This window comes from Nuphar pumila, chromosome 2, assembly GCF_984573655.1.
Source record: "Nuphar pumila chromosome 2, dmNupPumi1.hap1.1, whole genome shotgun sequence".
Taxonomy (NCBI): domain Eukaryota; kingdom Viridiplantae; phylum Streptophyta; class Magnoliopsida; order Nymphaeales; family Nymphaeaceae; genus Nuphar; species Nuphar pumila.
This window is the reverse complement of record NC_143250.1, coordinates 55,202,698-55,346,876: the sequence shown is the minus strand read 5'-3', so window position 1 is coordinate 55,346,876 and position 144,179 is coordinate 55,202,698. Positions and strand designations below refer to the sequence as shown.

The following is a 144,179-nucleotide window of genomic DNA, read 5'->3' as shown; positions in this document are numbered from 1 at the left end:
AATAAATTTTTTTGACAGCCTTAGAACATATACATGAATGATTAAATCACTATAAATTTTTTTTGAGTAACTTAGAACACATATCTGTATGATTGAATCACTATAAAAAAAATTTGACAGCCTTAAAACACATATATGCATGATTGAATCACTATGAAATTTTTTGGACAATCTTAGAGCACATATATGGATGAGTGAATCACTACAATTTTTTTTCACAGCATTATAACACAAATATGCATGATTGAATCACTATAAAAAAATTTTGGGTAACTTAGAACACATATCTGCATGATTGAATCACCATGAAATTTTTTAGAAAGCCATAGAACACATATATGCTTGATTGAATCACTATGAAATTTTTTTGACAGCCTTAGAACATATATATACATGATTGAATCACTATGAAATATTTTTGACAGCCTTAGAACACATATATGCATGATTGAATCACTATAAAAAAATTTTGACAACCTTAGAACACATATATGCATGACTAAATCACCATGAATTTTTTTTAACAACCCTAGAACGAGTATATGCAAGATTCAATCACCATGAATTTTTTTTGACATTCTTAGAACACATATATGGTCGATTGAATCACTATAATTTTTTTTTGACAATGTTAGAACACATATATACATGATTGAGTCACTATGATTTTTTTTATAGCCTTAGAATGAATATATGCTTGAGTGAATGACTATGAAATTTTTTTGATAGCCTTAGAACACATATTTGTACGATTGAATCACCATTAAATTTTTTTGACAATCTTAGAACATATGTGTATGACTGAATCACTACGGGTTTTTTTTACAACCTTAGGACACATATATGCATTATTGAATCACTATGAATTTTTTTTGACAAGCCTAGGACAAATAAATGCTTGATTGGATCATAATGATTTTTTTTGGACGGCCTTAGGAAACATATATGCATGATTTAATCACAATGAATTTTTTTTGACAACCTTAGAACACATATATGCATGATTGAATCACAATAAAAATTTTTTGACATCCTTAGAACATTTATATGCATGATTGAATCATATTCAAATTTTTTTACAGACTTAGAACATATATATGCACTATTGAATCAAAATGAAATTTTTTTGACAGCCTTACAACACATCTATACATGATTGAATCACTACAATTTTTTTTACATCATTAGAACATATATATGCATGATTGAATCGCTACAATTTTTTTTTGACAATATTAGAACACATATATACATGATTCAATCACTATGAATTTTTTTTTACATTCTTAGAACACTTATATGCAGGATTGAATCATTATGAAATTTGTTTGACTGCCTTAGAACACATATATGCCAGATTGAATTTTGTTTGATAGACTTAGAACACATATATGCATGATTGAATCACTATGAAATTTTTTTCACAACCTTACAAAACATATATGCATGATTGAAGTACTACCAAATTTTTTTGACAGCATTAGAACACATATATGCAAGATTTAATCACTATAATTTTTTTTTTGAGTAACTTTGAACACTTATCTGGATGACTGAATCACTATGAATTTTTTTTTGACAGCCTAAGAAAAGATATATGCATGATTGAGTCACTATGAAATTTGTTTGATAGCCATAGAACACATATATGCAAGATTGAAATTTTATGACAGCCTTAGTACACATATATGCTTGGTTGAGTCACTATGAAATTTGTTTGACAGCACTAGAACACATATATGCATGATTGAATCACAATGAAATTCTTTTGATAGCATTAGAACACATCTATACATGATTGAATGACAATAAATTTTTTTTGACAGCCTTGGAACATATACATCCATGATTGAATCACTATGAATTTTCTTTTATAACCTTAGAACACATATATGCATGATTGAATCACTACCAAATTTTTTTGATAGAATTAGAACATATATATGCATGATTGAATCAGTATAAATTTTTTTTTTTGTAACTTAGAACACATATCTGCATGATTGAATCAATGTAAAAAAAATTTGACAGCCTTAAAACACATATATGAATGAATGAATCACTATGAAATTTTTTGGACAACCTTAGAACACGTATTTGCATGACTGAATCACTATGAAAATTTTCGCACCACCTTAGAAAACATATATGTATGAGTGAATCACTATAATTTTTTTTCACTGAATTAGAACACATATATGCATGATTGAATCACTATAAATTTTTTTTGAGTAACTTAGAACACATATTTGCATGATTGAATCACTATGAAATTTTTTAGAAAGCCTTAGAACACAGATATGCATGATTGAATCACTATGAAAATTTTGACAGCCTTAGAACACATCTATTCAAGACTGAATCACTATTAAAAATTTTTGACAGCCTTAGAACACATATATGCATGATTGAATCACTATAAAAAGTTTTTGACAGCCTTAGAACACATATATGCATGATTGAATCACCATGAAATTTTTTTAACAACCTTAGAACACAAATATGTAAGATTGAATCACTAAGAAATTATTTTGATGTTCTTAGAACACAGATATGCTTGATTGAATCACTATGAAAGTTTTTTTACAACGTTTGAACACATATATCCATGATTGAATCACTATAAATTTTTTTTATAGCCTTAGAAAGAATATATACATGAGTAAATCACTATGAAATTTTTTTGACAGCCTTATATCACATATATGCTTGATTAAATAACTATGAAATTGTTTTTTCAGCCTTAAAACACATATATGCAAGATTGAATCACTATAAAAAAAAATTGATAGCCTTAGAACACATGCATAATTGAATTACTATGAAATTTTTTAAACAACCTTAGAACACATATATGTAAGATTGAATCACCATAAATTTTTTTTACAACGTTAGGACACATATTTGCATGATTGAGTCACTACAAAAATTTTTTGATAGCCTTAGAACGAATATATGCATGTGTGAATCACTATGTGATTTTTTTGACAGCCTTAGAACACATATATTTATGATTAAATCACTATGAAATTTTTTTGACAGCGTTAGAACACATATATGCTTGATTGAATCACTATGAAAATTTTTTGACAACCTTAGGACACATAAATGCTTGATTGAATCAATATGAATTTTTTTTTACAGGCTTAGGACACATATATGCATGATTGCATCACTGTGAATATTTTTTAACGGCCTTAGGACACACATATGCATGATTGAATCACAATGAAATTTTTTTGACAACCTTAGAAAATATATATGCATGATTGAATCACAATGAAACTTTTTTGACAACCTTAGAACACATATATGCATGATTGAATCACTATGCAATTTTTTTGACAGATATAAAACACATATATGCATGTTCAAATCACTACAAATTTATTTGAGTAACTTAGAAAACTTATCTTCAAGACTGAATCACTATGAAATTTTGTTGACAGCCTTAGAACACATATATGCATGATTGTATCACTATAAAAAAATTTTGATAGCTATAGAACACATGTGTGCAGGATTAAATTTTTTTTTACAGTCTTAAAACACATATATGCGTGATTGAATCACTATTAAATTTGTTTGACAACCTTGAAACACATATATGCGTGATTGAATCGCTAAGAAATTTTTTTGACAACCTTAAAACACGTATATGTATGATTGAATCATATTCACATTTTTTTGACAACCTTAGAACACATCTATACATGATAGACTCACAATAATTTTTTTTTACTGCCTTAGAACACAAATATGCGTGATTGAAGCACTATGAAATTTTTTTACAACCTTAGAACACATATATACATGATTGAATCACTATAAATTTTTTATAGCATTAGAACAAATATATGCATGATTGAATAACTATAAAATTTTTTTTAGTGACTTAGAACACATATCTGAATGAATCACTATGGAATTTTTTCGACAGCCTTATAACAAATATATGCATGATTGAATCACTATGAAATTTTGTTAAGAGCCTTAGAACATATATATGCGTGATTGAATCACAATGATTTTTTTTGACAGCCTTAGAACACTTATATGCATGACTGAATCATAATAAAGCCTTTTTGTGAGCCTTAGAACACTGATATGCATGATAGAATCATAATAAAACCTTTTTAATAGCCTTAGAAAACATATATGCTTGACTGAATCACTATGAAATTTTTCTGACTACCTTAGAACACATTTATGCATGATAGAATCACTATAATTTTTTTTTGACATTAGAACACATATATGCCTGATTGAATCACAATAATTTTTTTTTGAGTAACTTAGAACACTTTTGTGCATGATTGAATCACTACAAATCTTTTTTGATAGCCTTAGAACACATATATGCAAGATTGAATCACAATGAAATTTTTTTGACAGCCTTAAAACACATATATGCGTGATTGAATCACTATGAATTTTTTTTGAAAAACTTGAAACACATATATGCATGATTGCACCACAATGACATTTTTTGACAACCTTAGAACACATCTATAGTTGATTGAATCACAAAAAAAAAAAATCTTACAGCCTTTGAACACACATATGCATGATTGAATCACTATGAAATTTGTTTGACAACCTTAGAACACATATATGCAAGATTGAAATTTTTTTGACAGTCTTAGAACATATATATACAAGATTGAATCACAATGATTTTTTTTTATAGCCTTAAAACACATATATGCGTGATTGAATCACTATGATTTTTTTTTATAACCATAAAACACATATATGCATGATTGAATCACAATGACATTTTTTTGTCAACCTTAGAACACGTCTATACATGATTGAATCACAATAAAAAAAATTTGACAGCCCGAGAACACATATAGGCATGATTGAATCACTATGAAATTTTTTTGGAAGCCTTAGAAGACATCTATGCAAGATTCAATCTCCATAAAAAAAATTTGATAGCCTTAGAACATATATATATATATATATACATATGATTGAATCACTATAAAAATTTTTTGACAACCTTAAAACACATATATGCTTGATTGAATCACTATAAATTTTTTTTTACTGCACTAGAATACATATATCCATGATTGAATCACTATTAAATTTTTTTGAGTAACTTAGAACACTTATCTGCATGATTAAATCACTATATTGACATTTGTTTTTGATTGGAATTTGTTTAACAGCCTTAGAACACATATATGCAAGATTGAAATTTTTTTGATAGCCTTAGAACACATCTATGCATGATTAAATCACAATAAAAGTTTTTTGACCGCCTTAGAACACATATAAGCATGATTGAATCATATAATATTTTTTTGAGTAACTTAGAAAACATATCTGCATGATTGAATCATTATAAATTTTTTTTTACTGCCTTAAAACACTTACAAGCATGATTGAATCACTAAAAAAATTATTCACTTAGAAGACTTATCTGCATGACTAAATCTCTATAAAAAAATTTTGGCAGCCTTAGAACACATATATGCATGATTGAATCACTATGAAATTTGTTTGACAGCCTTGGAACACATATATGCAAGATTCAAATTTTTTGGACATCCTTAGTACACATATATGCATGATTGAATCACTATGAAATTTGTTTGACATCCTCAAAACACATGTATGAATGATTGAATCTCTATGAAATTTTTTTTACAACATTAGAACACATATATGCATCTTTGAATCAAAACAATTTTTTTTACAGCCTTAGAACACATCTATACATGATTGAATCACAATAAAAAATTTTTGACAGCCTTAGAACACATATATGCATGATTGAATCACTATGATTTCTTTTGACAACCTTAAAACATATACTTGCATGATTGAATCTCTGTGAAATTTTTTTAACAACCATAGAGTACATCGATGCATGATTGAATCACTATGAAATTTGTTTGACAACCTTAAAACACATATATGCATGATTGAATCACAATAATTTTTTTTGACAGCCTTAGAAAATATATATGCATGATTGAATCACAATGAAACTTTTTTGACAGCCTTAGAACATATATATGCATGTTTGAATCACTACAAATTTATTTGAGTAACTTAGAAAACTTATCTGCATGACTGAATCACTATGAAATTTTTTTGACAGCATTAGAACACATATATGCATGATTTAATCACTATAAAATTTGTTTGACAACCTTAGAACACATATGTGCAGGATTGAAATTTTTTTGAAAGCCTCAAAACACATATATGCGTGATTGAATCACTATTAAATTTTTTTGACAGCCTTAAAACACATATATGTGTGATTGAATCGCTATGAATTTTTTTTTGACAACCTTAAAACACATATATGTATTATTGAATCATAATGACATTTTTTTGACAACCTTAGAACACATCTATACATGATTGAATCACAATAAATGTTTTTTGACTGCCTTAGAACACAAATATGCATGATTGAATCACTATGAAATTTTTTGACAACCTTAGAACACATATATACATGATTGAATCAATATAAATTTTTTTATAGCATTAGAACAAATATATGCATGATTGACTAACTATAAATTTTTTTTTAGTGACTTAGAACACATATCTGAACGAATCACTCTGGAATTTTTTGACAGCCTTAGAACATATATATGCATGATTAAATCACTATGAAATTTTTTTGAGAGCCTTAGAACGTATATATGCATGATTGAATCACAACGAATTTTTTTTGACAGCCTTAGAACACTTATATGCATGATTGAATCATAATAAAGCCTTTTTGAGAGCCTTAGAACACATATATGCATGATAGAATCATAATAAAACCTTTTTGATAGCCTAAAAAAACATATGTGCTTGATTGAATCACTATGAAATTTTTTTAACTACCTTAGAACACATTTATGTATGATTGAATCACTATAAAATTTTTTTGACATTAGAACACATATATGCCTGATTGAATCACAATAATTTTTTTTTGAGTAACCTAGAACACTTATGTGCATGACTGGATCACTACAAATCTTTTTTGATATCCTTGGAACACATATATGCAAGATTGAATCATAATAAAAAAATTTAGACAGCCTTAAAACACATATATGCGTGATTGAATCACTATGAATTTTTTTTTAAAACCTAAAAACACATATATGCATGATTACATCACAATGACATTTTTTTGACAACCTTAGAACACATCTATACTTTATTGAATCACAATAAAAATTTTCTTACAGCTTTAGAACACATATATGCACGATTGAATCACTATGAAATTTGTCTGACAACCTTAGAACACATATATGCAAGATTGAAATTTTTTTCACAGCCTTAGAACACATATATGCAAGATTGAAATTTTTTTGACAGCCTTAGAACACATATATGCAAGATTGAGTCACAATGATTTTTTTTTGATAGCCTTAAAACACTTATATGCGTGATTGAATCACTATGATTTTTTTTTATAACCATAAAACACATATATGCATGATTTAATCTCAATGACATTTTTTTGACAACCTTAGAACATATCTATACATGATTGAATTACAATAAATTTTTTTTTACAGCCTTAGAACACATATATGCATGATTGAATCACTATAAATTTTTTTTGACAACCTTAGAACACATATATGCATGATTGAATCACTGGCAAAATTTTTTGACAGCATTAGAACATATATATGCATGATTGAAACACTATAAAAATTTTTTGAGTAATTTAGAACACATATCTACATGATTAAACCACTATAATATTTTTTTGACATCCTTAAAACACATATATGTGTGATTGAATCATTTTAAATTATTTTTGACAGCTGTAAAACATATATATACATGATTGAAATTTTTTTGACAACCTTAGAACACATATATGCATGATTGAATCACTATGAAATTTTTTGGACTACCTTAGAACACATATATGCATGATTGAATCACTATTAAAAATTTTGGACAAACTTAGAACACATATATGCATGATTGAATCACTATAAAAAAATTTTGACCGCCTTAGAACACTATATGTATGATTGAATCCCTATAATTTTTTTTTTAGTAACTTAGAACACATATCTGCATGATTGAATCACTATTAAATTTTTTTTAACAGTGTTAGAACACATATATGCATGAATAAATCACTATTAAATGTTTTTGACAGCCTTAGAAGACATTGACAGCCTTAGAACACATATATGCAAGATTGAATCACTATGAAACTTTTTTGACAACCTGTGAACACATATATACAAGATTGAATCACTATAAAAAAAATTTAACAAACTTAAAACACATATATTAAAAATTGAATCACTAAAAAATTTGTTTGACAACGTTAGAACAAATATACGCATGACAAAGTCACAATGAACTTTTTTTGACAGCCTTAGAACACATCTATGCAAGATTGAATCACTATAAAAAAAAATTGATAGCCTTAGAACACATATATATATATATATGTGATTGAATCACTATGAATTTTTTTTGACAACCTTAAAACACATATATGCATGATTGAATCACTATAAAAAAATTTTGAATGCATTAGAATACATATATTCATGATTGAATCACTATTAAATTTTTTTGAGTAACTTAGAACACTTATCTGCATGATTGAATCACTATATTGACATTTGTTTGAGATTGAAATTTGTTTAACAGCCTTAGAACACATATATGCAATATTGAAAATTTTTTGACAGCCTTAGAACACATATATGCAAGATTGAAACTTTTTTGACAACCTTAAAACACGTATATGCATGATTGAATTACCATGAAATTTTTTTGATAGCCTTAGAACACATCTATGCATGATTGAATCACAATAAAAGTTTTTTAACAGCCTTAGAACACATATATGCATGATTGAATCACTATGAATTTTTTTCCACAAGCTTAGAACATATATATGCATGATTGAATCACGATAATGTTTTTTTGAGTAACTTAGAACACATATCTGCATGATTGAATCACTATAATTTTTTTTTACTGCCTTAAAACACATAAATGCATGATTGAATCACTATAAAAAATTTTATTCACTTAGAACACATATCTGCATGACTAAATCTCTATAAAAATTTTTGACTGCCTTAGAACACATATATGCAAGATTGAATCACTATGAAATTTGTTTGACAGCCTTAGAACACATATATGCAAGATTGAAATTTTTTGAAGAGCCTTAGTACACATATATGCATGACTCAATCACTATGAAATTTGTTTGACATCCTTAAAATACATATATGCATGATTAAATCACTACAAATTTTTTTTGACAACCTTAGAACATATATATGCATCTTTGAATCACAACGAAATGTTTTGACAGCCTTAGAACACATCTATACATGATTGAATCATAATAAAAAAAAATTGACAACATTAGAACACATATATGCATGATTGTATCACTATGATTTTTTTTTTACAACCTTAAAACATATACATGCATGATTGAATCACTGTGAAATTTTTTTAACAACCTTAGAATGCATCGATGCATGATTGAATCACTATGAAATTTGTTTGATAGCCTTAGAACACATACATGCAAGATTGAATATTTTTTGACAGCCTTAGTACACATATATGCATGATTGAATCACTATGAAATTTGTTTGACAACCTTAAAATACATATATGCATGAATGAATCATTATGAAATTTTTTTCATAACCTTAGAACACATATATGCAAGATTGAATCACAATGAAATTTTTTGACAGCCTTAGAACACATCTATACAAAATTAAATCACAATAAATTTTTTTTGATACCCTTATAACACATATATGCACGATTGAATCACTATGATTTTTTTTTTACAACCTTAGAACACATGTAGATTGAATCACTACCAAAGTTTTTTGACACCACTAGAACATATACATGCATGATGGAATCACCATAAAATTTTTTTTGATTAACTTAGAACACATATCTGCAGGATTGAATCACTATAAAAAAAATTTGATAGACTTAAAACGACATATATACATGATTGAACCACTATGAAATTTTTTGCACACACTTAGAACAGATATTTGCATGACTCAATCACTGTAAAATTTGTTGGACTACCTTAGAACACATATATGGATGATGGATTCGCTGCAAAAAAATTTTCAAAGCATTAGTACACACATATGCATGATTGAAAAACTTTAATTTTTTTTTGAGTAACTTATAACACTTATATGCAAGATTGAATCACTATGAAATTTTTTTCACAACCTTAGAACACATATATGCCTGATTGAATTACTATAATTTTTTTTAATAGCCTTAGAACACATTCATGCATGATTGAATCAATATAATTTTTTTTAACAACCTTAGAACACATATATGCACATGATAAATAATGAATAAATTTAGAAAATAAACTTGAAAATTCGAAATTGGGGTCAAAATGATCGAAATGCCCTTGATCATCTTGAAATCAGGGTTTTCTCAAAGAAATTTTGTAAATTTTGGAATTTTGAAAATCAACTGAAATAAATCAAGTATAATATGATGAAATATGATGATATGCATGAAAATTTATGGAATTATAAATTGGAATTTCGAAATTTAGGTCAAAATGACCAAAATACCCCTGATAACAATACTATGGCCTTGAAACCAGGGTTTTCTGAAATAAATTTTGCAAAAATGAGAAACTAAAATGCAAATGAGATTTAAATTAACCCTAATATGATATGACATGCTTATTTACATGAATAAAACTCTAAAATGGCGAAAATATCATAAAATATCAAATTTGACTTGATTTTCGCTTCTGAATTTAAAGATAAACTAACATATAAAGCAAATGAACTTGGAATTGAGCCAAATTTGGCATGGACACCTAGACTAACCCTAAAAACAGAATGGAGCTCGAAAATCTAATTTTTTATATTTTCTTAATATAGAAAATAGCTAAAAATCCTAAAAAAATCAAAATTTTGCCTAAAATGTTGATTCTAAATGGGGTTTCGGATATCAAACTTTCATAAAAATTTCCCAAATTTTATGGGGTGACAAAGGATAGTTAGTAAAAGTTTTTTTTCATTTACACATTCTGCTTTTGACCTATGGTCGGAGCTTTACAGCTCCAGCAAGTCGGATCGGAATTCGGCGACTCTAGGATTTAGGGCAAACAGACAGGTTTGGGTAGAAAATGTGAAACAAATAGCAAACTAATGGGATAATGGCTGTAATTGTGGGAACATGTCACTGACAGATACAAGCAAATTTCATCTTTTCATATCATTGGGATTTAGGTTACGGTCTGGAAATGGGCACACTATTATCAGAGACCCGAATCTCTGGATATTCTGGATATTGGAATCTATCAGACAGAAAAGCAAATTTTAGGAAAAATATTTGGATAATCTCAAAAATTCACAAATTTTGGGAAATGACAGGAAAATGGGTTAGGAATAACTTTCATGTTGAAAATGTTCGCATTTGGGCTACGGGTTGAGCGGACACAGCACGTTAGGGTCTGTCTATACCCTGACAAGGAAAAATCAAGGTTTTCCTAGGGGTCTGGGATAATCAATTTTTAACAGAGGTCAAATATACTTGTAAAGATCTTAAAATTTTCAGACAATTAGTAGATTCCACCGTGAATCTACTGTAATTTTTAGGGGTAGATTTGGATCTTCCATCTAGGAGATCCCGAGCCGACAAGTCTGCTAAAAACACTTCTGGAATTTCCAGAGGGTTCAAAATTTGTTGTAACATCCGATTTATTTAATGAGGTTGCAAAACCCAAATTAGTTCCAACTTTTGACAGAGTATTATGGACAACTATAGGTACTTCACAACGAAATTTTCAGGATTTAAAAACACAAATACCTACATGAAATAACAAACAGACTTTATGTATGAATGAAAACTTATACATTAATAAGCAAAGTTGATGAGATTAAGAAAAAATACCTATAAAGCAGCAAACTAATTAAAACAAAATACCTAAAACATGCTACTTATACGAAATCCATACTTAAAACAAAGAAAATCATGTAGGGGTATCAATTTGATTGATGTTGGCCATTGACGAAAGGAACCTGATCCATCGGGCGGATTACTTCGTTTACTTGGCCTTAATATTAAAGACAACCTTTTTTCAGTAATGTAAACTCAATTCTAAACTGAATTTTACATTAGATTCACCATCTTAAAAAAAAAAGTCAATATAACATAAAGAGTATTGGCTTACCTTGAATCGGATGGAAGTGGTTGAAGGTGTTGGCGTCAATTGAAGGAGGATGCAACAGGTGGCTGTAGCAATGGGGCTGAAGTAGTGATGCTGGTGGGGATTGATTGTATTGGAGACTTGCAGTTGTAGCGTGGAGGGTGCTGGGCGTCCAAGGAGGTGACTGCTACAATGGCTGCAAAGCTTGAAGATGCTGGGGTTGGTGTAGCTTGGATCCTTGTTTGCAATGAGTGGAGAAGGTGCAGCCGGCTGGAGCAATGAAGCTAATGGGGTCACCTTGAAGATGTTGAAGTGGCTGCAACAAGGAAGTTGTTGTGCAAGAGATTTGGAGATGCTCCTTGGTGCTGCCAAGGATGGAGGAAGCCCAAGAAATGGGGGCTGCAGCCCAAAAGAGAGAGAGAGAGAGAGAGGCGTGAGATGGATAGGGAGGCAGCCGTGAGAGAGTCTTGTGTTTTTTCCCTTTTTTTCAAGAGAAAAACTTAGGTTTTAATTGGTCCTTACCTAGGGTTTAATGAATCAATTAGAAAGGGAGAGAAGACCCTTTACCTGAATGGTTGGAGAATAGGGAAAGGAAGGAAGGGAAGGGAAGAAAAGAAGGAAAGAAAGGGAAGAAGGAAAAAGGAAAGAGAAGGGAGAAAGAAAGAAAAGGAAGAAAGAATAGGGAAAGAAAAAGAAGGAAGGGGGGCTCTACGTGAGTGGGCTGGAGAAGAAAGAAAAGAAGGAAGGAAAGAAGAAAAAGAAAGAAAGAAAAGAAAGAAGAAGAAGAAAGGAAGAAAAGAAAGAAAAAGGAAGAAGAAGAAAGAGAAATGAAAAGAAAGAAGAAGAAGAAGAAAGAGAAGGGAGAAGGAAAAAGGAAAGAAAGAGGAAGGGAGAGGGTTGCTGGTCGATCCCCTTGTGGGTCCCACCTTAGATAAAAAGGAAGAAAATAAATAAATAAATAAAGAAGAAAATATAATAAACCAATTTTTTTCTTTTTATATGTAAATTAAAATGGAAAATGTGAATGGATGGGTCATCTCAGAGCGGGTCCAAATTCCACTTTTGAAATTCATTTTGATAATTAGAGGGGTAAAATAGTCTTTTTAGAAAATTTCTAGACGAAACGAGCTATTTTTGGCGTGTTTTTGAAACGAGCTCAAATTTTGAAGTTCAATACTCCGTTGTGAAGCAAATCCAGTATAGAATTTGAAAATTTGAGTTTGAAATAAATCTAGATTGTTTTTCTTGAGAAAATATTTCCAAATTTAGAATCCTGGGGGTAAAAATGTCAATTTTGGAAACCCGGGGTTTGAAATTGATTTCTGAAAACTTTTAAAACTCGATCTGGATTGAAATTTATAAAACTGGAGTTTTGGACTTCGAAAATGAAATGAAATATGATGAAATGTTATGAAATGCTGAGAAATGATATGAAATTATGAGAAATGACTGAAATGCTATGCGAAATGCAGACCCTGAATGAAGAATTTTGGATGTTAGACCCCGATTGGCAGCTGTACCAGTTTAAAAAGCATTAAAATTGATAAAATTTGCAAAATGGTTCAAGAAATGGTTTTTGGACTCTACCGAGCTAGAGTGACACTGAAAATTGGGGTGTGAGCTGGATTGAACTAAAATGAGTTGAATTTAGCTGGTTTTTAGAGTTTCAGAACTCAAATAAACTGACCAGACACTGACTCAACTGACCTTTCCCACTAAATTTTCAGGAAAAGCTACCATTTTTAGAGAAATGGTATGGAATGGTCACTAGAGTGAAGTAAATTACGAATTTGAGTTGGGTTTGAGCTGGGATAAAGATTGGTAGTACTGACATGAACTAAAATTGAAGCTCGAACCCTAGCTCAATCGATCAGACTCAGCTCAATTTCAGCTGAATGAGCTGAAATGGGCTAAAATGGGCTCCTGGACTCTTGGAAATGGTTTTGAACTGAAACTGGAGTGCTTGAACTCCTGATGAGCTCAAGCTAGACTCAAAGGAATATGGTTGACAGGGAATGACTGACTCAGAGTCAATTGGCTTAGATTTGAGTGAGAAATGAGCTCATTTATAAAGAAATGATCCTATTTTGGCAGAAATGGTCAGAAATGAAAATGGTCTGTTCATTGTGAGTTCGGGTGAGCTTGAGATGAGTGATATTCTAACTGTTCTGAACTGACCAATGAGCTTGGTTGACTCCGACTGACTGGGGTCCGGGATGACCTAGGGGTAAAATAGTAATTTTCCGAGTAAAAATGGGTAAAATGGTAATTTTCTGAAATTGACTCGGGTTTGACTCCTACACTGACCTAACAGGGTTGGTACTGCACGAGAAGGGTTGTTTGAGAATGGATGAGGAAAATTTGGGGTGTTTACATGCATATAGTTTAATTTCTGCAAATTTCAATATTTGATGTATCATTCATGCACATTTTTCCAAATCCACTATGGTTGACATGAATGGCACGTGCACAAGCTCTTAGGGAGTTCACAAACTCGGTGGAATTTGTATTTATGGTCATAGTCAGAATACTAATGAAACCCAGATTTGTGATCTTCGTATTAGTCACATTCAGCCTACACTCTTAGGCTAACTTCAAAAATACACTGCATTTCTCAAAATTTCAAAAGGATTTTCTCAATTCCTCAAAGAATTGTCTTTCAAATTCATATTCATTCATTCAATTTGCATCATTTTCAAACTCATTTCCCAATTCCATTTCAGAGAAATCAATTTTCTTAGAACTTTCTAAGTTTTTCTCAGGATTTGATTTTCTCAAAAACTCTGAGTTTTCAAATGGTATTTCAAAGTATTTCCCAAGTTCAAATCATGATTTCCCAAGGTTTCTACATTCTCAATTTCATTTTCAAATCCCACAATCGATTTTTCCAAAGTCCCTGAATTACTTATGAAATTGATTTTTCTCAGAATTCTCAAATCCATTTTAGACATCGATTTCCTCAGAAAAGCAATCCAAATCTCAAAATCGATTTTCTCAAAGTCCAGGTTTTCCTGAGAATCTATTTTCTAAGCAAAAGTCACTTTCCAATGAAATTCATGATTTTCCCAAGTATTTTTTAAGCATATTTCAACTTTCCAAGCAAACATCATATTTCTCAAACTTGCATCTTTTCAAAATTCCATAGCACATGCCTGATTCTCTGTGCATTCTAAGAAAATAGAGCATGATTTAGATAATTAAACTTAGTCAAAGCACACATTTGATCCTTAGTTCAATTACCCCTGGTAAAGGTGTCAGAAATGATTGAACCTCGTACCGACAGGCGGATAACATTCCACATAATTTTCCCGCAAATTTTCAAAAACGGAGGTGAGTAATTTTCAAAACCAATTTTCAAAACTTTGGCCGAGTTTGACTCGCAGAGGGAGGGGAAAAAATTTGCGATGATAACAGCTATAGACCCATTTTGTGAGTTGAGCTCACCTATGCCGAAAATGTGTGGTTACATATATCTTCTTTCGTAGTGTAACCTGTGTGCTTCAAATATATAATTGATGCAACATTCATCGTTGCCCTTGAATTCAAATGCTAATTCTATAATTCTGCTAATCATGTGATCACAATAATACCGCTTATTTTGGACCATGATGCTAAAAATTGTATCTTCTTTGCTTACTTGCTTAGATGCTTAATATTACTCTCTAAGTGTGTTAATGCTCGACATTGTCGCTTATCACTTAGCATTACCTCTACCGCACTGCTAGTGTTAGTATTGTTCTTGTACTTGTCTTGCTCTTGGTTCCTTAGTTGCTTGTTGTTCAACAATTGTTTGGCTCAGTTCCTTGTGCTTAGTTCCCTCATTTTGTTTTTCAATAGTTGCCTGGCTTATTTTCCTTGTTCAGTTCATAGTGGTTTGTTGTACTTGCTACTTTCACTGTTGCTTAGACTTGCATCACTTGCACCTACTTGACACACGCACATGTACCTTGGTTCAAATGTTTCTAACTATTCCATCATGTTAGCTATAGCCTGTTACTCGTAGTTTTTGAGTTATGTTATATTTGTATTATGCTTCATATTGTATGCTCTCCTTTAAAATGATAATGTATGGATGGTTTATCTCACTAGCTCGCAAGAGTACTGACCCCGTTTTGTGGGGATACAGGTGTTTGGCTTGTCATGGTGCGATGGAGCTCGATGTGCGGCGGAGGACTGAACCCACACTCTAGAACTTGAGATCTTGGCAGTGGTCTTTTGAGAAGGAAAATGATGTATATTTTTCATGTATCAAGTTGTAATAAATAAAATGTTTATTTTTATTGTTCACCCTGTGACCCACCCAGAATTTTCAACTATTTTTCCCTTGTGAGTTTTTTTGCTTGCGCAATGCTTTCAAAAAAAAATTACCCTAAAACCTTAAGGATTTTCCAAGTTGGGATTTTGTGGTGTTACATTCTGACTCGGGTTTTCTTTCAGGTTAATCTATTTTTCTTTGAAGATCCGGGTTCCGACTTGGGTTTTCCTTCAAATTAATTTTCTTTTAAAAATTCGGGTTCCGACTCGGGTTTTCCTTCAAGCTAATCAATCTTTCCTTCACATATCTGGGTTCTGACTCGGATTTTCTTTCAAAACAATTTATTTTTCCTTTGAAGATTTGGATTTCAACTCAGATTTTCTTTCAAAACAACCTATTTTTCCTTTGAAGATTTGGGTTCCGACTTTGGTTTTCTTTTAAAAAAATCTATTTCTCCTTCGAAGATCTGGGTTCCGGCTTGGGTTTTCTTTCAAAACCATCTATTTTTCCTTTGAAGATCTGGGTTCTGACTCGAGTTTTCTTTCAAGTTAATTTAATTCTCCTTGAAGATCCGAGTTCCGACTTGAACCTTCTTTTAAGTTAATCAAAATTCTTCTTGAAGATCCAAGTTCCGACTCGAACCTTCTTTCAAGTTAGTCTAATTCTCCTTGAAGATGCGAGTTCCAACTCGAACCTTCTTTTAAGTTAATCTAATTCTCTTTGAAGATTCGAGTTCTGACTCGGACCTTCTTTCAACTTGATCCAAGTTTCCTTCGAAAATTCGAGTTCTGACTCGGACTCTCTTTTAAAACGAGTTCTAACTCAGACTATCTTTTTCAAAAATGAGTTCTGACTCGGACGATCTCTTTCAACAATGAGTTCCGACTCAGACAATCTCTCTCAAAAATGAGTTCTGACTCAGACAATCTCTCTCAAAAATGAGTTCTGACTCGGGCAATCTCTCTTAAAAATAAGTTCCGACTCGGACGATTTCTTTTAAAAAACGTGTCCCGACTCGGACGATCTCTTTCAAAAATGAGTTCTGACTCAGACAATTTCTTTTAAAAACAAGTTCTGACTCAAACAATTTCTTTCAAAAAAATGAGTTTTGACTCAGACGATTTCTCGCAAAACCAAGTTCCGACTTAGACTTTCTTTCAAAAAATGAATTCTGACTCGGACGATTTCTTTAAAAAACTGAGATCTGACTCAGACTTACTTTCAAGATTAGACACTCTTCAAAATCCAGCTTTTGAGCAAGTCGAACTTTCCAAAATCCAGTTTTATACTGGTAGAACTTTATAAATCCAGTTTTATATTGGTCGAACTTCCTGAATCCAGTTCTACACTGGTCAAACTTCCTAAATCGAGTTTTCACACTGGTCGAACTTCCTGAATCCAGTTTTTACACTGGTCGAACTTCCTGAATCCAGTTTTATATTGGTCAAACTTCTCGAATCCAGTTTTTACACTGGTCAAACTTCCCGAATCCAGTTTTTACACTGGTCAAACTTCCCGAATCTAGTTTTCACACTGATCGAACTTCCTAAATCTAGTTTACACTGGTTGAACTTCCCAAATTCAATTTACACTGGTCGAACTTCCTGAATTCAATTTTATACTGGTCGAACTTCCCAAATCCAGTTTTATACTGGTCGAACTTCCCGAATCCAGTTTTATGCTGGTTGAACTTCCCAAATCCAGTTTACACTAGTCGAACTTCCCGAATCCAATTTTATACTGATCGAACTTCCCGAATCTAGTTTTTACACTGGTCGAACTTCCCGAATCCAGTTTTTACACTCGTCAAACTTCCCGAATCTAGTTTTATACTTGTCAAACTTTCTAAATCCAATTTTATACTAGTTGAACTTCCTAAATCCAGGTTGCACTGGTCGAACTTCCCGAATCCAGTTTTTGCATTGGTCGAACTTTCCGAATCCAGCTTTTAAACTGGTCAAACTTCACAAATTCATTTTTTACGTTGGTCAAACTTCCCGAATCCAGCTTTATACTGGACGATCTTCCTGAATCCAGTTTTTACACTAGTCAAACTTCCCGAATCCAGTTTTATACTGATCGAACTTCCTAAATCTAGTTTACGCTGGTCGAACTTCCTGAATCCAGTTTTACACTGATCGAACTTCCTAAATCCAGTTTTACACTCGTCGAACTTTTTAAATCCAGTTTATACTGGTTGAACTTCCTAAATCCAGTTTACACTAGTCGAACTTCCCGAATCCAGTTTTATACTGGTCGAACTTCCTAAATCCAGTTTTTACACTGGTCGAACTTCCCAAATCCAGGTTATGCTGGTCAAACTACCTAAATCCAGTTTTATACTGGTCAAACTTCCCAAACCCAGGTTATGCTGGTTGAACTTTCTAAATCCAGTTTACACTGGTTGAACTTCCCAAATCCAGTTTACACTGGTCAAACTTTCTGAATCCAATTTTCACACTGATCGAACTTTCTAAATTCAGGCTGCACTGGTCGAACTTCCCAAAATCCAGTTATTACACTGGTCGAACTTCCCGATTCCAGTTTTTACACTGGTCGAACTTCTTGAATCCAGTTTTTACACTGGTCGAACTTCTTGAATCCAGTTTTTATACTGGTTGAACTTCCCGAATCTAGTTTTTACACTGGTCGAACATCCCGAATCCAGTTTTATACTGGTCGAACTTCCGAATCCAGTTTTTATACTTGTCGAACTTCCCGAATCCAGTTTTTACACTGGTCAAACTTCTTGAATCCAGTTTTTACACTGGTCGAACTTCTCGAATCCAGTTTTTACACTGATCGAACTTCCTGAATCTAGCTTTTACATTGGTCGAACTTCCTGAATCCAGTTTTATACTGGTCAAACTTCCTGAATCCAATTTTATACTGGTCAAACTTCCTAAATCCAGTTTATACTGGTTGAACTTCTCAAATCCAGTTTACACTAGTCGAACTTCCTGAATCCGGTTTTCTACTGGTTGAACTTCTCGAATGCGGTTTTATACTGGTCGAACTTCTCGAATCCAGTTTTACGCTTGTTGAACTTTCCAATTTTTACACTGGTCAAACTTCTTGATTTTTACACTGGTCAAACTTCCCGAATCCAGTTTTATACTGGTTGAACTTTCTTAATCCAGTTTTTACACTCGGTGAACTCTCAAGGTCCAAACTTTAGCCACAAATTTATCAATCTGACATCAAGTGACTCACTTACAAAGGATTCCAAGACATATTGCTAGTTTGCTACCAAGAATATTTGTTGATTCCAAGATTTCATTACACAAAATTTTACCTCAAGCTACCTTCAATATTTTCTCTAAAAGGGCAAAGCTTTTGCGAGGGAAGAACAAAATTCAATACTTTTTCTATTGGTCGACCAAAAAAATGAAGAAAAAACTTTGATATGACCAGTAAAGGAAAATTCAACGATGTTGAAAAGCCATAAGTGATTTGATATTGATCATATCTGTGGCATATTTTTAAAGATGATCCTTTTGGCAATAAGGCGGCAGAATTATCCTGGGTGATAAAAAGAATCCACTAAATCTCAATATCTCTCGTTCAAAACTATAATTAACTATCTGCAAAAGGGATCTCTCGATCATTATCAAGTTGAAGACTGATGGATGAGTTAGACCCTCAGGGCCAAAGGAGACTCAGATCATCTCCAAGTTAAAGGAGTATGTGGCGTGCCCTTCAAGGGAAAGTTTAAATCATCGCCAAGTTGAAGGTTGATCTGATAAACCTTTCGACAATCCCTAAAAGATATTATTTACGTCATCATAAAGGGATTTTAATCAAAGAAACAACATCATTAATATAATTCCTGAGACCAAAATAAGATTTGTATCATCTCCAAGTTAAAGGAGTATGTAACGTGTTTTTCTATGAGAAATCAGAACATCACCAAGCTGAAGGTTGATGCGATGAAATTCTCGCCAAATCCCAAGATAGCTCAATTTTATGTCTCAAAGAGTGCAAAAAGATCATTATGGGTAAAACCCAGATATCAAGCTACCAAAACTGACAGAAATCGTCTTTATCCATGTAAAATTCTTTTATCAATATTTTTTCATCAAATTGCTTTTATGAAACTGAGAACATTTCCTCTCATTTCATATCAAGGAAATGGATAGCTTTCTTAAAGAAACTCAACATCAACAGATTTGAATTTGATTCTCGATTCTACGGAGTTAGCTCAATTGGAGAAAATGCTCTAGGTAGAAAAGGGGAACATTTTTTCACAAATGTGCATATTTTCAATCATTTTGAATCAACTACAATTTTTATCTCATTGGCAATATTTTCTGGTTATCCCAACATGAAGCAAGAACTTGATGTCCCTTTTGATATATCCTGACATTGTTTTATCCCTCATTAGGACTTGATAACCTGGGTTTTCAAAGTCCTTCCTTTTATTTGATTTGAGCGTCTGAGCTCTTAGATCTGCACATTTCCAAATTTATCTCCATTGTCCCACCATAGACAGTTCATTTTCAGGTCAAAGATTGAGCATGTTTTTCTCGCAAAAGGCCATTTTCAAAAGTTGTTCAGTCTCAGTCATGAGACGCCCCAATCAACTCCTTTTCAAAGCTTTAGGAACCCCTATTTTTATTACCTTTTGCAACCCCTTTCGAATTCTTTGTGCAAAATTTGAAAGTCCCATCATGGTTTCTTTATTCAGAGATTCCATATTTTCATATCCGTTCAGGTTAAGGATTATACATGTTCCTCATTTCACTAGGTATTTTTATATCCATTCAGGTTAAGGATTGTACCTGTGCCTCATTTCACAAGGTATTTTCATATTCGTTTAGGTTAAGGATTATACATGTACCTCATTTTATGAGGTATTTTCATATGTGTTCAGGTTAAGGATTGTACCTATGCCTTATTCCGATGAGGTATTTCATTCCCGTTTAGGTAAGGGTCACACCTGAGCCTCGTTCCACGAGGTATCTTTCATCCCATCCAGGTCAAGGGCTAAACCTGAATCTTTTCAAAAGCTTATTTTTATCTCAGTCATGAGACCTTCCTCTCATCAAAATCTTTTTCCTTTTCACAAATATGGGACCTTCATCCAAAAGTCCTATCATGATTTTCCTCATTCCTCTTCATGAAAATCATTCTTCATAATCAATTCTTTTATACCCAGTCAGATTTGACCTAACTGAGGCATTTTTATTTTTGAAATTTGGTGTGTTTTTCTTTGCTACTAAGCTCGGCTTTTAACCGGCTTAGCAGCAAAGAGGGGCATCTGTAAACACCCAAAATGTTCCAAATTCCAAAAATTATCCTTTCTAACCTTGGGTCCTACCTTTTGAGTCATTCAGAAGGGCAATTGGGTCAATTTCTATTCATTTATCTGATTCACTTGTTGAAGATCCGAAATCCAAATTTATTTTCTATACCAGACCCAACCTAGGATCCAAATCAGACATCAAAATCCAATTCTGAGCCCAATTCTTCCACTTTAAATCCAAATCTAAAAATCCAAAATCAATTTTCCGTATGGCTTAAGTATTTTCATTCATATCCAATCTCTATTTGGATCCATTCCACTTATTTTTCCTCAGTTTGAGATTCAAACTCGATTATTACTCAAAATCTCGGATTCAGATATGTTTTTAAATTCAATTTTTAAAATTAATTCTTCTATTTCAAAAGCTCTCCTTTGTAAAATCCTCAAACTTCAAATTCAATTTTTTTGCAAAAAACTTTTAAAACTCCATCTGGATCTCGCCTACTGAATCACTCGCATTTTCTTTCATATATTTTAGATTCTCTTCTAAAAAATAAAAAGGCAAAATTTCAGAAAGTGACTTTTGATTAAATAAGAAAGGGTTTTTGAAAATTTTTGCAACTAAAGCCTTCTTTTTAAAAAAATTTAAAATCTAGAAGGGGCATTTTTGAAAATTTTATAACTGCTCTCTTTTTTATAAACTCACGTAAAGGAGAGGGGGAGAGGATCAATCTTTAAGAAGGAGAAAAGAATGAGTTCCTCTCTCTCCCTTTCCGATTTTTCTTCTCCTTTTCCTTCTTCTCCCTCTTTCCTCTTTTCCCTCCTTCTTCCTCTTGCCTTCTACTTCCTTCTTCTTCACCAGAGGCTTTGGGTTTGTCCCTCTTCATCGGAGAGCGCTGAGAAGCCCAGCTCATTCCTCAACTGTGGTAAGTTTTATATTTTGCTTTTCCTATTCAATGTTATACTTTTGCAAATTTCAATCCATTCTGTTTATATAATCTTGTTTTCATCAATGTCACTGCATTGATTTCAACCCAACAATGTATATCATATTAATCTGCATCTCACAGCATTGCATCGTTCTTCCTTTGTTTCTTTTGTTCTTCACTGTTGATCAGAAGCATATTTTACAGCATCGATCTGCATATAGCAGCATTGATCTGCATATTGCGACATTGTTTTCTTTCTTTTCATTTCATCCTCATCTGCATATTGCGTATGCTCCAGCATTTCATTTCGTCATTAATCTACATATTACAATTCATTACTAAGTTTTTTTTTCATTGCTTATTTGATCTCTGCTTATGCCTTTGCGTATCATATTTAGCATTTTCATTTCATGAGCATTGTTGTTCAACCTGCAATATCCATTAGCATTGGATCCAGTCCAACATCACTTCTTCACTCTGCATTGTGTTCTTTATTTTTCTGTGCATTTGTTTCTTCTCTCAGCATTGCATAACATCCAACATCGGATTCAATCTCAGCATCCACGCATTTCATTTGTTGATTCTGCATTAATGTTCATCCCAACATTTGTTATCTTGCATTTCATTTTACCGCATCCAAGAATTTCGTCATATTCCCCCCTCCCCCCCGCCCCCCCCCCCCCCCCCCCGTAGATTTGTGTGTGTTCCATGTGTTTATTTCATCATTCTGCATTATCTGTCATTCGGTATCAGCAGTACCTCATGTGCATAGCATTTCATGTTTTCATAATCATTTGCATCAATTTCCTATTTCATTCACGTTGCATATTTCATCTTCATCACATTTTTTTTATTATTTTATTTGCTTCCTCATAGCATAAGCATCTTGTGATCTATAATTGCAGCAGATTCAATCCAGAATCTACCTCATACCATTGATCATTCATTCATCGCATCTCATTTGTTGTTTTGCAATGGTTGACATCATATTCCATTTTCTGTTTGAGCATTACCTGTTTAATTACATCATCTGTATTTTTTATTTATTTTTTTGTTGTATCTCATTAACAACATCGATCATTTGAGAACTGCTGAGCATTAGCATATTCACATCGTATGTCATCTCATGGAATCAATTCATCATCTCGTCATGGATTTCATGGATTCATTCCAGCATTCATATTTGATCTGTCGTAAAATCTCATCTGATTTCACTGTGAAATCCTCTGATTTCACTGTTAAATCCTCTGATTTCACTATGAAATCCTTTGATGCATTTTATTTTACTGCATCATCTTCATTCACTGCATTTGTGCACTTCGAGAATCATCATCCTTGGAGGCCAATTCTGGCCAATCCACGCATGCTCAAGGGCTAAATTTTGGTCCTCAGATACCTGAGTGTGTAGATAGGAATGAACAAAAGGTTTGTCGTTGGAAATTGCAAAGAATTGGCATAATTGGCCGATTTTTTGGTAAACCGCAGGTTATGACAAATTTTCGCAGTGGTGCATAGTGTTGATTTCTGGCCAAATTTTCATTCAAATATATTAGTGTTTGTTCAGGAATTTTGGACCACTTTTTGTGTGTTTATTTACTGATATACAATGAGTCTCTGTACCAGATTTCACTGTAAAACATTTTATAGTTTGGGAGATATGGCTCTGCAAAGTTGTGCGTAGAAATAGTGTATGCATTGTATATTCTGTATTTCCTATTTTGCAAGTGTTTGATCTTTGTCCTCCGAGTGCATATCGAGTTGTAACCCTACCATTTGCGCAGCTAGAGGAGATCAGAGGGTCTTTAATTGGGACAATTGTAAATGTTGGTGCTTAACAGCACTAAGGTGAACCTGAATCGAAGGAAGAATTGTGTGCAGGAGCTTGGGCTAATGGCCACCCTACCTAATCAACTAAGGTGGGGCTTGGACTCTACTATGGCTTGAAAGTTTAAGGATCCTACTGAGGATCTATCAGCTGGTATCACAACATCTTTGCATTGTATCACAATATATTTGCATTCCCTGTTTCACTGCATCTTTATTTTGCATTTTAACATATGCATATGCATTTCATCTTAGCATATGCATTGCATCTTAGCAAATGCATATGTATTTCATCTTCGCATACACATATGCATTGCACTTTAGCATATGCATATGCATTTCATCTTAGCGTATGCATTGTAGTTTAGCATAGACATATGCATTTCATTTTAGCATATACATATGTATTTCATCTTAGCATATGCATTGCATTTTAACATAGGCATATGCATTTCATCTTAGTATATGCATTGCATTTTTAGCATATACATATGCATTTCATTTTAGCATATGCATAGGCATTTCATCTTAGCATATGTATATGCATTGCATTTTAGCATATGCATATGCATTCCATTCTCAGCATAAGTGTGTGCATTTCATTATTAGCATGTCGCACATGCATATTCATTTCATCCTATGCATTCTGCATATTATCCATGTTATATGTCTTTCATTTATTCTGTAATTTTATTTGTTATATTCAGTCTTTTATTCCTTGCCATTTAGTAGTTCTTGATCATGATTTTCATAATTTTCATCTTCTTCCAATCTTTCATTTCTTATATTTCGTACCTCTGCTGCTTTGTGTTATTTCGTGTCTTGAAAAAAAGTGCGGAAGACACTGGGTTTTTTTTTAGATTAGGAAATTTCAATGTTTAGTTTAAATTTGAGATTGTAATAGTTTCATTTAATGAGATTTTTTATTTTCTATCTAGATTATAATGGATGAGCATGCAACTGTATTTTAATTTTTCGTAATTGACTATGACATTTTATTTTTATTTTCTTTCAAAAAGGACATAATGGGAAAACATGAATGGCACATGCACCCTTTAATAGAGGATAAATAAAACTAAGTAAAGTTTGTATTTACGGCCATAGTCAGAATATGAATAATGCTTAGGATTATTATTCTTTATTAAAATACAATTCATTTTCAAAATTATCATATTTTCCTCCTTTATTAGAATTCAAAGTAAAGATTAAATCAAAATATATTTGTGGTCATAGTCATGAATATGTAGAAATTTAATTTTGCTTTAATCCTATAAAGGCACAAAAATTTATTTTATTCTTTCTTGGAATTTAAATAAAGATTAAATTAAAATATGTTTGTGACCATACTCATGAATATATTAAAATTTAATCTTGTTTCAATTCTATTAAAGAATAAAATTTGCTTTTAATTCCAATTTTAAACACATTCTTTTAACACATTCATCATTTAAGATAGAATTGCATCATTATTTGTCATCTTTTTTAAACTATTTCAAGTTATTTTCAAAATTCCAAGTGATTTTCGAAATAAATTTTCAAAAAACAATTTTCATTTCTAAATTCAAAGTCATTCTCAAATTTTATTTACAAATTCAGATTTATCTTTTTCATTTTTCAATTTCATTTTCAATTTCACTCAATATTAAATCCTATTTCAAATTCCAATTTTTGATTCTTATTTCTAAACTTTTCATTTTCAAATTTCACATTTTAAACTTTGAATTTCACTTTAATTGCAAATATTAAGTTCAAATTCTTTACTTCTTTTCAAAAATTCCAAATTTTGAATTATATTTTCATTTCAAATTTAATTTTAAATTTTCAAAAATTCTAAATTTTATTTCCATTCTCAATTCAATTCTAAATCAAATTTTGAAATTCACTTTAAATCTCCAATTCAATTTCTAAATTCAATTCTGATTTCGAACATCAATTCAAATTTCAAAATCAATTCCAAATTTCAATTTCAAATTATGATTTTCATTTCAGAAACAAACTCAATTTTCAAATTCCAACTTATTAATTTCAAACTCTAAATTTTGTCTTTTATTTTCCAATTTCACTCTCTTCCAATTCCATTTTCGATTTGAAATTTCATCTTCAATTCAAATTTCAAATTCCAAATTTTAAAACTCTTAATCTCAAAATTCTATTTCAACTTTTGATTTCTGTTGCAATTTTAACTCTTGATTTTCAAAATTCCTAATTTCATTTTCAATCTCAAATTCACTTCAATTACCAGTTCAAAATTTAGATTCAAATTTCAATTTTCTAAATCAAGTTCAATTTCTAAACCACTTCCTAAAGAATATTTTCAAACTTATTTCAAAATCACTTGGAAAATCCAAATTTCTGAAATATTTTCAAAAGCATACATCATAGCACATGCATGATTCTATGTGCATTTAGGACTTAGAATAATCACTTAGATAAATTTTGGCAAAGCAAAGGCATAAATTCGATCATTGGTTCAATTACTCCTGGTAAAAGCATCAGGAACGGTCGAACCTCATACCGACGAGCGAATCCGGTCTCCCCATTTTCCCACAAATTTCAAAACGGAGGCGAGTTATTTCAAAATCAATTCATTTTCAAAAGGTCAAGTGGACCTTGCAAAGAGTTCTTCTTTCTTTTTTTCCCTCAAAAGGAGGGAAAAGGGGGAAATTTTTGCAACGATCACACACCTTTAAAATAATGTGTTGATATTGCCTTCACCGGTGAAGTGCTCCTTTTGGCCTAGTTATGCTAGAGCACGTGAATGGCGGGCTAACCTCGTCATGGTGTTTGTGTTGCCTTGAGGGAGCATAAGGCAAATGTGTATATGTACCTCGAAAGGCGGGTATGTTTACTAACCAAGCCTAAATAAGATAAATCGCCTGGTAGCTCATTCACAAACGGTTCACCTTGGAGAGGGTGGATGGTACAGTCGTGAGTGACTGGTTGACTTTTATGACACATTTTGAGAAGCAAAGGCTTCCTCTGGCCTCCAGTCACTTAGAGTTAGGGAGGTCAAGGGTACCTATTAAGGTATTCCTCAGCTACTGCAGTAGTATGGATTGCAATTCATTGCCTATGCAATGATCTCTTGATCACAAGTTGCTCACAAGAGGTTATTTACTCGGTCTGTAGGTACCCCGGTTATCACACTAATAGAATAACAAACGTCGGTGGTATTTTTCACAGATACAAGGTTTTTCTTCGCGTACCCAAAAGAGTAATCAAGACAAAACAAATAAACTAACTTGATAATTGTTGACTCTTGGTTACATGATTATTATTTTAGTTCGTTGTTTAATTGATTTAGTTGTACTTGATTATGGATTTGAAAGCATGCTTGTTACATGATAATGTTACTCACTGCTTAGTGTTAATCCTTCTATTAAATTGGTATTTATCCTGCTTATTGTCACTCTATCTGCTTATAGTTGCTTACTGTTAATTACTACAAAAGAATGGTGTTTATAATGGCAAATGCATGTCAGTTGCTCTTATTTTTCATTAATGGTAAGTTATGGATTTTATCTCACCAGCTTGCAAGAGTATTGACCCCATTTTATGAGGTGCAGGTGATTGACAGGTGGTGCGATGGGGGGCGATGTGTTTTGAGGATTGGACCCACACTTCTAAAACTTTTGTGATTCTGGCAGTCATTTTGGAGGAATGTCCGTATGTGAGAGACATTTTGTAAAAAGAAATTGTATATCATGTTGTCTCATTTTGTAATGGAGATATCATTTTGTATTTTTGCATTCGCTAAACTTCTTTGCCTGTACCTCGCTCAAAGATTTCCAACTAGTTTTCTCTTTCAATTTTTGCACTTTGTGCAACCTTTCAAAAAAAAATTAAAATCCAAGGATTTTTAAGTTGGTATTTTTGGAGCGTTACACTTGTCACACTCATCCATGATAATCTGATGCATGCAAAAGGAGGGGTCTATCCCCTTCAGATCTGCCACCGACCATCCAATCGCCTCCTTATGCTCATGCAGGACCTGCAGAATCTGACACTTCTGAGTGTCAGTTAGGTCTGCAGAAATAATGATGGGGAGAGTCTGATCCTTACCTAAAAAGGCATACTTAAGCGAAGTCGGTAAGGGCTTCAACCCAAGTTTGGGAGGATTCTCAATAGAAGGTCAGGCAGGCTTCTCTGTCAACTCATGGAGTGGTTCGAAGTGCCAGGTCCAATTTAGCTCATTTGATCGTCTATCAATCAATCTAAGGCAATCTTCCTCGAGTGATTCATCCTCCTCCTTCGGAGGTGGATCACTCAACATCCAAACGTGCTTCGCTTCTATGAGGTCCTGAATAAGATTGACTCGAAAGAAACATTATCACCTGCAGGGCCCATCGCGGCATAAAAAATGTTCAGCCTCATCTTCTTGTTGTCGAATGAAACATCCATTGCGCCTGTGCAGCAATTGATGCATGCATTGGCGGTGGCTAGGAAGGGGCAACCTAAAATGATGGGGGTCTGCCTCATATCATCCACGCCCTCCATATTCAAGATGATAAAGTCAACGGGAAAATAGAAGTCTTCCACCTTGACTAGAACATCTTCAAGAATCCCTCATGGGACCTTAATCGATCTGTCTGCCAGTTGCAGAGTCATAGGTGTCGGCTTCATCTCCTTTAGTCTGAACTTGTCATAAAAAAAACCTGGCAAGATATTCACACTTGCCCCAAGATCAAGCAAGGCACGCTTAACAGTGATGTCTCCTATGACACACAAAATAATAGGAGTCCTTGGGTCCTTAAGCTTAGGTGGAGTTTGGTGTTGTAGCACCGCACTCACCTGCTCAGTCAGATAAATCTTCTTCGACACATGGGACCTCAGCTTCTTCTTCTGCATACAAAGTTCTTTTAAGAACTTTGCGTATGCAGGAACTTGTTGTATGGCATCTAGCAAGTGAAGGTTTATCTAAACGTGCTTGAATATCTCAAGCATCTCCTGCATGTTCACTCTTTGCTTGTCAAATGACTTCGGTCTCTCTAATGCCTCAGGAAAGGGAGCTTTGGAGATATAGGACTTGAAAGGCTCATATGGGGGAGCCCTCTCGCTTTCCTAAGGTATGTCAGTAGGGACTTGTTGTTTTTCACTATTTCTCTCGCTTTCTTCTACAGCCTCCCTCGATTGGTACTGTTTCCCACTCCTAAGAGTTACAACTGCTTGAGCATGCTCTTGATGGGCATCTACCATGTTCAGGCCATTCATCGGCTCCTTACTCCTAGGGTTAACCAACGGCTGACTAAGTAATGCCCCCTCGCTTTGCCTGCTAAGCGCCTCGGTGAGCTATTTAATCTGCATCTCAAGTTTCGCAATAAAGTGTGTGTGGGAACTCAAATTCACCTTGAGGTCCAAGAAGGCCTGTAGCATTTTGTCCTCGAAGGACTGGCTAGAAGCAGGTGCCTGGAATAGAGGCTAACTATAGAAAGGCTGGGTTGGGGGTAGCTAGATCGATGAAAACTAGGCGCATAACCACCTTGCCTGGGTTGGTTTTGGGAAGGGATGGGGGGGTGGACTTGTGGATTTCTCCACAAGAAATTAGGATGGTTATGCCAATCCGAATTATAGGTGTTGGAAAATAGGTTGGGTGCAGGCTTGGCAAAACCTTGCGCCATCTGAGCTTGCTCCTGGACAAACTCAGGGTACTGTAGCACCACGGGGTAGTCAAAGACATGGTGTGCTGGGCTAGCACATAGCGCACACACCTGCATGGCTAAGAAGGGATTCGACAGCAGCTGGTCCAATTTTTGGGTCAGCAAGTCGACCTTGTTATACAACTCAAGGTTTGTCTCTAATTCAAGGATACCAGCCTTCTTGGCTCCAATAGGGGCAGGTGTAGCCCTCTCAAATCGTGAGGCTAAAGCATGGTGAATCAAATTCTCACTCAGGGTCTCAAATAGGGCCCACGCCTCATCCTCACTCTTCAGCATAAAAGTGCCCCCACAGGCAACATCAACCATTTGATGATTTTTCTCAGTCAACCCATCATAAAAATATTGCACCAATTGGCAACGGGGCACCTGGTGGTGGGGACACTTTTGAAGAAGATCTTTCATCCTCTCTCATGTCTCATGAAATATTTCTTCCTCAATTTGTGAAAAGTTGGTAATGACTTTTCGATATCGCTTCATCTTACCAATCGAGAAGTATTTCTTGAGAAACTCTCTTTGCATGTGTTCCTAAGTAGTAATCTGAATTGTATCTAAGACCTTCAGCCAGTGCTTGGCTTTGTCTTTGAGGAAGAAAGGGAACAACGTCAACCTCAATACGTCATCCCCAAAATTGTTGATCTGCACCATAGAGAAGATCTCGAGGAACTCATCAATATGACGGTAGGGGTCTTCATTGCTAAGGCCATAAAATGATGGTAACATTTGAATAACATTGGCCTTAATCTCAAAATAATTGGCTCCTACATCAGGTCTCGTGATGCAGGAGGCGGGAGTGTAAATATTGGGAATAAAGTACTCCCTGAGGGGACGGGTCAATTGTTGATCCTCAGCCATGAGGCCCGGTCTGTGGGCTCTCCTAACAAGGAACTCAGGGTCCTCTAAAGTCTCCACAAGCTTGGGGTCAAGCCAGTGTCGCCCTTGCATGCACCTGAGGGTAGACTGATACAGGAACCGTCCTAAGGAACTGGTTTTCTATCTTCCTAATATGTAGAGCGGCCAAACCATAGCAAACCACAAAGCAGGTAAAGAAAAAGAAAAGTAAAAAGCAGTAAACACGCACCACTCACTTGCACCCAAACTGATATTTTGCGGAAAAACAAACTATAAGCACAATACCAATCTTGCACAGTCACCTCCTAAGGGGAAACCTAATAGGTGGGTCGTGCAGGAAAAGTAAACTAGTCTCTACGGCTCACAAGCAGCGTGGTTCTAAAAATCCTACAAAAGCAAATTAGCAATCCTAGTTAAGGAATAAGGAAGATAAACTAGCAATCATAAATAGTATGGAGAAAAGAAACTACAATCCTAAGTAAAATGAGAACACACAAGAGGTAATAAAGTGAATACTCGGATTTCAATCGTCGTTCCCCAATAACTGTGCCAAAAATTTGGTGTAAGTTTTATGAAAATGATTTTTAAAACAATATTTTATGTAAAAACAATGTGAAAGCTAGACACCAAATAATAAAAACTGGCTCGCACGAGTGGTGAAGTCCGGGTCAAACTCATGGAACAAAAAAAATACTTTGTATTCCACAGAAAACTAAGCTACTCTTTATTGCCTTGAAAATAAAGATAATTAATTAAATAAATGAGAGTGTTGCCCTCTATGGAGGGCTTAAACAAACAAAAATAAAGTGCCTTATTACAAACCCAAATTAAATTGAATAAAATAAAATAAAAACTAAAGCTAAAAAGAAAAGAAACGGTCTTCAGTGCTCGAAGCTTCTAGTCCCTTGGTGTTTCTTCAGTTGCTTATTGTCCTTTCTCTATTCTGAGGGCTCCCTGAGGGGCTCTAAGGGGCCTGAAAGGACTTTTGAAGGGACCTCAGAGGGTTCTTTGAGAGTACTTTCGAGGGCTCGCCACACGTCAAAACGCTTTTCTGCAAAAATCAAAACACAAAGCAAAAACAGAAAAAAAAAAAAAACTAATTCTAAAACTAAGGTTAGTAGACTCAAAATAAGAAAAAGAAAAAAATCAAGTAACTACGCTAACAAACTTAAAATAAAATGTGTAACAAACTAATTACTTGTAACAATCTAAAACAATTAACTAATGAAAATAATAAAAAATGTGTCCAGCACTAACTAAATAAAACCTTCTTAAACATGCAACAACTAAAACAAATTAACCATTGTAATACAAGAACGTAAACTAAAATTAATTAAAGATCACGAAAAGGGTCAACAAAGTATTTAATTTAACTAAATGGCTTGCTAATATTCTGATTAATTCTAATTGACTATCAAACAAACCTTAACTACAACCTACAGCAGAACATGAACTATAAATAACTAATTGCAATAATCAATATAAGATTTAACGTCTAAACTCGCTAGCTGAAACAACTAATAGTCAAATGAATTTAACTAAATAAAAATAAAATATTGAAGTACTAATGGATATATTTATGTAACTAACTAAGTGTCTAGATGACTTGATGATCTGAATTAACTATAATGCATGCCTAAATGACTTGATAAAATAGAACCTACAAGTTGATCTAGCAATCGGTGGTTGCTAATCTGATTGGAATAGATTGACGGAACAACGATTGCATCTTGCGTGTATGGTTAGGTTCAGCAGCATGTCTGGCAGATCATGCTGGCCTGTCAACACTTTGGCCACGATTACGAAGATATAATTTTAACAGATACCACAGTGTCGATGTTGACAAACAAATGCACGCTAATCCGATCTATTGTTATGATGAATCAATCAAAGGCTAACGCAGATTGCAATGCAGATCGCTGATCAGATAGATTAAAACTGACAATAAGATCAATCAGCCGGTCCGATCAGGTTGGGTTTGACACACAGCAAATCAGTCAAATAATAGGAAGAATTCTTTACGAGACCGTGACCTGATCAGTGTATCAGTTGAAAATAACAAACCCACCAGGATAGCTCCCGAAAAGTGATATGCAAGATCTTGTATCTATATGTTTTTTTTTCTTTTCAATGGAAACTTGATTAAAATCTAACTATATGATGCATTAAACCTAAAACTAATTTAAATGCTGAAGTCACAGAAAACAAAAATCCATGTTTAGTCTACATAAAAAAAAATAATCTAACTACGTGCAAATCAAATAACAAAAAGGGGGAGAAGAAGCAAACCGTACAATCCGCTTCCTATGGAAGGGTTGAGAGGAAGAAGGTGGTCTTTTCCACAACAATTGAATGAACTCTGCTCTCCCTACAACAGAGAGGATACAAGGAAACAGTGATGATGGGGTTTAGAAGAATGATTAAAAAGCATAAGAAGCAAGAAGAAAGAGGTAGGCAACCAATCAATCGAAAAAGGGAAAGAAATGAAGAAGGGGAGGCAGAGAGGGGAATGTGGGCTACAGGAAGGGGAAAACATGTGATGTGAGAAAAATATTACTATTTATACTTAGGAAATTAGGTTTACGCATTTTTTTCAGAAAACTCTAATATATTTTTAAAAATTTCACAACAGTGTTTTTGAAAAACGTGTTTTACAAAAGTACCTTTTCTAAACCAAATAAAATATGATTTAAACACTTCTATGCTAATTAAAACACTAATTAAAATGTCCTAAACAAAATTAAACATTGAAAAATGCAAGAAAGTATTTAAAAATATGGTGTTTTCTTTATTTTTAATTTAAATATAGTTTCTCAAAAATACCAATAAGGCTGGGGTTTTAACACATATTTTCAATGGATCATGCGTAAAATTGAATGAATAAAATGCAAAATGTATGCATAATCATCTACGTTTTGAGGACTATCGAATCGACTATTTAAACATTGAATTTTGTTGAGTCTTTGGATTTGTAGGCATCCTGGAAGGTTACCATGTCACTGGAGCTCAAGCTAAGGAAGAAAGACCACACCTTTCTTCTCTAGCTTAGTTAATTTCAAAATTTAATAAGTTAAGACTCATGATTTATTTACTTATTTTATTAATAAAAGAAATTAATATATATTAACCTTTTATAATAGAGATGAGACTCTTGCATATGCCTGATCATGCATATAATTCAGGGTTTATTAACATTTAAATATGCATGATTTTATAAAATAATGTTTCAAAAACCCAATTTTATGTTAGTTTTCGAGTAAATGTGCTAAAATGATTTAAAAATAGAAAATGCATAAAAAATAGTTTTATTTTACATTTTTATACATATTTTAGTTTTTTGTTATATTCATAGTAGTTTTAGAAAAGAAAAAAAAATATAGTTAGATTAGTTTTTGAAGTTCCTTTATAAATAAATAGTTTTGTTTTTGAAAATGTTCATAATAAACCGATTTATACGGTTTTCTTTACTTTTGAAAAAAAATAAAAAAAATAATAATAAAAACAAACCATTATATGGTTTGTAATTTTTGAAAATTAATGGAAAACTGAAAAAAATAAATAATAATAATACAAACCAACATGAACCGGTTTTGTATTTCTAATAAGAAAATTAAAAAAATAATAAAAACCAAACCGGCTGGAACCGGTTTGGAATTTTTGAAAACTGAATAAATTTTGTTACAAACCGGTTCCAACCGGTTTGAACTTTTTAAAAACCCCAAAATCGAAAATTTCACGTGTCTCCCCTTTTACGCCAAACCCTCTCTTTCCCCCTCTGGTTCTTCTCTTTTCCCATTTCTCCATTGCCGGATTCCCCATTACCCCTTCTTCTTCCTCTATTTCTTCTTCCTCCTTATCTTCTTTTTCAATCCGGCGGTGGAGATACTCAGTCCGGTGGCGGCGTGAGTGGTGGAGGCCACTTCTTTAATCCTTCCTCTGTTCACGGTAAGTCATCCGTTCTTCTTCTTCTTCCCCTAATCTGTATCTTCTTCTTCTTCTTCTTCTTCTTCTTCTTCTTCTTCTTCTTTTTCTTCAGCCGATCTGTTTTTTTTTCTGATTTCATCTTCTTCCAATTCTTCATCTTCTTCTTATTATTATTCCTCTTCTTCTTCGTCTTCTTCTTTTTCCATTAATCCTGTGTAAAAACAAAAAGAAAAGAAAAAACAAAAACAAGAAAATAAAAAAAAAAACAGAAAAGCATTAGAGTAAATTCTGTAGATTTAGTATCGGATTCTTGTTTTCAACAAATTTAAAATTAGAGATTAGTTTTATAAGTCTGATCGTGCATTATATTTTTTTTCATTCTATGAATTTCTATTTTTACATCAGTCGAATGTTCCTTTGATTTTACAATTTTCTGTATTGATCTTCATTTGCTGTTTTGTTCATTCATCATTGCATTATATGTTTTGTGTGCATTTCATTAGTTTTCGTGAATTGTCTTCTTTCATTAAGTTTTAAATTTTTGCAATTTTCTGTTTGTTTTTTTTCTAAAATCAGTTTTACTATTTGCTGCACCTTCCGATTTCTTCATGTTTTCAATATTGTAATTTCATGTTTTTACATAATTCGGTTTAATCATTTCCTGTTTTGTTTAAATTTCTAATTCCCTGTTTAGCATTTGCATCTTTCCTATTTTTCCATTCTTTGATTTTTGTGTTTCTTCACTATATGAATTCTTTGTGTCATTTTCTAAATTTTTGTTTGTTTAATCTTTGTTTTCCCTATTTTTACATGCTGAGTTCTCTGTTTTACATTACAGCTAATCTTAGTTTTTCCTGTGTGTTTATATACTGAATTTCTTGTCTTTCTCATTCATTGATTCCTTGTTTTGAGTTCATATACTTTCATAAGTAGTTAGTTAGATTTAATTAGAATTTATGTTCATTTGAAATTGTCATTTAGAATTCTTGTCTAATTTCCTTTGTATTTCTAGCATTTAGTCAGTTTAGTATAGTTTTCCTTCTATATCTGGTACTGCTCGTGTTCATTTGAATTGTGCAGGATAGCACAGGACTGGAGCGGAAGTGATTACGTGACACGACGTATGAAGAATAAAGCTTCTTTTTGCTTTTATTTTTTAGAATTAGGAATTTTAATTGGGGTTGTAAATATTGCACTTTACGCCCTCTGCGAAGGGTATTCATTTGTTGTAATAGTTAGTTGTTTTTACCTTTTCTAAACATTTTACATTTCAATAATTCGGCAATAAAGGTTAGTTTAGATTTGTATACTTGAATACAAAATATTCCCGTTCCCTGAGTTCGACCCGGTCTCATTCACTAGTGAGAACCGGTTTTTATTATTTGATGTCTGGTTTTCACATGTTTTACATTTAAAAATCTTTTCAAAATTACAACGATTTAAAAGAAGACATCAATGCCCATCTATAAATAGAGGTCCTCATGAGAAGAGGATTAACAAGGTTAGTTCTCTCTCCCTCTCCCTATTGAAGTGCATCTCTTTCTTCTTCTTCCTTTAGGCCATTAAGGTAGTCCAGGACTCCATTAGAGACATGCAACTACCTTGGTGAAGGTCTAATACAGCCCGAAACAAGGTGCATGCAGAGGAAAAAGCAACGGTATCATTATGAAAAGCGCATTTTTGGTAGAAAAACTCTACTTTTATGATGTTCAATTTCAGGATGCATTAGCATACCCTCTTTTTTATCCAGGGCTTGGATCTACATGTAATCTAGGCCTAGAACATCTATAGCTATTAGATCTACATGAAAAAAAAATTAAAAACCCAAAACAGTATTTTGGAAGATTGATTTTGAGAAAATGATTTAGAAAAGACTAGATTCAAAACTGTCAAAAGCAAAAAATGTGTGAGTAGATAGATCTGTATTTTATTGGATTGTTTAACATGTATAATTAATGTAAAAACATATTTTTGAGTGTTTTTTCTTAGATCATGATACTATAAATATGTCTCTTACATAGATCTTGGTTAAAAATACTTGAAATTTGTTTTGAAGAAGGTTTTGCCAAAAATGTTTTAGGGTTTTGATATTTTATGATAAAAAAAGTTAATTTGGTCATATATGATAGATTAATACATGTATAGCATGATTAAACAATATGTTATTTCATAAATAATCCATGATTCCATGTTATTTTTATGTTTCTTGTGATTCTTGCATAGATAAAATTGTATTTGAGATATTCTATGAAGGTTTTGTGATTCTTGACTTATAGATGTTAATGTTTTAGCAAGATTAACATAAATATGGTCAAAGATGTGTTGCATGATGTTGTAAATGTGTTTAGAGCATCAAAAAATAGTGATTATATGAGTTTCACTATGATTCTTGTTCTTGCTTAATAGATCTTGCATGAGTTTGAATCTTGGTTATTCTGTTCTCATTTTTTGTTCCAACAAATTTCAGAAAAAAAAATTGATATGTCTATGAAAATGAGGTCAATAAATAAATAAAAATACTGGAGTGTTATGCACATCCAGGGTTTGAATTTAGAAACTTATTTAATCCCATTTGGTTCTGTTTTGAAGTTGAAACATTCATTGCAATATAGCATAGTTTTCTACCCTATCAGCAGGACTGTTCCAACCAAAGATTTTGAAAGCTCTAAAACCCTAATCAAAACTGACCTAAATAAATTGTGAAAAATCTGGGTGAAGTTAACATGTATAACAAGATTCTATAAATAGGATTTTGTCAAAAGATTTTTCTGTAAATCTTGAGAAATTCTTCAAACCGGATTAAATTTCTGTAGTTAACAAGATTTGTCTGATATTTTTTCTTAACAGAGTTCAGTTTCAAAATTTTCTTGATTTTATTACAATGAATTTTGCAATTCTGTTTCTTGGATTGTGTTTCTAAGATAATGAGGCAATCCTAGTAAAATTTTGAGGTTAGATTTGGTCCCTGTGATTTTTGGTAGGTTTTCTAAAATTGGGTTAATAGGGGTCTGAATTGCACAGTATGGCATATATTAATGTTGGGTTGTATTTTACTTTATACAGCATGTTTGTTGATGCTTAAATAGGATATTAGACGGATATATATGTTAAATTAATGTATTTCATTATTGATTGAATTAGGCATAATATATATCAATAATTAGTCTATCTTGACTGTGTAAATGCATAATGATTGCATTATTATATTGATTTTATGGTAGAGACTAATAAAAAATATGCATAGAGTGCCATGAATATTGTTGCATATGAACTTTGAATGTTGTTGCATGTTTGCATTGGCACAATTAACAAACAAGTTAATTAAGAAATCAGAATGAAATTAATTCTCTTATAGCTTATTGAGAGAGTAAACATGGTACTGACGATTATGTGAGATATTTGGCTTAGCATGGAAGATTGCTTTTGTCTCCCATCCATAGAACCAGTAACCGGAAGAACTACCATGATTTATCAGCGATGTGGTAGGTAAGAATCATGAAAAAAATCTAATATATCGAGATTGTAGGAGTTAAAAACTTTCTCTATAAAATTATATTCTCTCTTCGAAGTATGCACAGTTGAAGCTTCACACAGGTTAATAAGAGACAATTGTTTAAAAATACAAACTTGGGTTGTACCTCCATCTAGGAGAGTCTATGTTGTACCCATAGACAAATATTAGCAAGTGAAATAAGATTATGCATTGCATATAGATAAAACATGGCATGCATCATTTAAGCAAGAAAATAATAAGTGAAGATAAAAATGTATTCATGCATAAAGGACTCGCATCATTGAAATGGTAAGTTTCACTACAAGAAAAAATTCAATTAGCGACAGAAATTTATGACAAAAACCATCATAATTTTGCAACGGATTAGCGAGAGAAAATGATTCGTCCTTAAATTTGGAATTAGTTGCGGGATTTGCGACGGAATAATATATGTCGCTAGGTAGCTACAGATTAGCGACGGATATTATTCTGTCGCAATATATGTCAAAACTTAACAATGGAGTAGCGACGGATATTATTCCATCGCTAATTAGCGTCGGTGTTGGTGACAGAATTGTTTTATCGCTAACTTTTGATGTAAAATGCCATCTAGGGTATGAACATAAGTCTCTCGCTCTCTCTCTTTATCGCTCTCTCTCTTTATCGCACTCTCTCTCACCTGCGCTGCTTGCTCCGGCCACCTACCTGTCTTCGATGACTGCCCCAACCACCTACCGCTCTCCGACGACCGCCCCACCCACCTACCGCCCTCTGGCGACTGCCCCGGCCACCTCCTCCTCCCTGTGTTTGGCAGACACCCCGACAACCCTGAGAATCCCCTCTCTCCGTGTATCCTCTCGCTTTCCTTGCAGCATTCGGCGACCCACACCAAAGCTCTGGCGAGCCACCCCCTCCCTGACACTGTCTCTCTCCGACCTCATGTCATTTTTTGTCAGGGAGGGGTCGAGCCTCCCTGTCTTACGGCATGCGAGGGAGGGGCTCGGCTCCCTCCCTATGCTTTTTTCGTCGGGGAGGGACCAAGCCCCCTCCCTGTCTTATGGGTTGCACTGGTGGGGCTCGGCCCCCTCCCCTTTTCTTTTTTTTTAGCTAAGGAGGGGTCGAGCCCCCCTATGCTTTTTTCGCTGAGGAGGGCCTGAGCCCCCTCCCTGTCTTATGGCTTGCATTGGAGGGGCTCGGCCCCACCCCTTTTTTTTGTTAGGGAGGGGCTCGGCCCCTCCCCTTTTTTTTGCCAGGGAGGGGTTGAGCCCCCTCCTTGTTTTTTTTCGCCAAGGAGGGGCTGAGCCCCCTCTCTGTGCTTTTTTCACTGGGGAGGGGCTGAGCCCCCTCCATGTCTTACGGGTTGCACTGGAGGGGCTCGGCCCCTCCACTTTTTTTTCGCTAGGGAGGGGCCTTGCCCCCTCCCAGTTTTTTTTTTCGACAGGGAGGGGCCGAGCCAGGGCCCTATCTCCCTGTCTTACGAGATGCGCGGAAGGGGCTCGTCCCCCTCCCCTAATTTTTTTTCCAGGGAGGGGCCGATCCTCCTCCCCTTTTTTTTCGCCAGGGAGGGGCTGAGCCCCCTCCCTGTCTCTTTATTTTACGGGATGCGAGGGAGTGGCTCAGCCCCCTCCCGTGTTTGTTTTTTTTGCCAGGGAGGGGCCGAGCCCCCTCCCTGTTATTTTTTTCGCCAGGGAGGGGTTGTGCCCCCTCCCTGTCTTACGGGATGAGAGGGAGTGGCCAAGCCCCCTTCCTTTTTTTGTTCCCACCAGGGAAGGGCTGAGCCCCCTCCCTGTCTTATGAGATATGAGGGAGGGACTCTAACCCTTCCCTGTTTCCTTTTTCGCCAAGTAGGAGTCGAGCCTCCTTCCTTTATTGCTTTGTATATTTGTGCTTTGTAGGTACGTTGTTGAGCTAATTACGTGATGTTTAGTGCTAAGCATCACATGCGGCTAAAAATGCAATGTAAAAAGAAATAAGAAAAAAATGCAGAAGTACAAGCAATTCAAATTGGGTAATTACCCATGGTGAGTAAGTGATGCAAGCGCATCACATGTTATTTAATTTCTTGGATGCAACACTTTTTTGTTCACACACTCACTTAGTTGTGGATATCTAGGATTGCTTTGATGAAATTTGGAGATCATGTTGAGCATGATTTAATATATGAAAATAGAAGTGTTCTTATTTTTTTAGTATGGATTTCATGCTAGGCATGGTATTAGTTAGCGGGATATTGGAGTGTATTTGTTGCAGGTACATATTTGACATTGTTTTGATATGAATGATTTGAATGTATTGCAATGTTTGATGTATCTGCATGAAGTTATTTTCTATTTAATTATGTCTTCCATGTGAAATTGTATCATGAAAACATGTTTCAAATAAATGTATCATTTTATGGAATGTGATTTCATATTTCTAAATATCTGCGTGATGTGTATAAATATGATGTGATGGTGTTATGTACGAAAATATTTAGTTTGTAAATGCATGCATAATAGTTCATAGAATTACCTTTTATGTTAAGCATGTTTGTGGTATAGAGGGGAAGTAAATTTACGCATTAATTGAAACAGAAAATTTTTCACAAACAATCACCAAACAAGAATTAATAGATAAATTAGATATTTTTTTCATTATAGCATTATTAAGATTTTCTTTTAACTGGTGATGATAATATATGTAACATTATAGAACAAAATAGCTGTAAACCGTGAATGAATGTATCGTAGGATAGTTGATAATGAGGTGATGCATGAATATATGGATGGTGTTGACAGTTTTATTGAATTCGCAATGGCAAGTGTCAGTACAGTGGATCCTACCGGTCGGATCAGATGCCTCTGCACGATGTGTAGGAACAATTAATTTATAGAACCTCATGGCATTAGACATCACCTATACATAAAGAGTTTTGTTAGTGGTTATCAGAATTAGATGCTTTGTGGTGAAGAATTTTGGAATAATTTTGACGCACGAGTAGATGTGGTGTACGATAATTCATATGTGAATTTGATATTTGATACCGCAGAACCGAAAATGGGTTCTGCTATGGGACATAATGATGCATTAACTGAGGTAGAGGAAGAAGCAACAAACGATGCAACTAGTAGATTTTATGACTTACTTAGAGATGTTTATGAGCCACTGTGAAATGGTTGCGAGAGTCACACTATCTTGTATGCAGTTCTTCAACTACTGAATTTATTCATGAAGATATAGAGTTGTGTAACTGATCTAATTGTATTACAAGTTAAGGATAAGTTATCCATGATTAGCAAGTGATGTCATATCTTATATTTTAATGTATTACAATATTTGATGTGAATGATTTGAATGTATTGTAATGATTTGAATAATTTGAAGGTATTGCAATATTTGAATATATTGCATGACATTTTTTATTTGTTAGAATATGGTTCGTAGAGGCCACAATCATCAAACACCCAGTGGTAGCCAGTCTCAGCCTTCATCTTCACGGGCTGCTTAGATAGGTATATCATTTAAATAATTGTATACTTGATTAATTTAAATATGCATTGTGTGAATTTCGAACTCATTGTTCTGTAGGTGATGTTTTGCCTACACATGACCCACCAACACCAGCTACTCATACACTTCACGAGACAACGCCAGATGTAGGGTCTTCTCAGTGTGACATACAATGACTCATTCAAATAGTGTATATCGATAGTCGACCGTAAGTATTTCATTGTCACTTGTCTAATACTTCTCTTATAAATAGTGTATATCGACAGTCGATTATTAATGTGTACCAATTCATGTGCAGTGCGAGGTTTGAGCAGCAAGAAGTAATACGAGACATTAGGAAGTCACTACTGCAACATCTTTTAGGACCGGTCGCACAATGGAAAGAGTACCCGGCAGAAGTATTGAACAGATTAATGTCCTCATTCATGGTATGTAATCGTTTATCATAACTAATGTGTTTCATATTTATTTTTTGTTATGCTCATGTGTGCTAACTTTCTGAAAGTATTTATAGGCTTTTCATCGCTTCGCAACTGCGAACGAGGAAAAAGATGCAAGGGTAGTGTGGCAGAAGGTGGCTGCCAACCGATTTGCCGACATGTTGCACAATATGAAGACTACAGCAAAAAAAACAGTTGGTGGGATAGATGATCCACTGCAGTGGAAGGGCCATGGACCTTCTACTATCAAGAGAGATTATTGGGAGGGCATGTGTGACAAGTGGGCGAGCAATGAATTTTGAAACCGCTCAGCAAAGGCTGCACAAAACCGAGTGAAGATGCCTGATGCCCATCTACACACAGGTGGATCTAGGACTTTTGGGAGCCACTAGAAGGAAATGGTAACTCATCAATATATATATATATATATATATATATATATATATATATATATATATATTGTCAAATTTGTAAGTATTTCTGCATACTTATTAATCGATTTTTTCTTAGAACACATTTATTCATGATTGAATCAATATGAAAGTTTTTTTACAGCTTTAAAACACATATGAGAATGATTGAATCACTATGAAAGTTTTTTGACAAGATTAGAACACATATAAGCATGATTTCATCACTATGGAAGTTTTTTTACTGTCTTGTAACACATATATGCATGATTGTGATACATAACACATTTATTTAACAACCTTATAAACCATATATGCATGTGTGAATCACTGTGACATTCTTTGACAACCTTAGAACACATATATGCATGATTGAATCACTATAAACTTTTTTCCAAGCCTTATAATACATATCTGAATTTTGTCAATGTCCTTCAATTTATTGTTAGTCTATGTGTCATTCAACCATTTACTTTGTTGCATTAGATTAGGTGCATTGCATATCATTTATTTCATTATATTTTGTTTATAAATACTAACATTTTGGTTCTCTTGTAGGATGTTGGAAATGATCAACGTAGAGGAACTGATGGAGGCATGGAGGGAGCGGTAGATCGAGAAAATGAAGAAGATGATGCCCAGAATCTTGGCAAGGATTAGATTAATTTGTTTGACGTACTTGTAACTAATTATAACTTGGCAAGGACTATATTTGGTTGTTAAAGTTTGTTTAACTTAGAACTTGTGTTAAATTTGTTTCACCTGTATATGTATTTTTTATGTGTACTTTATTTTTAATAAGCAGGTTATATGAATTGTATAACGAGAAATTTTTCTCGAGTTTCAAAATATTTTAAAAAAAATTACTTTTTTTTAAATTCGTGACGAATATGATCTGTCGCTACTCAGTTGCCAATTTAAAGTTGTCGTTGGTTTGCGACAGAATTTAAACTATCGCTAATGGTTGTCGCCAATTTGGTGATAAATATTAGCGACGGATACGTATCCCTCGCGATGGATTAAATTATATCGCATAACCAAATCAGTCTCTATTTAGCGATGAATTAGCGACAGATAATTTCTGTCACAGTTTAGTGACTAGGGTTATGCGACAAACTCTATCCGTCGATATTCCATCACAAAATTTGTCGCTAACGTGTTTAGCGACGGATAGCGTCTGTCGCTAATACACATTTTTCTTGTAGTGTTTATGCATTTTGTAAATGTTCATGCATGTGCATAATTTATTATATTGATTCAAATCTTAGCGTAAATAAATGTACATTAAATTGACCTGCTATTTTATTGTTAGCATGATTTTATGTTATTGTCTATTAAGATATGTGTTACATGATTGATATATGAGGTTATATTTGAATGTATTCTGATATCGTGCATTTATTGCAAGTATATTATTTTCCACCAGGCTTTCACGAGTCTTACCCGTTTTATGAGGTTTCATATTTATTATGATGTGCAACTGTAGAGCGGATGTGGAATGCTTAGGCGGCATCGAGCGACAATCTTTTTCTTTTTGGGGATAGTTTTAGAAAAATAATTATTGTTATAAAAATACTCTGATATATATTTTTAATTATTGAAATGGAATTAAATCTTAATGTTCACTTTTTAATTCAGTTATGATGATTGATTGTACTATAACTCGCCCAAAATGTTTAACCCAAAGAAAATGATTATTTTCATTGTTTTAAAAAGAAAAAAAAGATTTATCTAAAAGTTTTGGGTGTTATAGTCGGTCTGGGTACTGACTAACCTGACTGTGTATGGTTCAAACCCAAGCTGAGTCAGTTTGATGACTTTTTTTTAAATGTGAAAGGGGCCACGTGGTTAACCTGTGACTCTTCTATCTCTCTCTGATAGGGTTGCCACCGACAACCTTGTGGTTGTCAGTGGCTAAGGCAAGGCCTCCCCCTGCTTCCTACCCTTTTTCATGGAGGCACCATCGGCAATGGCGGTTGTCGATGATGGAGATAGAGCTCTCTATCTCTAGCCTCCCCCTTTTCCTCCCTACGAAGCTTGGCAGGGACCAAGCAAAAACGCCCCCTCTTAGTTGTTTTTTTTTTTTTTTTACAAACTGTAGAAGGGGAGATGACTTACCTTTTGTCATTGTCCTGTGGCTGGATGATGATTGACCTCCTCATACCTTATGCGTCGTTCTCTCTTCTTCCTCCTCTCTTCTCTCTCTCTCTTTCACAACAAATGGAGGAGGAGTGAGGGTTTGTGAACCTCTTATATAGAGGCTCACTTGTAAGCCCCTTCACTCCTATTGATGAGAGACCTCTCTACCACTTCATGTGTGGAAGAGAGGGCGAGGCTCCTTTAAATCCTAGTTAGTTAGGGCCTTCTCACTTTCCACCACTAAAAACGTGGGGGAAGTGTGAACACCCCAAATTTTTCAAAATTTTGTAAATATTCTCTTTTTGCCTCTGGCTACCATTTTCTGAGTAAATTGAGTCAATTTCAATCAAAATTCTAGTTATTTCTCGGATTCACTAGAATTAGAATCCATTTTATATATCTGACTCAATTTCGGATCCAGATCCAGTGCCAAAATCCAAATATGAGCCTCGTTATCCAATTTCAAATTGAAATTACAAAAATACCAAAAATAATTTCTAAAAGGCTCAGTCCGTTCATCCGGTATCCATTTTGGATCCACCATCCTATATTTCTCGATTTGAGGTCCAAAACTTGAATATTTTTTCAAAATTCTGGATCCAAACCCGTTTTTTGAAGAAATTTCCAAAAATAAAACTCGAATTCTTAGAAAACCCTTGTTTGTAAATTTTTCTCAAAAATATAAAAAAAGTTTTTAGATCTTTTATTTTCCTTAATTTTAGAGTTTTTATATCAAAACATAAAAAAATATAGAAAATGCAAAGAAAAGAAAAAAAATAGAAAAAGAAAAGGAAATTCAGAAAAATATGGCTTAAAACCCCTTTTTCGCAATTAGAAAAACCTCTTTTTGAAAAAGCTTTTGGAAAAGAGCCTTTCTTTTAGAAAATCTTTTTAACTTCTTGGACCTAAAATGTAAAAATTCTAACAGTTTTTCGTTATAAAAAGGGAGCCGCAGGGTCCCCTTTGGTCATCCATCTTCACCCTACTATCGCATTACCTTTTTCTCTAAACTTCTCTTTCTCCATTGTCTCTCTTCCTTCTCCGCACAGTTACCTCTCCTTCTCATCGTTTCTTCTTCCCCTCTTCTTACTTCTTTTCGTCTCTCTCTTTCTCTAATGAATTGAAGGAAGATCGGCTCTATAACGGAACCACGAAGGCCAGCCCTAGAGTGGAACCACGCAGTTGCATCTAGAGAGAGGACCTCTCTCTTCTCACTCCTTGCTACATACAGTAAGAATTATCCCTCTTCCTCTCTTATGTTTTTTTAAAATTTTATTATAAACACTTTTAGCTCTGATTTGGTACAACATTCGTCATTTACCTCTCTCCATTTTCCATTTCTCATCAAGAGCAGATTATGCAGTATCGACCTGTTTATCACAGGATCGATTTGCATATTGCGACAGTAGTGCTAATTTCTTTTTACCTTCGTATTGCTTCAGTAATTTCTTCCTTTACGATTCATTGTTATACCTCTGTTGTCCATTCTTACATCGGATCATCTGCATACCCTGTGATTAGTCGATTAAACACCAGATCTGCAAGCTATCTAGCTTCAGATCGATGTTAATGGCTCATTTCACCCCTGCCTCTCTTCTTTATCTCGCTTCCCTGGTTTCCCTTTTTTTTCCTTTATTTCTTAGTTATTCCCATTAAAGCAGCATTGTAACATCAGTTTGTTCATAGCCAAACCGATCTACAGATATGCGACATCAATGGAACGTATACGCTCCAACACTTGCTTTTCTCTCCTTCATAATCTGTCTCTGAATTCTTATTTATTTATTTTTTTATTTTTTTATTTTTTATTTTTAATTTTTTTAGCTTGTAATGTATCTTCCATATCTGTATAATTTACTTTATGGCTTTATCTCACCCATGTTCATTGTGAAAATGCATTCATTCATTTGCTTTTGTCAATTCGTTGCATTAGCTGGTTTCATTCATGTATTTCATTTGTTTCGTTCCTCTTGCTTCATTGTATTGTTCCTTTTTTCCCTTTTATTTCTCTGTTTAACTTCCATTATATTGCATGAGGGTGTTAGTTTGTTGTGACCTTCTCCATCCCCTTTTGTTGTGCATCTCCACTTCTGGATGTTTTGAGAGCTGGCATAACCTTCAATGTGGTTCACAATTCTATGCCTTTCTGAATATACGGTTTAGCAGATTCAATCTGCTAGACATTAAACAGAGGTTATCTTGAACAACAAAGATCAATTGATGTTTCACACACTTCGTATCATTGTGTGGTTGTGTCAGCTCTTGCTTCATTTCATTTCCACCCTACAATATCAGTATACCATTTGCATCTTGGCGTTTCGATCTGATCCGTCAGCAGCATCATCCATTGCCCCCCCCCCCCCACACACACATCATCCATGTTAGGTCCCCCATCATAGGGTTTGAACTCTGTAGAGGTCGTGATAGATCCATGTTTAAGTTTGTTGAGCCTTTTAATTGCTAAGGGCTTGATGTCAGAATTGGAAATGCTAAAGCCTAACCCAGTCTAGATGCCAAATGGGATTCATCGATGTGAAAGCCTTGTTACCAATGGCTGCATCTGATTCTCACATTCCTGCATACTGTTTGTACTCTTGCATACGAGTTGTAGTTGTTTCCTTCTTATTTCACACAATGACACAACCTCCAGTCCCAGAGGCCCAGTCTACACCAAAATCGCACATATCAATGGGACCCCTGACTTAAGAAATGGCATGTACCCAGTAACTTGTCATTCACATGAGTTCTTATGAACTTTAGAAGCATTATTTTCATCAAAGCATTTGCGTGATGTTGAGCTGCTCATTACGATATCAATCCATGCCTATGCAACATTGATAGAATAACCCTGTTCATATATATTTTTTGTTTTCTTTTATGTTCTGTTATTTTCAATTATACTGTACTTTCTCTAACAGTTTGTTCCATATTGATAATCGGGTATCATTTTTTTTATATAATTTTGATGCAAGCCATATGTCCTTAATGATGACATGTTATGACATAAAGGTTAGTATTGCTTCCTTTCAACTAGAGTATAATTAGCAAGTTTTGTTGTCTCCACTTACTGTAAAACACGTTCCTGCTACACCATGAAACTTTATTTTAGATCTCCCTGTGAACTCTGAAATCATCCCCTCCCCCTTTATCAACATTCACTATAAGCTTAATCTTGTTTATGTTTAGATAATCTCCATGGCATAATGTTGATTATAACATCGTCTCAGGTCCCTTCATTCTGATCATCCATTTGGTAGCAGATTTTGAGATTCATGAAGGATAATATCCTCAGAGTATAGGTCCTTTAGAAGCTGATAAAGTGGCTAATCAGATCAGGAGATTTCATTCCTTTGAGTACTGACGAATCCCATGGTAGAATTGATTGGATGTGCTGATGTTGGGAACCGTAATTCTCCCAGCTCTCTCCAACTGATTTTTACTCTGTAATTAAGGTTGGGGTTGAGATGGTGGTCACAGCCCAAGGTGGACCCTATGGTCGCCTGCCAAAGCCACAGGGGAGATAATGTTTATGACCCCAATCTGACCCCAGGAAAGCCTATCCCAAAGTTCCAGCGATGGCAAGGAGAGAGCTTCACATTCATGGGGATGGCTAAAACGTTAGAAGATGTCTGGACCGTGAAGGTGTGGCAGAGGTTTTGAGATTGTCCTCTAGGGAAGAGAATCTGGTCAGGTGTGTAATACTAAAAAAAAAGAAGGAGAAGAGTGTTTGGTTCTTGCAAAAGGACATTGGCAAGCTTTCCTCATTGGGCCCAGATGGGGTCATCCATTTTAGGTAAGATTAGACCACCCAGTAGTCAGAAGTACTTTCGGGATAAAATAAAAAATAAAAAATTTTCTGAGTCGTTTTCTGTGAACTAAGAAAGGCGGGGTCATAACTTTAATTCCATTGATTGATAAAAAGGGTGGGGGGGGGGGGGGAGCATCGACAAGCAATAAGTTGGACAAGAATATAATGTTTTTGACAGCATTATCTTGCCTATCAATTTCATAGATGTACTCCTGTGTTGGCTGGGTTACATTGGTTTTTAATCATGGAATTGCTTCCAGAATTTCTTGATTTACTTCAAGCTAACGATGTCCTTTCCTTCCTCCCTTACTTAGAGAGGGAATTTTTCAGAAACCTGCAACTTAATAAGAGGACATCATAGATTAGGGTCACCATTTCCTACAGACATTTCTACCCTATTCCCAGTTCCTTCATCTGGAACCCATAGCTCTTGCAAAATACATTTGCAAATCTCACTATCTCCACTTACTTGTCATCAACTCACGGCAAGGTAGCCTCTTACTCCACCTACCACACCTCCCTACAGCCTGCCATATACCACCGTCACCACCGGCAAATAACACCTTATTGCACTCTTGCTGCCAGCACTCCATTCCATCCAGCTACAATAGCATTTTTTTTTTTTGCTTTTAACCCTTCCCCTATCACCTACCACTGTACTACTACAGTGCCATTTGCAGCAAGCTTGAGCATATCTTATCAACATATGGCAGCACATTTCCCCCTGCTCCCAACCTCATCTCCTCACTAGTCATATGTTGCACCATGTTAATCCCCCTATGTCCATATTTAAACCCAGCCTCCAACCTGTTGTAGCCACCACGAATACTTTGCACCAAATCCAGCTCTCTACATTCACAACATTGCACCGGCTACCTGAGTTTTACTGCACTACCAAATCAAACCCAACATATTACCTTTGCTCCAGCCATTCAATCACAGATGGGAAATGCAGCTCAATCGCAGCGCCCTTCTCTTCACAGTGATCCAGCCTGAGTCTCTGTGACTCCTGTCCTTTTTTTTACAGCAATTTGTGTCCAAATTGCTGCGGTTTTGGGCCCTTCATAGCAATCCCCTTTAACTATTATGGCTTTTCTTACAGTAGTCCAGCTCGAACTGTTGGGGTCCCGCTCTCTTTCATTCCATGGCATGAGCTTGCTCCATCCTCCCCTACATGTCTGTGACAAATTTAGGGACTCTCACTTTCTTTTTATATGTATGCATTGTCATACATATTTCATCTCATCCATAAGCACCCTACATAAGCACGTCATGTAGGAAAAACATATGCAAATTTCCCTTTTGTGAGCATATCACTTGTGTGTGTGTGTATATATATATATATATCACTTAGGATATACATTTCTCATTTAACATAGGTATTTTTTTTAGCATAAACATAACATTTCTCATTTCTCCTCTATATTTTGTAGTTTCATATTTTGCTAACCATGTTTTGCAGGAAATGTATGAAAAAAGTTATTTCCTTTCTCAGTTCAGAAATTGTAATTCTGATTTCAATTTCAGAGTTGTAATAGCTAGAGGATAATGAGAATTCTTTACATTTTCAGTCCTAGATTAGAATGTATGAGCATACATTTTTCATAGAAATGTTTGTTTCATATCATTTTTTTCTTTTATTTCAAAAATCCATAGTGGTGAAACATGAATGACACGTGTGCCATTGTAATAAGAGGTAATTAATCCTAAGCAAATGACCCACATTGATGGCCATAGTCAAAATGTGGACAATGCTTAGGATTTTTATCTTTTATGGAATAACATTGGATCCACACTAGATCTCTCTAAAAAAACATCATATTTTTCTAAAATATTTTCTTCCTTTATCAGAGTTTAACTTGAAATTTACTCGAAATATATATCAATGGCCATAGTCAGGATATATTTAGAGTTAATTTCATTTTAAACTCTATAGAGGCACCAAAATGTGTTTTATTCTTCACCTAAATTTAAATATAGATTATCTTATAATACATTTTATGACCATAGTCAGAAATGTATTATATCTTCAATCTTATTTCAATTCATTTAAAGAATAAAATATGCTTTTCAATATTCAATTTTCAAAATTCTTTGATTCATTCATTATTTAGGATAGAATTATATCATTTTTTCAAAGTATTTCAAGTTTTTCTTCAAAATCCAAGTGATTTTGAGATGATTCTTCAAATATCTTCTTCATTTCTCAAATCAATCTTCAATTCTTATTTATAAATTCAAATTCGCCTTTCTATTCTCAGTTTTATTTCATTTCAAAATTCAAACTTCAAATTCAAAGTCCAATTTGACTTTAAAATTTCAAATTCATCTCTAAATTCAAAATTCAATTTCCAATTCAAGTCAAATTTTAAAGTTCAATTCAACTTTGAAACTCCCAATTCATTTTCAGGATTCAATTTCAAATTCAATTTAATATTTTAGATAGAATTTCAAAGTTTAATTCAACTTTGAAATCCCAGATTCATCTCCTGATTTCAAAATTCAAGTTTAAAATCAAGTTTATTCTTTATTTTTCAAAATCTTCAAAAGTTCTATCTAAAGATTGAGTCTTGATTTTCAATTCAATTCATTTATCCAAAATCAAGGTGTTTAGATTGATTCTGAATCTCAAAATTTGATTTTCCCTAAATTCAAGCCCACTTTCAAATTCAAGCAGGATTTCTTGAATCCAAATCCAAATTCTATCTGGGTTTCCAAAATCCAGATCCATCTTCTAATTCCACATTGGATCAAGATTTTTGGATCCAATTCCATCTAGGATTCCAGATTTCAAATCCCATCTCATATAGGACTCCAGACTTCAAATCCAATTATATCTTGAATTCCATATTTAAAACCCAATTTCATCTTGGATTTCAGATTTCAGATCCAATTCCATCTAGGATTCCAGATTTCAAATCCAATTCCATCTTGGATTCCAAATTTTCGAATCCAATTCCATCTTGAATTCCAGATTTCAAAGTCTAATTCAAAAGCTCAATTCCATTTTCAAATCTTATCTGGATTTCAAGATTCTAATTTCAATTTCTATTTTCAAAACCATTTTCAAATCTATTTTTCAAGTCTAAATTCAATTTTCCATTCAAAATTCCTGTTTTAGGTTCGGAAATTAAGAATTCCTTTTTCGAAATCGATCCATTCAAATTCAAAGTCCATTCTGACTTTAAAACTTCATTTTTCCTCAAAATTCTAAATTCAAATTTCAATTCTCCTTTTTCATCCAAGATTTATTTTCCAAACTTTGATTATTCTGAGACTTAGAATTTCAATGTCTCTTCTTCCAGATCCATTGCTCAAAGTTCTAAGTTAGATTCAAAGTCTAGTTTTTTTCAAATCAATTTCAACCTTTTGAATCATTTCTCCAAGTGTCTTCAAATTTATTTCAAAATCATTTGGAAAATCTCAAAATTTCTAAATTATTTTCTCAAAAGCATACATATTTGCATTTGCATTGCATAAGCATGATTCTTTATGCATTTTAGACTTAGAATAAATTCTTAGACAATATTTAGGCAAAGCAAAAGACATAAGTTCGATTACCCCTAGTAAAAGCGTCATGAACGGTCGAACCTCGTACCGATGAGCGAATCCCGGCTCTCCATTTTTCCATAAATTTTCAAAAAACGGAGGCAAGTAATTTCAAAATACTTTCAAAATTAAAGTCAAGTGAGACCTTTGCAAAAGAGTTCTTTTTTTTCTTTTCTCTCTTTTTTTTTTTATCTTTTATTCCCCTTCAAAAAAGGAATAGATGCTAGAAAGGCAAAGAGAAGGAAAAGAGAGAAACAAGAGAATTTTTTTTTACAATGATCACAGGAAAGGGAAGAGACCCCCCTCTCTCAGACCTAGCTGGGCCGGGTGGGCTCAAGCTCACTCGGCCAGGTTGGTCAGGTTTTACCCTTGTTGAAGACCTCCTTCATCACATATTGAACATGAATAGTTTCTTAAAGAGAAGACTAACCATTAGCATGCTCGAATGCAACATATAGGTTCATCTGAGAGGGTTGACAAGCAGATTGACACTTAAGAAGTCATTCAAATCTCCCCAATGTAATAGCAACATGGAATTCATGTTGAAAGGGCATCGAGTTGTCGAAGGCTCCCGCCTTGTACCTTTGTCTAGTTCTTAGGGTCCCTTCCTTGCGCGAGGCAAAGATCCCTCCTAGCATATCCAGGGTGAAATTATCAATGGTCTAGCTGAGAATGAGAAACCTGGGGAGAAGGAGGTCTCAACGTTACTGTGCACATACGATGGGTTGGGGCACTTCCAATGAGAGAACACCCACTGGCTTTAGTCTAGAGGTGTCAACTGATCGAGTTTGGTTTGGACCCAGGTGAAACCAGACCTGGCCCAATTTTTGGGTATGGTATCGGGTTTGGCTTCGAGTCTAATCAGACCCATCATAAAAGAAACCATACCTAGACCAAATAAGAACGACATGAACTAGACTTGGTAAAACAATTTTTTTTTATCATTTTTACATTGAAAATTTGTGGGTCTTAATCAGAACTCGAGTCGGGCCCAGGTGAGGTATAAAATTTCATAAACTATACCCAGGTTCATGTATTAATCGGACCTTCAGGTCCGGACCTGGGTCTTAATCAGGTTTTCTTATTTATCACCATACCCAAACCCTATAGGGTTTGGTACAGGTTGGGTCCGGTTAACCCGACCCGTTGACACCCCTACTTCAGTCCATCGTTGCAAGAAGAAGCCACACCTGAGCTAATTTGCAGCAAACAAGGGAGGTGAGAAGTGTGCTTCTTATATTATTGTAGTAAGGGTACTTCTCTTAAACAGAAAGGGAGAAAGAGAGTTTTCCCCACACTTTGAGGAAATTGTGATGCTTTCCACTTCAGAAGAGTGCTTCTCCTTTAAAAGGACAGTTTTGGAAACTATGGGGTGGGCTCTACCGCCCATTTCTTACAAGGTATTCGTTTCACTCTTCGTGAAAAGAGGCCAACCTCACAAAATGAACAAAAGGGGTAAATTCATAGCTAAAATAGTTTTAATTCACCACATCACCATTTTCATTCTTCATGAACCATAGTTACCTAAAAATGAAATGGATATGAGAAGGGATGCATGAAGGGAAAGCGGAGAAACTAGTGTTAAAAAGTGGGGGTGAACATAGGGTCGGGTCGGGCCTAGCCTGTAAAGGGCCAACAAGCCCGATTACGTTGAGTAGCAACTGAGAGCCCGACTCAATTATTATCAGGTCGGGGGGTGTTTGTGACCTGCCGACAGCCCATCATACTCGAATATTTCCGATAAGCCGCGATTATGCCCGATAAACCCGACATACCTTACACCCTTTTGAATAGAACCAATAAACCTAAATATGTCAAAAATAAAGTAAAAGAAAAAAGGAAAAGGTAAAAAATAACCCAAAACAAATGAAAAACAGAGGAAGATAAAGTGGATTGGAGCTCACCTTCGGGGACCTTTTTTTACGAGACTGATCTAGTAAACTCTCTCTCCTATGTACATATTCTATCTGAAATTTGCATATATCTGAAATATGTATGTTGCTTAATATAATTCTTTTTTTTTTTAATCTGTAGAGATTCTGACTAACACAAAAAAATAAAATAATAAATAAACACAAGTAAACATGAACACAAGTATAAATAAAACACTATAAAACCAAAATCTAAGTTTGTTATAAAAAATAGTTATTTATGAAAAACATAAGAAGCGAGGGAGCAACAAGTGAGAAGTGACCAGAAACGATGAAAAGAGGTTAAGGAAGAGAACGAAAATCAATTTGGAAAACAAGGAGGAAGCAACTTTCTTATTAAAAAGAATCTATTTTTATCATATTTGGGAAAGGAAAAGCGATGAGTTTCCTGCTTTAGAAATGAGCTTTGGCATGTAGCAAAAGCTTTGGGTAACTATGCTTCAGAGTCCCGTCATAGTGACAAATATCGTGATATTTATGAAAATCTTGTGATAATATCGCTAGAAATTACCTGAAAGTTTAAAAGGGCAATTTCTTGCAAGATTTTCAAAATATCGTGAGATTATGAAAAAACATAAATATCATATTTTAAATGTGATATTTACATTTTAAACGGTTATTTATCATGAAAAAACTGTGTTTTCATTTTTTATTTTTTTATTAATATTCTTATAAAAATTGTTTTTTATATTTTTTATATTTTAAATTTATTTTTTATAGCCAAGGTTTTGCCAAAAAAAAGTGAGATTTATAAAAAAATAAAAATCTCACAAGTTTTTGAAAAATTATATTTTGCCGTTTTTAACTTTTGTTCCTATGACTCCTGTGTCATGCTGAAGACATAGGATCGAATGCCACATTGAGCCGTTGTTCTTGGGTAGGGGTCCGCCGAACCTCAGCTTGCATTTAAAAAAAAAAAAAAATATGCTTCAGGGTCGCCAATGGATTCTCCGCGTGGTCGGTAGGAGGTGTCAGTGCACGTCTTCGTGTGGTGAGACGTTGACAGGTTCAAAACCTCAGTGTTAAATTGAACAGTAACTGGTGGGGGGTCGTTCTAAATAATTCCAGCTTGCCTTTAAAAAATAAAAAAACACTATGCTTCAGATTTCAAAGCAGTGTTGTCAGTATCGGTGCGTATCGATCTCAATCGGTCTGTCGATACATATCGTATCGCTAGAAAATCGATAGGATACTGAATTAGAATAGGTTATTTTTTTAATAAATATAAAAAATTACTTAAAATTAAATTTTAATATCTTTAAAAGTGTCACGTTCGATCTGAATCAGCCTGTCGATACATATCGTATCGCTACAAAATCGATAGGATACTGATTAGAATAGGTTATTTTTTTAATAAATATGATAAATTACTTAAAATTAAATTTTAATACCTTTAAAAGTGTCACGTTCTAATTGATAAGTAATATTTTTTAATTATTTTTTGGCCGATTAAAAACGCTTCACTTGAGAATCCGTATCGGCCGATTCTCCTGCTGGTTGGCCAAACGATACAGGTGGCCACCAACCTCAGGGAGCGAGCAGAAAGCCAAAGAAACTGCTTGCCCGTCATCTCATTGGGTTGCATGACATGAATGAAGACGATGACGGACACGTCATCGTAATGAACGGCCAAGATTTAAAGGACCTCCGCAAGGCGCGAAGGGCGGCCGGGGCGGTCACGCCACCCTGCTTCATTCAGCAACCCTCCCCTATAAATACCGTTCTCCCTTCCTTTTTGTTAGGTTTCGTGAGTTGCTTCAGCCTTCTTCTTCTTCTTATTTATTATTATTTTATTATTATTAGTATTTTTAATTTTGCTGCCGTTTTTCCTCCGTCTCCGGTTCTCTCAACGTGCGGGAAATGGCGACGTCTCCGATGCTCCGATCTGCGTCCGTTTCCGATTCGAGATCCCACGCCGTGGCCTCGCTCAAGGTAAAACAAATTCTCGTCGCTTATTTTCTCTGTTGATGAATCTCACAGGCACGCACACGCCGTGCATCCTACCGGTTTCCGGCCGATACGGCGCCGGGTGATGCCGGAAAACATGAGCCTCCCGACCGTACACAAGTATTTTCCATCCCTTTAGGTGTATTATATTTTCCGGTGCCATCCAATCTTGGATTTCCCGGAAACTGGTAGATTATACGGTAAGGTTGCACCGGCCGTGATATGAGAGAGAGAGAGAGAGAGAGAGAGAGAGAGAGAGAGAGAGAGAGAGAGAGAGAGAGAGAGAGAGAGAGAGAGTCGTAATTCATCCTCTTTTCCTTTTTTTCTTAATGAAACTGTGGCTTTTGGTGATTCAATGTAGCATTGAGTTAATGTTCTCAGTTATCCTTCTTCTTCCTCGTTGTTTTCATTATTTGCTTCGTTTCCGAAATGATCCGCGCTGGTTTTTTGTTCGGACTTATGAGATCTACCTAGAATTCTTATTTCCTGCTTATTTGACGGTTTTTTTCTGGGTTTGTTTTTGTCATATTTCTGGGCTTTGGCGACTTATTGCGAGTTTCCGAGGTGGTTTTTGGTCTCTCCTACGTTTTGCGAGCTAATCCCGAACTCTCCTGCATTTCCTAGATATCTTTCCTGATTATGTACGGGCTTCATGCCTATGAAAAAAATGTACGGGCTCCAGCGTGCTTGATGAGATTTTGAGATAATCTCGTGAGGATCTTTTTGGTTTATTGGGATAATCCTGAGCTTTGCTTGGAATTTCCGTTTTTCAGATATTTTCTCTCAATTCTCGAGCTAATTTTGTGATTTCATCATTTTCCAGGTTTTCTATGTCTATGTGCGCGCCTTTGCAGATTGATTTTATCGTGTATTTGCTTTCATTTGAAGAGATTTCATCGCGTTCTCAAAAACTGTTTTGTATTTTTTTAATGTATATTGTGTTTATTCGTGTGATTGTTTCATGTATGTTCTCTTTTTTAGATTTTTCCATCTTAAATGATCCTTTAGTTCCATTTTTTTGGCTTTGCGAGACTGATGATGTGTTTTTTCTGTTTTTAGTCATAGCCATTTTTTTTCCTATTTACATGATCTCTCAAGATTTTTTTGGAGTTTTGATATTTGTTTTTTTATGAATTTCTGATTTTAGATGTGTTCCTTTCATTTTTTACTCTGATTTTGCGAGATTCATGGTTTTCCCTCTCAATGTAGTGCTTTGGAACTTTGGGTTGTCTTAGTGAAGTATTTTCCTGTTGTATTTTGTGAGGCAATCTATTTACCGTAATTTTCCTAGCACATTTATATTTCAGTTCACGGTCCTTTTTCCCCCTTTTTCAATTTGCATATATGTATAATTTTGAAGTTATAAGAGGTAGTCCTTCATTCAGGTCAGATCTTAGGGAAATTGTTGGGTTTATGTTCTTATGCTTCTGTATTGAAGTATTTTCTTGAAGTTTTGTTTACTTATCCTTTGGTCAAATTTAGGTGCATCTATTTGTGGTGTATTTCTATATGTAGTCTATTCAACTAGTTTTTGCTGAGCTGAAATAAGAAAACTAACTGTTCAAAACATGCGAATCAGGCCCTTGGTGTAACATTTCTGTCATTCACCTGCCCATGTAAGAGTAGTTGATTTCGTGATCCACAGACTATGAACCTTCAGTGCTGAGCTAACTGTCTTTTGATCAATGATTTCAATTCGAGAGTTTTTACTGTATTTCTAATATTGTCAAAGTTTCATGTTTGACAGGTGTCTTTCTTTAAGAAGCTTGGGCCGCAGCATGTGAGACTCCAAGATAACTTCTTGGGGTACTCTGATTGTTTTGGTAATGCAGCTTCAATACAGTAAGTGCTTCTTGTCATCTATATGTATCAGCAAGATAAAGTGGTTACTGAAGATGTTCTTGTCATCAGATTAATCTTTTGACAGAAAAGAAAATTTTGCTTTTCTTTAGTCTGATCTGTGTTCCATAGGTTGCATTTGATATATTTGATATCTTTCTTTTTCATGTTTCTCTTTAATATTCAAGCTCTTTGCAAATTGTTCATCTGTTCAATATAATTTCAGTTGAGGTAGGGAGCCTATAATGGTGGTTTAAGTTGTATTATGATGGGAGAAAACTTATTGGACTGTATGCATTCTGCTGTTTAGGTTCCAGCATTCTAAGAGTTTGCAACCTGTAAGAGCTACAGCCACTGAGATGCCTCCAAAAGTTAACAGTAAGTAAGAAAACAAATTTTTTTTTTTCTTACAGTTCAAGTTAAAGAAGTGTTTGTTTAAACTGTTATTTTATTATTATTATTTTCTTAGGTTCTGCAAACCGTGGAAATGTGAGAATTGGAATTAATGGTAAGTAACTTGCCAGTTCCACTCTTTTGTACAATTTAGTTATTTTTGTTTTTGGACTTTTAAAGTTTTAAGTTAGTACTGCTCTACTTCTCTTATTGTTAAACCCATGGCAAAAAATGTATTTTCTTTATTCTGGCTAAATTTGTCCTCTTTGTGTATTATATGCTTATGTAATGTCCTTTTTTTTCATAATGGTGATCAGTGGGTCAAATATTGTAGTGTTTTCTAGCATTTAATAGTTTATCTAGTTTATTCAAAAGAATAATGTTCAATATGAGTTGACTGGAGGGCTGTGTTGAAAATTGACTAAGGTTAATTTGTGAAACTTTTGGTGCACGGTTTCATTTTGCAATAACTTCGTGGATGGATTAGTAAAACAAATATTGAATTACATGCTGCCATGTATGAAAGCACAAACATTGGGTGTTTTGTTCCCAGTACCAGTGATTTTAAAAGATATTTAGTTGGAAAACATTAAGGTGGAACTTGAGAAGAAATCTAGTTGGAGTCAAGAGGATGGTCAGGTACTTGTTGCAGCAAATGCATCCTTGATGAAATTCAAAAAACTTAAATCTTAGGTCTGGTAGACACAAAGAAGCATGTCAGGTGACATTGATGCATTCAGAATCAGAATTTGATAAGGACCATCTCTAGCCACTGCAGATGTGTTCTGTAAGTGCCTGTACATACATCAAGGAGGCTCATGCATTGAGAAGTTGATACCTTGTCATCTTTAGTGACTGTGCAAACTTATGTTGAAGAAATTAAGGCAAAATGGCAAAGAACAGAAAGAATGCCAGCAGAAAACTGGGGTTGGGAGGGGGAGGGTGTAGTGGGGGACAGCCGGGTGTAAACATTTCCAAGCTGTGTTTAAATGCATACTTTTCGTATTTTGTTATCAATGAGTAAAGTCTCATTACTCATGCATTTCTGAGTAAATGTGATTGCACATATGTATTGATCATGGTTCATTTATTTTATGATGTAATTTGAACCAATAAATTCATTAAAATATAGTTTAAAAAAGGATTAAGAAAATGAATGGTTTAGATTGCACCAAAATGTAACTATAAAAATAATGGCTTTTCACATCCAAATTAAATAAAAAACATATTTTACTCTAAATGAACTATGATAAACTTGTCGATCTACTTGAAATGCATGACTAGGTGATGTTCCACTTCCACCATTGATACAATATGTGCATCGGCACTGGAGAGACACACGCGCATTCATATATATGGTTTCTCAATTTCATCTGCCTTCATCTTGTGCATATGTACACAATATAGACGTGCATAGGATCATCTGCCTTCAACAACAACAACAACAACGCCTTCATCCCAAACAATTGGGGTCGGCGATATGAACCAAAAAGAAAATCATTGTGGGTCCTCCACATGGATCCTTCTCCTCCAATCATTTCTATCCAATGTCATGTCCTCGGTGAGGTTCAAAGCATTCATATCCTTTCTTATCATCTCCATCCAAGTCTTCTATAGGATCATCTGCCTTCATCCTCTAATATTAGAGCATTCTTGTATGATCATGTTCTTGGCACATTCTTTAGGTTTTGGTCGCATTGGAAGGTTGGTGTTGCGTGTGGCTGTAGAAGGGCATGGTATTGAAGTTGTAGCAGTGAATGACCCTTTCATTGATGCCAAATATATGGTAACCTCTCTCTCTCTCTATCTCTCCATGTTTCAGCTGTAGTTTCTATTCACTGCATTTATATCAGCCTGATTTGGGTGGTACAATATCAGATGTTGATTTGATATTTTTCTTGTCTTGCATGAGTCAGTTGATGAGAACAAATTAGTGAAATAATGGAGAAGAGAATAAAAACACATAGTAGTCCCTCTATTTACATGTCTTCTTGTGGCCTTGTGGGTCAATGTAATTTGTATGTTTGCCATTTCGTTGAAGTCAGTGTAGTGTTTTTGTTCACTTTTGTATATTTTCTTGTTATTTTTCTGTTGTTTTCAAATTTACAAACATTTATGATTTATATTTCCTTGATTTATATTGAAGGCTTACATGCTCAAGTATGATTCAACACATGGGAGGTTCAAAGGAACTGTTAAGGTCCTAGATGATTCAACCTTGGAGGTCAATGGCAGGAAGATAATTGTCACTAACGAAAGGTTATTTACATAAACTCTCTCTCTCTCTCTCTCTCTCTCTCTCTCTCGCCCGCGCGCGCGCCCGCGCATGTGATGCTTATAATGCTAGCAATTTGTTACACTACCCTCTGGTGATTGTGAAGCCAATGGGATTTTCAAATCTGCTTTTCCTGTTGCAAGCACTGCTAAGATAGGTGTGCTTTTTTTCCTTCCAGTCAAAATTTGGATAACTTAGGGCTTGCTCTACCAGCTTGAAATGCCATGGTTCATCTTATCTAAACTTATATATTTGTGGTTATCCATGTCTCATGACATGGTTAAGGCCCTGTTTGGAAACTAGCCGTCAGAGGTAGCCGGAGTGGGAAGTGGGGAATACCCAGCGCCAAGGTCATTTGGGATAGATGCAGTTGTAGAAAATACTGGAACTGGGGACTCCAGTTCCATGTTTCGCTTTACCACATCCACTAGTGCAGCTGTTTGGAATGCAGCTTAAAAGCTGAAATTATAACTGGAAGGGCATTGGGAAGGTCATCGGAGCAGTTACCGGTGTGGGAACTGGTGTAGTACTTGGTAACTACCACCTCATCCAGGTGGAAAGTGAAACGTGGAACTGGAGTCCGCAGTTCTATTATTTTCTACAATTGCATCTATCCCAAACCACTTTGGTGCTGGGTATACCCCACTTCCCACTCCGGCTACCTCTGACGGCTAGTTTCCAAACAGGGCCTAAAGAGCAGTTCCCAAACAGGCCCTAAAGATCTATTATGTTAATCTCATTATTTGTCACCTGTTTCTTACAGAGACCCAACAGTGATACCATGGGGCATCCATGGAGTTGAATATGTAATTGAGGCTTCTGGAATTTTCACTACAACTGAGAAGGCTTCTGCACATTTAAAGGTAATGAAGAAGAGCTTCGACTGATCTTGAAATTTGTAAAAATCTCTGTTAGTACCATGTAAACATTCACTCATCTATTTAACTTATTTTTGCTAATAGGCTGGTGCACATAAGGTAGTGATATCTGCTCCATCAGCTGATGCCCCAATGTTTGTAGTGGGTGTAAATGAACACAGTTACAAACCGGAAATGAATGTTGTCTCCAATGCAAGTTGTACAACAAATTGTTTGGCTCCTCTTGCCAAGGTATGTCTCTTATATTTTATTTCAGATACACTGCAATGATGTCTGTGTGCATACTGCATCCTAGGGCTATAAGTTTATCAAGTTTCAATGAGCCAACCTGATTCAGAACTGAATTATTGGACATATCCCAGCAAAGGTCTAAACCAGGCCTCAATGCAAGACTCATAATCTATGGTTCTGCACTGCAAGGTCCCAAGTGCTAGCTGGTCTCAGGCCTGGTTTTTGCATTTATAGGCTATACTTAGATCTGACTGACTTCTTGTTGAGTCTTCATCATTAGGGGTTTACCCAATTAAGCTGGGTATGTTTCTTACTGCCATCGGTGGACCTGCCTATGCAAAGTCTTGTTGCATTTGTATCCATACCTGGATTCTTTAAGGTTATTTCTGGATCCATTTTCATCTGGGTCCATTTTAAGTCTGGATGTCATATGTTCGGATCATGCATGTCTCAATGCATCCATACACATAGTTGGTTTTCATGAGACTGCTAAATGCAAATTACCCTTTTTTGGTAATTATTTGCAGGTTGTGCATGAGGAGTTTGGCATTATTGAAGGCCTCATGACTACTGTGCATGCAACAACTGGTTAGCTAGTTGTTCTCTCAACATGTCGATTCATTCTTATTTCTGAGTCTCTGACTAATATGCTTAGTTTTCCTGGATCAGCCACTCAGAAGACTGTAGATGGTCCTTCAAGGAAGGATTGGCGAGGAGGGCGTGGAGCTGGGCAGAATATCATTCCAAGTTCCACTGGTGCTGCAAAGGTATCCGCATCTCTCAGCCTCTCATGAACAGTCCCAAAGGGTAGTACCATAATGTTCATTCATCAAACTGTTTTTGCACTTTATTTGTTGATCAGTCTTGACATTTTGAGTACTACATGCTCACCATACATTCATCTTTGCTACTTGTTTCTTATAAATTCCTACTATGTTTGGTGTCTTTGTGCAGCTGATGCCTGTCATAAACTCATATTAACATTTTTTGCTTTTTTACCTTTCTCAGGCTGTTGGAAAAGTGCTTCCAGAGCTTAATGGGAGACTTACAGGCATGGCCTTCCGTGTTCCCACGCCCAATGTTTCTGTTGTGGATCTTACTTGTCGGTTGGAGAGACCAACCTCATATGAAGATGTAAAAGCAGCAATAAGGTCACTCTAAATGTCAATTTCTCTTTCATCTTTTTGCTGATCGACCAAGCATGCACACAAAAACAGCAAAACTATAAAATATTCAACACTTGTGGAGATGCATGCGTCCATGGAGATATATTGATGAAAACTTTTAAATGAGCGTACTGGTTGATCTCTTAAACACCAGATACATTGGCTCTCTGTAGGAACAAAATGAATTTTTGAAATGAGCAAGACTGGGTCTCTTGAATATAACACGGTTTAGCTCTCTATAGGAACAAAATTACCTTATGTTCTCATCAAAAACTCTTTTCGGAAGTCAATAGTCTCACTTTTGTTTTTTATGCATGTTATAAATTTTGGTAGGCGGCTCCAAGATGTTTACTTTATTTGCAAAACTTCCTCTTGGGACCTGTTTTCAGATAAAACGTTGTATTACCTTTTGGTTTCTTTCAATTTCAAGGATGATTTTTCTGCTGTACAACATAATGTATTCTCTGAAACGATTGTCTGCTAATAAATTGTAATGAAACAGGGCTGCTTCAGAAGGTCCCCTCAAAGGCATCCTTGGATACACGGATGAGGATGTCGTCTCCAATGATTTTGTGGGTGACTCAAGGTAACTCTTTAATACCAGATCAACCTTTAATTAGGTTTGAACTTTGAATATTAGTTGTCTGTTACTCTAATGTACATTATGGGGGGTCTCTCGGAATGCCCGTAACTAATGGTAACACTCCATTTATTAGAGATAAAACCATCTTTAAAAATGATAAAAACCTCTTGTAGGACAAAGGAAAGCCGTGCTTATTCCCATGCAAGTGCTCACTGGCATTCTGTAGGCCTGCTAGGATGTGAAAACTGTAAAGCGCTTGATATGTTGATATTTGTTGTCAGGTCAAGTATCTTTGATGCGAAGGCAGGGATTGGTTTGAGTGCATCGTTTATGAAGCTTGTGTCATGGTATGACAACGAGTGGGGCTACAGGTACATTTCTGGAATTCCTATCAAAGTACTTGGCTTTCTCTAATTAATGCATGATCATGGCTTTCTCTAATTAATGAGAGGGTGGTGTATGTTCACCCCTGATGATTCACTGAATCCCACGTCTGTGTTCGGGGTCCCAAAAAGCACCACATATATAGGAGTCTGGTTCGGTTGCAAAGACTTAAGTGCCTTTTCTTGCTATTCTTGTCATAAAACGATAGTTTGAGAAAATGACAAAAATGTCCTTCATTCAAAAAAGGAAAACAAACGGTTCAAAAAAAGGACAAACATGTCCTTCATCCAGAAAGTCGAGGATGATGTTGACTCTTCAAAGTCTACACATCGAAATGAACCTTAGCCGACGATCCGATGGTGATCTGGCGAAACGATGGTGAGTCGACGATCCAATGGTGAGCCGACGATCCGATGGTCATTCGGCGAAACGAACCTGAGCCATCAAAAATGTTTGTTTGAATTTTTCATCGTCATCTTTTTCTTCTTTCTTCTCCGTAAAACACTGTAAAACCCTCTCTTTCTCTCTAGAGAAGAAATCAAGGGAGGCAAAGAGTTCCCCTTAGAGAAGGCCATGAACATTAACCCTCTCACTCTCTCTCCCTTCTCTTTCTACTTCTGTGCACATCCAGCAGACGATCTTACATTGCTCAATTAAACACCGACTGACCTGCACACTGACTGTAGTATCGTTCAACTTGATTCGTTGTAGAGCCTGATTTAGAGTTTTTGCCCTTACAGGAGGGGGGTCTGGGGGCTCTCCCCTGGCGGGGGGCTCGGGGGGCATCTGCCCCCCTACCAATTTTTTTGGGGTCTTGTATAAATTTTTTATTTTCTTTTCCTCTTTTAACTATCAAAAAAGAGCAACAAAGCGTTTTGTTTAATCGTGGGCTCATGTTTCCTTCGGTTGTTTCTTGCTCGAGGTTTTCGTAACACCCCTTCCCACGATTTTTCTATTTTTTTTTTCTGTTTCTTTCCCACGATTTTTTCAATGACTCCCCTACAGTGATTTTTAGTGTTGTCAGGTCTCCAACAAGCCCCACAACAATTTATAATGTTGTACGGTCTTCCAACAACGATTTGTAGTATTGTCGGGCTTTTCTACAACGATTTATAGTATTTTTGGGTCTCCAACGAGCCCCACAACGAATTATAGTGTTATCCGGCCTTTCAACAGCGATTTGTAGTATTGTCGGGCTTTCCTACAGCGATTTGTAGTATTTTTGGGTCTCCAACGAGCCACACAACGATTTATAGTGTTATCCGTCCTTTCAACAATGATTTGTAGTGTCTTCCGTAAATTACTATAGCAATTTATAATGTTTTGGGGTCTCCAACGAGCCTCACAATGATTTGTAGTGTTGTTGGATCTTATTATAACGATTTGTAGTGTATTCCGCAAATCACTATAGCGATTTGTAGTGTTATTCAGTAAGCAAATCGCTGTAAATCGTTACCCGAATTAGAACCAACTTGTCAAGGTCATATCTCCCTAACCAGAGGTCATATTCCAAATTCGTAAAAAGTGGTGTCTTCGTTATTGAGTCTAGTTTATTTCTGTAAATTTTCAGCGATTTCTATTATCATTTCATTTCCCATTTTAACTAAAAACCAGACTCCTATTATTCTGTGTTATTTTAGTTGCACAACACTACAAAAGTGTAGGCACTGGGAATGTACATGGAAGTACACTTGACTATGTTCCGGTAGAAGGAATGCAGTTTAATAATGAGGAAGCTGCATATAAATTTTACAATGATTATGTCTTAAAAGTTGGCTTCAGTGTGAGAAGGTTTTCTTGGTCAAAAAAATGCACAGGGTGTCATGGTGAGAAAGACATATGTTTGTTCCAAGCAAGGTTGGAAGAAATCAATGGGAAATCCAACAAAGAGCATGCCAGAATCAAGATGTGGATGTCAAGCGATAATGGTGTTGTGCAACTCAAATAACACAAAATAATAGGAGTCTGGTTTTTAGTTAAAATGGGGAATGAAATGACAATAAAAATCGCTGAAAATTTACAGGAATAAATTAGACTCAATAACGAAGATACCACTTGAACCAAGCTTTACAACTCATCAAGTTGAATGATGCTACTCACGCTGGGAGGAGCCCTCAGACCCCTCCCTTCTGTAAGGGTAAAAATTCCGAATCAGGCTCCACAACTCTTCAAGTTGAATGATGCTACCCACGCTAGGAGGAGCCCCCAGACCCCTTTCCTGAAAGGGTAAAAACTCTGAATCAGGATCCACAACTCATTTAGTTGAATGATGCTACCCGCGCTGGGAGGAGCTCCCAAACTCTCTTTCTGTAAGGGTAAAAACTCTGAATCAGGCTCCACAACAGTCAATGTGCAAGTCAGTCGGTGCTTGATGGAGCAATGTAGGATCTTCTGCTCGATGTGCACAGAAGCAGAAAGAGAAGGGAGAGAAAGAGTGAGAGGGTTGATGTTCATGGCCTCTTCAGGAGAGATTTCTTTCTCGGATAATCCTACAGTGCAGAGACTGGGTCTTAAATAATCATCTTCGGAGCACTTAAGTCTTTACAATCACTCATTTTCTAGAATCGTTATTTTTTTTGGCAAACTCCGCCTGTGTATAACTGTTAGTTATACACTGCCGGTCCCAAGCCCGGATAAAGGAGGAGGGTTGCGGTAGGCCTGTGATAGCCAGCATAAAAACTTAGTCATACCCTATGAATATGAACCAATATGAGAATTTCGTTGGGGCATTCCCTACTGAGCGACACGCTGTACTCTATAGGCCCGGAGGCAGTGATAAATGGGCAAGGGTTGCTAGGTCGTCGCCCGAAAGCGATGCGTCACATCGGCGCCCGGGTGTGGTGTCAAATAGGCAAGGGTTCCCTCACTTTGTTGGACGAGTGGGGGTAAAGAAGTTAGTCCAAGACCATAAAATTAGGTTAGCCACTTGGAACATAGGGTCTTTAACTGGTAAGTTGGTAGAGTTAGTAGATGTTATGTGTAGGAGAAAGATTGATATTTTATGTCTACAAGAGACCAAATGGGTAGGTGAGAAAGCAAAAGTGATAGAACCTTGGGGATATAAGATTTGGTATACAGGAATGGAGTAGGGATTGTTATGAGTCATGAGTTTATAGATAATGTAGTTGAGGTCCGTAGGAAGGGTGATAGGATTTTACTTATTAAATTAGTATTAGGTACGGATGTTATTAATATTATTAATGTTTATGCACCTCAAGTAGGTTTAGATGATTCCACTAAGCGTCAATTTTGGGAAGATTTAGATGGAGTAGTACAAGGGATATCTTATGGAGAAAGGCTTTTCATCGGCGGTGACCTTAATGGGCATGTAGGCATTAGTAGGGATGGATTTGAGAGTATCCATGGAGGTTATGGTATAGGAGAAAGAAACGATAGTGGAGAAAGGATTTTAGATTTTGGTTTGTCCTATGATATGATCTTAGCAAATACTTGGTTTAGGAAGAGGGAGTCTCACCTAGTAAGATTTAAAAGTGGGGTTAATACGAGTCAGATAGATTTTTTCCTACTTAGAAAGAGAGATAGGGGTTGTTGCATTGATTGTAAGGTTATACCGAGAGAAAGTGTAGCTACACAACATAGAGTCTTAATTTTAGATCTTAGAATTAGACAATGCCGCAAAAGGGATAGACATAGGATAGATCCTAGAATTAAGTGGTGGTCACTGAAAGGAGCTAAACAAGGAATGTTTGTAGAGCGGGTAGTTAAGGAAGTTGATTGGTGTATCGAGGAGGATTCAGAATCTATGTGAAATAAGATAGCGGGTGGCATGAGAAAGGTGGCTAAGGAGGTATTGGGTGAGTCTAAAGGCGGTGCACCGCTAGGTAAGGATACATCGTGGTGGAACGAGGATGTCAAATTAGCTATTAAGGTTAAAAGAGAGTGTTATAGAAATCTAAGTAAAAGTCGTGATAATGAGAATTTGGATAAGTATATGATAGCAAAGAAGGAAGCTAAAAAGTAGTTCGGAACGCGAGGGATAAGGTATATAAGGAGGTTTATGACAAGTTGGATACCAAAGAGGGTGAGAAAGATATTTATAGGATTGCAAAAATGAGAGATAGGAAATCGAGGGATCTGGGTATGGTTAGATGTATCAAAGATGAAACACAAAGGGTTTTAGTCAAAGATGAGGAGATTAAGGAGAGATGAAAAGATTATTTTGATAAGCTATTTAATGAAAGTCATGCTCAGGATCTTGGAGACTTTTCCATTCCTTTTCATGAGATGAATCGTGACTTCATGCACAAGATTCAAAAGAAAGAAATTACAAAGGCTTTGAAGAAAATGAAATCAAGAAGGGCAGTTGGCTCAAATGGTATACCTATCGAGGCTTGGAAATGCTTGGGAGAGAAAGGTTTAGAATGGTTGACAAATCTTTTTAACAAGATTTGGCGGACAAATAAGATGCCTAATGAGTGGAGGAAGAGTACTTTGGTGCCTCTATATAAGAATAAGGGTGATATACAAGATTGCACAAACTATCGTGGTATAAAACTCATGAGTCATACTATGAAACTTTGGGAGAGGGTGATTGAGTCTAGGTTGAGAAAGGTTGTCATGATATCGGAGAATCAATTTGGTTTTATGCCTGGAAGATCTACTATGGAAGCTATACATCTTCTTAGACAACTTATTGAGAGAAATAGAGAGAGGAACAAAGATTTGCATATGGTTTTTATTGATTTGGAGAAGGCTTACGATAGAGTACCTAGGGACGTTCTCTGGTGGACAATGATGAAGAAAGGTGTTTCTCTCAAGTACATTAGTATAATTAAAGATATGTATGAAGGAGTAGTAACCAATGTCCGCACTTGTGGAGGGGTGACAACCAATTTTCCTATAACGGTTGGGTTACATCAAGGATCTGCTTTAAGCTCTTTCCTATTTGCTATAGTGATGGATGAGCTTACGAGATCAATTCAAGAAAATATGCCGTGGTGTATGTTGTTTGTTGATGATATTGTTTTGATTGATGAGTCTAGAGCTGGGGTTAATGCTAAGTTAGAATTATGGAGACAGACATTGGAAGCAAGAGGTTTTAAGTTGAGTAAGAGTAAGACAGAATACATGGAATGTCGATTTAGTAAGCAACGAAATAGAGATGGGAGTGTAGTGAAGCTTGGTGAGAAAGAAATACCGGTGGATGATTCTTTCAAATATTTGGGATCTATCATTCAAAAGTATGGAGAAATTGATGGAGATGTAAATCATAGGATAAAGGTTGGGTGGATGAAATGGAAGAGTGCAACTGGAGTGTTGTGCGATCGTAGAATGCCATTGCGGTTGAAGGGAAAGTTTTATAGGACGACTATTAGGCCCGCTTTACTATATGGTACGGAATGTTGGGCTGCCAAGAGACATCATATTCAAAAAATGAGTGTAGCTGAGATGCGCATGCTGAGATGGATGTGTGGAAATACAATAAAAGATAAGATTCAGAACGAGGAGATACGTAAGAAGGTAGGTGTTGCACCCTTTGAAAATAAGATGAGAGAGAATCGTTTACGGTGGTTTGGACATATTCGACGAAGGCCTAATGATGCTCCAGTTAGAAGAGGTCGGGGTAGGCCTAGGAAGACATGGATGGAGGTGATAGGAAAGGATATGAATGCTTTGAACCTCACCGAGGACATGGCATTGGATAGAAATGAATGGAGGAGAAGGATTCATGTGGAAGACCCAGAATGATTTTCTTTGTTGGTTCATATCGCCGACCACAATTGTTTTGGGATGAAGGCATAGTTGTAGTTGTTGTTGTTGTTATTTTTTTTGGCACCAATAGAGGAGAGGGTACTTAAGTCTTTGCAATCGCATCAAACTCCAATGCTAATTAATGCTGACAAATATGGGGATACGAGACGCACATGCTTAAATACGTGGTGCTTTTTGGGACCCCCGAGCATGAGATGCCCTGTCGGGGGGGGGGGACATATAACCTGCTTCGGATGTAAGTATACTTGTGTCTTGACTTCCACAAACCTTTCATAGGGGTGTGTCTGAACCCTGGGAAAAGATAAAAGAGGGCTCCTGTCTTACTGGAAGGTTTCCTCTTCCCAGCAGAGAGCGATCAGTTTGTGTCATGTGGGAAGTATAATGAATTAGGCTCCATGGGCACAAATCTGAAATCTCTGTGATCAGTCACTCATCCCCCATTGCCACTTGGGTGGGTGGTAGGAATGGTTCATGTTCTTATGAGATCCATTCTTCTGCTGCCTCCTTATTCTCAATAAAATTGTTCTGCTGTTTCCAATGTTGCATCCCTCACTTTTCCACTATTCCTGTGTCAAACGAAAATCTGCACACCCAAAAACTCTTTTTTCTTAAAAGAAGGCTCTCAGCATGGGCTTGGTTTCATATAGGCTCCATTATTGACTGTAACCTCTACTAAGGATGGTGATGAATGACTGTCCTTTGTCTCGTCCATACTGTACCATTTCCAAACGGTATCTTGGAAAATTTGTGGTCCATCTTATCTTGGTGCCCATGATTAAGGGAGTGACTTTTAGTATACAAAGGCAAGCACTATCAGATGTCGTGGAACAGCAGTTGATTATAGCTTATCCCCGAAATGGATGGTGCTTAATGTGGAGGCTGGTTGGTGTTTTGAGGTAGAGCATACTTGGGAAACTCCCCCAACTCATGTGCCTTGCCAGGTCTAAAAGAGAACACATCAGCACTGAACAGTCTATGGTCTGCGTGATTCATGATGTGCTTTGGTTTTGATATCGCAAAAAGATCTATTAGATTAGCTTACTTTTGATATCTGCTAGCAACTTATTTCTGTTTGACTTCAGCAACCGAGTCGTTGATCTGATTGAGCACATGGCCTTGGTCTCGCCATCAAGTAACTGAATCTTTGCATATGGGGACTTCAGCGGTGGATAGAGCAGTTTTGGCAGGGAGGCAATTTTGGTGCTTTACCAGTGTGAAATAAAACATTCACTGTAAGATTATTTTACCTATCGAGGACGAAAGTTACAAATAATGGGAAATACTGTCGTTATGCTTATTCCAGATGTGTTAATTGATGGTCCTTCGGTTATCCACTTCCGTCTTTTTGCTGTAGTTTCTTGTGACGGTGAAGGAGCTTTGTCTAAGAAATCTATGGCCACTGCACCAAACACACACACACACAGAGAGAGAGAGAGAGAGAGAGAGAGAGAGAGAGAGAGAGAGAGAGAGAGAGAGAGTCGCCTTTTTTTCAAATAGGGAGGAGAAAACGGCGGAGTAACTTTTTCTATTTATGATCTCAAATTTCAAATTAGTAACCTAGATAAGATTTCAAGTGGTGAAAATGGAGAATGGAGAGTGGGAAGTTAGACAAGGGGAGGGAGGGGGAATGGGAGTGAGATCTCTTTATTTTATTAGTTGTAATTTACGGCTTTGTGGAAATAGTTGCTATTATGTCATTCTATATAAAAGAAAGTAAATCATGGTTGAATAAACGAAGTTCGCATGGTTGGATAGCGTCCTGCAATGCGTTCTGAATAGGGAACACACTTTTGGAATTCCAGTTTTGAGTTTGCAAATGATTAAGCTCACTTTGTAGGCCAGGTACTATGCTAGTGCATAAAGAAGCTTTGTGACAAGTAATGACGCCTTCAATTCTATGTAAGATATAGGGCTGCAAACACATCGGATATTGTCTAATAGCTTATTCGAGTCTGACATGTTTTTACTGGATATGGACCTTTTAAGTAAGATTCCAATGTACATTTGAAATGGATTCGGTTATGTTCAATCGGATTACTTTGTTTGGTCAAATATCTTATCCGAGGCTAACGTTTTTTTTTTTAACATGGATCCTTTTAAGATCTCAATGTACATATGGATTGGATTTGGATCTGTTCAATCGGATTACTTTCGGATTTGGGTTGAATTCAGATCAGCATTTTAATTTGGCTCTAGAATTGATCCGATTCAAAATCCCACCAGGTCACATTTTTTACATGTTAATAGCTTGGTTTTCTTCAATTTTTTCTGGATCCAGTATTACAACATTTATTTGGGATTTGGATTCAATCTTACCTCTTCAAATCTGAATTGGAATCAGATATACTATTTTTACATTTCTGATTTAGATTTGACAAGATTCTGCCCGAGTTAGACCCGTTTTCACCCCTAGTAAGATATCTGAAGCTGACTGTTCGATTCATCTTATCGACCTAAAACTTTGGAATCTACAGACAGAAAAGGATGTCCGGTCATGTGGTGATTAGTTTCATGGGCGCATGGCCCCCTCGCATTGTGCAGACAATGGACACCACTATTCATGCAATGCAAACACCCATGGAGAAGGATGCCTTGTCCTGTCCTGTCCTGTCCTATTTGCAGATAGCTCTGGACAAGGACACCCAATAAATTTTTTTTGTTTTTGATTTTTTCAAAAGTGTCCAGGGTATTGTGGAACTCTCCTGTACATGAAAAAGTATTCCAGAAGAATGCTTTTTCAAAGGCGTATCTGTCCATGAGTCCTGCATTTGTGTTGGTGTGCATGAGCTCCACACATTGTGCGTACTGCGGATACCACCACCCACACAATCAAATGCCCCTTCAACGTTCAACCTTAAGTCGCTACTGTGGCAAATCGAGTTGAGCTAGAACTCATGATGAGCCCAAGCTAGATGTGCAAGCTCGAGCTTTGAAACTCCAAGAACCATTGAGCTAAGCTAAAAATGACTTGCTCACAAACAAAATACATTGTTTCAGGGCTGGACTGAATTTTAAACTTGTTGCTTGCAAGTTAAATATTTCAATAACTTAATTTATATTATAATGTGGGTATAAAATATATTTCTACTTAACGAACCTATATGATCTAAATCGAACCGAACACCTATTTTTCATGTTGATATCAACAAGCTCATATATGAGTTCAACTGAGTTCCTTATGAGCCAAGCACAAGCAACTCATCCGGTTTTCCAGAGATTGCAACATTAGGTGGAGGGTGTCCTTGAACGTAAGCAAGCACTAGTCACCGGTGAAGGTGGTAGAGGTCATTCTTGAACCCAAGCAGGGATGCCACCGAGAGCGAGTGGGGCTGCTACCGGTGCCGCCACCCCTGGAATGTCACAGAGCTCTTGTGCCTAATGACGAAACGATTTGCCATATGTGATCTTGATGTTGATGAAGAGATAGAGAGAGAAAGAGACGAGCTATTTGAAAGTGTGCAATTATATTAGGTAGGCTACCGTTACAGTTAGAGGGTGTTTGATTGCGTGGACAGTGGTAGGCATAATGCATGGACCTTAATGTGCCCACTCAAACGAGGAATGCATGGAAGCATAAGATACCATTGGAACGGTTTTTCATGTCCAAGGGAATCCGCCCTCCACCTGGAGCAGGAGAGGACATGAAACCCTGGACACTTAAAAAACGTGTCATTGGGTGCCCTTGTCCAGGGCTGTCCGCACATAGAACAGGACAGGACATGATGTCCTTGTTCATGATTTCTGCATTGCACAGACAGTGGAGCCCGATGCAATGCATGGGGCCCATGCAAATACGTGACACATGGACGGACCTTTGAAAAAGTGTTCCTTTGGAACGTTTTTATGCACTTTCCCTTGGAACAGGGGAGTACAAGACACCCTAGACACTTTCAAAAAAACAAAAAAAGTCTTATTGGGTGTCCTTCAAGGTTGTCCGCGGGTAAGATTGGACAGGACATGATATCCTTGTCCATGGTTGTTTATGAATCAAACGCCCCCTAGCGTTCTACCATGGTTTTGAACTTTTTATTTGCTCACTTGCAGGAGAAGTTGGGATATTGCTGAACAACCCAAACAAAAGCTGTCACAGGGACACGTCATTTTGGGTGTGTGTCCTTAGTGACACGAACAACACGTTTACATGAACACCAACATGTATAGACATTATTTTAATACTTTGATATTTTTCAATAAAAATTACTTTTAGTATTAAAATGTCAAAAAATGATATTTTTTACTAATTGAAAGATTAAAAATTTATGTATCCTCCTGCCCTATTTTTTGAAAAAAGGTTTCAATTTGCGAGTCGAACTCTTGTCATGTGTTCTCGTGTCCACAAATCTTTTTTCTTTTTAAATATAACGAAGGAGAACCCTCACCAAGAACCGAGTCACTTAATAGGCCGGCCTCTTTGTAAGGTAAAACTCCCGGTTGGGGACATAGATGTGTTTTATGTCACAAAAATTTGCAGACAGACATGTTCTATGTCATGTCACGTGCTTGTGAGAACACGAGGGCACATGACATGAGTTTGACTCGCAAGTTCAAAAACTTTTTAGAAAATAGGACACAAGGACAAATAAATTTTTAGTATTTCAATCAATAAAAAATATGATTTTTGATATTTTAATACTTAAATATATTTTATTGAAAAATATAAAAAAATTTATTTAAACAATAGCTAGACATGTTGGTGCTTGTGTCAACTTGTTCATCGTGTCAAGAAAAAAACACGCCCAAAATGGCGTGTCCCTGTAACATAGCTTTTGTTTAATTTGTGCGGCTTGACAGTCCCAGCAATATCCTAACTTCTCACCAACGAAGGCTCCGGGTGGTTGGTAGGAGCTGTCAGTGCACGTCTCCTTGTGGTGAAACGTTGCAGGTTCAAAACCCCAGTTGAATAATAACTGGTTGGGTGTCTGCCTAACACCAGCTTGACTTTAAAAAAACAAAACAAAAAAAAAGGAATCCCAACTTCTCCCAAGTGGAAGTTCAAGGGCTCCATAAAGAAACAAAGTTGTAAAACCGGTTCTGATTATTTCCGAGTCTTGGACCAACATCCGATTCTCCTCCCACAGGCAATTACCTGAGTCGGATCACGAGTCTTCAAAAGATAAAAAAAAAGACGTTTTGCCTGCGTCGAGTTTGGAAATTAAAAGTTTGTGTTCTGTTCTAATCTCACCCCTCTTCCAGTTCTTTATCTCTAGAGAGAGAGAGAGAGAGAGAGAGAGAGAGAGAGAGAGAGATGATGGAAGCTTACTCGAGGCGTGTTGGGTATCTCATGAAGCCTTCCAACACCCTCAAATACCTCTACGCATCTTCAGGTTTTCACTTTTTCTATATCGGTTGCTTGATTTTTGTTGCTCCCCACAAGTTTTCTCTAGGGTTTTTTGATCCAGGGAATTGAAGAAATGGGTGTTTATGATGTTGGGTTTTCTGGGTGTTAGAATGCAGAAACGATCATCCAAGATATGCGTCGACTCTTGCGGTTAAGGGTGTTGGGCATCTTGTTCGCAAAGGCACCGGTGGAAGATCGTCTGTTAGGTAAAATATCCCAATTTCTTAGTTTCTTGTGTTTCCGATTGATTTTCCGTTCGGGTTGTTTGTGCGTGATTTTCTTGGATTTTAGTGGTGGATTGGGTAATTGGATTTCCCAAATTTTGTTTCGAGTGCATTGATTCGAGAAAATTATGCAAATTCTAGCGATTTTGTAGGTAAGGATCGTCCAAGAAAACGTTATTTTTTTTGTAATGTTTGGTGGGTTAGTCATTGTCCGTTATGGGAATTACGTGAATTGGGGATTCTGAAAGGTGAGTCGATTTTTGGCAGTGGAATTATCGCAACTGTGTTTGGAGCGACTGGATTCCTTGGTCGTTATGTCGTGCAACAGCTCGGTATGTGTATACGTTTCTATGGCTATTCGAGTTGCAGGATTCATGTGGATGATGTATAACTCTGATTAATTTTTGTTGTTGTTGTTTGCCATTGTGTATTCTGTTAGTTGGCATTTAAGTAATTTGCAAGAGATAAACTTAATTTTTTGATGTTATTTCATTTTGATTCAACAATACTGGGATTTGGCATCTCAGTGTAATGCTGGTGTTTTTTATTACTTAATGTCCTTGAATGATGGGCCAAAAATATTTGCAGCTAAAATGGGATCACAAGTTTTGGTTCCATTCCGAGGGTCGGATGATTCTCACCGGCATCTCAAACTAATGGGTGATTTGGGTCAGGTACATATGTGGGCATTTTCCATTTTCTACTGCTGTCTCTAAGTTATTCTTCTTATTTGTTATTAGCATGTTCTTTTGCGTGACTATCATGTTAACCTCTAGAAATGTTAGCAACCTCTTCAGGTATTAGGATCCAGGACCGTTGACGATATCTTTGTGTGTGTGTTTTTTTTTTAAATTGTGTATATATGAAACTTGTAAAGCTGTCACTTTGTTGGGAAAAAGAGGTGGACTCCATCTTGAAGGGAATCCCCTTTTTTTTTATGATGATGGAGAACCCTCACCAAGAACCGGGTCACTTAATGGGCCTGTCTCCCTGCTAAGTAAAACTCTCGGTTGAGGACATGACCACCCAGCCTTATGTGCCCCAACCGTGATAAAGCAACGGCAGCCCCCATGTGCCAGCGGGATTCTATCCTGGGCCTTCAGCTTGACACAGGACGCTGACCACATGGGTAACCACCGCGATGGTGAAGGGAATCCCCAGTTTAGTTGATCATCTGAATGAAAATCTTGTCATACAAAGTTAACTCTTTCGCACTTGGTACCAACTTGGTGATCTCATTGTGCCCGAGCAACTAGGCCATTATTTGTGTTACCTTTTTTGTGTAAAAGAATAAGGGTCAACTCAAGTTGCGTAATTGTATGTTTGGATTGTTCTAGCTAATCCTTGAGGCACACTGCATGATACAACTTCTCTGGACTTGGATGCTTCTTAAATATGGTCAAGTGTATAACTTGTTTCATAAGTTTCTTGATACATAAGTTTGCCTACTGCCTGCAGATTGTACCAATGGAATATAATCCACGAGATGAGACCTCAATCAAAGCAGTTATGGCCAAAGCTAATGTTGTTCTGAATCTCATTGGTTGGTATTATCCCCTTGAAAGTATGGTCTGGATATTCCATGTTGTTGCACGTGAGAATTGAAAAAAAAATTGTCTGTCTCATGTTGATGTTTTTGGAGATTGCAGGAAGAGAATATGAGACTCGAAACTATAGTTTTGAGGGAGTGAACCTTGACATGGCTGAACAACTAGCCAAGGTAGGTTCCTGTTTGCATTTCCTTTTTTCATATATAAGTTTTTTTGATGCATCTAATAATGTCCCTGTACTGGAATATTCTGGGCTAGAGCGCAAGTTTATGTAAATCATCATGTGAAGCAGATAAAGTATACTTTTAGGTGTTGGAGCAGTTTGTTTTTCTGAGTTTACAGGCTTAGTTTCTTTCTTATGCATTAAAGAGGTCTTCACAGTTTGTTACTTTGTGCATGGTACAGATGTTCTTATATGTGGTTCCATTAACTACTCAATGTAGGGGGTCACTGTTTCATGGATTGTTCCATGATGTTAACTTGACCACTTTTCTTTCAAGCACATGGCAATATCAATATTGCTATTAGTTATTGAAAGGAAAGAAGAAAGTCTCTTATAAATAAAAGGTGACTTTTGGAGGGTTTGGTATCACACTGGGAATATGCAGTTATGAATTCTTTTTTATAGTATTTATAAGATCTAAATCTTTTAGTCGATGAGAACTTGTTAATATTATTTGATATTGGTCCATGTGAAAAAAATACTCTAATGTGATTGATAAATCACATGGTGCTAGGTGATTTTGAACCTAAGGTCCTTTTCTTTTTAGCCATAATTTCTTCATTTTTTTTGAAAAGGTAGTCATAATCTCCACCAAGTTGAAAAAAGAAACTATATTTGGCAGATTGCTTTCCAGTTTCTACTTTCTCTGGCTAAACACTAGCATTGTGGGTCTTCTCTAACTAAACACTAATCTTGGGAGCCAAGTGAATCAATGGTCAACCTTTGAATTTTTTAACCCAGCTCATTGAGAATCTATGAATCATGAACTGCTCAGGCTTGGGCATGAGCTTTCTTATTAATGCTCAGTCTCCATGAGTGTGTGCGTACAATATACAACTAAAAATGTGTAATTATTTTCAAATATTTGGTGTTATGGAGTAAAGGAGGCTAAAAGAATCAAACCCATGTCTTTTGGATAAGATCCAAACTGTTCAACTGCACTGTCTAACAAGTAATCACCGTATGTGTTATTTTATTTGTGTAAATTCTTATATGATACCACAAGCAAAGCTTAACTGACCCAGTTAGGGCTTTGCTCAATGTTTCTGTTACTGACCTTGGGAAGTGGCTCACGATTAACTCATTGTGCTTATTTTCTTGAGATTGAATGATGTTTCAAAGAGTCTGGTTTGTTAAGTTGTACATATAAGTATATATATTTAGCTATATATACTTATATATGTGTATGTACATATATATACATATAAACATGTGTATATATATATATTATATTGTGTATATTGTTGTAATAGGTAATACCCGTTAGGGGTATTTTGGTCATTTCAGTCATTACAATAGGCTGTGCCCATTAGGGGCTCATTAGTCCTTTTTATTTATTTTTTACTTTTTGTCCTTTTTATATTTAATAAAGGGGCTATTTGGTCAAAGACCAAATAGAGCTGTTGAGAGCTCCCAACGACTCTATTGAGTCTCTCTTGCTTATATAAAGGGGATCTCTCCCCTCTCCCGTACTATGCTTGTCTCAAGCATTTTATGTTCAATGCATTATATATATATATATATATATATATATATATATATATATATATATATATATATATATATATATATATATTCCATTAGTGCCATTGCTTTTGTGTTCTTGTATTGACCCTTAAGTGGTCCTTGGTTGTGCACACTCTTGTGTTTGTAAGCCCATAAGAGGCATCTACTTGTGCCTTTTCTATTTCATTACATGGCTAGCTTATATATTGCCCCTACATGGCTTTGAGGCTCGGACGAGCAAATGAGCTGAGCTTGATCGGCCTACCAAGCTCGATAAGGCTCGGATATATATATATATAAAATATGTTTGCAAAAAAAAATCAACAAGTCATTGTTGCCGTAATGGGTAGGCTGTTGGTTTTTTCTCAAAAGTGTTGAGTTCGAATCCCGTTTTTTACCTTTTCTGCTGTACGTTAATTTAGAGTATTTTTAATATGTATATATTTTTTTCAGTCTCAATGAACAAGATACAAGATTTGGCTTAGTGGTGGGTCACTTGTGAAACATTGAGAGAGATTGGGGTTTGAATCCCACCTTCTCCAAATTTTTTAAAAGATGAAATTTTTTTGGAATGCCATTGAAGCTCAGCTCGGCTCGAGCTCGGAACCGAGCCGAGTCTGGACAATGCCATTCATGCTCGGCTCCGAGCTCGAGCAGAGCTTGGACAGAGACATTTTGAACCAAGCCGAGTTCGAACAGCCGGGGCTTGGCTCGAACTCGGCTCGTGTGCATCCTTAGATGTTACTACCATTGTGCTGGTGCGTTGAATTTTCAACTATGACTCATTATTCTGCATCTTATATTGGGCTGCTGCCTTTACCTCTGAGGCTGTTTCAGGCAGATGTCTAAACTCTAAAGTAGTGATTCTCTACATGTATTCCATTTATAGCTATTCTTCTTAGCAAGTTAACAATTTGACTAACCTGCAAATGTGGAATTGAAATTCTTTATGTGCAGATAGCAAAAGAACATGGTGGCATCATGAGATTTATACAGGTCTCCTGCTTAGGGGCATCTTCATGTTCTCCATCCAGAATGCTGAGAGCCAAAGCAGCTGCAGAAGAAGTTGTCCTGAGAGAGTTACCAGAGGTTGTGCATTTGCTACTTTTGTTTCCTCCTCCACTTTAATTAGGTGTATTTGTCTTGGTAATGTGTTTCAAACATCTGACATGTATGGTTGGATCATTTGTTTATTTAATTTTACTCGTACTCTGCATCATGAAATTCATAAAGGATTGACTAATATACATGGATGAAGTTTTGAATTGGTTTTGAGTTGATATTGGTTAGCTGAAGCTAATTTTGTTAATGTATATCATGTATCATGTGCTTGTTTGTATAATTTAGATGAGTGAATAAATTAGGAATAGCATTCTGTTGTGATTGATGAAAGTTTAGGAAACACTGATAGAGCAGCACTACGTGTTAAAGGGCATGAAGAGATCTAGGATTCGAACTTCTCGATGTAGGGGGTAAATTCTTTAGCTCAACCATGTTATGATGGAATGTGAGTGGTTTTCGTTTGAATAAAAATAAAAACAGATTATGACTTTATGAGCATGTTTGTGTGCCACAGAAAAGGTGGGTTTTCTGTGGAAACACTGGCAATGCAGACGGTGGTTCCTTTTTCTCCATGGAAAGAGGAGCCCATTTTCAACGAGACCCCCCTCTTTCTGTGATAAGCGGCACAGAGTCTCCTTCCGCATTAGACAAACACACCCTATAGTAATATAGAGGAAAAGGCAGAGTTACCAGTCGAGGAAGCGGGAGCGGGAAGCGACACACTTTCAAAATTTTAGGAAGCGGGAAGCGTGGGATGAGTTAGAAGAAAATTACGAACCGTCTCGGAAGCAACCTAGGAAGTGAACCGGAAGCGAGGGGGAAGCAAAAAAAATAAAATTACAAAAAAAAAAAAATTGAAAAAATGGGGAAGCGTGGGGGAAGCGCGCTTCCCTGCACGTTTCGAAAGTGCGGCGTTTCGTGCTTCCAAAACACGCTTCCCCATGTGCCTAGGCGCTTCCGGTAACTCTGGGAAAAGGTGACAAACACACCCTATAGTAATATAGAGGAAAAGGTGACAAAGAGTCGTCAAGAACAACTGCTTGCACACTTGAGTTGCAAAACAGAGAATGAGCTCCAAAACTAGAAGATTGCAATCATGATACGTCGGTCCTTGGCCATCTGCCTTTAAAACAAAGCGGGATATCCACTTTAATCCTCTTCAATGGCGTTGATATTTGTATATCTTGCTTGGGGAACTATGCCATTTCTTTTGGCCAGCAGTACCACCAAGGCAACAGAGGCCACCATCTCCATATAACTTTGTTTTTGCTCATAGGCCTGACCTATGTCACAGGGATTCGGCTAGGAGGGTGCCGCACCCGCGTCGACGCGACTCGACGCGGGTGCGGGTGCCGCACCGGGTGCGGTCAACCCGATCCTGGGTGCGTTGACCGCACCCAGGATCATTAAGGTCCATTTTTTTTTTTAAAAATTGCCCAAATGGGCTTCTCGAATTTTTTTTAAAAAAAAATTATGCTGAGTCAGCTGCTGACAGCAGCTGTCTGTCAGCTGCAGCAGCTGACAGCTGCAAAATAAAAAAAAAACCCTATTCCCCGACCCCCTTTTTATATATATATATATATTACATTTTTGCCCCTGCCGCACCCCCGCACCCGGGTTTTTTGGAAGTGCCGAATCCCCGCACCCGCACCCGCACCCGCACCCGCACCCGCACCCGCGCCCGCACCCGACCCATGTGACATAGGGCCTGACCCATGGCCCTAAAAGCAGGCCCCTGTTACAACTGTTTGGCTGTGCCAATACCTGCAGGCTGCAGTCGTGGCCAACAAAATGAATACATGCTGAAATGCCGACAAAGAGAAAAAACAGAATGGATGTGATATTGACTCTTCAACCTTGAAGCAGAGAGCACTCTAACTACCAAATTGATATCTTCTTCATATTTGAGTTGGGATTGATTTTGTTCAGAATAACTGGCCAATTAGATACTTTTGCTCTCAGCAAAGGGACAAGATTCCAGATTGTCATTTCTGGAAATAACTGAACATCTAAGTCACATGGGTGCGGGTGCGGGGATGCGGCACTTTAAAAAACCTTGGGTGTGGGGGTGGGCAGGGCAAAAATGTACACACACACACATATATATATATATATATAATTTTGAAGTTTTAACAGTTAACAACAGTAACACTATTATATATATATAAGGGAACCTTGACAGTTTCAAGGTTGGCATAGTCAGATAGACCATTTTCTTAGTCAACTATATGTCTTGGACTGGTCAAAACAGGGGTACATTAACCAGGTTATATGAACATATACATGCTTGAGTGATTCAATGTAACTCCATATTTCTAACATTAAACCTTCCGCAGCATGTGTCATTAAATGAGTTATGAAACGAACTGCAGCAGAATTATGACAACGCAACAGAAACTAAAATTGAGTACAAACACATATAAGCATACACCTGTACGAAGAGCAACCAGCAAAAGAACTTGAATGAAGTGAATACCTTGTGTTTCTTGAAACAGGAAAGTGAGCAACTGCACCTTAAAATATTGACAAATCAATAACTTCTGTAACTTGGTAGATCTTATAATCCCTTAGATAATGAATCAATCCCAAAACAAATAAATTAAACCCATTACATGCCCATAACATAGCAACACATTTTAAGCAATGGTTGATAGAACGACTTTTCAAAAAAGATGAAAGCTATGTCACAGGGATTCGGCTAGCAGGGTGCCGCACCCGCGTCGACGCGACGCGGGTGCGGTACCGGGTGCGGTCAACCCGATCCTGGGTGCATTGACCGCACCCAGGATCATTTAGGTCATTTTTTTTTGGATTTTTTTTTTTTTTTAAAAATTGCCCTATGAAATGGGTTGCGGAATTTAAAAAAAAATCTGCTGACAGCTGCTGCTCTTGTTTTATAAAGGGGCACTTTTAAAACCATCTAAAATTGAAGAGCCTTTTCAATCCAGATACTTTTTTTTTTGTAAAGGATTTTCTCTCTCCATAATAAATGATAATGATGGTGGTAGCCTTGCTGGCTATTAGTATTCACTGTTCTCCTGACGAGATGGGTGCTCTAGCTGTAGCCTTGTGTAGACCTCCCTTTTCCACATGTCCAATCCAATAAATTTCTTTTAGCTGTCGTGCAGCTGTATATAAAATGAAATTTGAAGAATCCTATGGTGTGGCAGTGGAGTTGTAGGCCTCATGAAGACTCTCTCTCCCACAAACCACATCAAACCTTGCGCTTATATTTTTTTTCGTGAAGACCAGGGAGTTTCAGACATGATTGAATCATGACAGTCAGCAGAACACAACAGGCTGGGTCGATCGGATTGCCAATCCTTTCGTTTCATCAATTTTGTCCCATTGCCTCAAAGTACACAACAAGCAGAACGTGGGTAACGAGTCTTCAAACAAACACACCAGCAAAAAAAATTGGACCCCCGACCCGCATCGGGGGAACCCCCGGAACCCCTTATATATATTACATTTTTGCCCCTGCCGCACCCCCGCACCCAGGTTTTTTGGATGTGCCGAATCCCCGCACCCGCACCCGCACCCGCACCCGCACCCGCACCCGCACCCGCACCCATGTGACATAGGATGAAAGTAACATTTGACCTTAAGTCATCAAGCATAAGCAACTAATAAAATAGATTGTAAACGAAATAAAAAATCAAGAAGCTCCACAAAACCCATTTTAGCATAGAATCAAAAGCTCCAAAATCAAATAGTCAAAGATCCCCTAAAAATAAATACAAATTTCATTAACTATATACCTCTATAGCATCATTAATTCATCGAAAAAATTCGGAATGCCCAAACCCCCCAAATAACATTATTGACAAAATTTCGGAATGCCCAAAACCCCCAAATAATATTATTGAATTTTTTTTGAAATGTCCAACAAGCCTATTAATAAAAAGTTAAAAACCCTAGATGCTAATGACCCACGTATAATACAATCAGAGAGAAGAGAGACAGTGAGAGTGAGAGACAGCGAGAGTGACGGAGAGAAGAGAGACAGTGAGAGTGACAGAGAGAAGAGTGAGAGTGAGACAGAGAGCAAGTCGGAAGGAGACATACCTGAGAACTGAGGAGGAGCGGCCGGAAGGAGTCGGAGATCGTCGGCATCGGCTTCAGGAGGATTTTTCCCTAATCCTCCTTCTCTCACTCGCTTTTCATCGGGCGAAAGCAAAATTCAGTCTAAAAATTGGACCTAAATGACCCTAGGTGCGTTGACCGCACCCAAGGTCGTGTTGACTGCACCCGGTGCCGCATCCGCGTCGCGTCGATGCGGGTGCAGCACCTGCTTTGCCGAGTCCCTGTGACTTAGCTGAACATCAATGGTTTTGAGATGGTTAAGAGCATTGAAGGAAAGGAGACACTCTATTCTTTCTCAATTTTGTCACATGGGGAGGCTTTTTCCTTTTATTTTGTTTTCTAAGGAGCTTCCATGTCTCCCAATCTGTATTTTGTGAGAGGACAGAGGGGTAGGAGAATGGAAGGTGTATCATAACATGCCACCAGATTGGGATGTACAGTCATGTATACAAATTTAATCATCATTTTTTTATGTGACTGTTAATAGTTAATAAAGGTAAGGGGGCCTAACCCAGTGATTCTCATGGGAAAAAAAACTGAATACCAGCCTCCAAAAAAATCATTGTAGAAAGAAGCAACTGAGAACTCACTTGACAAGCAACTTATCCTGAAAGCTGATTAGAATCTTTAGAAGGGCTCCAGCATGAGATCCATTTAGAGAACAACATCCATTCTTAAAACTCAGCCCCAGTAAAATGTCTTCAAAAGAGGACATTTCCACTTGCTTCAGCTGACCAACAATCCACAGTCCTGCAATCCAGACTCAATGCTAATCTGATAAAGCTAGGAAACAATTCTGCTTAGGGGGTTAAATTGCATCATTGGTCATTCCAGAAAAGTAGATACCCTCAACTCAGCTTAGTATTGACCTGCTAATTTTCTAAGACTCAAAGCCATCCTTCAATATTCCAGATCCGTTCTGTTTCTTGGAAATTATCCAGTTCCATTGCCATCCATTTCATTTTTTCTTGCAAACAAAGGCGCCCAAACCCCATCTTCAAAGTATAAATTCCACCACCATTTTGAGGGTAAGGATCAATATATAAAACCAAACTATGTCAAAAGAAACTAATTTCCACTCTATAAACAAACATAACCCCCTCCCCCTCCCCCTCCCCCTAGCAGAAACATTTCCATTTTAGAGAAATCTTCTGATGATTTAAGTCATCCTTTTCTGTCTTTTTAGGGATTCTAAAGATCAACCTGAGATGGGAAGGGATACTTAATAAGACATGTCAATTCCCGTGATTTGAGAGTGTCAGATGGTTATTTCATCTGCCATGCAGTGTTATCATTTTGCAAGCTCTTCATAGAAGTGAATGCTATAGGTTTCTTCTGCCGTACATTTACTAGCCTAAAAAGATTATCATCTCAAACTGAAACTGTAATGAATGTGACAGCTTTGAAATTTTATACATTTTTTTACATAGTATTTGCCTACCTCTGAGGTGGTCTGAGATGAACCTATGTAAATCATTACAGGCAACAATCATGAAACCAGCTGTTATGATTGGTACTGAAGACCGAATTTTGAATAGGTGGGCACAATTTGTGAAAAAGTGGAGTTTTCTTCCAATCATAGGGAATGGCTCAACAAAGTATGTCATTTAAATCTCTCCAACTGTTGATGCTTTTGATTATGCATGTGTTCCATTTTTTGCTAAAGTATGAAATAACCCTTTCTACTCATGGATGGATAACACATTGAGTTCAGGATCCAACCAGTTTATGTGGTTGATGTTGCTGCTGCAATTGTTGCGGCCTTGAAGGATGATGGTGCTAGCATGGGCAAGGTTTATGAATTGGGCGGTCCTGATATTTTTACTGTACACCAACTGGTAATATTCTGCCAGATTGCTTTTAGCTTGAGGCTATGCAACTTTTATCCCTTGTAAATATGAAAGCTCACTGTTCTGCAGGCTGAACTAATGTATGAGGTTGTTCGTGAATGGCCTCACTATGTTAATGTCCCTTTGCCTATAGCAAGGGTAAGTGCATGTGATCCTCCTTCGTTTTATTGTAGACGTTCCTTTTATCATCTAGTTCAATAGGCTTCTTTGCCTCATTGCATCAAAATGATCTCTTTGGATTCAAAATTTAAAAAATGGTGACTCAGTTGAGGACTTGGGCGTTTCCTCCAGAGTGGAGTTGGGCTTAGTCTTAGCTTCCTTTTATGTTTAACTCCATAGAGTAATTTTTTAGGCTCATTCAGTGCACCATGATAGTGTGTCGATCTCTGTCAGGAGGGTAAGCCAGCTAATGTGTTCTATGCTAATGGTGGTCTTGGATGTTTCTGTGTTTGTGCAGGCTATTGCAACTCCAAGAGAGTTTTTGCTACGGAAAGTTCCATTCCCTCTTCCTAGCCCTGGTATTTTCAATTTGGACCAAATTGAATCTTTTACAGTGGATACAATTGTGTCTGAAAATGGTACGTTAAACGTTTTCTTTTTCTTGTAGCTAATGTTGAACTATTATTGATAATTCTTCAAATGCAATGGTGGAAAAAAGAATGGGTGATAGTGGTGGTCAACCATATGAGAGCAAGATGGGTGGTCTTTGTAAGGAAATGAGAGCCTCCAATAATGTTCTCCAAATCACCAAAGTGGATACACAAAAGAGGCACCAAAATATCAAAACACACAAAGAACCACAAATAAGGCTCACTCACAAAACCCACTCAAAGGGGCACATAAAGAACACTCATAAATGTAAAAAATAATATTTTATTCATGTAGAATCTATGCAAGAAGCATACAAATGAGAGGGGGTTTCAACCCTATATATACACAATGTTGAGAGCTCCAACGACTCTTTTTTACTAACCTTGTGTTGACTAGTCTGACAAGAACTAAAAAATAAAAATAAAAGAACCTAAAAAACCTAACCTATTAGTGAAGCCACCAACTGGTATTCAAAGGTAACATAGGGAAGATTGATAGTGTCATGTAGATACTCGTCTTGTACGAAGTGACAATCAATCTCAATATGTTTGGTACATTCTGTTAGAATCTTCTCTTGAGCCTGTGTTGAGAAAAGAGAAAGGAATAGAAGGAGAGGGGGCTGCAGCTGTCACGATTTCAATAATGAAATCGTGACCTAAAGAATGTATTAATATGTTTGAGTGTACATTGTGGGTCTGGGTCTGGTATAATATCCAGACCCAGAATGAAGTAAAAGTATACAAAGCTATACACAAATGCTATACATAGATGGACTCGGGTCTTGTATGAGATCCAGACCCTTAACACACTTTTTCATCCCTTCTCAAGTTGATCATGATTCTGAACCATGAACAACTTGCCTTTAAGCATCCAAAGGCGATCTTTTGTCAAGCCCTTAGTAAAAATGTCTGCAACTTGTCTTTCAGTGTTAACAAATTCAGGCTCAATCTCTTTTTCGTCAACCTTTGGTCTCACAAAATGTTAGTCAATCTCAATATCCTTAGCGCGACTGTGGTGTATGGGATTGAATGACATATTAAGAGCACTTTGATTGCACACAGCAAAGTAGACGGAGAGATCGCTTCTCCCACTTCAGTTAGTAAATGCCTGACCCATGTGACTTCAGCAGTAGCGACAACCATGAATCTATACTCAGCTTCAATGCTTGATCTAGCAACAACCTTTTGTTTTCTACTACTCCAAGAGACTAGGTTTCTCCCAATAAAAACACAATATCTTGACGTAGACCTTCGCTCATCAGGATCTCCTGCCTAGTCTGCATCACAATATACAGTAAGTTCACGTACATTCTTACCAGACGACTGTGGAGAATATATCAACCCATCTCCAATGGTCCCTTTCAGATATCTGAGTATCCTCTTAATCGCCTCCATATGTCCAATACGTGGTGATTGAGACACTTGATTGACTAAATAAACAATATCAGGTCGAGTAAATGTGAGATACTGCAACATTCCTATTAGACTGTGGTACCTGGTGGGATCCTCATACAGGTCTCCATCATGAGTACTTAATTTTTGGTGGAGCACACTAGGAGTTGCTAAAGGTTTGCAGTCTTTCATACCTGCCTTGCTGAGAACATCTATCATATACTTGTGCTGAGTGAGGGTCAAGTCATGAGCCTGACTATCGACTTCTACGCCAAGAAAATAGCGCAAGGTTTCGAGATCATTCATTTTGAATTTCTATCCTAATAGGTTTTTAACTTCTCTGATATTATCTTTAGAGTTTCCTGTGATAACTATATCATCAACATAAATTAACAATAGAGTGATCACATTCTGACTTCTAAAAATAAATAATGAGTGATCCAGTAGGGAGCGTGAGAACCCATGCTTCTGAATCTCAAGTGAGAAACTGTCAAACCAAGAGCGAGATGCTTGTTTTAGGCCATAAATAGTTCTTTTTAGCCTGCACACATGTGTTTTACAGTTTTACTCTAGCTATCGAGGGGATTGTTCCATGTAGACTTCCTCATTCAAATCCCCGTGAAAAAATGCATTCTTAACATCAAGCTGACTCAACTTCCATCCATGTTCAACGGTCAGGGAAAGAATAATTCGAATCGTTCCTATTCTCACCACTGGACTGAATGTTTCATCATAGTCTTGTCCTGCTTCTTGAGTGAACCCTTTTGCAACTAGTCTCGCCTTGTATCGTTCAATGGTTCCATCTGGTTTATACTTTATTTTGTAGACCCATTTACATCCAACAACATTTTTGTCAGGTGGTCTGGGGACGATTTTCCAGGTACCACATTCATGTAAGGCTTGCATTTCATCATTCATGACTTCTACCCATTTAGTAGAAGTAGTTGTCTGATAGTACATGATAGGTTCATCTTCTTTATTCAGAACAGTTAAAAAGAGCTGAAAGTCCAAGGAGAAGTTGTTATAACTGACCCACCTATCAATAGGATGTCGCATGTGATTGGATCTTCTGACCTCAAGAGTATGAGAGGAAGTAGGTGCAACTGCTGAGGTGTGATTTGAAAGATCTGGCGCTGTTGTTCTCTTTCTAGTATAGCAAATGCCCTTGTATCCAGGGTTACCGGAAGCGCCTAGCTAAAAGGGGAAGCACGCTTCCCCGAAGCGCGCTTCGGAAGCGCGGAACGTCGCGCTTCCGAAGCGTGGGGGGAAGCGTCCCCCTTTTTTGGGAAGCGCGCTTCCCTTTAATGGGGGACGCGTTTCCCTTTAATGGGGGGCACGCTTCCCCCTCGCTTCCCCCACGCCTCTCCTGTTTTTTTCAAATTTTTTGTATTTTTTATTTTTTATTTTTATTTTTTTCGCTTCCCCCTCGCTTTCGAGACACTTCCTATGTCGCTTCTGAGACGCTTCCTAGGTCGCTTTCGAGACACTTCCCGAATCGCTCCTAAGTGGTCCCACGCTTCCCCGCTTCCTAAAATTTTGAAAGTGCCTCGCTTTCCGCTCCCGCTTCCCGTATCGCTTCCCGCTCTCGCTTCCTCAACTGGCAACCATGCTTGTATCTGCCTGGTACGGATGGTATTTCTTTCCCATTCTATAATCCTGATGTGCCAATAGTCTCAGACATTTCTTCTTCTTGTTGCCCACAATCTGGAGAGCAGACTTCATTGGAACCAGCAAAAAGTTCTGAATTCAGCCAAGGATAATAAACTTCGGTGGTGGTAGAGGGCATATCCGCTGTGCCAACTTTGCGATCAAAATTGTGTTCACCAAAGATGACATTTCTTGAGATTCTGATATGTCTGTTGATAGGATCATAACACCTATATCCTTTGTGGACGTCGGCATATCCCACAAATCTACACTTCTGAGCCTTGTCGTGAAACTTGTTTCTTAGGGACCAATCAATATGCACATAACAAACACATCCAAAAGTACGCAAATCATGATAATTAGGATGAGCTCCAAAAAGACAATAATAGGGAGACTTATTTTCTAGAACAACCATAGGCAATCTATTGATCACATGTATGGTGGAATGGAAAGCTTCTGTCCACAGATTAATGGGAAGGTTACTATCATGGAGCATACTCATGACACTTTCAACGTTATGCTTGTGTTTTCGCTGAACAATCCCATTTTGTTGAGGGGTGTGTGGGCAGGACACCCTTCTTCCTATCCCATTATTTTGAAGAAAAGAAATAAAGTCACTAGATGAGAACTCCCCACCTCCATCACATTGGAAGAATTGGATGGATTCAGAGAATTGATTTCTTACTAAGGAAAGAAAGTTTTGAAACAAAAGGAAAACTTCTGACTTATTTTTTATGAAATATATTCAGGTGTATCGAGAGTAGCTATCAACAAAGATTAGGTAGTATATGCTCCCAGATCCAGAGACTACTAGGGCAGGTCCCCATACATCAGAACATATTACCTCAAAAGGCTTTGAAGCTCTCTTATTAATAGAATGGAAAGGCAATACATGACTTTTGCATAAAAAACAACTGGAACACTTCTGGCTTTTCTCATCCACATTGAGACTTTCTTTTGGAATGAGATTATTAGAAACAAGGTTCTCAATAAAATGACTCCCACAATGTCCTAATCGACTATGCCATAAGGAAGACTTATTACATTCAGAAATACTAAAAACATTTGCTGAAGAGAAGGAACCCGACTCTAATGAAGGCTTCGAATCCAGATGAATAGGGCGGACGAGATGACATGGAGCTTCTTCAAAAACATACATATTGCCTCGTCTCTTTCCTTCAGCGAATGTTTCCTTCGTGCGAAGGTCCTTGACATGCACAGAGAAGGGAGTGAATTCGACTGAAGCATAATTGTCATCAACAAGCTTAGAAACAGAGACAATATTTTTCTTGATATTTGGAGCATGAAAGACATCAGTAAGTTCAAGAGTAGAATGTGACATGGGAATGACAGATTTTCTAACATGAGAAATAGGATGGGAGGATCCACCTCCAGTGACAATTTTACTTTTGCCATAATAAGGGATAGGTTTAGAAAGTTTACCTGCATCACCAGCCACGTGAGTTGTTGCCCCTGAGTCAACAAACCACATGCCTTGATCATTCTGCTTTAATTTCAATTCTGACAGGACAGATATTAACAGATCTTTAATCTCTCCATTGTCTCTGATATTAGTGGGCTTTCTTTTTTGTTCTGTCTGTGGAGCCTTTTCTTTATTTTCAGGGTTGTGCCAACAATTCGCCTTGATATGCCCCCTTTTGTTTCCAAGGAAGCAAGTGGGGATGGACCTTTGTCCCTGAGTGATATTTGGAGTGGAAAGCAATCCATGTCCTCCCGTGCCCATTTCGCCCTTGTCCCCCTCGCCCTCGTCCTCGACCATAAGTCACTCCTGTGGCAAGAACTTCTTGGGAATTTGAATGAGCATGTGTTTCTTCAGAAAATCCCTTCAAGGTCATTTCATACTAAATCAATTTAGCTTGCAACTCATCAAAAGTAGGAAGAGTAGGCAAGCACAATAGTGAAGTGACGATCATATTATAGTCGGGTTCCAATCCACTCAGAGTTTGTTGTATCATATCATTGTCACTCACGACACATCCTATAACTGCAAGTTGGTCTGTGATAGTCTTCATCTTGTTGAGATATTCCATGATGGTCATAGAATCTTTTTTTAGTAGCTGAAATTCCCTTTTGAGAAAAACCATCCTCGCCTGTGAAACTTGTGAATACGTCTGAATCAATCTCTCCCAAAGTTGCAGGGTTGTACAATTGTCGGGGAATTGCAACAAGAACCTCTTGAGACAAGGTAGAAGTGATGTAAGCAACCACTGATTGATCTTTCCTTTTCCAGTTGAGATATTTTGCATTTTTGACATACACAATTGAACTTGCCCCTTTATCATCTTTCTCTTCTCTCGTAACAAATTCTAGCGGGACTGGAGTGGTTCTATCCAGGTGGCCTAAGAGACCTTGGCTCCTTATAAAAGGTATGATTTGTCTCTTCCAAATCAAGAAGTTTGAGGTGTTTAATTTTTCGGAAACGAGTTGATTAAGAAAGCTCGAAGAGAGACTCGATTAAGAAGAATAAAAATCCATGGAGGAAGGAAATTCAACAAGTGTTCACAAAGAGCTCAGTCTTCTGCCAGGATAGTTTGTTGATCGCCCTTTTTTTTTTTGCGGCTAAGTAACCTTAAAATTGGCGACCGGGGGCTGTCAGATTAAAAAAAAGGGAATCAGACCTAAGTTTTCCCTTACACTTTTATAAGTTTTGAGATTAACGTAATGACATTTTTTTGTGAACAGAATGTTAATCTAAAAGCACCTTCAGACAGAGCAATGTTAATATCAGTTATAACAACAAGAGAACTGCAAGAGGAGACACTTAAAAAAGGATCAGAATCAGAGGAAAAAAACTGTTGTTACACAGCAAATACGAACAACAAAGAGGACTTAATATCTCAGATCTGACGCAACTTCACCGTCAGATCTGGATACGCAGAGAAGATGCGAAGAGGAGAATATGCAAAAGAAAAACAGATCTGGTGCACCAGATCTGGAAATACCAGGCGAAAGGAAAGGGGAATCATGGGTCGTTTCTGTTTCACATGAATCAACTTTCTGTTTTACGTGAATCAACTTCAGCGATTCTCGTGAAACAAAATTTCCCCTCTTTTTTTTGACACACAGGGGTTGTGTGAACAAGGATTCATGTGGATATCAGGCCCACGTGAGATGTGAATTCACCAGAGAGAAGTTAGAAAAGAGATGAAGAAACGAGAGATAGAAGGAAGTAAAAAAAAAATGAAGGAGAATAGAAGACGAGAGACGAAGGAGTCCTCAAACCTCTGATCGGTCGGTTGCACCTTTCGGAAGCATTCTTCAACCCTTAGATGGATCTCGACTTTGATACCATGTTAGAATCTTCTCTTGAGCCTGTGTTAAGAAAAGAGAAAGGAATAGAAGGAGAGGGGGCTGCGGCTGTCACGATTTCAATAATGAAATCGTGACCTAAAGAATGTATTAATATGTTTGAGTGTACATTGTGGGTCCGGGTCTGGTATAATATCTAGACCCGGAATGAAGTAAAAGTATACAAAGCTATACACAAATGCTATATATAGATGGACTCGGGTCTGGTATGAGATCCTAACCCTAAACACACTTTTTCACATTCGTGAAAGGTCTGATTGTTGGCAATGTAGATGAAACATTTGTTGTCACAACACATTTGTGATGCTCCTGTAATCTGAACTCCCATATCAGTCAACAATCTTATTAGCCAGACCACCTCTATATTGGTTGTAGCCATGACTCGGTATTCTGCTTTAGTCGAAGAGAGGAAGGCCTTCTATTGCTTCTTACATTACCATGAGATCAATCATTTTCCTAAGAAAACACAAAAACTCATAGTTGAGTGTCGGTTATTGGGATCATCTCCCCAGTCAACATCAGTATAAATAGTTAAATCTAAAGATAAAGAAGCAAATAAGAAAATGCCTCGATAAATGAAATTCTTAATATATCTAATAATGTGCAAAAATCGCTCTCATATGAACAGAAATGGGAGCATGCTAAAACTGGCTAGCTATGTGAACTACATGCACGATATCAGGTCTCATAATCGAAAGATATGACAATGCCCCATTAAGCTGTCTGGATGGTGTCGAATTTTCAAGTGGTTCTCCATTATCAATTCTCATCTTAGCATTGACAGCTTCAGGACTGTTAGCTTTCTTGTCATATGAGATTCTAGACCTGACAACAATATCTAAAGAAAATTTAGATTGATTCCATAAATAACCTATAGAAGAATAAGCAACTTCAATGCCAAGAAAATATTTTAAAAATTCTAAGTCAATCATTTCAAAATGAGTGTTGAGAAGTTTCTTAATATGTTCAACTCCCTGTTTGTCCTCTCCAATGATAATCATGTCATCTACGTAGAGGAGAAAAATAATCATACCTGCACAAGAAATCTTAACAAACAAAGTTGTGTCAATCAGACAAGATTGAAATCCAGTATCAAGAATCACTTGACTAAACCTCTCATACCACGCCTTCGATGCTTGTTTAAGACCATAGAGGGATTTATCCAAACGAAGAGCTTTTCCTTTGGGAATAGTTATACCAAGTGATGCTTTCATATAAACTTCTTCAGCCAATTTTCCATTAAAAAATGCACTCCTTACGTCCAACTGATATATAGGTCATCTTCTCACAAAGGTCAGCCTACGAAGGTCCTAACTGTGGCCATTCTAGAAACTGGGGCAAAAGTTTCTTTATAATCTATTCCATATTTTTGGGAATATCTCTTGGAAACTAATTTAGTTTTGTATCTTTCAAGAGTTACATCACTCTTGTATACCCATCTACAACCTATAGATTTCTTTCCTGCGGAAATGTCTTAAATAGTCCAGGTATTTGCTCTTTCTAAGGCGTCTAACTCTATCCTTATGGCTTCTACCTATTCAAAATGTTCTTTTGCTTGAGCTTAAGTTAAGGGTTCTATATATATGAATGTATTAATGCATTGTAGGCTTGGTTCTTAAGAGAAAATGAGTCATAGGAAACAAATTTTTTAGGAGGTTTTGATACTCTAAATGTCCTTCTAGTTTGTATTTCTATCTAGTTTTCATTATCGGTATATCTTTCAAGTGTGCATGGACATTTAGAATCACTACGCCTGAAATATTGTATACAACTTTGATGCTTATGGGATTGCTCTTCCCTAATTTCATTATCACGAGATTGGTCTTTACTCACTGTACCATCTCTAAGTTCCTGATGTTCATCAAGATCAACATCACAATCGTTATCTTTTGGAATTAGATCCAACAAAAAAATTACTTAGTTATTTCCTTAGATTTTTCAATTTAAAAAAAAAAATCCTTTTCTAAGGGCACATTTCTCGAAACATATAACTTTTTATTTTTAAAATCAAAGCATCTACAACCTTTTTTATTATTTTCATATCCCAAAAAATACACAAGGAATAGCACAGGGAGAAAGTTCATTATTCTTATCAGTAAAAACAAAACATTTACAGCAAAAAGCTCTCAATCTAAAATAATCAGGAATTAGTTTGAAAAGTTTTCAATTGGTGACACATTTTTTAAAGAAGATGGCATTTTGTTAATGAGATAAACCAAGTCAATGTGGCTTCAGCCTAAAAATCTTTAAGTACTTGATTTACAATATGCAAGGTTGTTGTTTCTATAATATGCTTATGTTTTCTTTCAACAAAACCATTTTGTTGTGGAGTGTAAGTACAAGACTTTTGATCTGGGATACCATTTAAATCTAGGTAATATTTAAATTCTTTTAATAAAAATTCTCTCCTTGAAACAACGCGAAAGATATAAATATCATCTTTGAATTTATTTTTGACCAAGTTGTGAAATATTTGAAAATGTAAGAAAAATTCAGATTTATGTTTAAGGAAATAAATCCAAGTATGTCTAGAAAAATCATAAAAATAAATTACATAATACCCAAATTCATCCTTAGATATAACAGGCGTTGGGCCTTAAACATTCAAATATATTAACTCAAGCGGTCGATACGAAACAAAGGTTCTTTCTTGAAATGATAATCTTTTCATTTTTCCAAAAATACAATCTTCACATATAAAGCTTCAGAATTACAAAAGTTTTCCACCTTTGGAAAATACTAAATGTTTGATATATTAAGATGACCAAGCCTTTTATGCTATAAATCCAAATCTAATTTATGAACATTACAACAAAAAGTATTCTTGGGTATTTTCAAAAAATCCATGTAGGACAAGCCTCCTTCTGGTCTTCTCCAATCAACTTCCTTGACTGGCGATCCTGCACCCGATAACCACGAGAGGAGAAGAAAATGTTATACCTATGGTCAGATAATTGAGAAACAAATAAAAAATTTAAATTTAATTTAAGAATATATCTAATTTTTTTTAAACTTTGAGAAATATTTTTGAAATTCTCTGCTCTTTTTATCTCAAGAGATGTCCCATCGACAATTAACACATTTGACCTACTTGAGTTACGACATTTGGATAAAATATCACCATTTGGTGTCATATAAAAAGTGGCACCTGAGTCAAGAATCTAAAGAGATTTACCGGGATCGAAGAAGACAAAGGAAGAAATCGCAGCTCTAGTTGATGATGATGCTCCTTTGAATAGAGGTTGAAGAGCCTCCACTAGTTGTGTCAAGGACATGTTCTCAATAGATGAATCTTATGTGGTTTAGACATCACTAGACTCTTGTAGAGATCCAATCGAGGCAACCTTCTTCTCATAAGGCCTTTTCAACTTAGGACAATAGGTTTTGACGTGGTCCGATTCATAACAATAATAACAAATATTTTTTTTCTTTTCATACTCTGTCTTGTTTTTTATAATGCTCATTGTTTGGCCTTTCATTGTGTGGTGGGTTGTAGGTATGAACATAGTTTTTCGGCCTAGATAGGCTAGAACCTATGTCACATGGGTGCGGGTGTGGCGTAATTTCAAAAATTTTAGACACGGGGACTCGACTATATATATATATATAACAATACATTAATAATAAGATTGTAAATTTTAAAGCAAAAATTAAAAAGTAATTCTTAACAACAAAACTTAACAAAATATAACGCAAACACATATCCGACGCAGGGGGAGCCCCCTACCGGAACACATATCCGACGCAGGGAGAGCCCCCTTCCGGAAAATATATATGAGGCAGGGGATCCCCCTGCCAGAAAATAAAATATGGCAGGGGCCTCCGCCCCCTGTCGGAAAACAAGAACGAGGCAGGCGGCGGAGCCCCCTACAGGAACACATATCCGACGCAGGGGGGAGCCCCCTGCCGGAAAATATATCTGAGGCAGGGGATCCCCCTGCTAGAAAATAAAATATGGTAGGGGCCTCCGCCCCCTGCCGGAAAACAAGAACGAGGCAGGGGGCGGAGCCCCCTACCGGAACACATATCCGACGCAGAGGGGAGCCACCTACCAGAAAATATATATGAGGCAGGGGATCCCCCTGTCGAAAAACAAAATATGACAGGGGCCTACGCCCTCTGCCAGAAAATAAACTGAGGCAGGGGAGGAGCCCCCTACCGGAACACATATCCGACGCAGGGGGAGCCCCCTGCCGAAAAATAAAATATGGCAGGGGCCTCCGCCCCCTGCCGAAAAATAAACTGAGGTAGGGTCCGATGCAGGGGGCAGCCCCCTGCCGGAAAACACGAACGAGGTAGGCGGAGCCCCCTGCCAGACGAAGAGGAAGAAGAACGGAAGAGGGAAGGCATACTTGAGATTGAGAGGATCGGTGGCTTGGGGAGAGGGTGGTTGGCGTCGCCTGTGGCTACGGTCGCCTTTTGAGTCGCTGGCGAGACTAAAGAGGATGAGGACTGTCGGACGGTTGGGGGAGAGGGAAGGATCGACAAGGAGGGGTTTGTCGTAAGCCCCTCCCCCTGTCGTAAGCCCATTTTAGGGTTCAGCCCTGACACCGATTTGAAATTCATTTTGGATCCGGTTCGGGTTCGGATCTGAACCCGACCCAATTCCAAAATGAATTTCAAATATGAACATTTATAGACTCGGTCGAAGTTGACCGAGTCTATAAAGTGGATGGACTCGGCGCAGGTGCGTTGACCGAGTCTGATTCCTGTTGACCGAGTTTGCCCCGTGTCCGAAGTTGCACCTGTGTCGGGGCGTGTCGACGCGGGTGCGTCGGCCCCCTAGCCGAGTCCGTGTGACATAGGGTAGAATCGAGTCATCGTCATTCTTTAAAGTCTTCTTAAGCCTATTTTCCTTCATGCTTAGCTCTCCAATCGTGTCTTCAGTAGAAGGAACTTTCTCTCTGAAGAGGAGAGCTGATTTTGTGGATTCAAATTCCGGTCTTAGGCCATTCACAAATTAATAGAAGTGCTCCGCATCTTTTTGTTTTTGGCGAAATTCTGTATCTTAGAAACAATGTCATCTAGGTTCAAAAAGAGAAGGTTGGATAATTCACTAAAATATTTTCTAATGCTTCTTCACCCTTGAGTCATAGTACAAATTTTATCTTGTCAATTGTTCACATGTGCAATATCTTTAAGGGAATACATTTTTTTAAGATATTCTCAAGCTTTATTTGCATGTTCAAACTTTGTAAGACTTGAGTATTTTTTATATCAACACTACTAATGAGCCAAGGCATTATCTTGGCATGTCTCATCCTTTATTATTTCAAATTTTTCTCATACGTAGCTAAGGCTTTGGATTTTTCATCCTTCGGAAGAGGAACTTTCATGTCTTTTTTTACTTTGGTGAGAACTAATTTGGGCTTTAGATCGAATCCATCCACTAATCCCCACAACCCTTTGCCTCAAATATGGTGCTTCAAGATTGCAAACCATGTTACATAGAGTCATTAAGTTTCATTGGCACAATGGTGACACTTTCTTTGTCATCTATTATACAAGAGTGAGAAAGAGAATATATATATATATATATATATATATATATATATATATATATAGAGAGAGAGAGAGAGAGAGAGAGAGAGAGAGAGAGAGAGAGAGAGAGCACGATCACTCATCCACAAGATTTGTAGAAGCAACATTGATCAAGCACCACCAAAAGACCCCAAAAACACTTGGATTTTAATTTTCAAGTGTGCAACCACGATTCCACGAACATCAACAAGAAGTTTGGAAGGAAATGAGAGCCTCCTACAATGTCCTCCAAATCACCAAAGTGGATACACAAAAGCGTCACCAAAATATCAAAATGAATACACAAAGAACCACAAATAGGCTCACTCACAAAACCCACTCAAAGGGGCGCATAAAGAACACTCACAAATGTAAAAAATAATATTTTATTCATGTAGAATCCATGCAAAAAGCATACAAATGAGAGGGGGTTTCAACCCTATATATACACACAATGTTGAGAGCTCCAACTACTCTTTTTGACTAGTCAAGCTTGTGTTGACTAGTCCAACAAGAACTAAAAAATAAAAATAAAAGAAACTAAAAAACCTAACCTAATTATATATATATATATATATAGCGAGAGAGAGAGACATATATGTATACATATGTATATATGTATACATATGTATATATGTACATAATACACATACATACATATATATATATATACACACTATATGGATATACATTTTAACAGTATTGTTGGTGCTTCGCATTCAGCAAGTCTGTGCTGATTGTCGATCACCATTTCGTTTAGACGGTGATGGAAATTATAGTGGTAGTGGTGACAGTGAAACTGGTGATGGCTGATCATTGTCAGCATCAATGTTGTAATTATTGTGTCAGAAGGGCTAGCGATATGGGTGTTTCATACCATATTGTATCGTATCGTAAGATGCAGAAAAAAACTCATTTAAAAATTACAAATATATATATATAAAGTTAGAAAAATGTAGAAAAAATTATAAAATGAAAGTAACAATTATCAAATATAAAAACTATAATTATGATGTTATAACAATGTATCCATTACATATATCAAAAGAGTCTGAAATTAAACATTGAAAGGTGAAAAAAAGAAAGTAATATGTTATTTCATAGGCATTAAAACAATGAAATTTCAGTGTCTTTCATTAACTAGTTTCACTAATTACAATAAGCTCAAAGGTTGAATAATGCGTGCTCTTCCATAATAATACTTCTCTTCTTTCTTGTCTTTACAAATCACAATAAATTAAGAACTTTTTACTTTTTTGTTCCCATAGCTTATGAAATAAGTGAATAGGACTCTACTGAAGCCTTATTTATGTAAAAAGTTATCACTAAAAGTGAAAAAGGATCCAAAATAAATAACTTTAAAATTTTCAACATTCATATCTTTGTGATACAGTTCAATATGGGCTGATACATTAAATTTTTTTATTCAAGAGGGTATATCATATCACATGGGCTAGCGATACTACAATACACTGTATCGTACCATATTTATAACATTGGTCAGCATTTTTTGGGGGGGGGGGGTTATTTTTTCCTATCTTTGTTATCATCCTTCTTTGGCATGTTGTGCACCTTTCATTCCATAATGTATTTAATTCTGCTATCTGCAGCATTAACATTTCAAGACCTCGGGATTGTGCCCCACAAACTGAAGGGCTATCCAGTCGAGTTTCTCACTTGCTACCGTAAGAATGGGCCATCGTTTGGTGCTACAATCAGTGAAAGAGTTACTGGACCCGAGTTTTAGTCTTTGAACTGCTTTTCTGTGGAGCTGTTTCACAGTAGCTGTTGACATGTTTCCAAGTACCTTTTCCGATCTGCTGACATGGCCTGCTGCTTGATCTGAACTTATTCATTCCACAATTTAATGTTGCCTTTGATTACTGACGATATCATTCCATGTTTTGTTTCGCTTTTACGGAATGGATTCAATCAAGTTATTCGTATCTATGATCAGGTATGCAGAATGGTATGAGGTGAATAAAAGATACAGGAGACACTTTATTTCAGGGGCTTTTCTTTCTCTGCTTCCCTTAATTGTTGACTTGGATACGGTGGAACCAAGGGCAGTTTTTTCATAAGGTGTGGCAGGTTGAGCTACTGTCACCCAGTTTTCTAGGTGATTTTGAAACTTCTAAAGTCCTTGTAAAGGAATCTTCTTTGTTGGTATCTCAGTGTTAGTTGCATTTCTTCCAATAAGTTTACAAGGGAGGGACATCCATGTGGGATCTTGGGCATCGTTCTGTTCTTTATGCAGAAGCGATGAGTTCTATTACTGGCTTGATTTTATCAAATGTTGTTGGCCGTGTTTGCGTTGTGTAAGCACAAATATGAAAAGGATGATAGAATGAATTAGAGGCAAGTGTAAGAAAATGAGGATCTTCCTCGAAAGCACAAATACTTGTAATAGGTGTGTATTTATGACACTTTAATCATTTCCCACAAAAGGGCATAAATGGAAGAACTCAAAAGATAAAATAATAAACCCTTAAAAAGCATTGTTACAAAAGAGAGGAGAATTATCATTATTCATACACAAAGAGAGGGAGAGAGAGGAGCTCTAGAAAGCTCTCACAGAGAGTCGTTGGAGCTAGTCCCTCCAACGGCTTTAATTGTAGTCTTTAATCTTGACTAGTTTAGAATCTAGTTCAAATTGAACTAGGCAAAAAAAAAAGAAAAAGAAAATTAATAAAAATAAATAAAATATTATATTACATTTATGTGAACACTTTTTAACAGTAAGCTCACATGGCCTGATGATCTTGCCAACTTCATTACTTTTCTCAAGTGTTGCACACCTGACATAAACAATGCAAAAAGCCATTGCAGATTGGTCAAAGATTTGAGAACAGGAACCAGTTCATTCATATCTCCAGTTGGTTTTTGGATGAAACCGATGCGTGTTTTGATACCCCTCGAATAGGGAGAGACATGATATCTAAACTGAAAGGATTGATTATTTGAGAGAGAGAGAGAGATCCATCCTATGCAGAAAAAGGTAGGTTGCTCATTTAGTACCTTTTGAAAATCATAGTTGCAGGTGTTTGGTTAGATGTGCTTGCCAGTCTTATTTTTTTCTAAGACTGGCAAGCAGAAAAAGGTAGGTTGCTCATTTAGTACCTTTTGAAAATCATAGTTGCAGGTGTTTGGTTAGATGTGGTTGCCAGTCTTATTTTTTTCTAAGACTGGCAAGCACACCTATTAAATTAGGTAAGCTTCATGTTCAGATGCGTTTTAGAGTTTTTTAGAGGTAAAAAACAATGGCTATTGGCTGATAATTCTCTAAAATTGATGACGAATGTTTAAGCTTTTTGTTAAATTAATTGAGCCGAAACATGCCCTTTTAGTAAATAATCTATTATGTTTTGTGTGTGCGTGTAGGCTGGGAGGTGACTATGGTATCAGTTAGTCGAAATTCACAAGTTCTCTCTCAATCTGACTTAATAAATGTGTTCAACCTGATTAATTTGTTGGGGATTAACTCTTGGACCATGCTTTTTTTATTAACAAAAGTGTACTTTTGAAGTTGTGAAAATTTGATCCATTTACAACCGTTGATTTTTTATTGTTTAAAAAAACATTCCCAGGTCAGAATCTGGCAATTCAAATGTCATTCCTTAAATTGACCGTGTACATTACATTTGTAGGATTAGCTTCACTCAATAACACATGAACAATGAGATATTTCTCATTTCAACTCATTGATAAGGTACGTACATCTATGTATATAGGGTTAATGTTTGCTGCCATCGTGGAAGGAACCTTTTTCCACAAAACTGTAATATTTTTAATTTTTAATGTTTTTTGCACATCTGAGCCTACAAATGTGATCTACATGCTTAGGTTAGTAGAAATTAGTGTTCAGATCATGTTATTCTAGCGTGTATATAAGATTACGCGGGGGTTGAAAAATCAATGGCCTATAATGTATACTGCTTTATTTATTAAGACATTATCATCATTCTACTTTTGTAGGTAGATGACACGATCATCACATTGAAGACAAACATAAAGTTAATCATATTAAAAAATGTTTTTAAAAATAGTTTTGAAATGACAAATCTTGAATTTCTTACATATTTTCTTGGTGTTGAGGTTGCATGTTCACCTGGTCCGCATGTAATAACCCAAACTAAATTTGCAACCAAGATCATTGACAGGCCAAGAATTGCTGATGAAAAAAGAGTCGACACTCTAGAAGGAAGCATGTCAACGGGTCGGGTTTGGTTCGAACCCAGGTGAAACCAGACTTGGACCAAATTTTTGGGTATGGTATCGGGTCCGGACCCGAGTCTAATCGGATCTACTATAAGAAAAACCATACCCGGATTCAATAAGAACTACGTGAACCAGACCCCGACCATACTCAGTAAAATAATATTTTTATCATTTTTACACTGAAATTTTGTGGGTTTTAATCAGAATTCAGGTCGGGTCTGAGTCTGATATAAAATTTCACAAACTATACCAGGGTCCATGTATTAATCGGACCTTCAGGTTTGGACCTGGGCCTTAATCAGGTCTTCTTATTTGTCACCATGCCCAGACCTTATAGAATTTGGTCCAGGTCAGGTCCGGGTAAACCAGACCCGTTAACACCCTTATCTATAAGTGATTAATGCAAAAATAAAAACTGATTATGGAATGCCTCTGGATGATCTCACAAAGTACCGTAAGATTGATTTGAGCTCTTACATACTTGTCTATTACCTAGCTTGATATTTCTCATGCAGTTGATGATTAGATATATTTAAAAAGATGTTTTCAAAGAATTTTTATCATCTTCTCTTTCTCTTGATTTAGTTGTGTACTCTTGATTTAGAATAGGGAGCAAATCCTAATGATTATCGCTCAACTATTAGTTTTTGTGCATTTTAGGTCATTTGCTCATGTCGTGAAAGTGCAAAAAGTAGTAAAATTTTTCTATTTTATCAATGAAAGTTGAATACTGAGCAATGACCACTATTACATCAAAATTTGTATGGTTGAGACAACTACTTAAAGATATGGAGGTCCATCTAATGACACCCTCAAAATGTTGTTATGATAACAATAATACAATTTGCATCGTTGGTAACCATATATTTCATGAGAAGACTAAGTGCATTGATATTGATTGCCACTATGTTTCAGAGGAGTACTTGAAAACGACCTTATCATTGCCTTGTGTAACAACTGAATATCAATTGGCAAACATTTTTTTGTAATAGCCGAGAATTTTTATATATGAAATTGAGAATATTTATCTAAGATTATGTAATTTTGGATTTAGAAGTGATCCAGGCTCGAGAAATTTGGTTTAAACTAGAGTTAGAGTAGTACAAACTCCAGAAGATCGATCCGTATTGGATTCGAATTGACTGGGACTCCATAAAAACTCATTTAACGGTAAGCGAGTCAGGTACATATGCGTGAGTTGGATCAAGATTCGATAACCCAAGCCCAGAGGGGCATTTACTAAAGAACAAAATGAGGTAGGGGTATAATGAAAAAGAAATAATATTTGTGTGGGGATTTTTGAAGAACAGAAGGGGTAAGAGGGTCTTTTCACAAGGAGAGGACCTCCTACCCAAAAGAAATCTGCCATGTGGCAGCCCCCCCCCCCCTCTTTCCACGCAACCCTCCTTCCCCTTATATCTCTTCCTTTCTCTCTTCTCTTAATTGTTCCCCTCCTTTCCCTTATCTTTCTCTCTCTTCCTTCTCATTCAACGTCTCTCTCATTCTCGTTGGGCTATCGCCGCCACCACCTTCTCCCTCTCTCATTTCTATTGTTTTATGACCACTGTCGGACCACCCACGCCGCTGCCATTGTGACCCCAACGTCGACCACCATCCTCCTCCCTCTCTCTATCTATTTCTCCTTGCACAGCCCACCGCTGGAGCCACCACCACCACCGTGACACAATGTCAGCCGAGCCCCCACCATCAAACCATCGTTGGACCACCTCTACTCGTTGCTACCACCCCTTCTCTCCTCTCTTGTGTTATCTCTCTCCTCTATCTTGTGTCACTCTTCCTCTCTTCTGTTCAGTTGTGAAGAGGAGGAAGAAGAAAATATAAATAAGAGAGAAAGAAAAAGGGGAGTCGATACGACTCACCCCCTCTCCATCTCATCTCTCTCTCTCATCCACACACTCTCTTTGTCTCTTTGCGTCTAAGTGCGCCTCTGCCACCGCTCCACCAGGCTGTGTGAGCCCCCCTAACGCTAAGCAGCATAATCATCGTTGCTGCCATGCCCAACGCACACATTGTCATGTGAACCACTGTAACACCCCAAATATTTAACTCAAAATTTTTAGAATAAATTTTTTTCTCAAACCACAGCATAAATGTTTTATTAATCCCTCAGTCACATAATTTGGGTGGGTTACAGGTGATAGCACAGACTCAATAACATTAGGCGAATTAAAATCTTGCCTTGGAATCTTACAAGTCATAAATTACAAACTTAATGAATTTATTAAAGTCAGAGTTCCTCAGGACATCCAAAGAAAATATGGTCTCATGGCACAGTCCGCAGTGACGACCGCAATTGCCCATCTTTATCTGTTTCTTGAAAATATTAATTCAGAAGGGGTCAGACTACCCTGTTTGAGTCAGAAGCATAATCTCTATATGAATGTGCACAGTGTCATATATACAAGTATATGTGCAACACATTTATAAGAAATGACAAACATTTAAACCAAATCTGAATATACGGTGCACTAAATTCAACAATTTCATGATTTACTAAATAAAGGAAAGACATCAATGAACGACATATCATATAAATGAATCACATTTAGGTTATAATATTTTGAATGTAAAGGAAAAAAACATGTCTAAGCTATGCATCACATGAGTGGATCACAATCATACTCTAACAAATGCAAACTCAAGCATTGTGCGAATACTTGAAGAGTTTCAAAAGTGTATAACTTTATGTTTTCTCTTGTTAATTATCATGTAGGCACGCACAAACATTCGACATCGTAGCAGACCAAGACCACATGGGGGTTTGTTATGCTTTCCCAATTAATACCCTGTATGATTAGCCATACAGAGGTTTAAAGGGGACAGTTCACGACCGAGAGAGTACTCCCCAATGGCTAGAACTAGAATTATGATGCACCCAGTAACTTCTGCAAAAGACTTGGATTTACCATCTAGGACGTATTGGTAGTCTTAACCCCCTAACTTCGAGGACTGGGGACCAGATAAGACGTCTCGCTCTCACAAAACAAAATCGCTCTACGGAGCTTGTACCATCTACCCTCTCCAAGGTAGACCATGGGTCCGGTAACATACACCGTCTTTCAGGTGTACCTAGAACCCTGAGAAACTGGTAACATATACCGTTGTCAGGTATACCCAGAATCCCAAAAAACTAGTAATATATACCGTCTTTCAGGTATACCCAACATCCCATATTTAAGTTATATGTGTATATATTATATTTTATTTATTTCTCAGTGTGAGTCATTGCACTATAAGGGATTTTCAAAATTCCAACCCACACTCGGGGTGATCTCAATGTATGCACATACCAAATCAATGCCCAATAGGCACCAAAAATATTTTCTTTAAATTTTTGGCTCAACTCTGAGTCGAGTACTTATACTTGCAGTATTTAACATTTCATTTCTGAGCTAGGGTGTATGTTTCATACCTTACTGATCAAGCACTCACATGGCATGTCTTAAGTATAACTTTTCACAAGTGCTTATATGACACTACAAAGGTTCTGCAGAACCACAGGTTCATTTTTTAGCTCTACCAAGACTCTAAAATTTCCATCAGAATATAAATTATTTAGAATAAACAGTTAGCGAAAACTATGGTCTATGAATAAGACACTGTCATATCCTCTTTCTATAAGACATACATCATTTATACGAGAAGTGAGAAGTACAGTTATCATTTCATGTATTTTACAGAGTTCAGTAAGGCTACTTTATTCATTTAGTGCATACATGACAAGGTATGTCACTTTTTGCAAAAATATGTCGATGTACACTTATTTCCATAAATGATGGCAAAACCAATGCAATTTCTGCATTTCATGGATTCACTAAATAGAACGACTCATTTCAAATAATTTTACCAATGAAAGGTGCGGATTTGAAATCTTTGACATACTATCAATATTATGAGCATTTGTGTTTAAGGTGTATACTCTTAACATGAGAAGCGAATAAAGAGTTCATTCAAATATATATATATATATATATATATATATATATATATATATATATATATATATATATATATATATATATATATATACATATTATATGTGGACCGGGTTGTGACAGACCTCTACTAGTTATACCACTATGTGTCGTTGGTGTAAACTTACAACGTCTAGCACAAAGTGACATGCAATAGTCACTCCTGCTAAACAAGCAAAGCCCTTACTGGTGGTAGCATGCTTCAATTGACACTCTTATTGGATTAACATCAGCTGCCAAGACGCTAATGGCAGGTTCATGTTCCTACGGATAGGCACAGATTGCCAAGAATTTCCTAGCAGACTCGCATCCGTAACGGATCCGTAGATGCTGCCAAGAATTTCTTGGCAGATTGTTGCCCAATGCGAATATGTATACTCTGTCCCATGGCTGTCAAGGATTTTTCTTTTTTATGACAGAAATCATACTCATAATGAATTTGTGTATATTCACTATAAGAAAAATGGTCATTAGCGACGGAGATTTGTGACGGATTTTTTCCATTGCAACTTTGTGGTGGATTAATGAGAGAAACAAATCCATCGCTAAAATCCTTAATATTTACGAAAATAGCGACGGAAAAACTCTCATCGCCAAATCCGTCGCTAATTAGCAAGGGCTTAGCAACGTTAGGTTTTCGTCGCAATACCTGCGACATTTAGCAATGGATTTGGCGACAAACATTTTTTTGTCGCTACGTAGCGACGACTTTAGCGATAGAAATATTCCGTCGCTAACTGATCATGTAAATTTGTGACGGAAGTAGGCCGTCGCCAAATTCGTCACTAAGTTTCCCATAAATCCCTAATCAGAACCCTTCTTTCTCTTTCCTGTTTCGTCTCTCCTGCCCGACGCACTCCCCCAGTTGCCACCCTCTCCCGCCCGACGCACTCCCCGTCCCGACGCTCGTCGCTCCCCGGTCCGCCGCCCGTCCCTCCCCAGGCCCATCGACCCCCGTTCCACCGCTCGCCGCCCGACGTCTCCCAGGTAAGTGGGTCTTTTTTTTTTTTCAGCAAAGGGTCGCTCCCCCTGCCTCATTCTTTTTTCCGGCAGGAGGGGCGCCTGCCTCTTTTTTTTTTGGCAGGGGGTCGCCCCCTGTCTCGTTTTTTATTTTCGGCAGGGGGGTTCTACCCCCTACCTTATTTTTTTTCGGCAGGGGTCCCCCCACCCCCCCTGCCTCATTTTTTTATTCGGGCAGGGGGTCGCCCCCCCTGCCTCATTTTTTTTTCAGCATGGGGTCGCCCCCCGCCTCATTTTTTTATTCGGGCAGGGGGTCACCCCCCTGCCTCATTTTTTTTCAGCATGGGGTCGCCCCCCGCCTCATTTTTTTATTCGGGCAGGGGGTCACCGCCTTGCTTTTCCGGCAGGGGGGCGACCCCTGCCTCTTTTTTTTTTCCGGCAAGTGGGCACCCCCCTTGTCTCATTTTTTTATTCGGGCAGGGGGTCGCCCCCTTACCTCTTTTTTTTTTCGGGCAGGGGGGCGAACCTCTGCCTCGTTTTTTATTTCCGGCAGGGGGAGTCGCCCCCTATCTCATTTTTTTTCTGGAAGGGGGTCGCCCCCCTTACCTCATTTTTTTATTCGGGCAACTTATTTTTTTTTTCGGCAGGGGGAGACAACCACCTGCCTCATTTTTTTTCTGGCAGGGGTTCGCCCCTCTGCCTCTTTTTTTTTCTGGCAGGGGGGTGACCCCCTACCTCATTTTTTTGGTAGGGGGGCGACAGGTGGGGGGGGGGGCGCCCGACGATCGCCGGGTTTCTGAACCATGGCATCACCCCGTGCCTGCTGCTCTGGGGGACGATCACTGCCTCCAGAGACCTCGTGTTTGAAATTCCACTAGAGCGGGGGTGAATAGTGAAATATGAAATAGATCGATAAAATAAAATTAAAGGCAATAAGGCACAACACAGAAAACACAGGATTTATACTGGTTCAGTCAAGTTATTGACCTACATCCAGTCCTCAAGTAAAACACTTGAGGCTTTCACTATAACATCCGTGTTACGAGATAAATAGTACAACACCCTCTTCCTCAGAAGTCTACTTCTCTCAATAGATAAGGGAAACACCCTCTTTCACAGAGGTCTACTTCTCTCAACAGAGAAGAGAAACACCCTCTTTCACAAAGGTCTACTTCTCTCAACAGAGAAGGGATACAACAGAAAATAGAAAGTTACAATACTTTCCTATAGAACCTTCAAAATGATATGAATGCACGAATGAAGATTCTCATAATGTTATTTTTCTTTTCACACACGGTAGATTTTTTGTCAAAGAGCTTTTCTTGTCTTTTTCTCTTTCTTTTCTCTTTTTTTTTCTAAGCTCTATTTTTCGAATATTAAATAGGAGTTTTTCTCTTTGTAAGCTCACTACTGAAATACTATTCTGTTTGTATATATATAGTCTTAAGAAAATAGTCGTTGCCTTTTTGAAATGATTGTCCTTTTGGGATATGAGATGTCAGGTTATTTCAAAAACAATTTTGTGTAAAAAGATATGTGTACTGTATTGCTTTTTCAAAAAGTTTTCTTTCCATAAGTGTAGCATTTGGGGGTACACTATTCGTTGTTGTATTTTAAATGAGATATAATTTGTAATAGGTCTTTTCTCATAATAAATGATTTGTAGTACATTGAACGTTGGAGTATAATCTATCATGTAATTTTGTCTTTACTCAATTTAATGATTTATAGTATATTAATATTTTTCTTACAAATCGTCACTTTTTTAGTTAAATGCATGTAAGTACAATAAGTGCTTTGTTAAGTACTTTCTTTATAAATGGTCATTTCTCAAATGCTTTTTGAGATGACATTTAATGTTTACAGAAAGAATGATGACTTTAAGTAAGTCGACATTCTTGAGTGTTGATTTTATAGTCATTTCTCAAATATTTTTTTGAGGTGACATTTAATGTTTACAGAAAGAATAATGACTTTAAGTAAGTCGACATTCTTGAGTGTATATGAAATAAATAAAAAATCTTTTCCAGACTTAATTGTCTTGTTTAAACAATAAGTAGTTTTTGTATATAAAACAATATTTGTCAATTCAAGATAAACGATTTTGTATTATGAGTTAATTCATTTTGTCTTTTTCTTTCATACTTGAAATCATTAGTTTTTATATCATTTCAAGTTGTTTTTTTTCATAAATGCATGTTAAAAGGTACAATTAATGCTTTTGAAATCATGAGCTATTATATCTTGTCAAAATGCATTTTTCATAAATGCTTGTAAGAAGGTACAATGATTTGTTTCAAAAAAGGTGTTTTTGAAATATCATATCCTTTTATGAAAACTTAGCTTTTTGTAAATAGATGGCTTGTATGATATTTAAAGCATGTAATATGAAATATGCAATATGCATGCTTCTGAAGGTTCTGTTACATATGACTCTAAAGAAGAAAAAAGTCTTCATCTTGAAGTAGCTGATCTTCTAGGATAGTCTTTATGAATGTATGGCCCATCAAGCTTTTTCTTCAGAGAGTATGATTGCATCAAATAGTTGTACTTGATCAGGTTGTCTTCATTCTTCTTAGGTGAAATAACCTTGCATCAAATACTCGTTAAATGCATGACAAATCATATCCAGTCATAATATAACATTTTCATGAAGGCATATCATCATATCATATTAAATCATGTATGACAACATATCACATTATGTATCATCAAAACATAGTTTCTCAACATTCTCCCCCTTTTTGATGATGACAATATATGCTCCCCCTGTCAAAAAGCCATATGCATAATAATAATGATATAAAAAAAATGCATAAAAAAGTAAAAGTTTGAGTTTTTAAAAAAATGATTTTCTCCAACATAGTTGAGACAGGTTTTTCTCCCCCTTTGTCATAGACAAAAAGGAGGGATCAGAGTATATAAAAAATATTATTACAGACCAAAAAAAAGTTCATTCAGAATCGGATGAGTGAGGAAACTTCCGAAGTAGAGCATCTTGGCCGATCTTCAATGTTAGAAAGACTTGGTGCAGAGAAGCTTGGTTCCTCAGTAGGAGATTCTGAGAGTTCTAGATGTCGACAAGAGCTGAGAATATGTCTAGTTCAAAAGTTGTTGCCGGATCTGCCTCACCATGGCCTTCGTCGTCAGAAAGTTAAGGAGGTGACCCTTCTTCGGGGAAGTAGGAGTCATCAAATGCATGAATAGAATAAGAGACGACATCATGTTGAAGTGGCATATCAAAATAGTTAAGAATATGGGTGATAAAATAATCGAATGGAAGAGAACGAAAGGTACGAAAATTAATCATGTTATTGAAAATGATGCTGGACCAGTTTATGGGGAAGGAACAGAAGATCGCATAGATGAGAAGAGAGTTTTCGTTTGCCACGAATCCCTTGGATGGTTGTTTGGGGAAGACATTGGAGGAGAGAATTTGTGACAACAACAGAGCATGAGGTTTCAGATTGCTCGTATGCCACGAGAAGTGGGTGGATCGAGTGGAGTGGAGAACCTTTTTACACAATACAATCTAGAGGTACTATATTTGGTAGTTTGATTCCATAGGAAGAAATGTTAAGAATGCAGCCTAACAAGGGAATGTCAAAAGAAATTATTTTACCATGGACCATGGTAGTGACAGTCGATTGGTCATGGTTGACAGTAAGGTTGGTGTAGAAAATTTTGATTAGGTGAGGATAATAGGACATAGAGTTGGATGATCCTAATATTTGAACAAAGTCTTGAAGGGAGGTTTCAAGGTCGAAAGAAGTGAATGCTTCAAAGTGGACTAGTTTACCAGTTTGGATCGGAAGAGAGTTAATAGAGTGAAAGTGGTGAATGAGATCAGGATATCTCAAATCAGCAGACTCAATCATGTTGACATCAGAAGATCTTGAAGAAGCTGCCATTGCAAGTAACTTGAGAGAATAAAAGCTTGGAGAGAATGAGAACTTGGAGAGAATAAGAGCTTGTAGGTTGATAGAAATTTTTGAATGAATTTGTGAAGAGTGAATCATTTCATTAAATAGAAGGACAAAATTTATTATAATAACAAGTGAATGAAGTTTGAATTTTAGTTGAGTTGAGAACTCGTGAATGTAACTTAAGGCACTTGTGAATGATAGATCAAATCATTCTTTGGAAGAGTGTGTTGATGGGAGTATATTATATTATGATAGATGACAAGAAGAACATAGTTTCAAAAATTATTTTTCTATATAAGGAAATTTTGATATAGGAGAGTCCATCGTATTGTGAAATTTGTCATGGTTTGAGTATGGAGTGCTTTTTGGAAGTATTGTGTGTGAATGAAAACGGATGGATAAAAGAGGAGAGATGAATAGAGCCAAAGAGGTGAGATGCACGATGTAGATAATGATCCATAGATTTTAAAGATTTTTATTAAAAAGGTGATGAGATGTGAAGAGCCTTGAAAAAAATATCGTGAAAAAAGTGTATAAGAGTGTTATAAAGTAATATTATGTGAGATGGAAGATGAATAATGGCCTAATAAGACAAACAATAAGTTGAAAAAAAAAATTTACTTAAAGAGGATAGATTCTATATTCGTAAGGGATGCATTTAGAAAGAGACAAAAGAGACTTATGAAAGAAGAATTATGATTGCTTATGTAAAGGTAGTTTTTATGGGTAGGCGTGGAAGGAGAAAGAGTAGTCATGGAAAAGAGTAATGACATACATGAATTTTCGAATAAGACATGCATGGAGAAGAGGACAAAAATAATTGATGATTGACATGAGATGAAAGACATAAAGAAATGTCATGATTAATGTTTATATCTCATAGATTGTTGAAAGACATAGTTTTAAACACAAAAGACACTCGGGCATGAGAGAGTTCATTGTTTTGAAAAAAATGAGGTTGTCAAAACTTGTCAAGGGGTCAAATCCAAGGTTTTGAGATGACAAAAGGTAGATTCAAATTTCGTAGAAGAGAGAGAGAGAGATGAGGATAATGAAAAGGACAACTAATACTTAATTGATTTGAATATATATATATATATATATATATATATATATATATATATATATATATATATATATATATATATATATATATATATATATAAGAAGAGAGACATGTTTGTCGAGAATGAGTTTTGTATGGATTCTTATGGAGATGTGTAAAAGAGGTGATTAGACATAAAGTTGAGTGTACTTTGAAAGATATGATATATTGAAAGAGAAGAGTGACATAAAGCATTTGTTTTTGTGTTAAAAGGCTTGTGGTGTACGTGAATATGTGAATTACTTCTTTTTGACTTTGAAAAATGTGGTAAAAAGGAATGAAAACAAAACATGAAAAGAATAAAAATATAAACACTCGAGTATAAATTATGATGATAGTCTAAAATGCAATTCGTAAATGAGTGTGGGAAGACAAGAGATGATTTGACATAAAGAGTTTTTGATATCCTTACATGTTAAGCTTTATTTAAGATAAATTTTGTCAAGAAAAGTTTGTAGTAAAATTATAGTTTAATATTTGAAAAGGTGAACTCATGTGGAACTATATTCCAATTAGTCATATGAATTAAATTTATAAATCACTTAATTTACAGATTCCTAATTCTCTTCTAATTTTTATAAAGTCTTCATTTTTTAAAGGTTTAGTGAAAATATCTGCTAATTGTTTATTAGTGGGTATAAATTCCAGTTTGATTATGTTGCTTAGGACTTGTTCTCTTAAAAAGTGGTGTCTAATTTGAATGTGTTTAGTTCGTGAGTGTAAAATAGGATTTTTAGATAACTTTATAGCACTTGTATTATCACACAAAATAGTTGTATTTTCAAATTTTAAACGAAAATCTTTTAAAGTCTGTTTCTTCCAGATGACTTGTGTACATGCTAGGCTTGCAGCTATGTATTCAGCTTCAGTAGTTGACAATGATACACAATTTTGTTTTTTACTGAACCATGAAACTAGTGAGTGCCCTAGCATATGACATGTTCCACTTGTGCTTTTTCTGTCAGATTTACTTCCAGCGAAGTCAGCATCACTGTATAAGATTAAATCAAATGTAGATGATTTTGAATAAAATAATCCAAAATCAACTGTTCCTTTTAGATATCTCATTATTCTTTTTTACAGCTTTAAAATGTGATTCTTTTGGATTTGATTGATATCTAGCACACAAGCAAACACTGAACATGATATTTGGACGGCTAGCAGTTAAATAAAGTAGTGATCCTATCATACCTTTGAATAACTTTGTATCCACAGTCTTACCATCTTCATCTTTGTCCAATACAGTAGTTGTGCTCATAGGGGAATTCTTTGAAGCAATTCAGTTCATGTTGAACCTCTTCAGAAGTTCATGAGCATATTTAGACTGATTGATGAAGACTCCATCCTTGGTTTGCTTAATATGCAGTCTAAGAAAGTGAGTTCTCCCATCATACTCATTTCGAATTCTTTCTGCATGGACTTAGAAAACTCTTCACAAAGACTGTTGTTAGTAGATCCAAAGATGATATCGTCCACATATATTTGAACGATTAAGGTATGATCATTCACTATTTTTATAAATAAAGTTGAATCTGCTTTGCCTACAGAAAATTCGATTTTTAATAAAAAAGTTTTAAGTCTGCCATACCAAGCACGAGGTGCTTGTTTTAAACCATATAAAGCACATTTTAGTTTAAAGACATGATCCGGAAATTGTTCATTTTCAAAATCTGGAGGTTGTTTTACATAAACTTCTTCATTTATAAAACCATTTAAAAAAGCACTTTTAACATCCATTTGGTATAGTTTGAAATCCATATAGCTTGCATATGCTAAAAACATTCTTATAGATTCAAGTTTAGCAACAAGAGCAAATGTTTCAACAAAATCAATACCTTCCTCCTGATTGTATCTTTGAGCCACTAGCCTTGCCTTGTTTCTTATAACATTATCTGTTTCATCCAGCTTGTTTATGAAGATCCATCTTGTCCCAATGATTTGATGATCTTTTGGTCTTGGTAGAAGATCCCATACAACATTTCTTTGGAACTGATTCAGTTCTTCAGTCATGGCTAGCATCCATAACTCGTCAATGATGGCTTCATCAATCTTCTTTGGTTCAAGTTGAGAAATGAATGTCATATTAGCAATCCGTTCCAGCTGAGCTCTAGTTTGAACCCCCTTAGTCAGGTCTCCCAAAATCTGCTTTTGAGGTTGATCTCTTGTTTCAGCAAATGTTCTTTGAAGATCATCTTCATTCGGTTTAGCTGTGTTATCTAAGAAGAAATTTGTACTTTCAAGATCATCATCATTAGTCTGCTCATGAACAGATTGATCAATAGATTCACAAAAATTGGCATGCATATATTCTTCAATAGTATTTGAACTCTTATTAAAAATTCTGTATGCTTTACTATGACTTGAATATCCTAAGAATATGCCTTCAACAGATTTAGCATCAAATTTATCAAGGCTTTCTTTTGTGTTAAGGATAAAGCATTTACACCCAAAGACTTTAAAGTAGTCTATTCTTGGAGTTCTGTCATAGAATAGTTCATAGGGAGTTTTATTCAATAAGGGTCTGATAAGAACTCTATTTGAGATATAGCATGCAGTGTTAATAGCTTCAGCCCAAAAATATTTAGCAAGATTATTATGTTGGAGCATAGTTCTAGCAGATTCTTGAAGGGTTCTATTCTTTCTTTCTACTACACCATTTTGAGGTGCAACTCTAGGAAAGGCAAAGTTATGAGAGATACCATGCAAGTTAAAAAAATTTACAAAAAGGTCATTATCAAATTCTCCTCCATGGTCACTACGAATTTTGATAATAGTAGAAGATTTTTCATTTTGTAACTTTTTGCATAAAATTTCAAACTCATAAAACGTATCACTTTTATTTTTCAAAAATATTACCCAAGTAAATCTTGAGTAATCATCTATAATGACAAAAGCATATTTATTATGATTAAGACTAGCTACACTAGAAGGACCAAAAAGATCCAGGTGGAGAAGCTCTAAAGGTCTTTTACTTGAAACAATATTTTTTGATTTGAAAGATGATTTTGACAATTTTCCTAATTGACAAGCATCACAAAAATAGTCTTTTTTAAATGATATTTTAGGTAACCCTCGTACCAAGTTATTCTTAGCTAATTTAGACATATATTTAGAGTTAACATGTCTCATTCTCATATGCCATAAATTTTGAGAGTCATTATTAGCTATAAGACAGTGTTCAGTAATATTCTCTAGGTACAATTCATATATATTATTTTTTCTTATACCTTTTAAAATAATATTTTTGTTGGTGTCTGCTATGAGGCATGCATTATGTTTGAAGCTAACGTTATAACCTGTGTCACACATTTGACTTATACTTAAGAGGTTATGTTTTAGACCTTTAACAAGGAGAACATCTTTGCTAAGAGGTTTATCGATATTACCAATATTGCCAATACCAATTATCAAACCTTTGTTGTTATCTCCAAAGGTGACGATTCCTCCTTCTTTATGATGAAGAACAACAAAAAGATCTGGATATCCTGTTATATGTTTTGAACATCCACTGTCTAGTATCCATCTGTTCTTCTTCTTTAGAGCCTGCAAAAGATCAAGTAAAACTTATTTTTGGTACCCGATCGGGTCCCTTTTTGTTAGACTTTGGAACCCATATCCATTTAGATTTGGGTTTGTCTACAGATTTAGAGGAGTACATGGTATTAAAATTGAAGTTGTAATACTCCTGTTTAGGCTCAGCAGAACCTTTGACAAAAGTAGTCCTTTAATTCATACAAGAAGGTTTAATTAGATGAGAGTAACCAATGTCATTCTTGTAAAAAGAGAATTTTTGAGAGGATAGGAGTTTGTCCAGGTTCTCTTTCCCTTTGGTAAACTTGAAAACCGTTTTCATAATGTTTTCAGTTTTGCTTTTTAATTCTGAAATTTCTACTTGAAGATTTTTAGTCTTGGAACTAGTAGAACTGATTTCAGAAGTAAGAATAAAATTTTTCTTTTTCAAATCAGAAATTTCAACACTGAGTTCTTCATTTTTCTGGAGAAGCTCTAGATTTTCAGATTTTAAAATTTTGTTTTTGAGAATCGTTTTCCTTGATTCTTCAAAAAGTTCTCGAAATGCATTTTGAAGTTCTTCAAAAGAAAAATAAAAAAATTCACGTACAGAGCTTTCTTTTGCCATGAAGCACATGTTAGCCGTTTCGGCTTCATCGTCACTTGACTCTTCACTGGTGTATGGTTTTGAATCATCCCATTGAGTATGTAGAGTCTTCTTCTTGAATAGCCTTTTCTTTGGTTCCTCAGTTTTGAATTTTCTTTTTAGAAGAGGACAGTCACGTCTCATGTGACCTGGCTTATTACATTGACAACACATGGTATCTTCCTTAGAATCTTTCTTTTCCTTGTGCTTATTTGATAGCCTATTTTTTCTCATGAAGCGCTGAAATTTTTGAGTAAGTAGCGCAATTTCATATTCTTTTTCTGAGTCCTCATTCTCAGAAATGGCTGGGAAGGCTAGATTTTTCTTCGTAGGTTGTTCCTCTTCCCTTCTTTCCTTCATATGAACTTCATAGGTCATAAGATTGCCTATTAAGTCATCCAGAGTAAGCTTGGACAAATCTTGAGCTTCTTCAATAGCTGTTGTCTTTTTCTCTCAATCAGTTGTGAGAGATCTCAAGATCTTCTTCACCTTATCAGTCTGGGAATATGTTTCTCTCAGAGATTTAAGATCGTTGGTGATGTTGGTGAATCTTGTAAACATCTTTGTAATGGGTTCATCTTTATTCATTTTGAATAGCTCACATTTTTGAACCAGAGATAAGATCTTAGCTTCTTTTACTTTGTTGGTTCCTTCATGGATAACCTCCAGAGAGTGCCAAATATCATATGCAGTTTCACAGATTAATATTCTATTGAATTCATTTTGATCAATGACACAGTATAAAGCATTCATGGCCTTTGCATTTAGATTTTTCATCTTCTTTTCTTCATCAGACCATAAGCTATAGTCTGAAGATGGAGATGTGTATGGACATTCAGCAATTTTTCATACAACAAAGTCTATAGATTTGAGAAATATGACCAACCTGCATTTCCAATATCCATAATTGGAGCCGTTAAAGAAAGGAGGGTGAGATGCGTGTTGTCCTTCGATGTCACGAGCATAAGAAGTTGATGTCATTAGTGCTGAAAGACTTGTTAGGTCGAAACCAACAAAACCTGCTCTGATACCAAAAGAAATTCCACTAGAGGGGGGGGGGGGTGAATAGTGAAATATGAAATAAATCGATAAAAAAAATTAGAGGCAATAAGGCACAACACAAAAAACACAGGATTTATACTGGTTCGATCAAGTTACTGACCTACATCCAGTCCTCAAGTAAAATACTTGAGCCTTTCACTATAACATCCGTGTTACGGGATAAATAGTACAATACCCTCTTCCTCAGAGGTCTACTTGTCTCAACAGAGAAGAGAAACACCCTCTTTCACAGAGGTCTACTTCTCTCAACAGAGAAGGGAAACACCCTCTTTCACAAAGGTCTACTTCTCTCAACAGAGAAGGGATACAACAGAAAACAGAAAGTTACAATACTTTCCTATAGAACCTTCAGAATGATATGAATGCACGAATGAAGATTCTTAGAATGTTCTTTTTTTTTCACACACAGTAGATTTTTTGTCAAAGAGCTTTTCTTGACTTTTCCCTTTCTTTTTCTAAGCTCCCATTTTTCGAATATTGAATAGGATTTTTTCTCTTTGTAAGCTCACTACTGAAATACTATTTTGTTTGTATATATATAGTCTTAAGAAAATAATCGTTACCTTTTTGAAATGATTGTCCTTTTGGGATATAAGATGTCAGATCATTTCAAAAACAATTTTGTGTAAAAAGATGTGTACTATATTGTTTTTTCAAAAAGTCTTCTTTCCATAAGTGTAGCATTTGGGGTACACTATTCGTTGTTGTATCTTAAATGAGATATAATTTGTAATAAGTCTTTTCTCATAATAAATGATTTGTAGTACATTGAACGTTGGAGTGTAATCTATCATGTAATTTTGTCTTTACTCAATTTAATGATTTGTAGTATATTAATATTTTTCTTACAAATCGTTACTTCTTTAGTTAAATGCATGTAAGTACAATAAGTGCTTTGTTAAGTACTTTCTTTATAAATGGTCATTTCTCAAATGCTTTTTGAGATGACATTTAATGTTTACAGAAAGAATGATGGCTTTAAGTAAGTCGACATTCTTGAGTGTGGATTTTATAGTCATTTCTCAAATGTTTTTTGAGGTGGCATTTAATGTTTACAGAAATAATGATGACTTAAGTAAGTCGACATTCTTGAGTGTATATTAAATAAATAAAAGATCTTTTCCAGACTTAATTGTCTTGTTTAAACAATAAGTAATTTTTGTATATAAAACAATATTTGTCAATTCAAGATAAACAATTTTGTATTATGAGTTAATTCATTTTGTCTTTTTCTTTCGTACTTGAAATCATTAGCTTTTATATCATTTCAAGTTGTCTTTTTTCATAAATGCATATTAGAAGGTACAATTAATGCTTTTGAAATCATTGTTGAGAAACTATGTTTTGATGATACATGATAAATATGATATGCTTTCATGATGCATATATATGATACATGATAAATACATGATATGCTTTCATGAGATATGATAAATATGATATGCTTTCATATGTGAAACTGAATATGTTATATTATGACTGGATATGATGTGCTATGTATTTAACGAGTATTTGATGCAAGGTTATTTCACTTAAGAAGAGTGAAGACAACTTGATCAAGTGCAACTATTTGATGCAATCATACTACTTTGAAGAAAAAGTTTGATGGGCCATACATTCATAAAGATTATCCAAGAAGATCGGCTACCTCAAGATGAAGATTTTTTTCTTCTTTAGAGTCATATGTAACAGAACCTTCAGAAGCATGCATATTTCATATTAGACTATATGCTTTGAAATCATACAAGTCATTTATTTACAAAAAGTTAAGCTTTCATAAAAGGATACATTATGTATATTGTAGCATTTCAAAAACACCTTTTTGAAACAAATCATTGTACTTCCTACAAGCATTTATGAAAGAGACATTTTGACAAGATATAATAGCTCATGATTTCAAAAGCATTAATTGTATTTTCTTACAGGCATTTATGAAAAAGACATTTTGACAAGATATAATAGCTCATGATTTCAAAAGCATTAATTGTACCTTCTAACATGCATTTATGAAAAAGACAACTTGAAAAGATATAAATGCTAATGATTTCAAATATGAAAGAAAAAGACAAAATGAATTAATTCATAACACACAAACATTTACGTAAGAAATTTTGGTTCATAATACATAAGCATTTATGTAAGAAAAGACAAATTGTGAAAAGATGTATTGGTTCATAATGCATAAACATTTATGAAGAAAAGACAAAATGTGAAAAGATGTATTGGTTCATAATACATAAGCATTTATGTAAGAAAAGACAAAATGTGAAAAGATGTATTGGTTCATAATACATAAGCATTTATGTAAGAAAAGACAAAATGCATTAGTTCATAATACACAAATATTTACGTAAGAAATTTTGGTTCATAATACATAAACATTTATGTAAGAAAAGATAAATTATGAAAAGATAATACACAAACATTTATTTGAGAAATGACTATTTGTAATATAAGTATTACTCAAGCATTTAGTGTACTTCACAACCATTCATCTTGAATTGACAATTTGAGAAAACAAATATTATTTTATATACAAGACACTTGTGTTTGAAAAAGACTTTATTTATTTATAAATAAAACCCACACTCAAGAATATTGACTTACTTAAAGTCATTATTGTTTCTATAAGCATTAAATGCCACCTCAAAAAGCATTTGAGAAATGACTATTTATTTATAAATAAAACCCACACTCAAGAATGTCGACTTACTTAAAGTCATCATTCTTTCTGTAAACATTAAATGCTATTCCAAAAAGCTTTTAAGAAATGACCATTTATAAATAAAGTACTCAACAAACATTTATCACACTTACATACATTTATTATAAGTGACGACTTGTAAGAAAAATATTAATATACTAATTTTCATTAAATTGAGTAAAGACAAAATTACATGATAGAATATATTCCAACATTCAATGTACTACAAACCATTAAATTGAGTAAAGACAAAACTACATGATAAACTACACTTCAACGTTCAAAAATACTACAAAACATTTATTATGAGAAAAGACCTAATACAAAGAATAACTTATTTAAAATACACCAACAAATAGTGTACTCCAAAAATGCTTCGTATGGAAAGAAGACTTTTTGAAAAAGCAATATAGTACACTTATCTTTTTCACACTAAGTTGTTTTTGAAATGACTTGACTTCTCATATCCCAAAAGGACAATCATTTCAAAAAGACAACGACTAGTTTTCTAAAGACTATATATATACAAACACAACAGTGTGAAAAGACAAGCAAGCTTTCAACGAGAAAAATTCTTGCTCGACACTCTGAGAAAAGAGCTTAGAAAAAGAAAGAGAAAAAGAAAGAGAAAAAGTCAAGAAAAGCTCTCAGAAAAATACAAGAGTGTGTAAGAAAAGAAAAAGATCATTCTGAGAATCTTCATACGTGCATTCATACTCTACATATCATTCTGAAGGTTCTATAGGAAAGTGTTGTAACTTTCTGATTTTTGCTGTATTCCTTTTCTGTTGAGATAAGTAGACCTCTGGGAAAGAGGGTGTTTCCATTCTCTGTTGAGAGAAGTAGACCTCTGAGGAAAAGGGTGTTTCCCTTCTCTGTTGAGAGAAGTAGACCTCTGAGAAAGAGGGTGTTTCCCTTCTCTGTTGAGAGAAGTAGACCTCTGAGGAAGAGGGTGTTTCCCTTCTCTGTTGAGAGAAGTAGACCTCTGAGGAAGAGGGTGTTGTACTATTTATCCGGTAACTCGGATGTTATAGTGGAAGGCTCAAGTGTTTTACTTGGGGACTGGATGTAGGTCAGTAACTCAGCCGAACCAGTATAAATCCTGTGTTTATTGTGTTGTGCCTTATTGCCTTATATTTTATTTTATCGATCTGCATCGTATTTCACTATTCACCCCCCCTCTAGTGGAATTTCATTTGGTATCAAAGCAGGTTCTGCTGGTTTCGACATAACAAGTCTTCCGGCACAAAAATGGCATCAACTTCTTATGCTCGTGATATTGAAGGTCAACACTCATCTCGCACTCCTTTTTTTAATGGCACTAACTATGGCTACTGGAAATGTAGAATGACCATATTTCTCAAGTCTGTAGATTTTGCTGTATGGAAAATTGTAGAATGTCCATATTCTTTCACTACAACAGACTATTCTTCATGGACTGATGAAGAAAAAAAAACGGCAAACCTAAATGCAAAAGCCATGAATGCATTATACTGTGCCATAGATCAAAATGAATTTAACAGAATATCTATTTGTGATTCGGCTTATGATATTTGGCACTCTCTGAAAGTTATTTATGAAGGAACAAACAGAGTAAAAGAAGCCAAGATCTCATCTTTGGTTCGTAAATATGAACTATTCAGAATGATCAAAGATGAAACCATTATTGAAATGTTCACAAGATTCACCAACATCACAAATGATCTTAAATCACTGGGAGGAATTTATTCCCAGACTGACAAGGTAAAAAAGGTGTTGAGATCTCTTACTTTAGATTGGGAGAAAAAGACTACTGCCATTGAAGAAGCCCAAGACCTATCCAAACTCACCTTGGATGACTTAATAGGAAATCTTATGGCCTATGAAGTCTATATGAAAGAAAGAAGGGAAGAAAAACAACCTACACAGAAAAATCTTGCCTTCCCAACTCTCTCAGAGGATGATGATTCAGAAAAAGATTCTGAAAATGCTCTTCTTACCCGAAGATTCCAACGCTTCATGAGAAAGGACAGGTTTTCCAAAAAGCTCAAAGAAAAGCAAGATAAAAAAGAAGAGACTATGTGCTATCAATGCAACAAGCCAGCTCACGTAAGACGTGACTGTCCTCTCCTAAAAAGAAAATTCAAAATCGAGGAACCAAAGAAGAGGTTCTTCAAGAAAAATGCTCTACATGCTCAATGGGATGATTCAGAACCATCCACCAGTGAAGAGTCAAGTGATGATGAAGCTGAAACTGCAAACATGTGCTTCATGGTAGAAGAAAGCTCTGTAAGTGAAACTTCTGACTTTTCTTTTGAAGAACTTCAAAATGCTTTTCAAGAACTTTTTGAAGAATCCAGAAAAATAATTCTCAAAAACAAAGTTTTAAAATCCGAGAATTTAGAGCTTTTTCAGAAAAATGAAAAACTCAGTATTGAAAATTCTGAGTTGAAAAAGAAAAATTTTATGCTCACTTCTGAAATCACTTCTACTAGCTTCAAGACAAAAAATCTTCAAGTAGAAATTTCAGAATTAAAAAGTAAATCTGAAAACCTTATGAAAACGGTTTTCAAGTTTACCAAAGGAAAAGAGAACCTGGACAAACTTCTTTCCTCTCAAAAATTCTCTTTTTACAAGAATGGTATTAGTTACTCTCATTATAGTAAACCTTCTTGTACGAATCAAAATACCACTTTTGTCAAAGGTTCTATTGAACCTAAGCAGGAGTATTATAATTTCATATCCATGCACTCCTCTAAGAATATAGATAAACCGAAATCAAAGTGGATATGGGTTCCAAAATCTAACAAAAAAGGACCCTGATGTCTTCTTTATAATCGTTGTAATTTTGAAAAGATTTTTAAATGAAAAACATGTGAAAATTAGACATCACATAATAAAAACCGGTTCTCACTAGTGGATGAGACCGGGTCGAACTCAGGGAACGGGAATATTTCGTATTCAAGTACACAAATCTAAACTATTCTTTATTGCTGAATTATTGAAATGTAAAATGTTCAGAAAAGGTAAAAACAACTAACTATTACAACAAATGAATACCCTTCGCAGAGGGCGTAAAGTGCAATATTTACAAACCCAATCAAATTCCTAATTCTAAAAATAAAAGCAAAAAGAAGCTTTATTCTTCATACTTCGTGTCACGTAATCAATTCCGCTCCAGTCCTGTGCTATCCTGCACAATTCAAAGGAACACGAGCAGTACCACAGATAGAAGGAAATTTATACTAAACTGACTAAATGCTAAATATACAAAAGAAATTAGGCAAGAATTCTAAATGACAATTTCAAATGAAAATGAATTCTAATTAAATCTAATTAACTAGTTACTAATTAACTAACAGATTACTTAACTAACACTTAACAAAAACAAGAAAATGAAGGAAAAATTAGAAGCAGGGAAATGACTTGTAAACTAAAGAAAACTAGAATCGTAATGTAAAGCAACACAGGATTACAAGAAATCAAGGAGTTGAAATGAATGTTGAAAGCTGTAAAATGAGATGAAGACACAGGAAATAAAAAAAAAATTACAATATGTAAAAACAGGAAATTAGGAAAAACAGGAAAAACAAGATATAAAAGAAAAATAGAAAAAATCAGAACAAGCAAAATTAGGAAATTAAAGCATGCAGAAAAACATAGAATTTTGAAACAAAGAAGCTACTAAATGAAACAAAACAGAAACTGAAATCATAGTAAAAAAATATAGCAGTAAATCAAAATAAATGGAATCAAAATAAAAACCGTAACTAATGAATGACAGAACAAAGTATGCAGATTAAGAAGGGAAGGAACAAATAGAAATGCAATTATCAGAAGCAAAGAATGTAATGAATGAAAAACAAGAACTTCAAATTAAATGAGACATCAAACAGAAATCGTTAAACAAAAATCAGCATCAAACATTGAAATAGGAAATGGAAATCAACATTGAAACAGAAAAATGAAACTCACATTGAAACAGAAAATGAAAACACAAATTATGAAACATGGTAAAACCAGAACTTTAAAAGCTGCAAAACAAGAAAACATCAATTGAATATAAAGCAAATCTGTGCGATGAATGAAACAAAGTGAAAACAATGAATGATTGTACAGGAAATCGACGGAATGAACAATAGGAAAATCAAACTAGCAGAAATAGAAAAACTCAAAGAATCCTAAAAAAAAATCGGACATTAACAAATACAACATTCGATCTAATTTTTTTCTTTTCATTTTTTAGAAATACACATCACTAAAATCGATTAAAAGGAGAAGAAGAAGATTAAAGAAGCTAAAGAAGAAGAAGAAGAAGAAGAAGAAGAAGATTGCAGATTGGAAGAAGAAGAAGAAGAAGAAGAAGATTTAGAACATGAAGAATCAGAAGAGGATGAAGAATAAGATCAGAAAACGAAGAAGAAGAAGATCTGAAGGAGAAGAAGAAGAAGAAGATGAAGAAGAAGATGAAGAAGAAGATGAAGAAGAAGTAGAAGAATCGAAACTTACCAAACCAGAGAGGTTAGAGGAGAAATGGCCTCCACCGTGCACCATTGCCCGACTGAAATGCCTCCACCGGCGAGAGGATTAGAGAAAGAGGGAGAAGGGGAAGAAGGAGGGAAGAATGGCCGGTGGTGGAGAAGGGGGAAAGAGAGGGAAAAGAGGGGGAAGAGGAAGGACTTGGCGTATAGGGTGGAGACAAATGAAATTTTCGTTTTTTGGGTTTTTAAAAACCATTCAAACCGGTTCACCGGTTTGTAACAGTTTTATTTTGAAATGCAAACCGGTTAAACCAGTTTGTGTTTATTTTTTCAATTTTCAAAAATCAAAAACTATGTACCAGTTTATTATAAAGTTTTCAAAAATTTAAAAACAAAACTTATTTATGAAGAAACTCAAAAACTATTCTAACTATTTATATTTATATTTAATTTTTTTCTTTTCTAAAAAACAAACACTTAAAATGAATATTAAAGTAATTTTCTCTATTTTTTTATTTTTATTTTAATTGAAAACTAAAACTAAACTACTATGACTATAACAAAAACTAAAATATGCATAAAAATGTAAAATAAAACTATTTTTCGTGCATTTTCTATTTTTAAATTATTTTAGCACATTTACTCGAAAACTAACATAAAATTGAGTTTTTGAAACATTATTTTATGAAATCATGCATATTTTTTATATAAAATAACCCTGAATTATATGCATGATCAGACCCGATCGAGTACAAAAAAGAGTTTCTACTTGATCTATTGCAGGCATTGAAAAAGAAGAACAGATGGATATCAGACAGTGGATGTTTAAAACATATGAATGGACATCCAGATCTTTTTATTGTTCTTCATCATAAAGAAGGAGAAACCGTCACCTTTGGAGATAACAACAAAGGTTTGATAATTGGTATTGGCAATATTGGTAATATCGATAAACCTCTTATCAAAGACATTCTCCTTGTTAAAGGTTTAAAACACAATCTCTTAAGCATCAGTCAAATGTGTGACATAGGATATAATGTCAGTTTTAAACATGATGCATGCCTCATAGCAAACACCAACGAAAATATTATTTTAAAAGGTATAAGAAGAAATAATATATATGAATTATACCTAGAGAATATTACTGAACACTATCTTATAGCTAATAATGACTCAAAATTTATGGCACATGAGAATGGGTCATGTTAACTCTAAATATATGTCTAAATTAGCTAAGAACAACTTGGTACGTGGGTTACCTAAAATACCATTTAAAAGGACTATTTTTGTGATGCATGTCAATTAGGAAAATTGTCAAAATCATCTTTCAAATCAAAAATTGTTGTTTCAAGTAAAAGACCTTTAGAGCTTCTCCACCTGGATCTTTTTGGTCCTTCTAGGGTAGCTAGAATTAATCATAATAAATATGCTTTTGTCATTGTAGATGATTACTCAAGATTTACTTGGGTAATATTTTTGAAAAACAAAAGTGATACGTTTTGTGAATTTGAAATTTTATGTAAAAAGTTACAAAATGAAAAATCTTCCACTATTATCAAAATTCGTAGTAACCATGGAGGAGAATTTGATAATGATCTTTTTGTAAATTTTGGTAACTTGCATGGTATTTCACACAACTTTGCCTTTCCTAGAGCTGCACTTCAAAATGGTGTAGTAGAAAGAAAGAATAGAACCCTTCAAGAATCTGCTAGAACTATGCTCCAACATAATAATCTTGCTAAATATTTTTGGGCAGAAACTGTTAATACTGCATGCTATATATCAAATAGAGTTCCTATCAGACCTTTATTAAATAATACTCTCTATGAACTATTCTATGACAGAACTCCAAGGATAGACTACTTTAAAGTCTTTGGGTGTAAATGCTTTATCCTTAACACAAAAGATAGCCTTGATAAATTTGATGCTAAATCTGTTGAAGGCATATTCTTAGTATATTCAAGTCATAGTAAAGCATACCGAGTTTTTAATAAGAGTTCAAATACTATTGAAGAATCTATGCATGTCAGTTTTTGTGAATCTATTGATCAATCTGTTCTTAAGCAGACTAACAATGATGATCTTGAAAGTACATATTTTTTCTTACATAACACAGCTAAACCCAATGAAGATGATCCTCAAAGAACATTTGCTGAAATCAGAGATCATCCTCAAAAGCAGATTTTGGGAGACCTGACCAAGGGGATTCAAACTAGAGCTCAGCTGGAATATATTGCAAATATGGCCTTCATTTCTCAACTTGAACCTAAAAAGATTGATGAAGCCATCATAGACGAGTTCTGGATGCTAGCAATGACTGAAGAACTTAACCAGTTCCAAAGAAATGATGTGTGGGATCTTGTACCAAAACCAAAAGATCATCAAATCATTAGGACAAGATGGATCTTCAGAAATAAGCTGAATGAATCAGGTAATGTTGTAAGAAACAAGGCAAGGCTAGTGGCTCAAGGATACAATCAGGAGGAAGGTATTGACTTTGATAAAACATTTGCTCCTGTTGCTAGACTTGAATCTATAAGAATGTTTTTAGCATATGCAAGCTATATGGATTTTAAACTATATCAAATGAATGTTAAAAGTGCTTTTCTAAATGGTTTTATAAATGAACAAGTTTATGTAAAACAACCTCCAGGTTTTGAAAATGAACAATTTCCTGATCATTTTTTAAAACTAAAATGTGCTTTATATGGATTAAAACAATCACCTCGTGCGTGGTACGAGACTTAAAACTTTTCTATTTTACACTCGAACTAAACACATTCAAATTAGACACTACTTTTTAAGAGAACAAGTTCTAAACAATATAATCAAACTGAAATTTATACCCACTAATAAACAATTAGCAGACATTTTCAATAAACCTTTAAAAAAATGAAGACTTTGTAAGAATTAGAAGAGAATTAGGAATATGTAAATTAAGTGATTTATAAAATTAATTCATATGACTAATTAAAATATAATCTTTACTTGACAAAATTCATCTTAACCAAAGCTGAATGCTAAATTCACTTTATGTCAAATCTTGTTATTATAATCGAGTGTTTGTATTTCTTATTATTTTTTTGTCATCATTCCATTCACCACCTTTTTCAAAGTTAAAAAAAAAAGGTCCTTCATGTATTCACGTACATCACATGTTACCTTGAAAACAAAGACTTTATGTCATTTTTTTTTATCTCTCAAAGTACAATCTACTTTTTGTCCTATCATCTTTCACACTTTTCTATAAAAAAAAAATCCATAAAAAGACTCCTTCTCGACAAACTTGTCTTTCATCTTATCTTTTAATTATTAAATATTATTTTCATTAGTACCTTTAGTACCATCCTTCTCTCTCTCTCTCATACGAATTGAGCCTCCATTCTTTTCAATCCGTGATTTTGACTCCTTTACTAGTTTAAAACTTAACTTTATTCTCTAAAAACTATGCACTTCCTCCAATCGAGTTTCTTTAAAAATATGTTTATCAAATAAACATTAATTCATGTCAATCATAACTTTATTTTATGTTTTTCATCTCATATCAATCATGAATTTTTTATTGTTTTTTTTTATTCCTATCCTACTCAAAATCCATATATGTCATCTCACTTTTCTTTATGTTTACTCTTACTTCTTCCATGCATATCCATAAAAATACTTCTTATATAAGCAATTATTACTCTTCACTCATGAATATCTTTTGTCTCCTCATTTCATCTCTCGAATATATTTTTTATTATATATTTTAGATTTTTGAATCTGACTCCTCCATGTCTATTCTTATTTTTTAATCTATCATTTATCAATTCTTATTTTTTTTCAAATATATTTTTAACTCTTTCTCTTTTTGTCTCATCATCTCTCTTACTACTATTCAAAGTCAAAGTGTGTCCTTCTCATATTTACGTATACTCATAAAAATTACAAATATGAAAACACATTAATCATGACACATTTTTTAAGTCATTCTTTTCTTTCAAAAATGTCATATCTTTCAAAGTACACATCACATGATCACCCTATGACCTATTTCCTTTCACGTCTATCCATAAAAACTATTTATATATTAAATAAGCAATCATGACATTTCTTTATCTCTTTCATCTCATATCACTCATTAATTATTTTTGTCATCTTCTCTATCCATGTCTTATTTGAAAATCCATGTCTGTCATCACTCTCTTCATACGCCCAACTTAAAATTTCTCATGATGTCTTTTCAGCTTGACTTTTTCTCTATTCATCTCTCTCACATGAATTGAGCTCACTTCCTTCTTTACTCTGTCTCAAAACAATGGATCGCCCCATGTATTTTTTGAAATCCATTTCTTGACTTGTTGTCTTCAACTCTCAACTTGCTTCAACCTGGTCTATAATATTAACTCTTCGACTCTGATCCCTCCTTTTTGTCAATGACAAAGGGGGAGAGAAAACCTACCTCTCCTATGTAGGAGAAAAACGTTTAACTCTTTATCTCATACACATGAAGTATACACAAACTTTTTTATGTTAATTCTGGTGTTTTTTATGATTACTATTTCTATGCATTTTTTATTTCTGATATCATATTTAAATCATCATAATATATATGGCTTATTGACAGGGGGAGCATATATTGTCATCATAAAAAAGGGGGAGAATGTTGAGAAACTATGTTTTGATGATACATGATAAATATGATATGCTTTCATGATGCATATATATGATACATGATAAATACATGATATGCTTTCATGAGATATGATAAATATGATATGCTTTCATATGTGAAACTGAATATGTTATATTATGACTGGATATGATGTGCTATGTATTTAACGAGTATTTGATGCAAGGTTATTTCACTTAAGAAGAGTGAAGACAACTTGATCAAGTGCAACTATTTGATGCAATCATACTACTTTGAAGAAAAAGTTTGATGGGCCATACATTCATAAAGATTATCCAAGAAGATCGGCTACCTCAAGATGAAGATTTTCTTCTTCTTTAGAGTCATATGTAACAGAACCTTCAGAAGCATGCATATTTCATATTAGACTATATGCTTTGAAATCATACAAGCCATTTATTTACAAAAAGTTAAGCTTTCATAAAAGGATACGTTATGTATATTGTAGCATTTCAAAAACACCTTTTTGAAACAAATCATTGTACTTCCTACAAGCATTTATGAAAGAGACATTTTGACAAGATATAATAGCATGATTTCAAAAGCATTAATTGTACTTTCTTATAGGCATTTATGAAAAAGACATTTTGACAAGATATAATAGCTCATGATTTCAAAAGCATTAATTGTACCTTCTAACATGCATTTATGAAAAAGACAACTTGAAAAGATATAAATGCTAATGATTTCAAATATAAAAGAAAAAGACAAAATGAATTAATTCATAACACACAAACATTTACATAAGAAATTTTGGTTCATAATACATAAGCATTTATGTAAGAAAAGACAAATTGTGAAAAGATGTATTGGTTCATAATGCATAAGCATTTATGAAGAAAAGACAAAATGTGAAAAGATGTATTGGTTCATAATACATAAGCATTTATGTAAGAAAAGACAAAATGCATTAGTTCATAATACACAAATATTTACGTAAGAAATTTTGGTTCATAATACATAAACATTTATGTAAGAAAAGATAAATTATGAAAAGATAATACACAAACATTTATTTGAGAAATGACTATTTGTAATATAAGTATTACTCAAGCATTTAGTGTACTTCACAACCATTCATCTTGAATTGACAATTTGAGAAAACAAATATTATTTTATATACAAGACAATTGTGTTTGAAAAAGACTTTATTTATTTATAAATAAAACCCACACTCAAGAATGTCGACTTACTTAAAGTCATCATTCTTTCTATAAGCATTAAATGCCACCTCAAAAAGCATTTGAGAAATGACTATTTATTTATAAATAAAACCCACACTCAAGAATGTCGACTTACTTAAAGTCATCATTCTTTCTGTAAACATTAAATGCTATTCCAAAAAGCTTTTAAGAAATGACCATTTATAAATAAAGTACTCAACAAACATTTATCACACTTACATACATTTATTATAAGTAATGACTTGTAAGAAAAATATTAATATACTAATTTTCATTAAATTGAGTAAAGACAAAATTACATGATAGAATATATTCCAACGTTCAATGTACTACAAACCATTAAATTGAGTAAAGACAAAACTACATGATAAACTACACTTCAATGTTCAAAAATACTACAGAACATTTATTATGAGAAAAGACCTAATACAAAGAATAACTCATTTAAAATACACCAACAAATAATGTACTCCAAAAATGCTTCGTATGGAAAGAAGACTTTTTGAAAAAGCAATATAGTACACTTATCTTTTTCACACTAAGTTGTTTTTGAAATGACCTGACTTCTCATATCCCAAAAGGACAATCATTTCAAAAAGACAACGACTAGTTTTCTAAAGACTATATATATACAAACACAACAGTGTGAAAAGACAAGCAAGCTTTCAACGAGAAAAATTCTTGCTCGACACTCTGAGAAAAGAGCTTAGAAAAAGAAAGAGAAAAAGAAAGAGAAAAAGTCAAGAAAAGCTCTCAGAAAAATACAAGAGTGTGTAAGAAAAGAAAAAGATCATTCTGAGAATCTTCATACGTGCATTCATACTCTACATATCATTCTGACGGTTCTATAGGAAAGTGTTGTAACTTTCTGATTTTTGCTGTATTCCTTCTCTGTTGAGAGAAGTAGACCTCTGGGAAAGAGAGTGTTTCCCTTCTCTGTTGAGAGAAGTAGACCTCTGAGGAAGAGGGTCTTTCCCTTCTCTGTTGAGAGAAGTAGACCTCTGAGGAAGAGGGTGTTTCCCTTCTCTGTTGAGAGAAGTAGACCTCTGAGGAAGAGGGTGTTGTACTATTTATCCGGTAACTCAGATGTTATAGTGGAAGGCTCAAGTGTTTTACTTGGGGACTGGATGTAGGTCAGTAACTCGGCCGAACCAGTATAAATTCTGTGTTTATTGTGTTATGCCTTATTGCCTTATATTTTATTTTATTGATCTGCATCGTATTTCACTATTCACCCCCTCTAGTGGAATTTCAATCATGAGCTATTATATCTTGTCAAAATGCCTTTTTCATAAATGCTTGTAAGAAGGTACAATGATTTGTTTCAAAAAAGGTGTTTTTGAAATATCGTATCCTTTTATGAAAACTTAGCTTTTTGTAAATAGATGGCTTGTATGATATTTAAAGCATGTAATATGAAATATGCAATATGCATGCTTCTGAAGAATCTGTTACATATGACTCTAAAGAAGAAAAAAGTCTTCATCTTGAAGTAGCCGATCTTCTAGGATAGTCTTTATGAATGTATGGCCCATCAAGCTTTTTCTTCAGAGAGTATGATTGCGTCAAATAGTTGTACTTGATCAGGTTGTCTCCATTCTTCTTAGGTGAAATAACCTTGCATCAAATACTCGTTAAATGCATGACAAATCATATCCAGTCATAATATAACATTTTCATGAAGGCATATCATCATATCATATTAAAGCATGTATGACAACATATCACATTATGTATCATCAAAACATAGTTTCTCAACAGTGTCGTTGTCGTACATCGCTGGCCTACTGACTGGCCGACCAAACTCAAAAACCTGTTGGGCCGAACGGAGAGGTGGTCGATGCCTAGGAGGCGTTTTGCCTCATCGGAATCTTGTCCGACTTCGATATAAATTTTAAATTTTTTCCTTTTGACAGAGGGTGACTTCATTTTAACACAGTGTCACTTGCAAATTTCTCAACGGATCCTGCTTGTGCTCCGCCACCCATGGTAAGTAAGTGAGAAAAACAATGCAAATCGGGTAAATACCCGTGGTGAGTAAGTGATGCAAGCACATCACATGTTATTTAATTTATTGGATGCAACACTTTACTATTCACACACTCACTTAGTTGTTGATATCTAGGACTGCTTTGTTGGAGTTTATAGATCATGCTGAGCATGATTTTAATGTATGAGAATAGAATTGTTCTTATTTTTGGAGTACGGATTTCATGCCAGACATGGTAGTAGTTAGCGGGATATTGGAGTGTGTTTGTTGCAGGTACATGTTTGACATTTTTTTTATATGAATGTTTTCGATATATTGCATTGTTTGATGTGATTGTATCCATGCTTGCATGTAGTTACTTTCAATTTGATTATGACTTGCATGTGAAATTGTATAACGAAAACATGCTTCAAATGAATGTATCGTGTTATGAATAGTTTGCACATGAAAATATTAAGTTATCAATACATGTACCATAATTCTTGTGATTGTATAACATCATATATTGCATGATAAATTTGATATTTTCTTCATCATAACATTTTGATGATTCTCTTTTAATTGGTTAGGATACTATTCATAACATCATACGACAAAATGACTGCAAACCGTGAATGAATGTTGTGATCATGCAAAATTTTTCCTCTTGTTCCTCTTTTCCTTTCTCTTTTGCCTTTGTAGCCTTTATTCCCTTTTTGAGGGGGAATAAAAAGATAGAAAAGAAGAGAGAAATGAGAAAAAGCGAGAAGAGAGAGGAACTCTTTTACAAGGTCTCATCTGACCAAAATTTTGAAAAATGTTTTAAAATTACTCGCCTCTGTTTTGAAAATTTTGCGGGAAAAAGGGAGAGACGGGATTCGCTCATCGGTACGAGGTTCGACCGTTCCTAGCGCCTTTACCAGGGGTAATCGAACTAAGGATCGAATTTATGCTTTTTGCTTTGCTAAAATAACATCTAAGAATTTATTCTAAGTCTAAATGCACAAAGAATCATGCTTGTGCAATGAAAATGCAAAGATGTATGCTCTTTGAGAAAGTATTTAGGATTTTTCAAGTGATTCTGAAATAAATTTGATGATGGAATGAAGAAATGGTTTTTGAAAGTTGAATCTAACTTTAGAACTTAAGATAGATCTGAAAAGATATTTGAAGTTCTAAGCCTTGAAATTATCAGAGTTTTTGGAAAAATAAATTTTGATTTTGAAAAGAATGAAGAGAAAGAGAATTTAGAATTTGGAATTTTGAAATAAGAATGAATTTTCAAAGTCATCTTGGATTTTGAACTTGGATGGATTTTCGAGAATCGATTAAAAGAAAATTTTGGATTCAGGTCCTAAAAGAGGATTTGAATTCAGATTTTGAGAAATAGATTAATTTTGGAAATGAGGATTGGAAAGGGATTTGGATCATAAATCTGGAATAGAATTTGATCTGAAATCTGGAATCTTAGATGGGTTTGGATCTGAAATCTATAATCCTAAATGGAATTGGATCTGGAATATGGAATCCAAAATGAGGTTGAATTCTGGAATCCTAAGTGAAATTGGATCTGAAGTCTGGAATCCTAAATGGGATTGGATCCGAGTCTGGAATCCTAAATAGGATTGGATTCGAAGTCTGGAATCCAAAATGGAGTTGGATCCAAAATCTGGAATCTTAAGATGAAGTTGAATCCGAAATCTGGAATCCAAAATTGAATTGGATCCAGAATCTGGAATCCAAAATGAAGTTGAATTCTGGAATTTTTAATGAAATTGGATCCGAAGTCTGGGATCCAAAATGGAGATTGGATTTGGAAATCTGGATCCAATATGGAATTGGGTTCTAATTTTGGAATTGGATTTTAAAAATTCAAATGGGATTTTTGAAGATGGATCTGGGTTTTGAAAACCCAGATTGAATTTAAAACTTAGGAAAGAAAAAAAAAATCGAATTTTGAGATTCAGAATCAATCTTAAAACTTTGATTTTGAATTTGAGAATCAAGACTCAATGAAAAATAAAGGCTAAACTTGATTAAAAGCTTGAGTTTTGAAATCAGAAGATGAATAAGGAATTTCAAAGTTTAAATTGAACTTTGAAATTGAATTTGAAATTGAATCTGGAAATGGATTTGGAATTTTTAAAGTTGATTTGAACTTTAAATGGAAATTGAATTTTGAATACAGAAATGAATTTGAAATTTCAAAGTCAAATTGGACTTTGAGATTGAAAATGAGATAGAATTGAGAATGAAAAGATGAATTGAAATTTACAAGAATTGAAGATTGATTTGAGAAGTGAAGAAGATACTCAAAATCATTTGGATTTTGTGAAAGGATTTTGAAAATATGATGCAATTCTATCCTAGATGATGAAATGAATTAAAGAATGTAAAATTCTATTTTGAAGAGCATATTTCATTCTTTAAGTGAGTCAAAATAAGATTGAAGATATAATACATTTCTGACTATGGTCATTGAATGTATTACATAATAATCTATATTTAAACTCACATGAATAAAACATATTTTGGTGCCTTTATAGAGTTTAAAAATGAAATTAACTCTCAATATATCCTGACTATGGGCATTGATATATATTTTGAGCTAATTTTAAATTAAACTTTAATAAAGGAAGAAAATATTAAAAAAAAATATGATGATTTTTGAAAAGGATCCAGTGTAGATCCAATGTTATTCCATAAAAGATGAAAATCCTAAGTTTTGTTCACATTCTGACTATGGCTATTGATGCAAATCATCAACTTAGGATTTAATCACCTCCTATTTAAAATGGTGCACGTGCCATTCGTGTTCCCATTTGTGGATTTTTTAAGTAGGAGAGAAGAATGATATGAAATAAGCAATTTAGGACATTTACAATGCTCATACATTCTATACTAATGCATAAATATAAAGTTTCTTATTATCTTCTAGTTATTACAATCCTGAAATTGGAGCTGAAATTCTTCAAAGTCCTAATCTAGGAAGGCAATATGAGTTTTCCATGATTTTCCTGCAAGGCAAAAGACTATACATAGAAGAGGATGCAAGTTCATATGACTATATCCATCTTAATGTGAAACACAAGTATGAAGTATTATGCTAAAGTGAACTGTATGTATGTATATACCTAGATATAATGCCTATATTAGGAAGACAATACATATAGATTTATAACAATGTATTAGACAAATGCCCCTTGTAGGAGGTATGCTATTTTGTAGATGACAGAGAAATGCAAAGGCCGATGGAAGGAATCAGGTAGCCACAATAGTTGCAGCAAAGTACATGGTAAGTATGCTATGAGAAGGTGGACATCATCCGAATGTCGCTGTGTAGTAGCAGGTATGGAAGATGGGCAACATACTGGAGATGTGAGTTGAAAAATGCAACAAAGGATGACCTTGTCACAATGGGTTATAATATTGATGTAGGTATGTGTGCACTGGTACAATATACAAATACAGAGGAAGCGGGTGTGGATGTTGTGCATTTGAAATATTAGCGGAAAATATGAGGTGCTGCATGATGACAGTTGTGGATGAGGGAAGGGAGTGATGCTAGCTGCTACAGCTAGCAACCAATGGCAGCAAGTGCCATGGAGGGGATATGCACAGGTGTTAGCCTATATGGGCGAGTGCAACAAGGCTGCACAGGAACGGTTGTAACAGGCATCACTAAGAGAGATGACAATAATGTGACTATGCTATAGCAGGCAAGGAGGGTGATTGTGCCAACAATGTAGTGGAGGTTGTTAGGTTACAACAAAGAGAAGTGAGTTTATTGAACGTGACATAGCAAGGTTAATGCATGATGCTGCTATGGAAATAAGGGTGCAAATAAACAGAAAAGAGGCGATAACAGAATTGCAAAGCCAGACTATCGCTAGAAAATAATAAAATTGATGTAAAAACCCTTGAAGCAAAAAAAATAAAATAAAATTGTGAAGGCACGATTAGTGCCCATCAGATTTGTTAACAACAGCTGCAGATTCCTTCTTGATACATCACACAGTGCTTTGGTATCCTAAGCAATAACTCTGCTCATCTCAACTCTCATAAATTCTGTAGAAAATCATGCCCACTATGCTTTTCCCCAATTCCATGAAATATTTGCCACCACGACTTGATGTCCGTTGCAAATTGGCATTTAGATTTAACAATTAACTTTCTGTCTGGATTTGCTTTGACAAGAGAAGCCAGTTCATTTGCAGTCACTGGCTTGGTAGGGATAGCTGGTATATAATGTGCAATAAACATACAGAGAGTGCAATATGTAGCAAGCAAAACATGTCTTATAAAAAAGAACATGGTTTTGAAACTATTGCATCATTGTATTCTTCAGCAAAACCCAGAATCAGATAATCAATATATCATACAACAAATAGAGATGACTTCAGCATAGGCAATTCCATTCATCATATTGAGATAATTTCATCAGACAATACATTAATATACAGGTATTGATGTTCAGAACATAAGATGCATAAAGGTAAGAGGCACCATGGCAATATATGTTCAACGAACTCTAAATACATTATTACTGCGTGGGCGATTCCATAACACACGATAAATTCCATTCAATGGCACTATCAACCTGAAATCTATATGAGATGATCTCACTTCTTGGATTAGACAAAGCATTTCTGCTATTTAGCAAACAATGAAGAATCACCCTTTTGAGAGGACTTCCTCAGCCCCATCGCCGTGAGGCATAAAATCTGAGCCTGATATTCCATGTAATGGACAAATACGTGACCGGACTGAATATATGGGTAAACAGAACAAATCATATACAGTGCAGGAAAATGAAAAGGTGGTATGGTGCATACTGAAAACGAGATGAAAGATATATACAGGCACATCGACACAACATGATTACTTTATCACTTGAAAAGTTTCCTAATAAAGAGATGCAGTAAGGAATGAGTTCTTTGCCAAGTACTTCACAATGGCCTCTTTAATGACTCTAACGAAGTCATTTCTCCCAGGTGAAAACAAAAGGGGCCATAGCCTTGGGATTAAGGCCTAGGAGATGCAAAAGTAGTTGCCAACATATTACCCATGGCTATTAAACCAGACTAGCGTCAAACTAGGTCTTGCTCTGGCAACAACAAGCGAATATCTGAAATTTCATGCTGGAGCAATGGAAATGATAATCATCGTAATAACGAATGAAAAAAAAAAAATGAAAACTGGTCTAAATGATCAGTTTGAAAGATACTGAAATCGGATGAATGACAAATAAACGTAAACAAAAATTAGTGCGCAAAATGAATTGATGAAGTATTTAGACAATATCGAATGAGCCTTCATGAAATACAGAAATTGCAGAGATTCAAAGATAAATTGCAAAGGGAAGGAAAGTAAAGAAATAAATAAACAAATAAAAATTTCGGAATGAGATCATTCCTCTTGCTATAGCACAAGGAGGGGTCGATGTTGCCATGAGCAAATTGGTACCACTCACTCATGAAATTCCACTAGAGGGGGGGGGGGGTGAATAGTGAAATACTAAATAGATCGATAAATTAAAAATAGAATGCAATAAGGCACAACACATAAAACCCAAAATTTATACTGGTTCGGTCAAGACCTTAACCTACATCCAGTCCCCAAGCAAACCACTTGAGCTTTCCACTATAACATCCGAGTTACCGGATAAATAGTACAACACCCTCTTCCTCAGAGGTCTTCTTCTCTCAACAGAAAAGGGGCACACCCTCTTCCAAAGAGGTCTTCTTCTCTCAACAGAGAAGGGGAACACCCTCTTCCACAGAGGTCTTCTTCTCTCAACAGAGAAGGATAACACCCTTTTTCACAGAGGTCTTCATCTTTCAACAAAGAAGGAATACAGTGAATAACAGAAAGTTACAATACTTCCTATAGAACCTTCAGAATGATATGAATGCATGAATGAAGGATTCTCAGAATGTTTTGTTATTTTCACTCAAAGGATACTCTTTGTCAAAGAGCTATTCTTGACTTTTTCTCTTTCTTTTTCTAGTCTCTCTTTCAAATATCGAATAAGAATTTTTCTCGTTGTAAGCTCACATGTCCATGCTAAATAAATTGTTTTGATTGCGTTTATATAGCCTTAGAAAAATAGTCGTTGCCTTTTTCAAATGATGGTCTTTTTGGGATGTGAGATATCAAGTCATTTCAAAAACACTTTATGGTTTTTCGAAAAAGTCTTCTTTCTATAAGTGTAGTATTTGGGATACACTATTCGTTGTAGTATTTTAGGTATGATATATTTTATGTAAAAAGTCTATTTCTCATAATAGTACATTGAACGTTGGATTGCAAGTCATCATGTAGTTTTGTCTTTATTCAATTTAATGATTTGTAGTACTTTAGTATTTTATTTAGAAATCGTCACTTCTTGACTTAAATGTGTGTAAGTACAATAAATACTTTTGAATTCTTTATTTTGTAAATGGTCAAATCTCAAAATACTTTATGATGAGTTATTTAATGTCTACAAAGAGAATAAAGACTTTAAATAAGTCGACATTCTTGAGTGGGATTAAGATAGTCATTTATAAAAAAGTTTTTGAGGAGTTATTTAATGTTTTACAGAAAGAATGATGACTTTAAGTCAACATTCTTGAGTTGTAAAAAGTGACTAAAGTCTTTTCTAAACATATAATAATATTTGTTTTTCTTTGTTTAGTTCAACTAGCCGATTTCTATGTTTGTCTTTTTCTTACATACTTGAAATCATTACTTTTTTTTTTATTTCTTTTCAAGTTGTCTTATACATGATAGAAGGTACAATTAATGCTTTTGAAATCATGAGCTAAAATACCTTTCTCATAAAAGTTTGTAAGAAAGTACAATGATTGGTTTTCAAAAAAGGTGCTTTTTAAAAATATCGTATACTTTTATGAATGAGTGACTTGTATGATAAAGTATGTAATATGCAATATGCATGCTTCTGAAGGTTCTGTTACATATGACTCTAAAGAAGAAAAAATCTTCATCTTGAAGTAGCTGATCCGTTTAGATGATCTTTAAGAATGAATGGCCCATCAAGCTTTTTCTTCAAGGAGTATGATTGCACCAAGGTTGCACTTGAAGAGGAGGTCTCCATCCTTTTGGGCGAGATATCCTTGCATCAAATACTCGTTAGATATATGACAAACCATATCCAGTCATAATATAACATTTTTCATAAAGACATATTATCATATCATATTAAATCAAATATGACAGTGTATCATATTGTGTGTCATCAAAATATAGTTTCTCAACATTCTCCCCATTTTTGATGATGACAAAATATGCTCCCCCTGTCAAAAAGTCATTATGCATGGTAATAATATTATCATAAAGATGCATAAAAATATAGAGAAATGTTAGAGTGTTTTTCTCCAATATTGGAGACAGGTTTTTCTCCTCCTTTGTCATGGACAAAAAAGAGGGTATCATAGTAAATAGAGTTATTACAGACCAAATGAATAAAAATAATGTTCAATCCGAAGGTGGGGATGATTGGTGTGTTCGGAGGAGTGCGTCTTGATCCTGCTTGATGGTTTGTAAGGACTGTTGCATCGATGCTTGATTCTGTAGTATAAGATCCTGTGTTTGTTTGACATCCATGATTGCAGAGAAGTAATCAAATTCGGATGTTGGATCTGCTTTATCAGAGTCGTCATTGGCAGTGTGCAGGGACCTTGTATTGAAGGAGGTAGCATTAAGAATCTATGAGGGATAGATGATGACTTCATTTTGAAGTGGGACCATAAAATATTTTAAAATGGGAGTTATCAAACACCAAAAAAGAAGACGCTGGAATTTTTGAAAGCAAGCAAAGTTGTTGAAAATGATGTTGGACCAGTTTATCGGAGAAGAACAAGAAATTGCGTAGAGGAGGAGAGAGATTTTTCTTGGCACGAATCCCTTGCGTGTAAGCTTGAGACAGATATTGTGGAAAAGAATTTGTGCTAGCAGTTGAGCATGAGGTTTGAGATTGCTCATGTGCTAGGGAAGATGTGTGAATCGGGTTGAGAGAAACACTTTTTGAACTACTGAACGGTCCAGTGGTTCTATGTTGGCCAGGTCTATGCCGGTGGAGGGAAGGTTTAGAATGCGGCCTAAGGAAGAAGCATCGAAGAGAATCATGCGTCTTCGGACCTTGCTAGTGATGGTAGTTTGATCATGATCAGTGGAAAGATTTGTGTAGAATAATCAGACAAGTTCAGGATAGTAGGCGGCTTGGGATGAGGATCCTAGTAGGTGTTTAAATTCAGGGAGAAAGCTTTCAAGATCAAATGATGAGAAGTCTTCGTAGTGAACTAAGCTACCTTCATGAATAAGAAGTGAACAAATGTAGTGATAGTGGTGAAAAAGATAAGGATATCTTAGATCGGCGGCGGTGATCACGTTGTTGGAGGAGGAAGCCATTGCAAGTACTCTTGATCTAATAGAAACTTAGAAAGAAGAACTTTGAGAGAGTGATAGCTTGAATGAAGATAGAGAAATTCGAGTGGAATGCTGAGGGATGAATCAGTTCATTAAATAAAGAGAAGAAAATAATTTTGATGAGAAGTAAGGGACATTTGAAGTGAATGATTTTTGGATTTTTAGTTGAATGGAGAAAATCGTGAGTTGTAGCTTAGGGTTCTTGTGAATGATAGATCAAATCAATTTTTTGAAGATAGTATATTATATTAGCAAGAAAGACAAGAAGAACATAGTTTCACAAATAATTTTTCTATATAGGGAAATATTACTATGAGAGAGTTTATCGAATTGTGAGATGTGTCATGCTTTTAGTATGGAGTGCTCATTAGAATTGATGTGTGATGGATGAATAAAGTAGGATAAAGTCAAGGAGGTGTATTATGAATTTTAAAGATTGTCATGTTAAGAAGTGATGAGATGAGAGGATTGTTATAAGGTGAGATGAATAATGGCCTAATAAAAACAAACAACTTTTTATACAATGTTTTTACTTTATGTGAATGCATTCTGAATTCGTGAAGAATGAGTTTGGAATAAGACAAAAGAGATATAATGATTTCTTTAAATAGGAAGTATTTTTATGCATATGAGTGGTGAGAGTGAGAGTAGACATAAAGTGAAGGTGGTGTCATATACGGATTTTTGAGTAGGATATAAAAGAACAATAATCAATGAATGACATAAAGTAATGATTGACAAGATTTAATGGTTTTAATGAAACTCGATTGGAGGAAGTGCATAGTTTTTGAAAAAGATTAATTAATTCAAAATATGTAAAGGAGTCAAGGTCATGGATGGAGGCTCAAATCAGATGAGATATAGAGAGAGAGAAAAAGATGGTACTAATAGTACTCATGAGAATAACATATAATAGTAAAAAATGAAGGACAAGTTATCGAGAATGAGTTCTTATAACAATTTTTCATAAAAAGTGTGAAAGATGATAGGACAAAAATAGATTGTACTTGAGATATGATATAAAAGATGACATAAAGCATTAAATAGAAATATTAAGGAACTTAACTTTAAAAAAGGTGGTGAATGGAATGATGACAAAGAATAATAATAAAAAAAAGAAACACTTGATCATGACAAAAATTAAAAAAATTCACCTAAAGTGGTTTTATTATTCTTTGGTTAAGATAAATTTTGTCAAGTGTAGATTATATTTTAATATTTTGTACAGGTGAACTCGAGTAGACTAATCTTTCTAAATTTTAATTAGTCATATGAATTGATTTTATAAATCACTCAATTTACATATCCCTAATTCTCTCCTAATTCTTATAAAGTCTTCATTTTTAAAGGTTTAGTGAAAATGTCTGCTAATTGTTTATTAGTGGGTATAAATTCCAGCTTGATTATATTGTTTAGGACTTGTTCTCTTAAAAAGTGGTGTCTAATCTTGAATGTGTTTAGTTCGAGAGTGTAAAATAGGATTTTTAGACAAATTTATAGCACTGGTGTTATCACATAAAATAGTTGTATTTTTGAATTTTAAACCAAAATCTTTCAAAGTTTGTATCATCCAGATGACCTGTGTACATGCTAGGCTAGCAACTATGTATTCAGCTTCAGTAGTTGATAATGATACATAGTTTTGTTTCGTACTGAACCATAAAACTAGTGAGTGCCCTAGCATATGACATGTTCCACTTGTGCTTTTTCTGTCAGATTTACTTCCAGCAAAGTCAGCATCACTGTATGAGATTAAATCAAATATAGATGGTTTTGAATAAAATAATCCAAAATCAACTGTGTCTTTTAGATATCTCATTATTCTTTTTACAACTTTAAGATGTGATTCTTTTGGATTTGACTGAAATCTAGTACACAAGCAAACACTGAACATGATATCTGGACGACTAGCAGTTAAATATAGCGATCCTATCATACCTCGGTATAACTTTGTATCCACAGACTTACCATCTTCATCTTTATCCAAAACAGTAGTTGTGCACATAGGAGTATTCTTTGAAGCAGTTGAGTTCATGTTGAACCTCTTCAGAAGTTCATGAGCATACTTAGATTGATTGATGAAGACTCCATCCTTGGTTTGCTTAATATGCAGTCCAAGAAAGTAGGTGAGTTCTCCCATCATACTCATTTTAAATTCTTTCTGCATGGACTTAGAAAAGTCTTCACAGAGAGTGCTGTTAGTAGATCCAAAGATGATATCGTCCACATAAATTTGAACGATAAGGGTATGATTTTTCACTATTTTTATAAATAGAGTAGAATCTGCTTTGCCTACAGAAAAACCAATTTTTAGTAAAAAAGTTTTAAGTCTGTCATACCAAGCACAAGGTGCTTGTTTTAATCCATATAAGGCATGTTTTAGTTTGAAAACATGATCTGGATATTGTTCATTTTCAAAGCCTGGAGGTTGTTTTACATAAACTTCTTCATTTATAAAACCAATTAGAAAATCACTTTTAACATCCATTTGATATAGTTTGAAATCCATATAGCTTGCATATGCTAAAAACATTCTAATAGATTCAAGTCTAGCAACATGAGCAAATGTCTCATCAAAGTCAATACCTTTCTCTTGGTTGTATCCTTGAGCTACTAGTCTTGCCTTGTTTCTTATAACATTACCTGTTTCATCTATCTTGTTTCTAAAGATCCATCTTGTCCCAATGATCTGATGATCTTTAGGTCTTGGTGTAAACACCCCAATTTTTCACTCACCTTCCCGACATTTCCACCAAACATCATCATCCAGCCTTTGAAATCGCCGGAGGGAAAAATGGTTATTTTCTGAACCCGGACCTTGCAAAAGTCTAAATTTCATCTGCAACTCTCAAAATTTATCTATTTTCAGCTCAGATATTCAAAATTCTATTCCTGACAGGAGACAGGAATCTTCAAGTCCTGGTTCAAGATTATATTTCATAAGACATGTCATTGCATAGCATTGCATGAGCATTTCATATCACTGTACTGCACAACATGTCATTTCGAGGTCCAGAACTCTCGATTTCAAAATTTTCAATCCAGATTAGAATTTCAACTCTTTTCAAAATTGATTTCAAAACCCTGGGTCTTCAAAATTATTAGTTCTTCCCATTTTACCCCCAGGGCTTTGAATTTTAAAATATTTCCTCAGGAAAACGATCTGGATAGTTTTAATATGGATTTCAGCCACCTTATCTCAGATTTTGCCCTTTTAACAATTTCAAATATCTTCCTTTTACAAAATTGCCCTACAGGGGCCAACTCTTTCCAAAAATTCCTGTTTTACCAATTAGCCCAGATTTTATGAAAATTCCAAAAAGAGGTCGTTGTCTTGTTCTTATTTCAATAAAGAAGCAATGTGGGACCCACACTGAGGTGGTGTCACATAGACTTTTCTTTTGAAAAACCTGAACTTTGAAAAACCCAAAAAAATAGGAGCCTTGTCCC

The 144,179-nt window shown here is 35.4% G+C and overlaps 2 protein-coding genes across 4 annotated transcripts; both read left to right on the top strand.

The window, feature by feature from the left end:
* The first annotated feature begins 55,881 nt into the window (after nucleotides 1-55,881).
* Nucleotides 55,882-70,901, top strand: LOC149845502 (glyceraldehyde-3-phosphate dehydrogenase GAPCP1, chloroplastic-like). 2 transcript variants are annotated; one of them, XM_089995797.1, is made up of 14 exons: nucleotides 55,882-56,073; nucleotides 57,836-57,930; nucleotides 58,238-58,305; nucleotides 58,397-58,435; nucleotides 60,006-60,106; nucleotides 60,467-60,579; nucleotides 61,359-61,458; nucleotides 61,558-61,704; nucleotides 62,232-62,292; nucleotides 62,374-62,471; nucleotides 62,713-62,855; nucleotides 63,373-63,456; nucleotides 63,735-63,824; nucleotides 70,653-70,901. In XM_089995797.1, the coding sequence occupies exons 1-14, from the start codon at nucleotides 56,002-56,004 to the stop codon at nucleotides 70,708-70,710; spliced, it is 1,269 nt and encodes a 422-aa protein (XP_089851923.1). In that variant the 5' UTR covers nucleotides 55,882-56,001; the 3' UTR covers nucleotides 70,711-70,901. The 2 variants fall into 2 exon arrangements, with proteins under 2 accessions (XP_089851923.1, XP_089851924.1); XM_089995798.1 differs by lacking the exon at nucleotides 63,735-63,824.
* A 3,772-nt stretch (nucleotides 70,902-74,673) lies between these two features.
* Nucleotides 74,674-99,897, top strand: LOC149845501 (NAD(P)-binding Rossmann-fold superfamily protein). 2 transcript variants are annotated; one of them, XM_089995795.1, is made up of 12 exons: nucleotides 74,674-74,894; nucleotides 75,018-75,114; nucleotides 75,400-75,464; nucleotides 75,721-75,806; nucleotides 76,591-76,675; nucleotides 76,782-76,852; nucleotides 79,369-79,500; nucleotides 85,042-85,157; nucleotides 85,274-85,397; nucleotides 85,479-85,547; nucleotides 85,867-85,987; nucleotides 99,499-99,897. In XM_089995795.1, exons 1-12 carry the CDS (start codon nucleotides 74,816-74,818, stop codon nucleotides 99,633-99,635), a joined length of 1,182 nt encoding a protein of 393 aa, XP_089851921.1. In that variant the 5' UTR covers nucleotides 74,674-74,815; the 3' UTR covers nucleotides 99,636-99,897. The 2 variants fall into 2 exon arrangements, with proteins under 2 accessions (XP_089851921.1, XP_089851922.1); XM_089995796.1 differs by lacking the exon at nucleotides 75,721-75,806 and having other exon boundaries at nucleotides 74,707-74,894.
* Nucleotides 99,898-144,179: the final 44,282 nt, after the last annotated feature.

Excerpts from the sequence above, each read along its gene's own strand:
- LOC149845501 (XM_089995795.1), top strand. The coding sequence starts at position 74,816 with ATGATGGAAGCTTACTCGAGGCGTGTTGGGTATCTCATGAAGCCTTCC. Across the intron at positions 85,158-85,273 it reads ATAGGGAATGGCTCAACAAA|GATCCAACCAGTTTATGTGG; the intron begins GTATGTCATTTA and ends CATTGAGTTCAG. Across the intron at positions 85,398-85,478 it reads TTTTTACTGTACACCAACTG|GCTGAACTAATGTATGAGGT; the intron begins GTAATATTCTGC and ends ACTGTTCTGCAG.
- LOC149845502 (XM_089995797.1), top strand. The coding sequence starts at position 56,002 with ATGGCGACGTCTCCGATGCTCCGATCTGCGTCCGTTTCCGATTCGAGA. Across the intron at positions 61,459-61,557 it reads AGGCTTCTGCACATTTAAAG|GCTGGTGCACATAAGGTAGT; the intron begins GTAATGAAGAAG and ends TTTTGCTAATAG. Across the intron at positions 63,457-63,734 it reads GATTTTGTGGGTGACTCAAG|GTCAAGTATCTTTGATGCGA; the intron begins GTAACTCTTTAA and ends ATTTGTTGTCAG.